General features: G+C 38.0%; 1 protein-coding gene across 1 annotated transcript; it reads left to right on the top strand.

Annotated features, from left to right (window-relative positions):
* The first annotated feature begins 50,938 nt into the window (after window positions 1-50,938).
* Window positions 50,939-116,038, top strand: LRRC2 (leucine rich repeat containing 2). The gene is made up of 8 exons (XM_054288453.1): window positions 50,939-51,063; window positions 62,683-62,893; window positions 75,801-75,957; window positions 89,280-89,416; window positions 110,090-110,235; window positions 112,338-112,493; window positions 114,328-114,464; window positions 115,989-116,038. The coding sequence occupies exons 1-8, from the start codon at window positions 50,939-50,941 to the stop codon at window positions 116,036-116,038; spliced, it is 1,119 nt and encodes a 372-aa protein (XP_054144428.1).
* The last annotated feature ends 28,141 nt before the right edge of the window (window positions 116,039-144,179 follow it).

Genomic DNA, 144,179 nt, shown 5'->3' with positions numbered 1-144,179 from the left:
ATGTCCTCAGGCTCTGTTTTGAGAGCACTGCTCTGCAATGTTTACCTCAATGACACAGATAGTGGGATCGAGTGCAATCTCAGCAAGTTTGCAAATGACACAAATCTGAGCAGTGCAGTTGACACAACAGAAGAATGGGATGCCATCCAAAGGGACATGGACAAGATTGAGAGTTGGGCCCATGAAGTTCAACAACAAGTCCAACTGCAAGGTGCTGCATGTGAGCTGGGGCAATCCCAGACCTGAGAACAAATGGGGAGAAGAACTTACTGAGAGCATACTTGTGGGGTTGGGTATTCTAGAAGATAAAAGCTGGATATGATCCTACATCAAGTGCTTGCATATCAGAAAGCCAAAAACATCCCGGGCTGCATCAAATGTGTGTATTACAGGTTGAGGGAGGGGATTCTTCCCCTCTGCTCTGCCCTGCTGAGACCTCACCTGGAGCACTGCATCCAAGTCTGGGGTCCCCAGCACTGGAGGGATGTGAGCCTGTTGGAGTAGCTCCAGAGGAAGCCACGAGGTGTTCTGAGGGATCTGCACCTCTCCTATGAAGAGAGGTGGAGAGATCTGGGGCAGTTCTGCCTGGAGAAGAGAGGGCTCTGAAAAGCCCTCATTATGATCTTCCAGTACCTTAAGGGAAGTTGAAAAAAGGAGAGGGAGGACCTTTTTATATGGTGAGATAGTGACAGGACAAAGGATAATGGTTTTAAAGTGAAAAGGGGCAGGTTTAGATTAGCTATTAGGAAGATATTCTTTACTGTGAGGGTGTGGAGGCCCTGGTGCAGATTGCCCAGAGAAGTTGTGGCTTACCTATCCCTGGTGGTGTTCAAGGATAGGCTGGATGATGCCCTTAGCAAACTGGTCTAGTGGAAGGTATCCCTCATTATGACAGGGACGTTGGAACTCACTGATCTTTGGGGGTCCCTTCCAGCCCCAGCACATTCTATGATTCTATGATCACATGTTCTTTCCTGTCTTCTGGGGGTACACTGGTCTTCAGCAAGAGGACAGAAGAGCATTGCTGAAGATTTAAAATGGCTCTTCCCTCAGGGAATGCTTGCAGGGAGTGCTCTGCAGGGCTACACCTGTCTTAGGGGATCAGGCATTCCCTGTGCTGCTGCAACAATTGGCTCCAATTGTTCTAAGCTCAACCATTTTCTTGTAGACACAGGCTAACCCTTTGGCTTCATGGCATCTTTTTTCATGGTGTGCTTTATGTTGCTAACTTAAACAGATTTAGATGAAGCTATATTCTTGTTCCAGACTTTCATTGAAGTACCGTGCCTTTTAGAATTGAGAGTGCGTGATGTACATTGTGTGCAATTCAGCTAAATCAGCGCCAGAACTTTCATCCTAACATTTGTGGGTAAGATGTTTCACAGAAAGCATGTTATGATAAAATCACAACATGTCAATTCGAGAAGGGATTTTGGTTTTCCTGTCTTCTCTTTCTTTCTCTTTCTCTTCTCTTTGAAGAGACAGATTACTCTCACCATTATGCCGTCTGCCCCTGCCTGCTATGATTGACAAGGGCTTCTAAACTAAACTTGTAAAACTTTAGGTGCTTGCTTAAAACATATCATATTTTAAATACTGTCATAACAACAAATACTGTTCTGAATTAGGACTATAAAATGTTTCACACAAATAAAGGAGATGTCATTTTTGCATGTATTCAGAAAAGATGTATGTACTATCCACACTTGAAAATGTTTACTTTTGGAAAATACTTACAATTTGAACAACTCTTGTTTCCATTTGAGTTCTCTAACTGTATAATGGGGCTAGTATTTTTACTTTTAAAAGAAGAGCTGTAGTTACAGTTATTCTAGGGTTTATTTGCTAGTGCATTAAGAAAAAAATATTATTTTCAGTTAGGTCTAACCTGTAGTATCACTTTAAGTTACAATATTCAGATACATAAATGCTGTCACTTACTATTTAAATTCTTGTTTCCTTATTCCACAGATGGAAGACAGAAAAAACATAAAGAGAGATACATAAATAGAGGAACATCACATTGTATTTTTTTTCACTAAAATGCAGTGTCAATGTAGTTCTCCTGGAGAGTTTTATGGGTACCAAATTCCCTGCCCTACATTAGTTAAATGCATTAAAATGCAGCTGCCAGTGAAGAAATATTGATCAATTTTCCTACCCTGTGCTATTTGCTTAAGATCAGAAGCCATTCCTGCAACTGCAGGAGCCAACAACCTAGAAGAACTGTAGATGTCTAAACATTCCTTGCTTTTGGTATCTTGTTTCTTCCTTCTCCCCACAGCCTCACCATCAAGACAGGCAGAGGAATGGGGACAGGGGAAACTGCTCAGATGCTGCTGTTGCCTGACTGCACCAGAGGTGAGATCGCTGCAGGAAAGTGCTGCTGTTTGTTGTTGACAGAATCTGCCAGAGAGTGATTGCTTCTGCCCAGGGATTTGTGAGGAGCTGCAGTAAGGGTAGACGCACTCCTTTTATCAGCTTCAAGTAAGATAAGAGTGGAGCCAACCAAAGTGCTGCTGCTCCTGAGCATTTCAATCAAGCCCTGCATACACAGGAGATGGGTAACCATTAATTAGGGGTGTTCAGCACAGTTAGTTCTGACAACAGATCAGGTAGCCTGTGTGGCTAAGTGTGATAGGAAAATGTGGTGCTACTTTATTGATGCCCAAAATTCCTCTTGTGCTCATACCAGGAACTGTAGGTCGGTGGGTGGCCTGCTTCTTCTGGCCCTCTCCCAAAATGCAAGTGAGCCACTTGCGTTTTGTCACTGAGAGCTGAAGTGTGGATAACACATGCTGGGTTTTGGTATTAGTGTTTCATTCCGACTGTGTTGCTCTGTAGCTACTCTGTGTTTCTGTAAACTTCAGGATAAATAGATGCCTAAAGACTGGAAGCAGCATTGGAGCAGCCAGAAGCAAGGATGAAGAAAATGTGAATGTTCCTGGTAGCACTTTGAAAACCTTTTCAGGGTCTGCTCAGCTCTGGTCAGTGCAGCCAAAATATCTGCTGACTAGAAATCTTTGGATTCCAAAATTCCAGCTTTGGGTTAGCACTAGATCTCTAACCACACTGGGCAATGTTAAATCAGCTATGCAGAATATTATGGAAAATAGCTAAAAACATTGAGCCTCCATGAATATTTATTGAAATATTGGAATTCTAGGCTTCTGTGAAGGAAAACTCTCAGTCAGGGTGACTTACACTTCTCTGAGGAAAGGGCAGACCATGGGAAATCTCGACTGGGATGTCTCAGAGAGTGTTTAACTCATTATATTTTGAGCATAGTGGAGAGAAAGACTAATACTAGCCAGCCTGAGAGTTGTTTCTTTTTTTTATGCTCTTTAGCTTGCCACTAAGGCTTTTGACATCTACCCAAGTGCTTTTTTCTTTCTAAAGGCTAGGTAAGACTTTGACACAGTTTAATTGAATGATTTTACATCATCACAGAACTTTCTCAGCAGAGGCTGGTCAGACTGGCTCTTATTACTGTCAGGAATTTCCTATAGGATCATGTAGACATTACTGTTGCCTCTGCATTTCTGTGTATGCATGCACCGTGTGAATGAGCAGTATAAATTACCCAAACAGCTTTTTTTCATTCCATGTTAAGAAAGGTTTACATTGGCTTAGTTGGAATTGGCCACTAATTGACTTGAGAAAGTAATATGCAGGAAAGTTAGATAACCCATATTGTGACTGGCACCACTTAACTAGTGCCACAGGTCCATGATGAACTTAGGCAGGATAAATGGCTGCTACTGCTGCTAAAAGGGCGAGTCCCACTTTGTCTTACACCATGGGCTGTTTGTGCTGCCTCCTTCCCTCGTGCCGTCACTGATGTTTGCTACGCCATGAATGAGCTGAAGCAGAGAGTTTATCTGAATGAAAACTCAGCTTTGGGGAAAAAAAAACACCAACCAACAGTGTTCTGCTGGATTTGTTCCCTGATGTGATTTGCCAGACAGACACTAGGGCTGGCAGAAGCAGAAGGCAGGGAGGCTGTGTGACAAGCAGCCCCTTTCTGTAGCTGAGCTGATTTATAACACATTGAATTGACTACGGAATGTGTAAATAGGTTACAGTTCCTATATTTAAATTGTACTTCCCTTCCCTAGGAAATGAACCATAAGTAATGTAGCCGCTGATACGATGCTGCCTTCAGTGCTCTCACCCTATTACCATTATACACAGAGAAGTACAGCAACCATCCCACATCTCTCTGACAACATATGGATGAAGTTTACTACAAATGGGATGGGATCAATATTACCAAATGAAAGGAAACATCTACAGCTCTCCCTTGGAAAGGGAGCCTTATGCAGATGTCATACAAAGATGTAACACTGTCACAGACCAACACAAATTCGTAGAATAAAACAAGTGTCAGAGCATCATGTAGCTTTTCCCTCCTTTGAGTCTAATTGTTAGTCATTAACAAAATGCAATATGATTTTATCAAGATTTTGTAATGAAAATAAATGTAGTTCATATCTTTTGTGTAGAGGAAAAATATAAAAAAGAGAATTTGTCAGTACACATGGGAAGTGATTAAGAAGATCCCAGTCATCCTTCTCTGAGGGAAAGGTTCTTTGGCAAATAAATCAACACTAACACTAAGATACTGGAAGACTGAGACTTTTTTCTTCTTCTATTTCAAGTAAAAGCTTTTAGTATTTTATTGAAGAAAAACCAAGTACTGAGAGAAAAGAAATTTTGCATAATTATTTATTTTGAAGTTTGATAAGATGATGCTTTTAAGCACCAGGCTCTGCAGAGAGACAGAAGGTTTTATAGAAAAAAATTAAATTTTGAATTAGTAGAATTGTGCCCCAATTTCTGGCTGAGTACACTTCTCTTCCATATACTGTCTGGTGTCTATCTCTGTCTTGTTAACCATTCAAGAAGTTGTTTCAACATTTCAGCTTAAGAATGGGCTCTTTCTGTCTGCATAAAACTTACAAGTCTTGTGGTGTCTTGTTATGGGGCCACGTGGGGATGCAGTCTTAGTGCAATCATGCACTTAAGCTATATTTTGCTTGCAAAATTGCTTGAAAAATCTGTCTTTACCATAGAAAAAATACAATTGCTTGAGTTTAATGGCATATTTGATCTGGCTCTGCAGTCTTGTTTGGTGCTGTCAGGTGAAATTAGAGTGAAATTTTTACCCAGTGAAGTGATTCACCCTAGTAGTAAAAACAGGAACAATTTGAAGGTTGAATATCTGTCAGTTGTTTCCCTCACTGTTTTCACTTGTAAGTATTTTGGTGTGGTTTAGCCTGCTGTCCTGCAGTAGGATATGGCACCAGAAAGCTTTCTGGGTTTATGTAGCAAGATATAAACTATGAATTTCATAGCAGCCTTGAAGGAATCCCTGAGGAAGTGATGATCCCACAGCCCAGTTCAAGGATGGAGATGCATATCCCAGGCAGCTGTGAATGGAAATCCCTGCATAGATCTTGCATTTGATCTTTAAGCTGGCCAAATATGCTGGCATTTCTTTAAGATGAAACTACACATGAAAGCTGAAACAATGTTAGATAACAAATTCCCAAGTCAAGCATACACAGACATTTGCATTGGCAATAGTGGCATTTAGACTCTTATGGAGATGGATCAATTTGTTTACCTGGAATAAACCTATCTGTCTTCTTTATTTTTTTTTCTGGAGCTAGTTTTCTGGCTTATGAATTGAAACATCTAAGCAAGAAGTCCTGTGGGAAAGGGGGTGTGAGGGAATTTGTGGCTGAGAGATAGAAGGAGGTAGGCAGGACATCTTTTCAGGTGTTGTGAGCTGTCAGATTATCCTCAAAATTCCTCGGCACCTTGCTTCATCCTTCTTGGACTTAGCCTTTTAGGCGGCAGGGCTAGCAGGCAAAAAGGAGAGATTCAGCAGTTATTTTAATCAATGGTTTAATCAACCAACACCTAAATGTTAGTGTCAATTTCAGTAGAAACAAACCACAATATCATAATCTGCAGTGGTGTGAGCAGGCCAGCCCTTCCTTTTGTCTCTGGACCATTGCTACACTTGAGGGATCCTGTCCTTTGTGCCAGGCTGGGGCTCCAGCTCGGCCCTGGCCCAACAATCTAAAATGTGCTCCATGTGACGGGGCAGATGGCTGGTGCTCAAAGCGAGAGGTGTGTGTTGAAGCCGAACTTCTGCCACTACAATGGGCTTCATTTCTGCTCCATAGTAGCTGGGCAACTGCAGGAGCTGAACTGGAACTGTGCAGGTCAACATCTCTAAAAACCATTTTTATGGAGCAGAGGCACTACAGATGTAATATGCTTGGGAAAAGCTGCAAAAATAAATTTTAATATCTTCATCCAGGCATTCAGAACAGGTTGCTGTCTCAAAGTGCAATTTTGAAAGTTTCTAGGCTCTGGGTGTTGGCTACAGCCTGTGAACTGCTTCTGAGAACAAAAAAATCCTATGATAAACAACAAGCAATATTTCACTCACCCCATGAGTGAAATCTGGAATACAAGGGTTATTTTAAGGAATTAGATTACACATGAAGCTCCAGAAGGAAACAAGCTCTCTCTCTTTCAGCAATGCTGGACTCCAGCATGCTGGAGGGCTCTGTGCTGGCAGTGGGATCAATGTGGGAGAAAGCAAATGCAAAGGTGGGATCTGCTCAGATGGAGTTATGCTCTTAAGCGCAGACCACATCTCAACATAAAGTTGGCTTGAGGATTAGCCTTCTGGCACCACTTTTCCCTTTTGGTTTATGTGCAGATTTAAAGAAAAGTGAATGTTGTAGTTCCATAATCTGTTACTAAATGCAAATAGTAATTCTTACTCTTTTTCTTCAAGCTATATGGTGAGAGGAAAAAATTATGAGTAACATAACTAATTATGACAAACCCTGCCTGATGGCATTTGTTAGTTGAGAATGGATACATGGATTGAGAAAACCCAGTTTTCTAGGTATTCTTCAGGTTAGGAACGTAACATTGGTGTGGTAGGCAGTCACTCAACCACAGAAACCAGTCTTTCTGGCATGAACATGGTTAATTTGAATTCATGAAGACTGTAGGGTAGAAAAAGTCTGAGTCACCTAACACTGGTATATTGTGAGCAGTTATGTTAATGATATGATTGCCATAACATTGAACACTCTGAAGAGGTATTTCTTTAACCCAGGAATGGTACATTAAAAGAAGTTTTTTTCTGGAACACAATTGTTCTTAATAATGAGGGCTATGAAGGGCACACGACAGGATGCCAGCTTCAATTTCACACTGTGATATACACATGTATAGTAGTGCAAATTTTTTTCTGTCAGAAAAACTGATTTTTATGAGCCCTCTGACTTACTTCTCGTCTCATAAGCCCTGTCTCCTCAGCTGTGCTGCCAGATCAATATGATCATCCTTCACTGCAGAGTAAAGATTAAAGATTCCAATAACTTCATTTAAATTTGGTCCTTTAACAGAACAAGCATAGAGGACAAAAAATTTTAATTGACATGACCATATTTGAAGAAAATCTTCATCCATGTGCTCAGCTTGTTTGAATATGAACACCTGAATGACTGAAGAAGGAAACAGAACTTTTGAAAATACGGTGATTTTTCAGCAGTGTTTACCTTAACCACCTTTAGGGTTTAAAAAAAATATATGTTGAGCAAGTTTAATAGATGACCACAGTGTCCTGAGTCTCCAAGAGACATAGAAACCTGAAATGAGAACTCAGTGTGTGTGCATTTTGATTATGTAGTTTCGTGTGTCTAAAAATGAAAAGAAATAGCTGGGGAATTCTAGTGAGCAATAAACTTTATCTCAGGCAATGGCAGCAAGAAAATATCTGCAAATTTGGGATGACTTTACAGTTTGAGTGTGTTTTTGACATTTATGGTGGAACTTGGCTTGGCTTAATTAATTTCCACTGGTGCATAATGGTTGCTCTGGGAACAGTTATAAATTTCCTTTTTAAGTGAAAATCTACAATTTTCTCTGTTAAATCTTCCTGTGTTTACAGGGACACAGGAAGGTTTCCACGGGGCTGTGGCAGTTCATCATTAGAAAACTGCCCTTCATTTCTACACATAAAAATTGACAAGACAAAAATGCTTTCTTTTCTTAGTAAATTGTGCTGATGTTTATCTAGTGATATAAAATCTCTTCTTTGGTCTTTTCTCTGTTTATGAGTGTATTCGTAATAGATTAAATCTATTCAGTGGAACAGATTCTGCTCACAAGAATAAAGCCACAGACATTTGTGGGAGAGAAACACAATTCCTTATGTAGGTAAAGGAATCCCATCATCATGATATACCCTCTGATATATGCAAGTGTTGTACAAGCTGGAGCTAATCTCATTGAAGCACCCCTGCCCACAAACCCCACAGTGATAAATCTGTACTTGCATGCATTTTTCTTATGTGCTGTTGTCAAAATTATGGCTGTCTTCTATAAACTACTGCAAAACATCTGGCAAAAGAATTAGCAAGTTAGATGCAGAGCTACATTAGCGAATATTTAGTCTAGCACTCTTTTCTGGGTCACGTTAGCAACCACACAATAATTGGATCCAATGCCATATGCATGCCTGACCTCGAGTGATTACATCACGATAATTTTTATGTGTCTTGTCTTTGCTGTCATTTTATTCTAAGAGAGCTCTCTCCAGTTAGGCTTGTGTTTTCCCTAAAATTGCTACAGCTGAGCACATAAGATGTCTTCTGAGCACACATTGCTATGTTAACTATTTAGGCTCTGGCAGGAGTTCTTCAGGGCTGTCTTGGGATTGGAGGCTAATGTGTGTCTTCCTGCACACAGTAAGGATCAAAGTGAGTTGTTTTGGTGTTTTTAACCCCTTCCTACACTGACTGTGCTGGCAGGTTGGTCAGTATTTATCACAGTGGCTGAAGACTCACCAGGCTGTCCCAAGGCCAGCCTCTCACCAGGCAATACAGTTTGCATTTCATACTTTTGCTGGGCAATACCACTTCTCAGCTTGGCTGCTATCAGCCAGGGCCTTGTAATTATGTTGGTGAGTGTCTGTGCTTGCTGCTGCTCAGGCTGGGCAGAGCAGCACAGCCAAGCAGGGATCAGCAGAAGGTCTCAGAAGGGTACAGAGTTACTCTGCACAAAGTCAGTCCAGCTCCTCATTAGCGACTGGGACTTTTGCAGCATAAGGAGCTTTGGGAAAGCATCTATAACCTTCTGCAGATCAAAAAAGACCAGGACAATTATCTCACGTCTCTTTCAATGAGCCATGCCACTTCTGTTCCCTTATGTCGACTTGGTCACATTCCTGATAGCAAGAGATTTATATATATTTATAAATATATATTTACACCAACAAGACAGAATGCCAAGCATACTCAAAAAGTTTTGAGAGAGTATTTGGGAGATTTGGTTTTATGGGGTTCCCCTTTACAGACTTTGAATATCTCCTCCAGCTGTGAAAAGACTCCCTGTCCATAAATTGCCATCTCAGGACGTCTCAGTCTTGCAACTCCTAAACTGGGTGGCAATACTAGACAAAAAGTGTTGTCTAATGAAGAAATTGCACTTAAAAAGAAAAAAAAAAAAGACAAATCACAGGCACTACTGGAGTACTTTAGTGAAGCTCAGAAAGAATAGGGCAAATAATACATATCCAAGGTGACTTCCTGTTGTTTTGTCTACTACATATACTAGAGATAGTTAATTTATCTGTTTTAGGTGAGTGATGCTTGCTGCTCAGACCACACAAGGCAATGCCAGTGGGTGTGGCATTAATGCTGTGGGCTTGCTTTTGCCACAGGATTCCAGCCTGCTTCAATGCATTTCTGAGAAGCTAGGTTTGCTGGTATGATGCTGTCATGGAACAGGAAGGATTGGGTGTGAGTTTTAAGTTGCCTGTGTGTGATCAGCCTGAGCAAAAAAAAGACTTCGGGCCAGAGATCAGTGAAACTGTGAACAAGAATTTCCTAGTTTCTACTCAATTTTACGTCTCTTAGATAGTGACTTGTTGGTGAATTTTTTAACCAAAAAGAGGGAGGTAGATTGACAAAAGATTTTGTCATCATTTATTTTCCAGTCTGATAGTTTAGTCCCATCTGGTTTACAACACAGCTTGCCAAACACTTGAGTAGCCTGAGAGGAAGGTGAAGTAGAGGAAGTGGGAATATTGATAGTTTTTATTGCTCCAGAAAGGGCAAATGAATGTCTAGTAGGGAGTAAAAGACAGAAAAACCACAACTAATTTGAAAACGGTCCATTGCCAAAAATTCAAATAAAGGGTTTGTTTTGGTTTTTTAAAAACAGGGTCCTACTGTCAATATAGCTTATTCTGTGCAAAAATTTCATTATGTCAGAAGTTACGTCCATTCCCAAGTGTCCATTTAGCAAAAAGAAGATTCATCTTTGGAGGGAAAGGTAAAAAATAAAATGCTCTGTGTTTATGACAGAGAATTTCTGTGCTTGCATAGAGGTACCTTCAGGCAGCCATTCCACGAGTCTGACAATAAGCTTGCAGTCTATAACTACGGTTTTTTGGAAATGTGACAAATTGGAGAGGGCCTATTTTCTAAATGAGATCCTGTGGAAATGTATTGTTTTGACAGAGTATTGTTCAGGAAGAAGGACTCACCTTCAAAAAAAGGGAAATAACTTGACAGTTGAAGCTCTCAGCTGGGATTTGTGAGACCTAGGTTTCAATTCCTACTTTTTCTGATTTAGCCTAAATAATGAACGCAGACTTTCCTAAAATCTAGTTTTAGTGACCTATCTAAAAGACTATCAGCTATTTCAAAATTTGTCTGTGCTCATCTGTTTCTGTCTTTCTCTTTTTTTTTCAGATTATTTTTTCAGTTTTTAAATAATAATAGTAAAAAAAAGAAAGTAAATCCTTGGCTTTGTCCTGATGCAAGACAGGAATACATTTTACATCTCAACATTTGCAGGACAGGGAATCAATTTTCTGCCCAGCTCTGTCTGGAATATAATTACGGTAATTTTAATATCCTCAGCTTTAATTATTTTTATTGATCCTGTTATTGACCTGTGTCTTCTTGTTACTGTGTAAATACTGGCAAAGAAACAGGTAGAAAATAACAGTTACCAGGTGGCATCAATTAGTTTTTTAAAATTTTTCTGAATAGGGAAGGAAAGAATGTTTTTTCGGTGGAAGTCCAAACCTTTCCCATTCTCTTCAGTGTAATCTTAAGCCCCCAGTGTAATCATACCCTTTCTTAATTGCAAGTATGTTCTAACTCTACTCTCAGATTCACACTGGTGCCTAAAAAAATCTGTCATGGCCTAAAGAATGCTAACTGGGGTCATCATAAAACAAAAATAAAAGTTCTATGTCCATTTTAAAGTCATTATATAGGGAAAAAAAGTCATAATGGACACTGCCTTGACTGCAATGATTTCCATAGTGAGTTTGGTTTTGTTTTTCAAATATTACAACAGAATGAACTGCTTTGCTTAATGGTTGCAGAAATCAGGGGTGGAAAGGAGATAGGATACCCTCACTCTAATTGTGAGTTTGCGTATGGTATAAATTCTTGACTGGCTGCATCTGGGCCATTTCTGAGCTTCTTCATTTCAGATGTCAGAGCACGTCTGGCATCCAGGGCATACACACCACAGTCCTTGGATCCTGTCTGCGTAAGTACGTTTTGTGCATAATTAAATGGGTGAAGGGTAGATTGCCTTTGTCAAGCAACTTGGCAGACTGCTCCTCCTGCATGGTCAACGAGAAAAAAATTTCTATACCCGGGTATGCAGTCAGACATTTGTTTGGCAGAAATGTACACCTTTTCTCTTTGGGCAGTCAAAGCCAGCTCTTCCCACAAAAGCTAACAGCAACTAAACTGTTGGTTTTCAGCAGGATTATTTTCACTGGTTTTATTCTAGTAGAATTACCTCATGCAGGCAAAAGGCATTATCTCTTAACTAACTAACAAGTCAAACTGCTTGTTTTCCTGATGGGAGTGAATGGCTTTGATACAAGCAATTGCAAATTGCAATTGCAAATGAATGAAACAAATCCAGGGACAATTTGTCAGAGGGGGTCTTTTTCTGTTGCTCTGACCTTTTTTTGCTCCTGCTGGTATTTCTGATTCCCATGTGTAGATGTGGGAAGCTGGAGGGAGGCAAAACTGTAGTGCAACATGGCAGTCGAAAGATGTGCAGCTCTATCATGTACTTGGTGTGCATGAGGATGGCCAGGACTGTGTCCTCTGCATCTGGCCTGGGAGTTGTCTATGGTGGTGTTTTTGAGGAAAGCCAGGAATGGGTGTTGGGACAGTCCCAGGCCACGGCTCCAGTGGGGGTCTGTAGCCAGCACAGGTCAGCTCTTTTACTCACTGAACCAGGCAGGACAGGACAGATTGTAAAAACCCAAAAAAGGCCCTGAACTTTTGTGGCTGAGAAATGTGTTTTTTCTGAGACCATGTGACAAAATAGAAGGTAAAATTATAATGAAAACCAGCTGAAGCCTTCAGAGGGAATAAGGGACTATTTCTGGTTGGAAGTTTAGGAATAAAAAAAAGGTTAAAAGTAAAGCCTACAGGCAATGAAATGAAACTTAATCTGTTTGGAGGACCTCTGGACTAGACTGTAATCTCTGTTAATGTCACATTACTTTCCAAGGATGAAATTTTAAAATTAACTCTTGTTAATTATTTTGTTTCTTTTGCAACCACCGTGCTTTGCTCCCATCATGAAAGATTTGTCAGTTGTACAGTTTGGTGTTCTTGCACATATATTGTCTTAGCTTTGTCATTATGGGCAATAAAAAAGAAAGTTTTGAAATCCAGATTCAGGTCACTTTTGTATTTAGATATTTGGAAAAGAGTAGGAGAACAAAAAGGGTTTTCTTGAGATTAGCATTTTTGGTTTTATAGCTTTTTCCTTTTGAAATTGTTGTTTGGACAAACCAAAACATGACAAATATAATGAGGAGAGGGGTAAGTAGAAAATTTGAATATCTTAGAAATTTGAAAAGGTAAAGTTTGAGTACAGTCATGCAACTTTACTTTCACAGAATATACATTACTTGGATGTGGACAGGGATATTTTGAGCTTGGTCTGTCCTGCCAAATTTTGTCCATAGAACTTGTCTTTTTTAGTAATAATCTTCATACTCATGTTTTAAAACAGGCTGTCTGTCATGTTTAAAGGCAGGTTGTCTGATTCTTCACCCATGTAGCTCAATACAGACAATGACTTATAAAGCATTTTGCTCTAAGCAATGGTTTCCCTGAAAGTGAGAACACAAAAACTTCAGAGTTGATTAATAGTCTCTTCTTTTCCTAAATGAGTTCAAATTAAATAGATATAAAATGGATGTTGTCTTGGATATCATAGTATATTCTGTGGGGCACAGTCTGGGTCACATGAAAATATTACCTTAGGGAATTGAAAATGTCTATTTTTTTTTTTTCATCAGAGGGCAGTGGGCTTCATATTCACTACATAATCAGAACAAGTATCTGTTCAATTGCTGTGAAAGTGCTGCCATGTGAATACTTATTTTGGCTTCCAGGACTCTGACATCTTGGTGAGGGAAATTACTGCCCAAAATGTAACGACAGTGAGCACGAAACTTGCGGGACATGCTGATCAATCTGTGTGAGGAGTCAAAAGTATAGGGAATAGAAATTCCCTACATCACACACAGATAAAAAAAATGGTTTTGAGGGCATGTATATCCAGTCCATACCTCATGGAATTCTGTCAGTCCTGACTACTTCTCCAGCTGGAGTGATTAATAAGTACTCAGCAAAAAGCACAATGACTGTGATATCAACCTTCACAGGCAAAGGTTCTGCTTGAATGTCTCTGGTAGCCAATATCCCCTCAGCAGCTCACCTGTTGGGGCTGCCAAGGCAGCTCCTGCCAGAGCCCAGGCTGCTGCCCTGGCTAATGACATCTTTAGGATTTCCTTCGTGCGCAAAAGACTTCAATGGATTTCTGTTAAATGCTTATGTAAATAAAATTCTGAGCTACCCGTGAAAAAATATCACTGGGTTTGGGATATACCAGGGCTGGAAGAAGCAGCAGCTGTAGTTACACTATTTAAAGCCACAAAAAAGCAAAATGTCTGTTTTCAAATTTTCTTTCTGGCCAGTGTTAGGCCATGATTATGTTCTTTTTATTTCTATAGGAATAGGATGAGACATTGAACAATGGTGAGACCAAAGGGCAAACAACTGTCTGCTTTAAACAGTAGAGTGTGATGGGGGACTTCTCATACTCCTCACCTTAATTTGCTCTTTTAAGTGACACAGCTTGAGTGTTAGGAGTGCTTTGCTATCTTGACTCTGCTAGTCTCATGAGCTGTTGACTTCAAGACATATAATCTGTGGGACTTTTGTGCTCCACTTTCATGATATTTTATTGATAAGAGTTATACCAGAATTTTGGACAGTAGGTGGCTGGAGACATGTATTCCAGCCCAAGGCAATTTAAACTCATGTCTCCTAGATCAGGTAACGCCCAACTAGACTCACAGCAGAGTGGATTATACTTCTCATCAATCCTTTGAAGTTATGTGCCCATACATCAAAAAGCCCTATGAGCTATACAGAACTAGGAAGGATTAGTCAGTAGTCCTTGTGTGCTGACAAATATATATATTTTTATCACAATTGTCTCTATGGAAATCATAAAGAAATCTGTAAATGGATGCAGGAAGCCCAGACCTCTGCTTTGAAAATGAGTGCACCAGAGTAAATCAAAAAGTATGACTGTAGTTTCTTGCTCCTCCAGTGAGCTTCTGTGCTGGCACAGCTTCAGCAGCTGCAGCAAAGGATGCCCCTACTGATAACCTCTAACATGGTGCTTACAGCCCTCAGCTTGTGAGTGAGAGAGATGCAAGTGATTTGCTCTGCTAAAAAACAGACTTTCCATTTCTAGATGAACAGCTGTTTGTAAAAAGATGGGTATCAGAATCATAACATTATTTAAATGCAATCAGCTGAAGAGGTATGATGCCTCGATTCCCTAAAGAATGTTGTGCATTTTCGTCAGCTGTGCACACCAATGTACTAGAAGGAGGGGCATAACCCAATTTTAACACTGATCCAGGCAATGTTTGCCTATGAGTAATGACAAGGAAGTCAAGAACAGGTAGTCTACATTTTGAATTATAGCTCTTCTTTACACCTGTTCAATTTTTCAAAATCCCTATCTAATACCCTGGATGGATTTATCGATAATTTCATTGTAGATAAATCTTTGTAGAGAGGAGTCTGTCTTCAGCTGGAGAGGCTAGCACTTTTTAACTAAAGCCTCCCGTGGTTCAGCTCATCTGACTAACTTTGAAGAAGTGACTTGGTTTCAAGCAGAGGGAAATATGTGAAATGACTCTTAGGTTACCCATGCACCTGATGAAACCTAGCTGGTACAAAAATGTTTTTATCCTAATGATCAAAATGGATGGACATATAGAATGAATTATTTTTTTTGCTCCCTAAAGATACTGGCTGAGACATACTGACATAACAGTACCAGTAGCAGCAGGTATTTAAGAGCAGATTTTTCATTTTTAAAGAGGAGACTTTGGCCTTCAATCTGTTCCTATTCAAACTTTTAAACATCATTAGTGGCCAGAATGAAATAAAATTCTGCAACAAGACTTTAATTTGGCTTTACACAACATTTTTAGGGAGTCTAAGATCAGATCAGGTATTACTGTAAATCTGTAATATTCTCTCTGAATTGAATTGTGACATGCGCTCTGGGCCTAGTAAAACAACATAAAATGTACTGCTCTTTAATTCTGTACGGGTTTTGCTGTTGAGGCAGACAATAGGTGCATCCACTTTACCCTTCCCCCCGGCCTAAGCTGTGTGAATGACCTTAGGGAAAAAACAATGCAGCTTGTACCAGGCTCAGTGAGAGGGGTGTAGCATCTTCACACTGGGGTTGCCACAGCACGGGATAATACCTGGTAAATCCTAATTCCTTTATATAGATAACTACCCAGTAGAGGGCCGCAGCCCTTGAGAAAACCTTGCTACAGAAAAGAAAGGTATGAGATATCTCAGCGAGATAATTTAACTGACCAAAACTTTAAAGCATTTTCTTGTTGCAATAATTTCAGTGAAGGGTGTGATCACTTTATATTAACTGTTATGTGCTTTTGCACTTATAATGCAGTTAAGATATTCAAACTATGGTACTGTTCAGGAATAATCATAAACAGTTTTTTTTACTGCAGTAACTTAATCTTCTTTAAGTTATTGGTACAGATTTAGTCTACCAGATTAGGTAACACATCAATTTAAACTATGTAGGTAATATGGCTCCTCTCTCAAAACAGGAGGATAAATGCTAATGACTTTCATAAGAAGGATTCCTGTTTTAGAAAGCCTGAACCAATCCATAAAGAGATAATTAGAGTAATATAACTTGCAAAATCTCAGCATATAAAATTTTTTCTCATTCTGAAGCAAAGGGTGAATGGGAGGGAAAGCTTTCTCTCCACTTACAAAATAAATACACTGCTATGTGCTAAAAAAACCCAAACAACTGTTTTTCAATTCTAAAACGGTCAAGCAAACAATTTATATTAAGTGTTTACACCAGCATCAGCAGCTCAAGATGATCACTCAGTCTTCTCAAAGAGACAATCAGCTCATGAGATGGATGTATTATCTATAGGTTGATTTTGGGAAAAGTGCCACTTATCAACAAAATCCTCAAGACCCAAAAAAATGAAAAAACCCTAACAAATAAAACAACAGACGCCCCCCCCCCCCCCCCCCCCGCCAGCTAAATAAAATGTAACTGCCCAATGGAAAGAAAGACAACATATTATTACAGTGGCATATTATTCAGTTACAATGAAAAACTCAAAATTATGAAGCCAGTTGCCAAGATTTTGCAGAGAATGGGTTAATTTTAAACATATGGGAAAAAACCCCCAGACTTTGTCACAAAATATCCTGTGAGCTTGCAGCCTGGCACCAGCTCCTGCTGTGCACAGCAGGAATTTCCCCTGCAAACTAGAGCATATACTCACAAGACAATAAGAGGATCAGAATTCCTCCTGATCCTCCTTGAGGACTACATATTACCTCTGGCTTTGTCAAGAGGATATAGATCCATCCTGAAATGGGATTGAAAAAAGTATTTATAAGCAACAAGATAGACACAGATTCAGTATTAAAGATGCTGAGTTTTGCTAGCAAAAAAATTCACCCAAGTAATTTAAGTGAGGACAATCAAAACATTCAAAATCCTTCCTTCCTTCCTTCCGCCACTTCCTTCCCCACTTCCGCCACTTCCTTCCTTCCGCCACTTCCTTCCTCGTTGTACTGATACAGACATTTTCTGTAGAAATGATGAAAAATATACCATAAGTATAATTACACCAGCAACATACTTTTTCCCCCTGAGAATCAGCAGAATCCATACTAGTATTTTCAGCTACCTCAGAGGAAGATAAAGCAATGGAGAATCCATATCATGGCTAGACCTGCAGTGAAAAAGTTGATAGATACTGCTGAATGTAATTTTGTAAGGCAGCAGAACTCATAGGTCAGAATGAGAAATGTATGAAAGAGTTTCTTCAGTGAGACCTGTGCTACCAAAATCCCTCTAAAATCGGCTTTGTATTATGGTTGAGGGTCTTTGAAGTCAGATATTCATGCTCACAGTGCTGGCTGTGCTGTATTTCTTACTAGTTCTAGGTGTTTTCTTATATTATATGTCTCTGTGGTACTTTTTGAAGAAGCACAAAGAGAATTGTTCAGGTTTGGCCAGAACTTTGGCTTTAGAACTCTTTTGTACTGTTTTGTTTGTACCCTCACAAAGAGGTAGATTTGGTGTGAAGTGTTTGTGCTCCTCGAGGTTTTTCTTTTTAGTTGATCAGAGTGTAATGAAGACACTTCTGAAGTACCTTATAGTCAGAATATCCTGCTATGTGTCCTGAGGAAATCTCCAAAGAAAGGCTTACCTTGTCAGAGGAGGCTTCTTTGCTTTGGTTTATATCACGGGTGCTGTTAATTATTGGGTCCTTTAAGACAAGGCTCTCACATACCTCAATATTCAGCAGTGTAAGCTGTTTAGATAACAGTGTTACTGTTTTCCTCTTCCATCTGCTACTATTGGACATCTAGAAGCCAAATCTAAACTTACAGTAATAACTGAATGCCTTGGTGTCAATCTGTCCTCTTCTTTTTCAGGGATGTCCACTACAAAAAAAAAAGTCTTAATTTGGAACATCAAGAGTAGCAAAGCCCCTTTTGTTTTCGGATTTTTGGCCTGCTGCATCCTTTAACATAACTGTAGGATGGCCCAAAGGCATGAACTTGGTTTGCTTTTTCTCCTCAACTGAAAGGAGACCAAGGAGAATCGGGACCTACTTATCCATGTGATGCATAGATCCTTGGACCTTTCAGTTCACCTACTGAAAAGATTAGGTCAGACATTATTTAATTAGCGGTGATTATTTCTGTTTAATATACCTCTATTTGACTGTTTGGGTTTTCTCCTGTTCAAAACACTTAAAAAAAAATTAGAAATTCCCATTGGTGGTGGCATGTGAGGCAAGATAATTGAACAGCTCAACAAAGAGTCACAAACCATGACCCTATATTCAGTTTGTCCCAGTGGGTAAAGGTGCTTAGACCTAACATTTTGATTCAGGCCTCATCTTTACTTTAAAGCTTCACTTGACTGCTTTAAACAGACCACTGATTACCTAGATGGATTTTCAGGGCTCCACAGCAGCAGTCTATTAACCTATTTAGATGGTATCTAAGGTAGTAATGAGATTAGAAACGAGAAAGGAAACCGGGAGAGAGGGAAGTCGAGAAACTCAAAAGCAGGTTAAAATTTTGGTACTTTTTATGAAAGTAACAAAAATAAGGGTCAAATTGTCCTGCAAGTGAGTATGTCTAGTTGATATGAGGTAATCCTTTAAAGACAGTCACGTACTAGCTATAATTCTGAGACAGGTTAATGCCAGATAACACAGAATTGTTAGAAGATGTTATGCATTTCTCCCCAGTGGCATCTCCTCACAGACTAGCTGCAGCTCTTGGGAGCACTCTGCTTGCAATAAAACTAGTTTTTCTGGATTACAAATCTGTACTTGCCAAACTTTCACTAAGGTCATTAAATGCAAACTTGCTTCAGCAATTAAATTTTCATCAAACTCCCAATTTGACGGCCATGGCCCTAGAGTAGAGCAACTATTCTGGACTTCAGACAATCAAGTGCTACTTTCTCCAAGAGGAGGTTTTGTCTCAGAGCTATGCTGTCTTTGGATCCAGGTTTTACACCTTTAAAACAGTAGTGAATTTTAATTAATTCCTAATTTATCTGTATTGCCCATTAAAAGTTGCCATCTTCACAACAGTAGGATCTGTTTCTCCCTCTCTTTGTATTGGGCCCATCTTTGTGAGATCTTGATGTTGTTTGTTAGCAAATGAGATGTTATTGTAAATCAGGTTTGCGACACTTGTAGTTGCTAATTTTCAGGGAATCCCTTCAGGCCAGCACTTTGGGACCGCTGGGGATCAGAGGCTTTCCACAAGAGGTTGTAGCTATATTTTGCCACTGCTTTGGTTAAAACAAAGGCTGAACATTCTACAGCCCTGCAGCAGGAGGCAATTTGTTTTTCATGGAAAACTGCAGCCTATTAGCAGTTGTGAGCACAAGCTATTGCCCATTATAGCCACTCTTAGAGAAGATTGCATGTGCACACACATGGAAAATTCTTCTGATTCACTTGGGCTATACAAATCAGGGAATGGCCATACTGAGATCGAAATCAACCTTATTTAAAAATCTGCCACTCAGCAAAAAGCCCTGCAAGTGTTATGCTGTAAAAATACTTTTCCAGAGAAGATGTTCTTAAAGCACAAAGATATCCTAAAACCACAAAGTAAGTATCAACTGCGAACAAATATGAGATCTGAAAGTGGAAAAAAAAAATACTAGGATTAACAGGGGAAACATAACTTTCCAAAAAGCCGTGCTTTTTTTTTTTTTTTTTTTTTTTTTTTTTTGCTTCTAATAAGAGGTAAATGATTTAAGGGAGACCCTGGAACAGTATTATGGGCTTTGTTTGTTTATTTTGCCATGATTGAAGTACAGGCTTTGAGATAGCTAAAAGAGCTGGCTACACAATTAGATTTGTAAATCTTCACCGAACTGGCACATGAAGGGCAGGAACCATTTCTGACCATAGAAGGAGATATATGTATACATGTAAATGTCTAGAGTAAGCATGACATTCAAATTAAATTTCTTGATGAGGAAGAAGAAACAAAATTTTCAAGGTGTTATCTGATGAAGAGTCCTAAGAAAAGTAATCTAGTTGCCTAGGAAAAGAAAGGTTTAAAAAGTAGTTGTTTGAACTATGTAAATGGATACAGCCATTTAATTTGCCATTTTAACTTTTGTATCAGTCATTGGAACACATACATTATAAGCCTAGATTCTTTCCTAAAGAAAATATCTTTCAGTTCTTGTGAGGACAAAACGCTGCTTAGGAAATTCCATTCCTTTCAAAGAAGTCAATTTTGGAGAATTAGAGAGATGCTGACAGGCTTGTCAGATGTCCATGAAAAAAATGTAGATATTTAAGGGAACAACAATGTTCTCTACACACTGTAGAAAACTACATCCTGTGTAGAAATCTCTATTTGTCAATCTCCCCACCCGCCTACCCTTTTTTCCCCTTCACAAAAGAGTGTGAAGATCCCCGATAGTGAGTTGAGGTATACTGACAATCAGCTTGATTTTTCTGTTACACCTTCCACGGTAGTAAAGGTAGATCCCTGTAGGTACAGGAAAACATGGCTTTAGAAGAAACTTCTCATTTAATTTCTGAGGACTGTTAAAAAGTACCGAAAAAGCCAATTTTGCTAGTTAGGTACTACTAAAATTTTCTATTAAATGAAGAAAAAACAACGCTGAAATCATACTTTCAAGCCCAAAGAAAAGTGGAAACTTTCTGTTCTGCTTCCATTCTGGAAAGCAGAGTACAAGTAGTGTGAAAATAACCACAGATATTTTCTGTTGGTAAGACGCTGGGAAAGTATTTTGAGAATCTCCTCTTCATCCTTACTTTACTTGAGAAGCTGAAATCAAAAGGAGGAATTCTTTCTGCAGTGAACATGCACATTTCCCCCTTCTATTCAAAAACCTTTTTGAGCCATTGGAATGCATTTCTGGCGGGCACTCAGGAGCACAGGAAATTTCAAAGGAGCTGTGAATAGCTGTTAACAGTTACATTCAGAAGAGAGATGGTAGAGGAACCTAGAAAAGCTAGAGCAGGAGTTTGTTCCTTACCTAGCAGGAAAAAGTAATGGTTTTGGGTTTCTACGTAGCTTTCTAAAATAATATTTTTAAAACCTAGATTTCCCCTGTTTTATGATTTTAGCAACACAGACCTTCAACTTAGCATTTACCCCGTCAATAAATTAGGCAGTTGTCCTGTAGTGTGAAGTTTCTCCAAGATTCTTTTTTGGTATGTTTGATGTCCTAGTTGTAATATTGATGTCAGCAGCCTTCTGCAACCTAGCAGCTTAGGATCCTGCTTAGAGAGAAAATACACACTACATATCTGCCGTCTCAGCCCCTAAACCTAATTTACTTACCACAGACATCTTGAAGTACCTGCTATGTTTTGCAGAGTCCTACAAACACACTTGTATGGGAAGGAACCAATTCCTTTTTACCATGGATAACAGCATCACAGTCTCTGCTAAGCACAGAGAAAAAAAAGTGTTTATTTTAAAAAGAGCCTATAGGTAAACAAGTAGAATAAAAATTTCTTTGGAAAATTTCCATTATGTTTTTCGTAATGTTTATATGTTTTCACTGTGGCTATGTCCATCAGCTACAGTACCAGCCACAGAAATGTTAAGACATCAACCCCCCCAAAACACAAACCAAACGAACTCCCCAAGGCACAAGTTCTCCATTTTTGCAGAAAAGTTTAACAACTTTGCCACTTACTTGTAAAGTTCTGTTAAAAACAGTGCTCTTTTCCTAAATCCTGCCTTCACACATATATGTGCTTTTGTGTTTGACCACCTGAAAGTTATAAATACTGAATTTCTTTCAACTGTTTTGAAAAAAAAAAAGAGGAAAAATATTTTAAAATAAAGAAATATTGGAAATGTCTGTTGTACAAGGATTAGATTTCTTTTGGATATTTTTTATCCTGTCCTGGACCACAAGGCAGAACGGTAAGATGACCTCTTGATGCCTTGCCTTCCCCTTTTTGTAGCTCTGTAATTGCTTGATACTCTTTCAGCAGAAATGGAGAAACAGGGTTGTCCTTCAGGATTGTATTTTCCTCATGTTATTGCTTAACGCAGACTGAAGTCACGGTGATAGGAGGAAATGATTCTATAACACCATGTTTAGTAAAAATTCACCTCTATTCTGTGGTCAGGGAGCTGAATTAATGTATTGCCAGCAACACTTTGGAAAGGACACAGAGAAAACCTGAGAGTCTTTTTCAAGTAACATTGCACCTTAAAAAAACGATTTAAGTGAAGAAATGTTGGGTATCACCAAAGTTTGAAAATATGATCATAAAAGCCTGTTTCCCTCACCTGTTAGTGGCTTTTTCCTATCAAGACCAAGTCTCTTCTAGTATAAAAATTATCTTTTTCAGGCACAGCATGTATATTTCATTTCCCAAATGACTTTTGCTGTTTAAAAAATATTTTCTTCAAGTGGTTGGAAAATAGGCTCTTTGAAAACAGCAAGCTTTAGCTGGCTTCCAGCGTGCAAAACTTTTAATAGCTTGAAGCAGAAGCTGGTGGACACACAGCAAGATTACACATTTATCATAACTGGTAGCTCTTATTTGTTTTAAGTTTTCCAAAGGGAGAAAGCGTACCATCTGCAAAAATACTTTCCTACAAGAATGATTCCAGCTGAGATATTTTGTTGTAATTATCTTAAAATAAGACAAATAATCTAAATTAAGGGCTAGAAACATGCAGAGTATTATGGAGGTCAAATAAAAGTTTAGAAATTAGATAGAGATGGAGAGTTCAGTTTTTTAATAACTAGTTGAGGAGTGAGGAAATCTGCTCACAGTTAGCAAAAGACAAAGGAGAGGTAAAAGTCACTAAGGCAATTAGTGTGAATTATTCAGCCAAGTTGCCATCAGTTCTATGGCAGAAAGTTGCTCCATGCATAATCCTTAATTATAGAGTGGCACAGGTATTTACTGTCTGTGAGGCCAAGGTAGCTGGTTTATACCTCTGAAAACATCTTTGTTCCATTAGTACGCTAGGGAGAATCCAAAATTTGTGTCCTGGTCCGTTTCTGTGGATGCCTTCTGCTGTGCTCTCAAAACTGAAAAAATATACTACCAAAATTTTAAAAACTGAAAAATATACTACCAAAAAAAAAAAAAAAAAAAAAGAAAAAAAAGAAAAAATATTTTCAAATCTTCCCTAGTACACTGAGTGGAAAAGCCCTTATCAAACACCAGTCTCAGCTTCATTGTGTCAGAGAACAGAAGCAGAACACAAATAAATCCATGACACAAAAAGGGGTTCAGCAGACGCAAGAAGGATGAGTCTAAGTTGCAGTGTAGGTGAGAAAGGTGGAGGAATTCCTTGAAAGTTGTATATATGATAAAAAATTTAGCAAAAGTTCATGTAAACAAAATTCTAATCCACTAGAAAAGCAGAGAAATCTTTCCCCTTCAGTTGCTAAAAAAATAAGTCAAGAGCTCTAAAAGAGCTGTAAAGAGGATCTTGACCTTTCTAGCCTTGTAGGGAGGCTCTTTACTCATCATCCTTCTGTATATTTTCAAAAACAAGGAAGGAATAACAGCGCATTCTGTTGCCAAGTGTCTCTAGCCGTTGCTTACCAACGTCTGTTTTCAAGAACAACTCGCTGTGAGAACTTGAAGCAGCTTTCCAAGCTGTGTCCTGTAAGGTTTAAATGCTGCTACCTCTGCTTTCCTGCCTAGCAAGCTAGTCAATAAGCAATTGAAAAGCAATTATCACCTGTCTACCTCCCACTCCCAGTATGGATATTTCCACCACAGCTCACCCGAGTGAACATATGTCACAGCAGATAGAGGCTGCCAGCGTTTCTGGCACATACTGCCCCAGTACTGCGCACATTTTGCAGCAGGTGTCAGAGGCAGATGCATTTTCACTGATATTCCTAGGATGAAGATTTATTTACAACTACACGGACATAATTGCCCCAGGAATATTTTGGAAAGACAGCAGGTAGCGCAGAAAGATTTTTGTGAATGAAAAAACCTATATCTGTAATGCATTCAAAGAAATATCTAATTAAAAGCTGAAAACTGCAGCAATGAGTTGAATGCTTTCTCATATTAGAAAGAATCCTAATTATAGTAAGTCTAGGAAGTCTAATAGTGTTGAGTCATGCAGTAGCAGACAACTTTAATCCATTTCCTTCCTTTCCAAACTGGAGCCATGGCCATTACTTGGGCACAGAACGGAAAGCTGTAAGGAATGAAGCCTTTAGAACTGTCAAAGCTTCATGAAATCACAGGATCTCTAGGCAGGCTTAAGGATCTGCCAAGACAATACAAAAGAGAATGCCTTGTATGCTAAGCTTGCCTTGTATGCAGATGGTGCCTGCCTCAAGGAAATTTGCACCTGTAAAGTTTAAATGTGAACAAATCATCAGGTGAATGTCAGGCAGCTGGCCAAGGCTCTTTAAGCCTAACACAAGTAATCGAAGCTTTGTGGGCATTGTAAATTACACATAAATTGCCATGTCAAAGGGCCCAGCCCTTTGAGAGAAATAGTTTGACAATATGGATTTATGTACTCATTTTGGAATATAAGGTCAAAACACAAGGTCAAGGCAATAGAGAATAAAGGACTAGAAGCCATATCTCCATTATATTAAAGAAAATTTCAAATGGGGTCTAATAAGCAGTAAATTCCACTACTGTTGAAATTAATGGTGGCCCCTTGGGTAACCACTGCTTGTGCTCGGAGTACACCATCATCTGCAGCTGCTTGGGATGGATCTCACAGGACTTGTGCAGTTTACTGAGTGCACAACAGAATGGCTGTACTGCAGTCCTTGGAACAAAAGCACCTTCTTTTCGTCATGTGCAAAGCTGTGAGAAAAATGTGTGATGATTTGCTAGGCAACTTGGGGAAATGGAACTTTAAAAGCCACATACAAATAGGTGATAACTAAAATTTAACTCTGGGATACCAGCATTCCTTACACTTACACATTTAAGCACACACACAGATGCACATACACACACACATATATATATATATAAAAAAATACATATATGCATATAAAGCAAAAAGAGAAATCTGCTGAAACGGAAGAGCAACATGTTTTCCAAGTCGTACTACCTTAAACTCATGGAGTCCCTTGCAACACTTGCATGGTTTTTTCAATACTTTCTTTTTTACTAGCTTCAGCTTCTTGGCGTTAAATTGAGCTGGCACTGTTGCAGGCCATTTTAAATTGATACTTGCAGAACAGCAAGAAGTGTGAAGCTGCCAATGAAGAGTCAATGAGGAGCCAGTGATAGCTGTTATCAGGTTCTCCACACAAATGTCCTGAGTTTTCCAGCTGTGCAAGCCTTTCCAAGTTTGATTAAAACGGGATTAATTTTCTTTTATACACATACACACATACACATACACACACACACACACACACACACAAAATAAATATGTGAACTGTTTCATGTGGGGTTACAAGTTATAACCCTTCAGGCAGATTTACATGTGAATGCACTCCTTTTCCCAGGGTGAGCTGTGACTTCAAGCAGCAGTGAAAATTTTTTATCAGACATGCTCATACAATTTTACAAGCAGTTTGCATCATTTCACTGTTGAGCCAGAACTGGGAGAGGCTATGCTTCAACAGTGAAGCCAGTGAGTTAGTTATGACATTATTCATGTCATGCTGAAAATACAGAAGGTTCCTGGTGTCTGAGTGAAGCTGAATCTTTTTAATTTTGTTGGTATTATTGATATTGCATGACCTCCACTCCCTAATCCAGAAAGCCCTGCATCACATAAATATTGGGTGTTTCTTGGTCAAAGGGATTTAGAAAAAAAGGAGTGGGAGCCATGACTTCTGCTCCTGTCAGTTTGCCCTGTTCACCAGTCGCACTGAAATCATCCTTGAGAACAGAATTAACGAAATGTGTAAAGACAAAATGTTGAATCAAAAAAACTGGGTCAGAAACACCACAACCTCTCTCATCTGCAGTGTGATGAGAGTACACAGTTTTTAAGACCTCCATGGGAATGTGAATATGCTGGTACAAGGACTGGCCACCAGGCTAAAGCATGTTTTTATTATGGACAGTATCTGTGGAGATGTATTCCCATTTTGCATCAAACTGGTTAGACAACATAGGAGGGGTATGTGCCGTGGTTGCTTCAACTACATATGTTAAGTTCCCAGCTGTGTAAACTGGAATTTATTAAACTGTGTTTTTCTCTACATGTTTTCAGGAAGAAGGGTGCCATGAATGTATCAAACATGAGCAGCAACTTACAGATCCTGCAAATCTATTTCTTCTTTTACCCAGGTTTGTATTTCTAATTGCTAAGGTATAAATCAAAGAAAAAAAGCCTGTGTCGGTAAATGTACTGTGAGTTTTCCCCTTGTGTACCTGTAAATCCTAGGGGATGATGTGGACATGGAGTGTTAAATGACCCTGAGTTAGATACTGAAGAAACATGACTCCAGAGGAGAAACTGAATGTCCTATCTTCCAAGAATGTCTCAAGCATTTATGACTTAAAACAAATACTATATGGCATTCCTTCCCAATTCCCACCCCTGAGGGCCCACCTCCCTCTCTCATTCTCCTCCTCCCCCCCTTTTCTCTCCCTGCCAGTTATTTTAAAATGGTTTCATATCCTGGTGAACAGAACATAAAAATTTGTCTTCACTGATGGGGCAAATAACATGCTGTGATTCTTGGGGTTGTCCTCTACAGGGCCAGGAGTCCAACTGTGATAACCCTTGTGGGTTCCTTCCAGCTCAGGATAGCCTGTGATTCTACCCTATGCTATGAAATCTCCCTCTGCCTCTCTGCTTTATTTCTTTTTCTACTCTCATCTGAGCAGCCCACTTGTGCTGGTATGTGCTAGATTCAGAAATCCTGTTACAAACTAATTGTGTTCTCAGAAAGCTGCTAATGTATTTTGCTGGAACTCTTTCTTCTGAGTTAATTATAAGCCACAAAGAGGAACTGTTTAGTGGCAGAGTTGGTACAAGGTAAAGGACAGAAGTATTCACCCAGGAGCAGAGAAGGAGCTAGGGGCTTCAAGGAATTTTCATACACCCCGGTGGGCTTTTCTGCCAAGGAGTCCCCAGGCTGAGGTTTGCCTCTCCTCATCCCTTGCTTTTGACCTGAACATGTAAGGCAAGAAGGAGCAAAATCCTTCTGCCTTTTGATGAAATTGATCTCAGTTCACTCTGCCTCATGGAATCATGCCTCGAACACGACACTTAGGTTTGGACTACGCACCATCCTAGAGAACTAAGGCCCGTATACACCCATATAAGCTATTCAGATCTTTGTCTGAAGGCAGAAACTGCTATTGTTCACTTCCAGAGCACATTATTGAAGACATTGGGAAATTTTGGATTTGACTCCCAAAATCTTATACCAGCAGACTGCTATCAGTACGGACCAGACACAAACAGGGAAATAGTAGTTCCTAAGAGATGCCCTGCTTACACTGGTGAGAAATCATTTAGAACGATGCAAAAGTCTGATGTGTTCATTGATTTTTAGCTGATGATCATGGCAGAGGACAAGCACAGCACAATAGGTGCTTTTTACTCTACTGGAGCTTATTCAAGATACTGTCATCCACACTTTAGCCAACCCTATCAATATTTATAGTCAACATTCACTATTATAAATATAGGATTTTAAACACCTGTGTACAATACCTTCATAGAAGACAGAAAGACCTTTGAGGTCCCTGGAGCTTTTCTGAAGACCCTTAAGTCCCCTAGAATCTGCTCAGTAGCAGTACAGTCATTAGTTCTCTGGTCACCTATCCAAAAATGTTGTGCTTGGTTGTCTGAGGGTGAAACTTCATTTCCCAAGTGCTGAGCTAATTTGGCTTTGCCACGGTCCTGCTTACCTAGGGATGTGGAAATGTGGGACTCCTCCCTTCTGCTGCAGGTCTCCCCACCTGCTGAGGTCTGCCAGGCACGGATTTCAGCTGGCAGAAATTAATGCTGCCAAAAGAGATGGGATGTTTTTCCTCTTATGCTTAGCTCCCGAAACCTGCTGTGTCTGGAACAACGCTGGTACCAGTGTTAAAAGAAGAGAAGGGCAGATGGATATGTCCAGGGCAGAGAGAAAGTTAAAATGACTGCAGGAGATCTAGTAGCTTTTTTTTTTTTTTTTTTTTTTCTGGCAGATTTTATCCCAGCTTCTTCTGCCTCCTACCGGAGGCCTCATGTAGTTCTCCAAGAGATTAAAACCAGACTTGAATCGGTCACAAAGTGTCTTTGCATCTTTAAAAAAAATCTAATTTTGGTGCTCCTCTGTTACTTGGTTATTATGTAGATCTCAAATCTCTGAAATACAGTCTTCCAGTTAGCCTTATTAGATTGAAGGAAAACCATTTAAGGCACAAGCCACCTGGGAATCAATGGCAGTCAGAAAATAATTTTTTTTAGCACCTATTGTTTGTGGATACTCAAAGTGCTGATTAAATACTTTTTTTTTCTTCTCCAGTACTGAGAAACACAGATTTTAATTGCTCTGCTTTTCACAGTGTGTGCTTTACTTAGTTCATTTGGTCCTGGCATCCTGCATGTTTTGTAAATATTGCAGAGGCAAGAAATCTGACTGAGGTATCCTTTATTTAGTTCCTGTGCTTTTGCAGGTCAAGGCTGTGCTAGCCTTTGCACAACAGCACAAACTGGCTGTGAGTAATTATATCTCCTTGTGTTCTAGCCTATATATTCAGGGTAGAACACAAGGAGAGGGCTACACATCTCCAAACAAATGAGATGCAGGGGCCTCTTTTCCAGTAGCACTGGAGGAATCTGATGAGCTGGTGAAAAACTCCGTCTGACTGGTGACTGCAGCAGTAGGAAACTTAGTTCCTGAAGTTGAAAAGGCCTTCCTAGGAGATCTTTTCACCACAGTGACTGTCTAGAAAATGCTGTTTCAGTCACACCTCTTCTTTTCAGGATATTTTGTTATATCCATTGTAGTACCTAAGCACTTTATATGACTTTTTGAATCTGTGTTAGAAACCTGTGTTCCAGTATAAATGTACATTTATCTGTTTCTGGAAATAGTTGAAAACATAGCCAAATATTTCCATTAAAATTATTCTCTGTATCTCTGATTCTAAGCATTCTGAGAAATCATTATCAGTACTACTGATGAGTTCACTCTACTAGGATCTGTTCCACCTCAGACATTAATCTATAAACCTGTAATAGAAATATTAAAGCTCTGCTAAAGGTTGGGTTTATTAAAACTTCCCTTCCAAATCAAAATGATGAATTTGGGTCTTAATGGGATAGTTCATTTAAACAAATTAAGCACCATTTAAACTGTTTTAAAAAATCATTACATTCTACTAGATTAATTACTTTAAAGCTATTGTTTAATCTGTATGAATTGCCCAGAGAGAACAAGGGTCCTTCATCCTTTCTTACAATTCATCTTCTGCTGTGATAAACTGCTTTGTCTCCGCTTGTAATTACCTTCTGTAATTGCCACTGCCCCCTCTTGTAATATTTGCTTGACAGACTGAAAGCTAATATATATTTAATGATTGTAGCACCTTTAATATTTGCTGTTGTCAACAATACAAAGCCCAACTGTGTAAGGCTACACCGGTAATGAATAATGCTGTTGTTATTGTGCTGCTACTAGTGAGTTGGTGTGATGCCTTTCATCTGCAAAGGCTGGCAAGGTCTTTGAGTGTGTCTTCTTCCACTTGAAGACTGTGGGACACAGGACCTGATGGTGGGTCACTGTCATCACAGGAATGATTAACAAATGTGTCTGGGCTGGTAAAATCAGCGTCAGTAATCATCCCTGAACCAAAGCACCTGCCAGACCCAGGTTCTTCTGTAGGTGACTGGTGGGACTTCTGGAGCAGGGTGCCACATGCACCCTATGTACTATTCACAGAGCTTCCCAGACCCTCAGGCTCTCCATGGCACAAGGATATATGTCTTGTGGCTTTTGGCTATGTGGAGATTTATAAACTGTAGGGTCAGCAAACTTGATATCTTGTCCCTGCAGTATAGAGGGTCTTTTGCAAAGAGCCTGTACTCTGTTCCAGCTAAATATTTGATTCTGATAACTAGCCCCATGAGCCATGTGTAGAGATGTCTGACTGTTACTGGGTGAATTACCTTATCAATATTAATGTGTGCTAAGAATGTTCATAAAATTAAAACTTCTCCTTATCCATCTTCAATACTCCATTTTCAGTCTTGTTCTTTGTATTTCTCTTCTATTAAGTAAAAAACTTGTATTCTATATAAATGAAAACCATTAACAACCCATCAAACTGGCACAATGAAGTTATTTCTCTTTCTTTAAGGGCTCTTCCCACAGTCTTTACAACTGAAAAATTATAATGGTGTGTTTTGAGGGTGAACTTTCATCCAGTGTAATTTCTCTCAGCTCTTTTCATAATATAGATAATGAAATAAATTACAGAGAGAAGCACTACAAAATTAGCTTAACTCTGATGGCACAAGGTCTGCAGTGAACACAAACTTTTTGTTACTGCCCTAGATTGAGCTTTATTGCTCTAGTTTGAACTAGCTTTTTGTGTCACTTTGAAACAGGAAATTTACTCACATGGGCTCCAAGCATAAGAAATTCACTTGAACTCTTTTAATACTTATTAGGTCATTCCAGTGCAATCTAAATTTAGTTGATAATCACTAGCATGGCACTATGTTGAGAACTCACTTAGCGATTTTTTTTGCTGTGTTTATCTGAAAGTTGCTCCTCTTGAAGGAGATCATGTTCATATTTATACTTTCTCTGCTTGAAGTAGGTGTAGGTATGGACCAAAACTCCGTTGCCTCATGGCTCTGTCTTCCACTGCGAAGTTATGATAAGAATTTTGAAAAAGCTCAAAAATATTGTGGAGAAAGGGGCAGAAAAGGTGTCTGGCAGCACATGAGCAAGAAACAAGTTTTAAAACCTCTCAAGGCAAATTTTTTCTTTGAGTCGCCTGGGTTGCACCTTATTTTGGTCAACTCTTTCTTCTGGCTCCTGTGCCCTCCAAGAAGTGCCTCCTGAGTCAGCAAAACATTAAAACTACCTGGCATTTCTGCTGTTTGCCAAAATACTGTTGGTAAACATGCCTTTACAGTCTGCTTTTACTTCAACACAGCTGGTAGGGAGCGGGCAGTGGGCAATGCAAGGGCATTTAATTATCATGGCTGACAATCCTTGGTCATGAGTCAGAATCCCAAAGCCTCTCTGAGCCTTTACCCCAGTGTCATCTGATGCGTCAGAATGGTGATATGAGGTCAGATTACTCCTTCTTCTCTGTAAAGACAGGAGTAAGCACCTGGCACTGCAGGCCAAATCTGTTGTCTGATGTCACAGATTTTCCTCACTCACTGGTCTGATTCATGGCACCTTCATGAGTTCTCACTGATCTTTTGTTTCTTGCTTTTTTTGTTTAGTTCTTTGGGGCTTCTTTTCCTACATTTAATCCAATTTAACCTCATTCCCTTTATGTCAGGGGCTCTGAAAAGGTCAGTTCTATTGTATTTTCTATTATTTTCTTTTTGTGTTGGCTTGCAACAATTATTTCCAAGCATGAGATGGTTAAGGAATACCTACAAAGCATGTGGGCTGCAAAGAATAAAAAAAAAGGAGAAAAAGGAAAAAAGAGAAAAAAAGAAGAAGTAAATATAGTATAGTTTATTGGTGAACCATTTAGTTTATTAGCAGTAGGTCATGAATTATAAACAGAAACCACTGGATTAGTAGACAGAGACAGCTTCTCCTCTCTGTCTTTTCTATCTGTAGCTAGTATGGCTACACCCAGGAAAATTTCTTTCTGTAGCCTAGTAGTAGGCATGGGGAGCCCTTTGAACTGCATATTGTATATGAATGGCTCAACAGTGGGACTGCTGGGATGAGGCAGTCATGCTAGAGGGTTACTCTGTGTTCTAGTAACATATTCTTGCACATACCTCCACTCCGTAAAATAGACTCCCATTTATCTCTGAGGCTCCATGTGGCATGCAGGAATAAAGCAAAAAGCAGGTATTTATGTTCATCTCTCCATAGCAGCAGTGTAGTTCAAGGCAGAAGAACCTCAGGGTTCAATGCTGCAAGTGCAAGGAAGTGGATGTCCCTTTAATTTGGACAATAGATGGCACCATTTGTTTCTTCTTAAAAACACCACCTTCTGCTGTGGTTTTGTACAGCAGCAAGTCTGCAGGAGGAGTGTGACAACAGGGTCTGCACTGCTTCCTAGCCAGCTCAGAATAGGAACCTTTCTTTGTTTTCTTTATTGCACCACAGGGGAAAGCAAGGGGGCAAGAGCCATAAATCTGTGTGTGTCCACGGTGTGCTTTGGCTCTTACGAGGTAGAGAGTTGCTTGAGAGAGACACAAATAGGCTACTGTATTGAATTTGTGTGGCCAGGTTTTGGTAGTAGGGGGTGCTACAAGGGTGGCTTCTGTGACAAGCTGCTAAAAGCTTCCTCTGTGTCTGGCAGAGCTAATCCCTGGCAGCTCCAAAGATGGATGTGCCATTGGCCAAGGCTGGGCCAGTTAGAAATGGTGGTAACACCTCTGGGACAACAGATTATTAGACAAAAAGGTTACTGCACTGATGTAATTGTGGCCAGAGAAGAGCAGAATGAGAACATGTGAGAGGAATGACTCTGCAGATAGCCAAGGTCACTGGAGAAAGAGGGGAAGGAGGTGCTTCAGGCACTGGAGCTGATTCCCCTGCAGCTCATAGTGTAAACTACAGTGAAGCTGCTGCGCCCCTGCAGCCCACGGAGATCCACAGGGATTCAGAGATCCACTTGGAGGATGAGCCCCATGCTGGAGCAGGCGGGTGCCTGGGAAGAGGCTGTGATGCCATGGGGAGTCTGTGCTGGAGTAGGCTCCTGGCAGGGACCTGCAGACTCATCAAAAGAGCAGCCCAGACTGGAGCAGGCTTCCTGGTAGGGCTTGTAAATCCATGGGAAACACACACAAGAAAATCCTCTCCTTGAAGGACTTCACCCATGGAAGAATGACCCATGACGGAGCAGTTTATGGAGGACTGTTGCCCATGGGATGGACATGAATTGGAAAAGTTTGTGGAGAACTCCTGTGGTAGGGTCCCCACACCATAAAAGGGGAAGGACTACTCTCCCTGAGCAGTGGGAGAAGCAACTGTGATGAACTGGCTGTAATCCCTATTTCCCGTTTCCTTGTGCTGCCAGGGCGGAGGAGGTAGAGCTGGCAAGGAGGAGAGGTAGGAAAAAGGTGTTTTTAAGATTTATTTTACTTCTCATTTTCCTGCTCTGAATTTGTTACTAATAAATTCAGTTAATATCCCCAGTTAATGCCTGTTTTGCCCACGATGGTATTTGTGAGTGGTCTCTCCTTGTCCTTATCTCAACCCAGGAACCTTTCTTTTATTTTCACTCCCCTGTCCATTTGCAAAGGGGGAGTGATAGAGAAATTTTCGTGTGTGCCTGGAATCCAGACAGGATTAACCCACTAGAGCTGCCAAGACAGGGTGCTTAATTTGGTAGCCCAGTGGTCTGTTTCCTCCTGACCTCATGGCCAGCAAAGGTCAAACTGAATTTTCCTATATTTCCTCTCATTCTTCCAGGTTTAATTGTCCCTAGAAAACTAGGAGTTTTGATAGTGCCCTGTTGCACCTTGATGAAGATATGCACACCCAAATATGTGCATGTGCTATTTCACTGACTTGGCCGGGGTGGAGGGATAGCTATGGTTGGCTCCCTTTAATGACACATCTAATGAGGCTGTCTCCTAAGCCTGGCTCCTTCCAAAAAACCTCCTGTTCTCAACAATTACTGGTCAATCAAACGTAACACGCATCTAATTTCTGTTCATTCACACCAGTGGGCTCTCTTGGTGGGCTCTTGTATCTTTAATTTGTTGCACAATTAAATGTAATGAGAGAGATCAATAGATGACATGCCCATTATTTAGTTCAGAAAATGTTTCTTAAATGAGGTGATTCAGTTCAAATCAGGTACAAGTGTAAGTAGCTCTAAAAGGAATCTGTGGTTGAGTAAACTCTGCTTCCACTTACAAATGTGTACATCACTCATGCAGAGGGCTGATCTTATGTCAATTCTAATGTAAGTTCTTATATGTTCTTATCTTAGGAATCTTTATAACCTTGTTAACAACCTCCTGGGAGGACCTCAATCAGTCACAGCCTTGTTGTCTACTCAAAGTCTGTAGTGTCTTGTACAAGTCTCTATTTTAAGCGCTACATTTCTTCCTCACAGTGCCTGTGCAATCCTTCATGAATTCTTAGACATGCTTCCTGTAATGATTTGAATGTCCTTGCACATTTACTGGAAGTTGACTTACCTCTGGACAAACAGTCTTAATGAGTTGAAATTATTTTTAAGGCATTTATGAAATTCTGGGGACAGATTGTCTTGTTGTTCTTCGAGAGTTGCTGATTCCCAGATCGCTTGGGAGCTCCAATTTTGAGAACTTCTGTATTAAGTCAACAGAGTCTCCAATGAAGTCTCTAAAGAGCAGCAGAGGAAGGGTTTGTTCTCAGAAGAGCTGTACAATCTCAACAAAAAAATACAACATGAACCACAAGCCAAGCCTGCTGAAGCATCTGTGTGACAACAGAGTTAAATCGGCACAAAAGGTCTCACAGAACAGGTAGGACAGCAAAACAGAGAAAAGAACTCAGAGCCCAGAATTATGAACATTGCCTGAGACTCAACTCGTCATACTAATGTTCCAGGCACATTTCAGAACAGTCCTCTCTAGGCTGTAGCTTTGTCAGGAGCTATAAATTGGGTCTTTCTTTGGTCCATACTGAGATTGCATCAGAAAGGACTGACCCCTTAATACTGAAAGGTTACAGGTATAAGAATCTGACCTGCTGAAGTGATTTCTAAATGTGACTTACAGATTCTGCAGTATTATTACATTTACTCAGCAGCTCTGACAGCTCAAGACTGAAAGACATATTATCATATGGATAATATGAAAACAAAGCAACAGGCACAATGTTTTATTTTTGCTGAACAGTTTTGTTTGGTACATGATAAATTACTGTAGCAAGTTCTAGTCTTTCTTCTGCCTGACTTTGTCTAAGTCTTTGCATGGATTTTACTTTGTTGTGTATTTATGGGCAATATGTCCCTAAAAAGCTGTTACTTGTCAAGTGTTTCCTTTTAGTAGATGCTTTGATTACAGCTATGCTAGAACCACTCTGTTGTCAGTCTTTTAGGTCTGAAGTGCTGGTATGAAGGTGCCTTGTCTGCATGAGATGCTAAGTCTTGGCTGCAGCCTGCGTTACCCAGACACTGACCTTAATGTTTAGAGTTTTCTACTGACCTTAATTTGATTGCATATTGTTATCCTTAGAATGAACAGGGAAGACAGACCAGAAAAATGAGTGTAGATATGCCTATGCAGCAATTATTTGTACAGCAGATTATGTTGCTAGTATCTTTGTTGCCTTTACATTGCGGGTTTTCTACAAAGAAGAGATTGAGTTAAGTGGGGAGGGTTTGGTACAGCTAATGCACAAGTGGAAAAAGATAATATCTCTTGGTGTGTTTGTTTATGGTCAATTCTCATTTATATCAGTTGGATTATCTGAGTGGTGGATTTGTCAGTTTCGTGGATAGAGGATTTGCTATCCTAGGATGGTACACGGATTCATGAGCAGGGCTGTTTTGCTTTCAGAGTGAATTTATCACTGGAAGCAATACAGCAGCTTTTCTGGAGCAGCTGGCTTCAAACTACAATAGCTTGGGCAGATTTGCAAGCTGCTTCCAAGACTTGGTTGTCAGGGAGTCCAGTGCTGGCTACTACTGTATTTCACAATAGCTCCAATTTATGAAACGGATGAACTCCAGCAGCCGAAATGGACCAGGCCCCTTTATGAAATGACTGTTTTTGTACCACTTCCCAGGCAATGGTCCTCATCCAGGAGGATGATTCATTAGACTGCAGTGTCATATGAGTACATAGATGCTGGTCAGTCTAGTGGATCACCTAGATGAGGAGCAGTTCCTGTGGGAACACTATGGCAGGCATGCAAGGCTGTGTTTGAGCCAAGGTCAGCTTGTCTCTGACAGATGAATACTGCTGATGATGAAGTGGGAGGCAGGATGCAGTAGGCAAACACCTTTGAACAAACTAGCTTCTGTCACTCTAGCATGCCTTAAAATAGATTCAAGCCTGCCAATGGGTTTTGTTGTTAGCAAGCAAGCCTTCTGTCTGTTCACTGGCAGAGCAGTGGGCTGTCTCTACTACTCCCTTGCTTGTGCTATTTTCATACTATGCCAGCACTTATGTACTAACTTGCAGTTTTCCTTTTCCTTCATATTTTTTGTCAAGTACACTGAGATCCACAACTAAACTATAGTATTATAGATTCTATCCCTCTCCCCCCTCTCTCTCTCTTCGCAGTCAGTCACTTTTTAATACTCCTCTAAATCTTTCATACCATTCCTCAGTTGTTTTTCCATCCTTAGTGCATTTTCTTTAATAGGATAGCCTTTTTTTGTTTTTTTTTATTTTTTTAATATAGGTGATGACTACTTCATGACTACTCTTTTCTCATTCCCTTTACAGCAAATATCTCAAGCCTCTCCCTGTCATGGGTAAGCTATGATTGTAGTTGGAAGGTTAGCTGATCTATGAATCCTTGGCTAAGGCCAGGGAATTAACTGCAAACTCAGCTTTCTGTTACTGAAACACATTTCAGTATTTAAACACTTAAAGAACAATCTTACCTTCTTTTGCCAAAATCAACACCTGTACAGCAAGGGATGGATCCTGAAAGAGTGAGATGGAGGTCAGTATTTTCTTAATATAATTGCTAATTAATTATTATTTAATGTTTTCACATTCTAAACAAAATATAGCCCCATGTTTTCTGAGGCAGTGTGCACAAAAGGAGAATTACACACCATGCTACTGAATATAGAAGGGATGCACTTTTCCTGCTCCAAAGTATTGTCTCCCTCACTGATTTCTTCATCAGCTCTTGTAGCTGAAGTCTGATAATGCTCACTACGGCAGGAAATCCATACAGACATATGGCAAAAACTATGCAAATTGGTGGGTAGTTTTATCAGAAAATAAAAATGCATTAGAAAAATTGGAAGTGGTGATCATACTATTTTTTACTGATATTTGTGAAGACTAAGATGACTGAAGAGTGAGGATATGTGATGCAGGATCCTTCAGGCATGTCACCATACCTTGAAACACACTGCATCAAAAAAGATCAAAGTGAATCCTGATACTATCTCGTTCAGACTTGAAGACAAAATTGAACATTTAAGCTCACAGATCATGACTTTCCCATCCCGATAGATGTGATTTCAGCAAGGCCACTGAAAGCACAGCAATGTAAAACTAGTATCTGAAGCTTAAGCCAAACCCAGATGATGTAGTTAACGATTATTGTTACTGGCAGGGATGAAAAATGAGCAGAAATTGTTGAAAAAGTTCGGTTAAAAAAAAACCCCTTAAAAATATGAAACTATTTAAATTGAAAAGCTGAATTTCAAAGAAAAAAATTTAAAGCAGTTTTTGAAAATATTTCTGATGAAAACCTTTAAATAGCCTTCCTTCCTTCCTTCCTTCCTTCCTTCCTTCCTTCCTTCCTTCCTTCCTTCCTTCCTCCCTCCTTCCTTCCCTCCCTCTCTCCCTCCCTCCCTCTCATCATTTTCTAATTAGAAATGAATGGGCTTATTTCATTAAAGGTACAATCAGAAAATGTCAAACATTCATGCTGAAATGTCAGGGAGGGCCATGAAGGTCCTGATGGGCTTCTGTGTCCATGTCCATCTTCCGTCTTGCATCCCCAGGACCTATTCCTTTTGCCCATGGCTCACATCAGCTCCTTGAGCTCATCAGCCCCTGCCCTGGCAATGCTGATTCTGCAGCAAGATGATCTCTGGCTGCCCACAGCCCTGCCCTTCTAACAATAAGCAGGAATACAAGTGACAAATGTTGTCCTAAAAAACGTGAGCCACCATCAGCAAGAAAAAGTAGATTTTGCTGTAAATCAATCAGTCATGCAAACTGCATGGTAATAGTCTGTGTATCCATGTGTATATTTATTTGAGAATCGAATGGACATGGAAAGGAAAAGGTAGCTAGAGGAATAAGGAAAAGGCATACTAGAGGAATTCAGACTGTATGTGCATTTTTCTTTTATTCTCCTTGCCCTTTTCGGACAAATATACATGAATATGAGTAATATTAGCTCTGTCACACTTCCCTTGAAGCAAATGAGATGCTGTCCTAGCACTGTTGTTTCCATCCTGTGTTGACTCATGCAGTCCAGACACTTTATCCTGCCCGTGTCTCTGCTGTAAGACCACAGATCATGTTATCACGTTACAAATATAGCATATTAGTACATCTGGAAGGCTAGTCACGCTGCAGGGTTCAGACAGATCTGGCTGGCCATGAGCTGTGCTATGCTATAAACAACCTCAGTGTCCCACATTGAATAACTGCACAGCACTCAGGAGCTCTGGACACTTGTGTTCTTTAGTAGTAGGTAAGTGACAGTTTTGCTGATTATTGTGTTTCTTCAGATGTGTGGGGTCAAGGTGGAAAATGGCAGGAAAAGTGAGAAGTAGCTATCAGGTTGCTCTGGTTTGGCTGCGGATCTTTGAAAACTAATGTATATGGGAAAAGCAGTTGAAACAGAGAGCAGTATGTTTGGTGGGTATCTTTAAAGAGAGTGAGATACACCCCCTGCATAGTTCCTGTAAATAGATTTATGCTTATGACAAATCCAAACTTTATAATTTAGGAAACCTTTCAAGTTCTACTCTGTGACTCAGTTATAATAAACCATTGCTATTTTATCTCAAGGACATATGCTGGTGGGAGAATGATTTTCAAGAAAAAAAATTGTTTGAGAGGTCAGTCATTTATCTTTGCTGTCTGACAGAATTTACAGTGGAATTTAAAAAGAGTTATAGAACTTCAGTTTCTGAAGGCTACTTACAGTTAATCTAACTGGCATAGGAAATACAGCCTGCTACATCTTTTGAGAACACAGCCTATCATTTAAAGTCAAATATTGTCATTATTGGTGTTGTTGCTACCACAAGCATTTATGTGCTATCATTGACATATTACTTTCTGTAGGTTAAGAGGTACTGACCAGCTCTCTTCCTCTGAACAGCAGTTAATTGAGCACAGTTTCAAGGATCATGGATGGATGATAATGCTCATTAAGCAAAGAGGTAGATCATACCAAAGAGTTTCACCCACTTTGCTCTCCTCAGATAGAAGGTAAAAGTGGAGAGTTATTCTGAAGGTGTCCAGCTGTCAAGGTCACCTGTGTCTCCTCTCCACAGATGAGGGAAAGACTAAAGAGACAGCTGGGGTGAGGGAACTGATAAAATACAGATGCCGCCTCATGACTGAGTGGTGAGGTTTAGGCCATTAGAGCTAAAATAAGTTGACTGCAGGAGTAGTTGAAAGCAGTATGATCTCTAGCTTATCTATATTATCTACCATCTTAAATCACAAAATTTAACATCTTTGCAATTGGCTGTGACCATTTCACTCATTATACAGGTAATGATCTTGTCTCTAACAGTGGAAATAGGACTGCTGTAGGTCAGACATAGGTTTTTGTTTTCCTTCTGTAGTAGAGACAGGTGACAGGATTGAATTCTTAGATCAATACATTCAAAATGCCCCCCCCAGGGAGAAAAGAAAATTATATATTTTGAGAGTTTTTAATTAGTGTCAGTTAGGACAGAGAGTCTAAAATAACATTTATGATGTTGTCATTCACAGAGATAGTGTCAGAGGCTGTACCCTCTAAGGGTACATGAAAGGTAATTAAGAGTAACCTCAATTCTCGGAAATTGTTCAGGAACCTTAAGACAAATAAGAAGTCAATGAAACATTGTGTTAAAAACCACAATGGACGTAAAACAAGTTTTAGAAACCTAAGAGTGTAATGTTATGGTTAAATTAAGATAATCTAATAGTATATGAAAGCCTCAGTGTTTTGTTCAGTGACAAAGAATGCAAATTTATTTGCCATGGGTCTATGTATGAGAAGTGAAGGGGGATCTCTCTAATCAGTTCTTAAAACATGTTTTCAGTTTCCCAGGATTCTGTTGTATACAGTCCAAGAAAATTGTTTACACCTGCTGGCTACAGCTACATGCATAGGTTCAACACCTTCACCAATACATAATACACGTTTGAGCTGTTTTTCCTTTGATAAGAAACAACTTCAAAATACATGCCCATTTCAAATACATCATCCCTCTCTCAGTCTTAAGAGAATTAGACCTCTCCTCAGCAATATCCAGGAAAAAAAAGAAAAAGAATGGATTTTTGTCAGAGACATCAGTCCAGTGTTTCATTAGCTTCATTGTCAATGGAAGAATAATTAGTCAGCTCACTGAAGTGCTAGGGGAATACATCTGTAATAAATCCCCTTGCATATGTAACATCTATCATGCTTGATGGCAAACATATTAGTGTTACAAGAGTTGAGAAAGTATAAGGAATATTGTAATTCAGCTGCTAATTAATCCATAATTAAAGACCTAATTAATGAATAACCCTGTGAAAAATTGTCTAAAAATCAAGATGTGAAGGCTGCAGTGATAAAGAGGACTCTTGTTTGTGAGACTGTTTAATTTACATCTAAAATAGGAACTGATTAATGAAAACTGTCAGTAAAGCATTATGCTGCAGTACTGGACAAAAAGAAATATGCACATAAAAATGTGTGGAAACCAAGTTCAGCTCTTGCATATCTGTTTTTAATTTTATAGTGTTCATAGCTATTTTTACCTGAGTTATAATGAGTAGGTTAATAAAAAGATATGTTTTCTCTTAGCTGGGGAGTGTAAACAATGCAAACATTATTTATTTGTGTATGAAAGAGGCTAATGTCAGATCCTATTCATAAATGTCTCTTCCACGAAGTAGCTAAAGAAGAAAACTAAAAAAAGACCTTAATTCATCAAAGCGTTCATGATTAAGCTCCATGATACAGAAAGACACTAATTTCGGAAATTAACTACACTGAAAGTTGGACTAATTAATAGCTTGAAAGTGTCACTGTCTATGTTTGTTTATGTAGGAGCCAGCTGGCTGAGACTGTACTCTTGAGAGAGCAGGAAGGAACATTTCAAACTCCCCAAACATCTGGGCTCATGTCCAGGTGTCAGGACTGCCTTCTCCAGCCTTGCAGCAGATTGTCCCTTTCCTCTTGTATTTATTCTGTGCTGTAGCTACATTTATTGGATCTCTGGGGACCCAGGCCTTCAGGGGAACACCCACTGTGATCCATCACATTGCCCTGCCCACATATTCCCCAGGACCCAGCAATCACATGCATGCATGCATATGTGCTCTGAAACACAATCTATCTTGGATCCCAGACCTCAAACTCTCACTGTCAAATCTGCACTTTTGGCTAGACTGGTGACAGCTAAACAAACCAGATTAGCAGGAAGGATAATTCCCTGCTGGTGTAGAACAATAAGAGATTGTTACTAGAAGCAAAACAAGGTAGGGAAGAGCAAGTTCCCACTTTGCAGTTCTCTCCCACTCCTCAAGCATCACAGAGAAACACTACCCCACTTACAAGCTGTGCTCAGTTAGCAAAATATAGTTGTATAGGGTGAACATTGCCACAATTTCTGTTGCTCTTTCAATCACAGCATGTTCCTCTAATTTAATCTTTTCCTGATAACATAAAAAATGTGTTCAGTTGCTATCCAAATGTCAAGTTTCCTCTGAATTATTTAAAAACTTGAGAGATAAATGACTTGATGATTCCAAAGCACAGTGTGAGTGAGCTTATTTCCTAAGAAATTATTTGCAGCATTGGTAGGAAATATTTCACTCATATTTTCCCCCATATAATCCTGCCAGTAATACTCATTAGAGTGCAGCAGATCTCCCACAGTGATTATCTGAAATAAAAAAGGCCCAAGTGAGCCAGGTTGTTAAGCAAATTGAAGAAACCAAAGCATTAATAATTTAATAACTCACGTAAAACAGCAGAGGAAAGTATACACAGAGCTGTGCTTTAGGACAGCCAGGTGCCATGTGAAATCAGGAGAGCCGTTAACAGAGACTAATACTGGCTGTATGTGTAGTCTCAAAACTATGTTGGACTCTTTCAGACTCAAGACTCAGGTCTTGTTCTACAGAATACTGTGCACACACAAGTTGGCCAGCATTAACACTACTCCCAGCAATGTTCAGAGAACTTGAAACTCTACTGTAATAAAGCCAACGCAATTTTGACTTATCACAGGCTGTATTCTACCCACTGCAGAGAAGACAGATAATACTGGTAAACAGGGAGGAGCTGTAGAAGAGTTTGGTACAGTTAATCTGCCAAAGTATGGCAGACCACAGAGTCATCAGATCTAAGAATACTTCTCTTGTGCTCCACTACCTTTCTTTTTAAAGAAGACCTTGCCTTGTCTTTATTTTTTTTTGTTTGTTTTGGTTTTTTTTTTTTTATTGTATGCTTCTCAAGGTATTTATGAATTGATTGATCTATCTCAGATGCTGAGATAAGTGCAGAAAGGCTGAAAACTGTTCTTTCAATGAAGTTGCTGATTTGAAAAGCACTTTTTATCTGTGGAAGGCCTTCCATCCAGAATTCAGTGTTGATTTTAGCTCATATATCCTTAAACACTTTTTTGAAGATTGGGTAGTCTGTGGTACCTTGTGGCGCAAGTGCAGGTGATGGAGATGAAACTCCTTCAGCATTAAACACCAGGAGCTCCCAAAAGGCATCCTAATTTTGAAACTTAGTTGCCTTCAGTGGTCCTCCATACTTAGGTTGGTGACACTTCTAGAGGTATTGAAAATCATAAATTTCCCCCATTATTTCCCCCTTAAGCCAAGAAGGAAAAAAAAGTAAAAAGGAAAAAACCCAGTCATCAAATGCCTGCTCAGGGTTCAGAGGTCAAGTGGAAACAAACACAAGTGGTCACGAGATCACTGTAGCTATCAAGGATGGCTGTGGTAGCATCTGTGGCAGACGTGCAAACAAGAGTTGGAGATATCAATAGCTGAAGGGAGCAAGGGCATTTAGGGCACAGCACTAAACCTCTCCAGTTTTACTGGAGAGTTGACATATGAAGTATGTGTATATTTGTAACAACAACATGAATAACAATAAATAAAAAATAATACAGACTATGGACATTACAAGGTAGTTATCTTCTTTTCCAACCTATATATTTTCAACTCCTGGCTGAAGAGACTCTGTTTCATGGCTTCTGAGTACTCCTACTATTTAAAAAAGAATCGCTGAAATAGATGCTAGAGACCAGTCTGCCTACTTTTAGGTGAATTTATATAATAAAATAAAATAAATGATAATATAAATGATAAAATAAAAAAAATCCATGCAGATACTTAGGCAGATGCTTTTACTAGCAATAATATTTGGCATTAGTGTTATATCATTTAAATAAAACCATATGGTGAGTATCATCCCTAATATTGTAGTATTTTGCCAGTTAATCCTCCAAATGCTTAAGAGCATCCAAATGCTCCAAATGCTCAATATCATTATACACATGAGGACTGTGTTTGATTTTAATAGCCCTATTTATAAATACATTTAAATGAATAAAGTTTCTGCAAGATTAAGGAAAGGTGTTATCTTTTTTCTAAGAACAGAAATTGCACATAAGTGTCTGGAAAGGCAGTTTTTCTGCTCCATGTGTGTAGGGATAGCTCACAGCAATAGGGCACCCAAACCCAAATGCTGGCAGAAAAAGAATGCTCTTACAGAGAAGTGCTCCTTCTCACCTCAGCTGGCCCAGAGAAGTGGCAGATTATTAATTTCACTTGATAAGAAGATGGGTCTTGGTGTTGAGATGGGGCCTGCAATAGGAAGAATCAGAGAGAATTTCTTTGTAGGGGAGGGGCCTGGTAATGTGTTCTAGTGAAGGCACAGAACGCCGGAATGATGACATTCAGAATATTTTGCAGGCTATTGTATTTTGAACTGATAGTACATCCCTGGGGACAGAAAGAATTGTGGTTTATAATGTAGAAGGAAAATTCTAGTTACAGAGATTCCTGTGATTTCCTTATTTATAAAAACAGGGACAAGGTTGACATAACCTGCTGGTTGAGGAAGAGATGCAAAGGCCATTGTGTTCAAAGGGACTTTTTAATTCCCCCTCCTCCTAATAAAAGCCTAAAGAGCAGGAAGGAGTGAAGCCAAAAAAAAAAATTTTCCTTTGCCACTAATACAAGTTTCTCTGGTTGCAAACTCTCATATCACTTTGCCAAGTACTGAAATGCTTATTAGAAAAAAAAGTGTTCTTTTTAAAATTTTGAGATTATTTTATTTATTTATTTATTATATTATCTAAAAGTATTTCCTTAAATTAATGTGTAGCTGCTTCTGAAGGGAAAATCTTAGAATAGCTAAAAAGAAAAAAAAAAAAAGTATCCTGAATGGCCCGCTCTGTTTCTGAGCTAATCATTACAAAGAAGACAAGATCAGTTTGACTTCCCGGTATGTTGCTTTTTAAGGATATTGATTAAGGTCTGGCTGATAACCTCTTGGGAGGTGTAAATGGCTAGGGATAAGATTATTTGCTTCCATAAATATGCACGGAGAACTAGTTTCTCCATATATAATTCTCTTGTAAATGACATTGCCTTCTTTTTGTGTTCCTGAATCCGTTTTCCTCTGGAAAGTGCTGTACGTTAATTATCATATGTTACCGAATAGCCTTTGTTTTGTGGCCTATCTCACTAATAACTCAAAAGACTGATAAATATTATAACCATGCATCATCTAAGAAAGGTGTGCTGATGATCTGCAGCATGATTTAGACGTAGATGTTACTTAAGTCAAGATGACTTTAAGTGGCAAACTCAGTGTAGTTATGAAGTAAGATCTTGCGAATGCAGGTCGTGAGTGCTTTTGTGGACAGGACTTGTCCTTAATGAAAGCAAGGGTGCCTGTTTCTTGGGTAAGAAATAGTTTTTAGCTTTTCACTTACTACCATATGAGTGGGTGAGGTAATCCTCACAAGTATGACAAAAGCTTGTCCTTAATGATCATGTGTAAGTATGGGATGAGAAAGAAGCAGTGCTGAATGAAAAAATGATGGGTAAATTGGAAGCGGAGGGGTGCTGCTGGGTGTACAGAACCATATGACTGCTTTGAGCAGAGCAGTCAGAAAAGGTGACCTCTAGAGGTCCTGTCTAACTTCACTGTGGTTTCTGAGAATGAACAAAATGATAACAGTGATTCCCTGTGAATAGCCTAAGTATGGGAGGAAAAACAGCTGTGTTCCTAGTTGAAGCTAAGAAGTTAGAAAGAAGGGTATGACTGAGATTTTTCTCTATCCAAATGTAGTTTACCAACTGTGAATAATAGATGATAGTTTTAAGTTTTCCTCTACAAGCCTAATCTGATGTTGGAAGAAAGAAACTACTGTGTATGAATTTGAATATGTATTTTTAGAAATCAAAATCATTATTAGTAGTTGCTTCTTCTGTGATAAATTCTTGCCATGCATGAGTAGGTATCCTGAAGAACCTATAGTTAGTATCAGTTAAGCATAGCTTTAGCCAGTTTTCCTTCCTGGGCAATATCTCATCATTAGGAAAATGACGGTGTCTGAATTTTGGCAAATACATATTCTGCCATCATGCTTGATACTTTATGCCCATTTTTTAGACAAGGATATAGGATAAAGCAACAGCCCTGTGAAGATTGCTAGGTGACGTTTTCAGAGCTGTAGATGTCAAAAAGCATTTCACATTTGTCCTGATACATATTTCTAAAGCCTTAGTCACCCTGTAATCTGATCAGGATTTGTGGCTTTGCTCCTTCTGAAGAGATTAATTCTGAGGTGTTATGATGGACAGCTCCCATCTCCCACCCAAGTTTGTCCTCTGCTTGGTTTTACCATAGAAAACCCCACGATACCTTGCCACTTAGTGCAACATGTGGGTAAAAGCTATATGTGGATAAAAGCAATATGTGGATAAAATGAACTTTTCCAACCCAGTGTTTAATAAATCAGTGTCTCAATAAAGAACGGTTGACTTAACCTGTGAGACAGGCAGGTGAGAAACGAGTCAAGGAAAAGGAGTGCTTTCACAGTCTATTCAGACTCTCTGTTGATTATGGCCATCTAGTTCCAACAGAGGTCAAGTGTCCAGTTGCAACTTCACTGTCTCACAACAATTCAGCTTCTGCAACAGCCTTTCTACCAAAACACACCTCTATGAATTGGTCCATTAAAATGAATTAGACCCTGCAGAGTGACTGCTGGTCTGCAGTTACTGTGAGGGGTGAAGTCCTTGTCACTGGCTTTTTTTCTCCTGTAAGCAGAGGTGAACCTTTTATTTTTTGAGGTAAACAGTTCCTGTAAATTAGTAGTGAATGTGTTTTAGAAGGACGAACCTTTCCACAGAGAATAAGGTCGCTGTTTTAATTACACTGTTTTAATGGGGTTTTGACTCAGCTGCTATCAGCTGTTAGTTCCAGATAGGTTAGGAACTATTTTTGCCTCATTTTAAGTGCTGGCAAAGATAAACAAGCAATAGCTGCAGCTTTATGAGTAACAAAGAAAACATTTTGTATAAACATCCTAACATACAGAAGACTATGTAAATAGAATGATACTGGTCTCTGACCAGTTTTGAGCCAATACTTTTTGGTATTTGAAAGGGCCCGTCTTACTGAGATGGCTAATAATGTGAGAAGGTAGGTACATTTGCTCTGGATGTACCTATGCATAGTTCTTTTTAGTCCATGCCGTGCATTTTCCAGAGGACATGAGGGTGTTTTCCTGGCTCAGAATAAATTATTCCTTTGTATGCTATGTACTACAGAGGGATGTGAAGGGGGTGAAAGAGAAAAGGTAGCTGAAAGGGGGTGAAAGAGAAAAGGGACAGTTGCAAAGTTGCAAGGGAAAAATACAGAGGGGAGAATAATTTCCCCTTTGTCCTCAATATTATAACAGATAAGGACAGATAATAAATAGCTCCAGCTGAAGGACACAATGCTTTGAAAAAATGATCACAGTAGCATCTGAGGAAAAATTATAGCCATGAGCTTGAAAACGCATAGGAAGAGGAGGATTGCTCTTTAACTGATAAGTAGATGGTCAAGAAGGGTTTTCTTCAACTGTTTATTTTTTCCCCCCTAAGCTTATAAACAGTGTAATAAATGTGTTCTCTAATAAAACCTCACAGAAAGTTTAAATAACTGACTTTCCTCTCTTGGTAATCTAGCTACAGTTTATGAGAGCCAGTATATTGTAATGACTGTATCCCCACTAGTGACTCTCAGCAAGAAAGTATAGTTCCACCTCTTTTATCAAGATTTGTTTGTGTACTTGCATTAGAGATTTAGTGGGTAATTAGTTCCCTATGTTAGTACTCAACCACTGTAAGGAACACCATCTTGTAAGTCATGCTGTGTTTCGCACAGAGAATGGATGGGTTGGACAGGACCTTAAAGATCATCCAGTTCCAGGACAGGGATGCCTTTCACTGGACTGGGTTGCTCAGACCCCCATCCAGCCTGCTCTTGAGCAGGGATAGGAAATCCACAGCTTCTCTGGACAGCATGTTCCAGTGCCTCACCACACTCACAGTAAAGAGTATCTTTAGAATATCTAATCTAAACCATCTCTTTCAGTTTGAATCCATCCCCCCTCGTCTTATCATTACATGCTGTCTCCATCTTTCTTGCAGCCTTCCTTCAGGTACTGGACCATTACAGTTACTCCAAAGTCTTCCCTCCTCCAGGCTAAATAATCCAAATTCTCCCAGTCTTTTCTCAAAAGAGAGGTTTTCCATCCCTTTAATCTTCCTGGTCGTCCTTCTCTAGACAAGCTCCAACAGGTCCATGTATTTCCTGTGCTGAGGAATGTAGAGGAGGATGCAGCACTCCAGGCTGGCTTCTCATGCGAGTGGAATAGAAGTGAAGAATCCTCTCCCTCAACTGCTGACCATTATTTTTGATGCACTCCAGGACATGTTTGGCTCTCTGGACTGGGAGTGTCCATGGCTGGGTCATGTCCAGCCTCTCACCCACCAGCACCCCCAAGTCCTTCTGGGCTGGGCTGCTCTGCATCTGCTCATCCCTCAGCCTGTGTTTTAAGGGGTTGTCCTGACCCAGGTACAGAATCTTGCTCTTGGTCTCCTTGCATTTGCACTTAGTGCAGCAAGTTGCACTTGTGCCAAGTGGGAAAGGGGAAAAATAAGTGGGATATTCCCATAGGCCCAATTCTCAAGCTTGTCCAGGTCCCTCTGGATGACATCCCATCTTTCAGGTGTAATAACAACATCACTCAACTTGGTGTTCTATTACAGCGACCTGAGTGGGTCGCTGGGGTGGTGAGAGAGACGGATGAGAATCTTGTTTCTTGATCAGAAGGCTGGATTTATTGATATATGATATATAATATATAATACATTATGACTATACTAATAAGAATAAAGAGAGAGGTCACAGATGCTGCTTAAGCTAAGGATAGGAAGCCAGAAAAGAATCTATAACAAAGTTGTGTCCAGGGAATCTGTCCCCAGCTTGCTCCTGTGATTGGCCTTTAATTATAAACATGGGAACATGAACCAATCACAGTTGCATCCTATTGCATTTCACAGCAGCTGATAACAATTGTTTACATTCTTCTTCTGGGGCCCCTCTGCTTCCCAGAAGATACACAACCCCAAAGAAAGGATTTCTGTGAAAAAATGTCTGTGACAGTGTCCTCTACAAATTTGCTGAGAGTGCACTGAATCCTTTTGTGTATGTCATAAAGGAAGATATTGACTAGTACTGGTGCCAATACAGACTCCTGTGGGTCACCACTTGTCACTGATGTCCATCAGGACTCTGAGCTATTGACCACTACCCTCTAGATGTGGCTGTCAGGCCAATTCCTTGCCCATCAAACAGTCCACCTGCTGAATCCTTGTCAAATTAGAGAGAAAGACATTGTGGCGAACTGTGTCAGAGTCTTTACAGAAGTCCAGATAAATTATATCTGTCACCTTTCCCTTGTCCACTGCTGTAATCCCTCCATCACAGAAGGCCACTGGGTTGGTCAGGCAAGAGTTGCCCTTAGTGAAGCCCTGCTGGCTATCCCAAATCATCTTCCTCGTCTCTCTGTGCCTCAGCATAGCTAGTAGGATGATCTGTTCCAGGACCTTCCCAGGCACAGAGGTAGTGCTGGCAGTTTGGTAATGCCCAAGGTTCTCCTTTCTAACTTTTTAAAAGATGGATGCAGTGTTTCCCTTTTCCACTCACCAGGGACTTCCCATGACTTCCATGACTCTGTGGATATCAGGGAGATTGGCTTGTCAACTACATCAGTCAGTTCCCTCAGAACTCTGATATGCATTCATCAGACTCCAAAAATTTATGCATATTCAGGTTCCTCAGATGATCATGAAACTGGTCTTGTGGGAGGGAATTTTCCAGTCCACATTCTGCAGTCCAGCCAGTCAAGAAGGGTTGGAAAAGAGGTTGCCGTTAAAGAATGAGTAACTAAGCTTTCTCTTTGTCCATTGTTACCAGTTTTACAGCATTTTATATCCGAAGAGGTATATATTCTTTGAGCTTCTTTTTCTGGCTGACATCAGTTCCTAACTGCGTGCAACCTGATACACTGATACTAAGCCTCTGACTATTGAAATGTGTTTCCATATGTGTTGTGGTTTAGGAATTCCTAATTTCCCAATTCAGTGTTCCTATTCAAAACACACCAGACAATGTGCTGCTCTCTCACTGTGCCTGCCTTCCCCTGTAGCAGGATCAAGAGAAGAATGAAGGCACAAAAAAGTAAAGATCATAGGTTGAGATAAGAATGATTTAGTGGAAAAGACAATGAAATAAAAAAAAAAAATAAACAGTAACAACAATACTAATGACAATGTACAGGACAGGTGAATGATTCACATGTGATTGCTCATTATGACCTGGTGTTTTCTGACAGTGCACTCCAATAAAGTGAAAAAGGCAGGTGTGACTAGCTTACCATGTGCTGAGGTGAAGAACCTTAGGGTCCTGGCCACGACTCTCCTGGCTGCTGCATAGTCAACCCTGTTGACTGGCCAGAATAAAGACATGTCAGTAAGTGGGGACCATGATTTGTTCACCAAACCTTCCCTGTGTCTCCTGCCTTAGGTGAATTTTTTTGTGTGTTGTGGGGCTGGTCTTTTGATGCCTTTCACAGATAAGCAGATACTTATGGGAACGCAGGAATTTCACAAATTCCATTGAAACAGGATGGCTTGAGGTCATAAAGATCAATACACAACAACTCCAGATGAAGTGCTTTTGCATGATTTAAAATGAATAAATTCTTTATGAGCATTCATTTTAATATTAGTCACAGAAATTATTAAAAATGCAAAGCCTTTAAAGCTATTTTCATCAGTGTTACTTAATCAAATCAGTAATTTTTTTGCAACTCTGTCTTTATCTTGAAAAGGAAAAAATGTAAGGAAAATTCAATGTGTAGCTGTTGCCATGGATTTTATGTAGAAATGAATTGTATGCTACGTTGTATGCTACATTGATGTATGCTACATTGATTACTGCCAGCACAAAACCCTTGATAAATCGGACAAGATGGGAATCGTACTATGTTAATAGTTCTTATGACTTCAGCTCTTTTCCCCAGACAATTTTAATGAAACCTGATAGTTTGGAGCTTTATTTTTCTCATTATTCCTTTTTCTGAAGAATTGGTTTGCTTTTGCAGGAGAAGCTTAATGTCAACAATATGGGGCATCAGGTGATAATTTTTGACTTTTCTGTCATAAGAGGACTGTGGGAAACTCGAGTTAAGAAGAGCAAAGAACGTCAGAGGAAGGAGAAAGAAAGATTAGAACAAAGTGCATTGGAGAAGTAAGACAACTTTTGTGTTATTAATTTTAACCAAATATGTTCTTAGTATCCACTAACATTGCCATATACTAAATATAATAAATAGAAATATATGTAACAAATATGATAAATATACTAAAAAATAATTGTTGATTATTAAAATTTAGGGGTTTGGATTTCATTTCAGTGACATCTTACTTCCTTTCCTCATGTGATAGTTAGAGAAATGCAGCACAAACAATACTTATGTTTCATTAGTTTCTGCTCTTTCCTATGTAGATCATGCTATATTAATGATATATTTTATTGTTTACCATAGACATAAATTGAAGAGAAAAATAACATATTTTTGTACCTTTCTCTTTTAATATACTGCATAAAAGTAGAAATTATAGATTTAGTGAACATATGCTCACAGGTTTCAGTACTAAGAGATACTTTACATATTTTATTGTGTTGAGAGAAGAAAGAAAAGGAGTAAAAGAAGTGGACATATTCAATTGCATCTGAATAGGTAGTATCAAAGAGAATAAGAATTATTATGTTATTTTTTCTTGGGGTATTAAAGAAGACTTTGATTACAGTGCTTATACCCAATGATAATTTTATTGCTTTTATTATACTGAATTTATATTTTCTTTAAACAATATTTTGTTTCCCATAAGACACTGTTAAATATTAAACTGCATTGGAAAGTTTGAAAACATAGGATTTATCAATTTCCTCCCTCTGAGAAGAGAAAAAAATAGAAATCACGTTCTGTTTTAAAGATAAAACGCACAGGGTAAAACAGTGCCCTTGTTTAAGAGCACAATTGCATTGAACCTTTGAGTGGTGTTTCAGCGCTCTCAGGACACCCTCACTAGTGGATTCTCACTGCCAGGGCAGCTGCACTGGCGACAGAGCAGGAGGAGACCAGGATAACACAGAGTCTGACCGTCCTTTCCGTGGGACCTTTCACTTCAAAACAGCCATAGCAACAGTCTTGGTTTTCCCACCTCTACCAAAGCTTACAATAAAAACTGTAATCCTAACAAAAACAGAAGAAAAAAAAGGAAAAAAGAAGTTCACCCTTCAGATTGAACTCTCTAGCAAGGATAAGCATTCATTTTGGTGTGAGCTGTGTCCTGGTTTCAAGTAGGATAGAGTTAGTTTTCTTCTTAGTAACTGGTACAGTGCTGTGTGTTGGATTTAGTATGAGAATAATTTTGATAACGCACTGCTGTTTGGATTGTTGCTAAGTAGTGCTTATGCTAAGCCAAGGACTTTCCAGCGTTTCATTCTCTGCTGGTGAGGGGCTGAACAAAGAGCTGGCAGGGAGCACAGCCAGGACAGCTGACCTGAACTTGATATTCCATACCATAGAACTTTCTTCTCACTATATAAATTGGTGGAATTGACCAGAAGAGAGTGATTTTGCTCTTCAGAAATCAACAAGGAGTGTGTCAGCAGGTCATGAGCAGTTGTATTTGACATAATTTATTTATCTTGGGTTTTCTTTCTCTCTTTTCATTATTATTATTGCAATGAATATTAATATTATTATCATATTTTACTTTGTTTCTATTATTAAACTATTCTTAACTCAATGCTGAAGTGTTACTTTTTTATCCTGATTCTTCTGCCCAGGCAGATACTGGGGGTGCTGGGGAGAAAATGTCTGTGTGGTACTTGGTTACCATTTGGGGTTAAGCCATGACAGCTGAGAGATGGATGTTTGCTGTTTCCCTTATGGTAGAAAGCACAAGTGAAAGGACTTGGGATTCAACTTGATCAAACCTTATTTCTGTCCTAATGTGGACAACATGTCAAAATTCCCCTGCCACTTTTTTTTTTTTTTTGGTTTTGCTTTTCTGTGGTGCAGAAGATAACTTTTGAGTTCACTAGTACAAAAGCAAATGATGCATGGTAAGTTCTCTCTGTAAGAGGGAATAAGAGTAGCCTTATGTCCTCTGAGATAGCTAATTTGAGCTCCCATGGCTTTTGTCGGTTAAGAATATGTTAAGAATAAGCTCTTATAGTGACTTGTCTTTTCCATGAAACCAATGCATTCGCCCTGTTTTTTTCTGCCTGTAGTTAATTATTTTAGACACACTTTTACGTGAAAGAGTGGAGCTTCACCACTTTTTCTGCCTTTTTCCTACTAATGAAGTCCAAATTAATTCTCTTATCTTCCCATACCACTCAAAGATAGGAAATTTGAGCTATAATGCACAGAAATAAGAGTTCCCAGGTGCACCCGCTGCATGTGCAAAGGATATTTTTCTTCCTTTAAATAATTGCAATTTATGTATTGTACTTTGTTTAGTTGTGTGTCTTCATGTACTCAGATTGCTTTCCAGTTAGTTCTACTTGTAGATCTCCTGGAAAAAAAAGGAGGAAATACATTAGACTTTGTCTCCTGAGTATGAGTGATCAGTATTTCACCCACTGAAACAAATGGCAAAGTTCATGTTCATTCTCATGGTGCAGGCCTTGTAGAATGGTCAAAGCTGATAGAATAATGGTCAAAGTAATAAGAATATTAGTAATAATATGCCAAATTCAGTTAAAAGAAAATCCTCTTTGTTTTATGAGGTGTGCAGTGACCACTGGCATTTAGGTCCTAAATGTCAGCTCACAAGTTATTTCTTATGTGCTTTTCAGTGCTCTCAAATGTTGGACCAAAAATATGAGAACACTTTGCTGATTTTTAGCTTGAAAGTATAGATAAAATTGTATTTCTAATTAAATAATAGAAGTAATGTTTCCATGTATAAATAGATTTCATTATTTTATGGAGTTCTACATTGACTAAATTCAGGTATCATACTCAGAGATTAAAATTTTACTATTGTCGGGTAGGTCCACTGAAATCAATGCAAGTTCATACTGTGCCACAGTAAGAAAGTACTTTTGATCCAAAATGATTATTCCCAAAAGATATTTAGAGAGGGGACTTTCCTGAAATGAAGACTACATTCTAGCATTTGAGGCTCTAGATATTCACTTTTGTCAGAAGTCAGAGTGAATTCTTAATTAGTGTTGAAATTAATAGAGTTTCTCTGCAAATACACTCATGCAGCAGAGTTTGGAATCTGGCCTTTATGGTTTTTTTTTTTTTGTTTTGTTTTGTTTTGGTTTGGTTTTTTTTGGTATTTGTTTCTGTTTTTGTGGGGTTTTTTTAAACATTTTTCCTCAAAGAGGTTATAATTTGCTAATGCCTTTGAGATTGTGCAGTTCCTTTATATACTGTGCTACTATGTAAAATGACCTGATAATATGCAGTGAAATGTAGTACGTATTATTTGAGGACAAATTCCCAGTCAGCCTCTAGGGACCTCTGTTTGCCTTGGGGCAAGGTAATTTAGTTCATGTAGCCTCATTAAACTGTAAGTTGTAAGATAATTTTTGACAGAAGATTTTCTTCAGAGGAAAATCCCACAAACGAATGAAATGCTTCAGCTGAACATTAATGGTGAGGTCTTGTAAAGATTTGTTTACAAGGTAGATGTTTAAGCAACTGGCCAGTGAAAGCTAATTCTGGACAACCAACTACTGAGAATACTGGCCTTCTGAGGTACTGGGATCAGGTAAATTTTCTTTATGGACTTAATTAGGTCCTTTTTTTCCTCTTTGGTTTTGTGGGACTGTGAAAGTGTGGCAGTTTAAAGAACACATGTAAACCAACAACTGAATATAAAACAAAAAGAAATGGAACAGTTTTGGGTAGGCTTATTTTCATTTTATCTTCTTGGTCCTGTCAGACAAGTCCATTAAAAATCTCTCATAGGATATGAACCACAAACTGATAAAAAAATTGTGCACTGTCCTGAGATTTTCTATGTTTATGGAAGTGCATATTATGGAAAGAAGCATGTATTTATAGCACTATTTTATATTTAATCTTCTAGATTTTTGTAGTGGTGATCTTATGTTAAAGCCATCTTTTATTGTTCCCCAAAGTCCTGAATGCTTGATGACCTTGATGTGGTATGATGATTTTCCTCATTGAGATTTCTTTTTTACTTGTTTTCTTTTATCATTTTTTTCCTTTTTTTTAGGGAAAAAAGAAGAATGTTTATAGTTAGTTTTTTTTTTTTTTTTGAGGGATGGCAACATGTTTGCTATTTGTGTGAGAAGTAGGTAAGATAAATCTGAAGGCTAACAAATTAAACATCTCAGTGAGGAAATGCCAGAGCTGTTTGCCCAGATTAGCTATCTAAATCTTTGCTGTGAACTGGCACAGTCTTTTCTGTCCACCAACAAACATGCAGCAAAAATAAAAGTTTGTTCAGCTATTTCTTCCGCTGTCTCTTCTTCAAAAATTTCTTCTCTAAGTCTGGCTATGTGTATGTAAGTCAATGTGCATGTATTATTTTTTGAGTTATATATCTCTTGAAGATTAAAAATAAAAAGCAACAAGAAAACTACACTTTGCTGGCAGACTGACTTTTCTTTCCCCCCGAGAGTTTACAAGTTTAATTAAAAATATATGTCTCTATCACTCTGCCAAACTTCAGTGTTATAACTCTATTTATACCTTAACTAAGATTTCATTTGTTATGTTTATCTTTATTCTCCTACTCAATACCCAATGCAGAACTTTTTCCAAGCTAGTCTAAAACTGGAGCTGGCAGTCTCTTGGCCGCAAACACAAATTGCAGTTAACAGTTTTGGTTTTGATTTTCAGCACTAATAAAAACACTGTGTTATTTGCCTTTGTTTGTAGGCACTTGTGCATACAGACCATGTGTCTAAAGTAATGCACAGCAGTGCATTGTAAGACAAAAGCTGATGTTCAGCCACAATCCTTTAAATTGCATGGAAGAGCCTGGCAGTGATACTGAAATTGAATCAATCCAATTGAATTTGAAGCAAATGTTACTCATCCATCAGGAATATTATTCTGGGCTGAGCTCCAGTTCTACTTTGATGGTCTTCTAAAAATTCCATAGGATTATTTAATGATCCTGTGCAGCTAGTGACTCTGATTTAAACATTGCTCAGGAGTTCTAAACTGATATCACCATGTAGTGTCCCAGTCAATTCTTGTGCCCTGGCTTAGAGGAAAGAGTGCCATCTAACGAAACTTCCTTTCCCTACCTAGGAATCACAGCTTTCCTCCAAGTCAGACATTGAGCAGAGTACACCTGCTGAAGGAAGAGCAATTGAAAGAAACTCAGTTACTCCTCATTTGCTTTGGTGGCTCTGAAATCCCTACCCATGCACACTTCTTTTCCAAATTGGTTGCTCCTTTGAAGGGTCCAATCACTGGGATTATTGTAGAGTAATTCTTTGCATCAGGTTGATTAGATCCATTTTTTTGCTGGAGAAAATAAAATTTCAAGAAGGGAACTACCATGTCCTTGAAAAGAAATATGTACAATAATAATGAAAAATATATGCTGTGAATCTTCTGAAGGTCCACTCCAATAGTGAAGTAGCATTTGGGAAATGATTACCTGAAGAGGAACACAGCACTAACCAAAATGAAAATACTTGAATCTTCTGTTTCCCTGCTGATCTTGTTTCATAACTGCAACATATTGTCCTGAAAGCTTACTGTAAAAAGGCAATATATTGGAAAATAACTTGCCAGAGTAAAATTTCTCTATACCACATACATCTGCGTTAGTGACAGGTGTGCTTTTGTGTTACAGATATATAGGTATGAAACTTAACGTTCCTTTTGTTTTTGACAAACATAAGCAGCATGCAACCAGCCTTTTTTAAAATTAGGGGAACTATTTGTATGATTGAAGAGGAAATACTATAATAGTTAGCTAAGTTGGAGCCTTACATCTCATCTGGGCCCTTTGTCCAAGAAAAATATTTCTCGTATTCATAATCCCACCTAAATTAGGCTTGACTTTAGTGCCTTCATTTTTCTTACTATTGAAAATAATTGTGGCTTTTTTTTTTAATCTGACTTTAACTGCTTGATCGAGGCCTAGAGGAAGATGAAAATATTTTATTGTTAAATAGTATTAAAAGAATATAAACTTCAGGAGAGCTGAGGTTTTTTAACTTATTTGTCATATGTGGAAATGTCTTTCTGGAATATTAGGAGTCTTTAAAGTGCCAAGACCAAATATTACTTCTTAAATGTATATTAGTAATTAAAAGATTATTTTATTTGTGTGAATATCTCTTTTCTTTTTGCCTCAATGGTTTAGATGCCTTTTCTTTTAGATATCTTTCCTAAAGATTCACGTAACAGCCTCCTGATATGACAAAAATGGTGAAAATTCTGTATAATTTGAGGATTGTCACTAAATGAAGATTTTAAAAGGTATTTATTTTCATAATGATCCTTTAAAAAGTACCATCATCTCAATTTTTGGACAATGACAGAGCAGAATGACAGCCATGTAACCAAATAGATCCCTTTGGTTTGGTCTCAACAGAACCTGCAAATTTACAGCTTTGTCATCTTTTCTTCATGATACACACTGGCTTGATATAATTTGCAACTCTGGGCCAGTAAGGCTCATAGTGATTAATTTGGGTGGTATGTAACTTGAGGGTAAAGCCAGGTGTTGTAAATTATTAGACTCTTTGCCCATGGGAAATATAATGTTTTCATTCTGAGATGTACTGTACAAAATCATGCACTTTCGTAGCTCCATTATTAATTCACCTTCCATCTGTTCTAAATGTGCTTGTATATGATACCTGCATTCTTTAAAAGCCTAACAGAGCATGTTACCATAACTTAATGTACAAGTAAAGAGAAAATTTGACACAGGATTTCCATATCAGTGTGCAATATACATGCTGAGTTCCCTAGTAGATTTGATTTTTAACCCCTATCTTTCTTCTGAGGTAAATCACGGACTGATTTGCTTAACAACCATTTTTGCTGTATATATTTTGGCTAGCAATGACCTCCTGACTTTTGTGTTTTATACATGTTATCAGCAGACTGTCAGAGGGCAGTTTGTTTTTCCTGCTTTAATGTAACTCCCTTCTTAGCACTTTTTAAATTCCTTGCTTTGAGAGAGTAAAATTTTAGACCCTCTGAGCGCTCTACTCTAGTGTTCCTGGGGTCTACCTGACAGAGCCAGCACTTATGAGTAGTAATGCAGCTTACCTTTTACTTTATTAATGCAGCTTACTTTATTTTTTTATTTACTTACTTTTTTATTAAGACCTCTTATTTCTGTTTAAGTTTCTAACATTCTTAGAATTTATACTGCCAGGAATGAGCCAGTCATTTTTTGGGCTTGAAAGAAGAGCAGTGAACACAAAATTCCCCATTTTGTATTGCACTTTGTGCATTTTTTTTCAGTGCACTAAAGTATGCACTGAGTGAAATATTTATTGCTTTGATAGAAAATGAAGGAATTCCATGGAAATGAGAGGGTAGTAATGCAGAATTAAGCTTCAGAGAAGGACAGAAAACTTTATCTGGAGGACTGGAGAATGTCAAAAAGAGCAGAACAGCAGTTGTAAGTAAAATCTGGAATATTTTAGATAAAAGGAATTCTACTCGTTTGATCCTATGATCCTTATGGCTCCTGCCCCTTATTTGTTCAGATAATTTTTCTCTCTTCCTTGAAATTCAGTTAACACCTTCCCCATACCACTTCACCTCCTAGCCCTACAGAGCTTTTATATCTATATAGCTATACTCACTGGTACACAAGTTTTGGAAACAAAATATGAGTAGGTGTTTTGTGTCTTGTTTATTTTTCCATATAGTATATGGAACTATTGTTTGGTAGCTTTTCCTAGCAACCTCTTGCTATTGCAATATCCACACTCAGTTGTGTTGATATTTTCTGTAGTACAAATGACAGATTGTTAAAATCAACACTAAAAATTGAATTGCCTTATATGTCAAAGCATCTGAAAGGTTTTTGAACTATCATGTCTTCTGGTATGGAAAACTCTGTCATCTCAGCACTTCTAGACTACAGCTGGTGGGGATACCCTTAGCAGGGCTTGGTGGTATCAGATATTTGGATATTTCTCCCTCAGAAAATTCAGAAATATTAGCCACAACTTGGTTACATATCACAGTGTGGGCTAAAGAGCTGTATCTGCTTTAACCTATTTTCTTGGTTTTGTTGTATTAAGTAAACTCAGACAATATTTGTTGAGATATTGTGAACAGCTGGTGAACTGTGCTAACACCTTGACTGCGCTAACATCTTGACTGTGCTAACACCTTTAGTTCACTCTAGGGGCTCCCTGGACTGAATGGTTTTCTGTCGGTCCAGTCTATTTTTTCTTAACTCACTTATATATCACAGCTTGCTGTGGTATGAAACATTCCACAATGCAGTAGACACTGAGAGAAACTAGGAGATTTATTTCAAATATATTTTAGTATTCTCACACCTCCCCTACTGATACTTTTTAACACCTGGAATTCTTCCAGATGTTGACTTGTGAAGTAGATCTTGATCTCTCTAATGAAAACTGAAGCCAAGAATGAATAACATTTCTGCAGCTATCAATAACTTCTATAACTATTCCTTTATTGCTCCTTTCATATTTTGAGAAGTTATTCCCATCATCTTTGTGAAACTTCCTTAATCTGATATGCTGCAAATCCTTTTCCTACTCATTTGTATACCTGCAGTAACTTCATTTGCTTTTTTGATGTTTATCAGAGCTCATGTGTCTTTCCAATTTTTTTCATTTGAAGGTAAATAAAATTTTATCTTTTAAAAAATATTTCTGTAATTTTTGAAATAAGGGACAAAGGGATCCTTACTGTCTTTTCATTAGAATGAGCTTAGTCTGAGTTTGTCCTGTCTTCCTATAGTCTGTCAACACTTTATCCAGCGAGCTACCTTTTAACCAACCTCACTGTTAATTCACCTCCTGAAATATTTGTAGAAGGTGCTTTTCTGTGCTTTCCCTTGATAAAGATATCACTTACAGTGCATTGCAGTCATTGTTACAGAAGGGGCTTTCTGCAGTTCTCTTATGTTCCATGTGTAGCGTGCTGCTCCTTGAAACTCTCCTCTGGTGGTCCCTCAGGCTTGCTTCTCTAATAAATGGTTATATGTATTTTCCAAAAGTGTAGAAAGTGCCTGCAGTGTGTTCCTGTGCTCTGTGTCTTTACCACTGCTGTGCTCTCTGCTTCCAAGTCTCTCCAAAATCCCCTGAGATTTCTGTAAGTGCCACAATATGTACAACTGTCTCAATACCTTTCTATCTAGGCATGCAGTTTTGCTCTCTAAAGACTTTTTTGGAGAGCATTAGGTCATCTATGACTTTTAATCTGTGCTACTATATTTCCATAAGAGTGCTCTACACTGCGGTTTCATATCTTGTTATGAGTGTCCGAAAATAATTTATTTCAACAAGATTTTGAGACAAGCTTCTTTCACCTAAGTTTGCAATGGGTTTCTTGCATGTGGCTTAAAACCAGACATTCTGGTTTTAATCCTGACAAATCTGGGAGTCTTTTATGATGGAACCATGACATTAGTGGACAGGGGCAAAGCAATTGACATCATCTACCTGGACTTATGCAAAATGTTCAATGCTGTCTCGCATGCCATGTTTGACTCTAAATAGGGGGTCATGGATCTGAGGGATGGACCCTCTGGTGGATAAAGTCCTGGCTGGGGGGCTGCATGCAAAGTGTTGTGGGCAGTGGACCAATGACCAAGTAATGAGTGGTGTCCCTCAGGAGTCAGCGCTGGGGCCAAGGCTGCTCAGTATCTCTGCTTTGGCAACATGGACAGTGGGATCAAGGGTACCCTTAGCAAATTCACTGACAACACCAAGCTGTGTGCTGCAGTCATGCTGGAGGGAAGAGATGCCACCCAGAGGGACCTTGACAGGCTTGAGAGGTGGATTTGTGCAAAACTCATGAAATTCAACAAAGTGAAATGCAAGGTGCTTCACCTGCATTGAGGTGATCCCAGACATATTACAGGCTAAGCATGGAATTGATTGAGAGCAGTCCTGAGAAGACTTGCAGGTGATATTTGAGAAAAAACTAAATATGAGCCAGCAATGTGTGTTTACAGTCCAGAAAGCAGCTGCCTCCTGAGCATCAAAAGCAGGTCAGGGGAGGTGATTCCATTCCCTTGCTCTGCTCTTGTGAGACTCCACATCCAGCTCTGGAGCCCCCAAAATAAAGACAATATGGACTTGTTTGAGAAAGTCCAGAGGAGGCCATGAAATTGATAAGAGGACTGGAGCTTGTGATAAGAGGACTTGTGAAGACAGGCTGAGAAACTTTGGGTGGTTCAGCCTGGAGAAGAGAAAGTTACTTGGAGATCTCATAGCAACCTTCTATTATCTGAAGAGGGGCTACAAGGAAGCCAGAGAGTCTCTCTGTCAGAGACTGTAGTGACAAGACAAGGGAGAATGCCTTCAAACTGAGAGTAAGTTTAGACTAGATATTAGGAAGAAATTCTTTACTGAGAGGGAGATGAGGCACTGAAATAAGTTGCTCAGAGAAACTATGGATGCCCCATCCCTGGAAGTGTTCAAGGTTCATTTGTGGCTGAGGGGAGAACTTGAGCAACCTGGTCTAGTGGAAGGTGTCCCTGCCCATGGCAGTGGGGTTGGAAATAGATGATCTTCAGCATCCCTTCCAGCCCAAATAATTCTATTATTTCATGATTCTGTTTCATGTGACTTTTTTTTTTTTTTTTACATCCTAGCATTGTAGAGAAGAACCCCATGATTAAGTGGTAATATGTGTAAAAATTTTGTTACTTTCTATTTGAACTTAATAAATTTGCATGTGTTTCTCTTTCTGGGACATAACGCATTTGCTTTCTCTAGGGCTACTTTATCCTGAACTTTGTGTCCTCCTTAAGCTCTCAGTTTTCTTCAATCCTTTAGATTAAAGTTTCTGTCAGAGGATGGAGATGGCATAAATGAGTCTTATGTACCACAGGATATGGAATTCAAAGTGTGAAGTCAGATTTATGACACAAGGGACAAGGGACCCTGCAGAGTCTTGTTTTGGTGTAAGAAAGGCTTGTTTTAGTTAATCAACCAGTTCTTTAATTGACTAAACTGAAATAAATCTCTCCTAACTAAAAGCATGAACTCTTGACAATGCTTAATTATACCAAATTGAATTTGCACCTGAAGCTATGAGAAAAAGGTTGCTGTGGAGGTGATGTAGAAGCTACACTGAAACTGAATCTGAAATCAGTTGGCATGTGATAACTTTGAGCTTTACCTTCTAAGAAGATATTGGTGTAAAAATTAAAATATATCATTATACTTGACCCAGAAAGGGCAGGGGAAAAAGGCACTTCATATATTTTTTTCCCCAAAGAAAATGTTTTCCTATATCACCAGAAACTTGATTTTGTTTATGCATGTAATTTGTTCTGTGAGAATATATTTCCTATCCTACCAAAATAAAGGGTATAATTTTTGCTCTTTTCTGTAAGAGTTTGCTCTGTCTCCACTTTTCTGTTATTCTCTGGGTCTCACTGTTTTATAGTCAGTGAATGAAATCCTGATCACTTGAAATCTGTATGTAAGTCTAGAAAATCTTAGCGTAACTCCAGGAAATGCATATTTTCTTAGTATACATATATAAAAAATAGTCAATACCTTAGAAGAATAATTATATTTAATTAAGTACTTCTGCAAACACAGATTAAACTTTAGAACTTACCTGCCATGTTTTTTTCACATGAGCATTTTTTGGTACTATTTCAGGATAAAACAGGAATGGAATTTTATACTAGAGTGCCGTAAGAAAGGTATTCCTCAATCAAAATACCTCAAGAATGGCTTTGTGGACACCAACAAGAAGAACCTGGACACCCATGGAAAGAATCCTCAGCTCAAGAAGAGCATTGCCTTGTCAGATGGAGTAAATAAAGAACAAAACAAGTTTATTTTTCAGCTTTCTGGAGAACAGTGGACGGTAAATCTAACAGAATATATGTTTCTGTTGCTGAAGAGTTTGGATTTCTTAGACTGTATATTTTAATCTCACCCTTTTTAAGGCAAATAAGAAATTGATGCTTTTACTCAGTGTTAGAAGTGACCAAAAGTATTTTCTACCTCAGCCTGAACTAGTGGTTTCGTTTTCAGGTATGAGTATTTTAAATTCTCTGCTGATACATGTAATTCATCCCCCTCAAAAATTTTGGTATGGGCAATAATATTGCAAGGTCTCTTTCTCTAAAATTCCCCAGTGCACGAAGAGACATGAAAATAATATTTGTTGGCTTATTGCTGTCTTCTACTAATCAGAGATCTGTGTTATTGCTCTAATGGTGTGATAACACTTTCTCAAGCTCTGCTCAGTTTAAAACTAATATTAGCATCAATCCACAAGGGTCCTACTGAAAAAATGCCACATTTGAATTGCAGATATGTTTGATGTGAAATAGCAGCTTGAAGGTAAGACATGAATTAGTGCTGGCTTGAAATTGAGCAAGTGGTGGGTTACAGCTAGCCTGAAGATTTCTGGAGTTTTAAAAGCTTTGATTGAACTCTATTTGTTATTAATGATAAAGTGAAATTAAAATTTTGAATTTTTCATGTGGTACTGTCATTCGAAAAAATAGAAGTCAAAATGTTGATAAAGAAGCTAGAATTATTTTTTGATTTTCCTGAATTGTAACTTTATGCTAGATTTGACCTTGAATCTCATGGTGGTTTCTTTTTCAGTTTTCATTTTTCTTTCTTGCTTTAATTGCCTTCTGAATAAACATACAATATTTGAAATTTCTGGGCTATAGAAAAACCTGATTCCCATTCAGTTCTTCTAAGGAGACTCTTTCTTCAACTGATACCAATCACTGACCTGGTAGGACTGCTTGTTGGGGTGCTACCACATCTCTTCATTCAAGAACTTGGGATTTTGAAAATGATGTTTAAGATGTGTAGTTAAATACTGCATTCTTTTGGGTATTGTAAACCTTAGTTAACAGGTACTTTAGTTTAGAGGTACTTTAAGAAAAAAAAAAAAAAACCAAGAGAAAGGGATTATAGCTACTTAGACACTGATATAGTAGAACCTGCAAATATCCTCAGTGTATCAGGGCGTAGAGAGTTGCATAATTCTCTGTTGCTTATTCCCTTTAGTCAAACCATTAAAATTTTGCTTTGGCATCATAAACTAGGCTGTACATTAGGAGGCAAAATCAAACATGCACGTGTTGTTATGTTTTCCAGAATATTTAATTTTAATTTGATGTTCTGAAAAACTCCATTTAAGAGAAATTGATGTACTGTTATGTATATTATGCCACTTTGAGCAGTACATTCCTAACCACCGTGGGTTTTGATATCTTCTTATCAGATGCTCAGTGTGTCCATATGAAACAGCCCTCAAGTCTCATTGTCTAGCTCTAGCCTAGCTAAAGTGGGTTTCCTGTTTCAACAACAAACTTACATAGTTCAGATGTCTGCAGACAAAAATACAATAACAGCTGATTTATTTAGATCAGTGCTCCTTTAAAGTTGAAATGTCACTTTCTAACAGATGACAATTATTTTAAAGGTGTGAAAACTCACTTGACAAAGTTCTGAAAGAAGTGTATATCCACTTACTGCAGAAATTTACGTCTCTTATACAAATCGCACCACTAATTTTACTTTTTAAAATCTGAACTGTTTTTTCTGAACCAAAGAGAGAATCAGATACTATCATGTTTTCTCCTATTACTTTCTCACAAAAAGAAACTATTCACATGTAAGCAAAATGAATTTTCAGACTATAAAACCAATGCTGCACAGTCTGGCAATCTGCACATGAATAAAATATGTGGACATATGACAATTTTCTCAGAGAAGTCTGTCTGTTATGTAGCTGAGAGCTGTGGTGTCAATTGTTGTTTAGGTTCTTTTTATGTGTTTTGCGCACAAATGCATCTATGAGTTGAAAGTTTCGGTGATTAAGCACTCAGGGAATTGGAGAAGTCAGAGCTGGGATTACCTGTGCAGATTTATGGGCACATAACAAGCTGGATTTGCTGTTGACTGGCCACTTACCATTGGCAGCAGCAAACAGCACAGTCCTGTAAAGTATCCATTTTGGGACCAGCTGCTGAATCTTCTATCTTCCTTTTACCTGATAAGTATTTCTATTATGTTTCCCCTTTTCTCCCATCAATAAAGCAGTAATATATCCTCTAGACAGTTGATAGCTAAATCTGAGTAGGTTGTTGGTGTGACTTAGAGGTTTAATTTTGAGAACAAGGCTTGCTTCTGAGCTATACCATTTCTTTTTATGGATGCTGGGAAGCTAAGTCACACAGAGGAGTAATCCCCAGCATAGGGATGTGGCTTTAACACATCCTTTTCGTAGGTCAGAGTGCCCAGGCTGTCTAGATGGTAAAAATGTAGCCTGGTTGGAAAGAAGCTGCTGCTTTGTGCTCCATATTCATATAGCATCTGGCTTACTGATACTGCATTGTTGAGTAGGAGGTTAAAAAGGGAATTTTGTGATGGAATCATAAAATTGTTTTGCCTGGAGAAGACTCTTAAGTTAATTCAGAAAAACTATTGGCCTAGCAGTTGAGAGATGTAGTCATTGGCTTTGGTTATGCTTCAGCAAAAGCCCCATGAGGCTATCTGGCACCTGGAGAACATGGTCTCTCCTTATCTCTGAGGATACCCTGCACAGCAGAGTACTTGTGGATACATAACTATATTCACCCAGTCACAAGAGTTTGGGATAGCTTGAGTAAATATTTTGAAAATAATCTAGGTCATGCCTTTTTGAAAATAATGTCAGACGCTCTTCTGAGAACGTTAGTGAAGGTGAAAATCAGAGCAGATCACATCTTTTGAATTCCTAATAGGAATTCCTTCCTTTTAGACTTTGTGCCACCTTTTTCCCCACTTCTAAAATATTGTTTATATGATAATGTATTTTCACTAGGTGGAGACCCACTGTTCCTTATAAAGTAATTATTTTAACACATCTGAGAAAAGATAAAGATCTTTGACATCAACAAATAGTAAGGGAAAAAAGGGTAATAATTTTGTAATCATTAGCCTTTAACACTTTCTGGTATATTTCTACTTTTAGTGTTCATGACTCCTTAAAGGCATATATTTCTATGAAGAAGATGAAAAGAGTGAGCGATTTACGGATTTAAAGCCAAAGTGTGGCTTTAAATTATGACACAATGTTAAAGTAGACAGGGGAGCATTGCAGTTTGTGCTTTTAACAAAGGTAGAGTGACAGTGAGATCAGTGAAAAGAGACCGGAAATAAGAAGAATCGAGTACAAATCAGGTTTTCTTAAAAGCAAGAATAACAGTCTTAAACATGATACAGCTAGCACTGGTCATGCCTTGAAAGAGATAACTATAGAAATGAAAATGACCTTGATTCCAGGAAAACAAAAGGAGAAAATGTTAGATTGCAAGAGCGAATGACACACTACAGTGTTCTGTGTAGCTCATGTGAAAGTAAAAAGCTCACCCCAAAAAATACTAGGTTAGACAAGTAGGCACAAAGTAGTAGCTAAAGAGCCCTGAACTTAATTTTACAGCATATGAATTCTGAAAAACATGTTTTCTCTTTATGCAGACCCTTATTCAAGTCCCTCTGAATCTGAAAGACATTTTGTAACTCGGGTTGTGGTTTCCATGCCTGTCCATGTAGTTAGCCAGTGGTTGATAACTACATTTATGACGTAATATTACTTGTCAAAGCTCCATCTGGCTGGGGCTGTTTGACAACAACCTTAAGGTTCAGGGATCCTTGTCTCCCTTTTACATATTGGACAAATATTTTAGGCTGGACACTAGGGAAAAGTTCTTCACAGAAGGAATGATTGGGCATTGGAATGGGTTGCCCAGAGAGTTTGTGGAATCACGGTCCCTGAAGATGTTTAGGAAAAGAGTAGATGTGGCACTTGGTGCTGCGGTTTGACAAGGTGGTGTTAGGTCATAGGCTGGACTCAATGATCTTAAAGGTCAGTTGAGTTTCAGCTAGTTAATTCTGTGATTCTCTGGTTCTGTGACTCAAGTGTCCACCTCCCATGGGTGTGCATTTCTGCCAGCTGGGGACAGTAATGAATCAGTATTTGCAGTTAGGTAAGAAAAAAGCATACCATAAAAAATTGTCTGGTCTCATAATCACAGAATCACAACCTGACATTGTAAATGAAATTGGACGGGTTTTCACTTCTTTTTCTCTTTTAATAAAAAAGGGGCAGCATCTGGTTGTATTGCCCCAGCAGTGAGTCTGCTAGTTCTTCTTCTGTTTGCAAAACATTTGGGACTTTGAAAGCATGACAGTGATATGTTGTGCCACAAGTAATTTCATGTTTCCAAGGTATGTTCCAGAAAAATAAAATTACTTATGTGAGAGTTTTACTGGCAAAACCACTGTGAAATATATATATATATATGTGTGTGTATCTATGTTTAGATTATAGACCTTTGAATTTTGTGTTTGAATTGGATGCCTAGGAAAAAAAAGCACAATTGATGCAACACTTGAGAACCTCTGTACACATAAACATGTATCTACTCAACTAAATTAGTCTTCAGAGAAACAGCACCATTAGAACTAGAAACTGAGGCAAAATAATGCCATGAATATTCATATGAATTTTTAAACTAAATCACTTTAACTCTGGTTTTCCCCTCTGAGTGTTTGCTTTCTGCTATTAATTAATGAATGTTTATTCTCTAGCGAATCAGTGAATTTTAAATATTTTTCACAAAACATTCAGGATAAACAAATTTTTAAATGCTGTGATATCAATATTGGCAGAGGAAAGCTGATGATGCTCCTTAAATATAGAGTAGGACTGCTCTCGGCTGTGCTACTTTTCCTAAGTAGAGGATTTGGATGCATACCTACTTTAAAAAACTTTAATGTCAGATGTGCAAGTAAGTGAGTGGTGGTAAAATTCTTTACTCATGAATCATGATTTTCTTGCATTTAATTTCCTCACAAAACAAGGCAGTAAATTACTATATTTGTATTTATTCTCACAATTTTATTGTCTAACATAATATGTATTTTCACAGAGAACAGAAAATTTCCATTTGTTATTCCCAACTGTTTCTCACGCTGATGTATTTATTTCCTACAAAGGGTCAAAAACATTGCTGCATTGAATGGACAGGGAAAATCTCTCTTTCACTTACGTAAATTCCAGAGATTTCCCCCTGGGGAAAAAAAAAAAAACCAAACCAAACCAAACCAAACCAAACCAAAAAAGACATTCCTGACTCAGTCATGACCACATTTATTATTAAAGGCGGTCTCATGACATACTATATGTCATAGAATCAGTAAGGATTGAAAAGACATTTAAGTTCATTGATTCCATCCATTAACTGCCAGGTCCACCAACTAATCAGCGACCCAAAACTCCTGGGGAATGTTTACCTTGGTGGCTCTGCTGGGATGTGATCCCTCTTTGCTTCTGGGCTCCAGCCGGTCAGGAGCTGGGGTGCAAGAGGCATGGGAGAGGCTAAGGGCAGGGTCTCTGCTTGGCCCATAGAAGAGGAGCAGGGGGGTTCTCCTGCTCTGCCTGTTGGCGTGGGCTTTGCCTGCTCTCCTCTTCCTCTCAAGAAGCAACGGGCACAAGTGAGGAGGGTTGGCAAATCATCCTGTTTGATTGACATGGCCACAAAAAGCCCCCCACATTGCTCCCTTGGGACTGTGATGTCCCACCACAGACTTATAAATGCTCATGATTGAAAGGGATGACAAAAGCCAGAGGGTCCAAAAAAGCTCACAGACTTTTATCAGTAAATTACTGTTACAATTTGATATTAAACTGCTCTGCTCAAATAAAGGTGCAAATGAGACCAAATACTGGTATAACACAAATTTTACTTTGTGTACCAAGCTTATTAAGAGAATGGGGAAAAAAAGACTGAGGTGGGGAGGAGGCAGAGAGAGATAAAGTCATAGAGGAGATAGTACAAGCAGAGGATAGCTACCAGTAAGTGCTTCCTTAAAGAATACGCTGCAAATGTTATTAAGCCTTTCCTTACCCCACTTTGCACTTAAATTTTGGTTGTGGTCATAGTCTTTGATCACATTCTTCATCCATGGTGGTAATGTGAACATACCATACAGAGGGAGAAAATAAGGATGAAGCAGAAGAGACAACTCAATAAATCATGTATGAAACAATTACCATTCCAATAATTTAGAAAATAAATCCAGTTAACAGCGTCATTCCAAATTGCAGTAACCATGAGCCCCACCCTAAGGAGTTCTAATGATCAGAATGTAGACATCAACCAGGATGTCTACATGGGGCTCCAGCCATTAAACCAGTAATTTGGCTTCATAGGTTGAAACAATTCTGCAATTTAGCCAGTTATCTCTTTCATCTTAGCTCATGCTTCCTTAATGGAAGTAGAGGCATAATAAATGGTTATATAGCATTCTGTGTTGGCTAAATTCAGAATTCCATACACAGCTTGTTCTTTAAGAAAGTGAAAGCATTTTTTGATACTTGTTGGGCTTGCAATTTGAGTTCTCCAGAGGCATACTTTGTCCAGTTGCTTGATGTATGCATTCGCCATGTTGTGTTTTCTATTGCCCTTTGATGTGGTCTGATAACTGTATAAGGTGTATTTTAAATCTCAAAGCTAATCCAAATGGTACAAGACTGTTCCTCATCTTGCAAATCCAGGTGTCATTATAGTCCATAAATTATATTTAGGGATACTCTGGGACCAAAATAGTCTTTAACAGGCAGCGGGTATGAGAGATTGCACAAATACTGCCTGTTGGATATGGGTCCAGTTCATCTTGATTTCCAGGAACTGGGCCCAAAGTCAAGCCACAGGGTGAAAAAGTCCCAAATTAGGCCTGTGGGGTATGTGCTTGGGAGTGGTAACATCCCTCAGTGCTTTGTCAAGGGGTACCATATTGGAATAGAAGTGCAGAGATGACAGACTATGGGCAGAGCTTCTTGGGTGACCTTCCTCCTTTTTTATTTGTGGCACAGTTACTTGCTACACTGAGGTTAATGTCTCAGCAGGGACGCAGCACCTCCCTTCCCAAGATTTTTTTCTCTGAAACAGGGCACTGAATTTTATCCTCTGGGATCTTTTAACCCTACATCTTCAAGGTGCTCAATAATATAGTTTTGGATATTTCCCACTTTATCTGTGTCTGGACCCTTAATCAATACATCATCAATATATTATTATCCCCTCATCTGCTGGAATTGTAGATATTTTTTTGCGCTAGGATAAAATGTGCTAGCATGGAGGAGTCCTAGTCTCCCTGCGGTATTTGGTGAAAGTGTATTATGGCCTTCCTGTACTATGGCAATAACTCAGCAATGTTAAAGGTTAACTGCTGCTGTTAAAGGTGCAATATTAGCATTTAATTTTCCATAATTAATGGTCAATCCCTATTTTCTATTTGGCTTTTTTACTGGCCAAACAGAATTGTTACAAGGAGAGTGAGTGGAAACAATTATCTCCTTTATCCCCAAGTCTAATATCACATGAGAAATTCCCCCTGGACTTGACTGCAGGTACTTTTTATAAAGAGGTTTTCCTGCCCTAAAGGCAGGTATCCCACTTGCTGTGCAAATTTGTCATCATGAACTGTCCATTCTTTCAGATGTTTCTGGAAATGGATTTCTTGAAAGCTTTTGTGGGTTTTGGGTGGCCTTAATATCCCCCTACAGTCAAATGCTGCATCTTGTTCACGTGTTTAGGTACAATAACAGGTTTGTCCTGGAAAAGTGCTGCTCTGCCTGGGCCAGCACAGCCTGCTGTGTGGCTGTCTTCTCAAGAAGAACATCCTATTCTTTCCCATGACATGTTATTACCAAAAATCCTTGGTTATTATCAACAATTGTCTTTTATTAGCAAAATACTCGGCTTGATCCACAGCTATCCATCTGTATATTGTTTGAGACGTACACATTGACCTCTTATCATCTGGGATTTTACAGGGATTCTGCTCAGGCTTAGGACCAGCTGCCATCTCCAGAGGTCCACCTGATGCTGGCAGGGGGATGCTATTACTCTGGCTGTCTCGTGATGCAAGGGCACTGGAACAACTTGCACAGAGCACCGAGTGCCCTCCTGAAGAGGGAGGCCTGTTGCATGGGTACAGCTGTAGGTGCAGATGTGCGTGGGATACGTTCAAATGACTTCCTATTGCATGCCAACAACTCCTCCTGCCAGAAAGTGTTTTCTCTGGAAGGGATTCTTTCTCTCATATCCCACATGTCATCGCCTTCAAAGTTGAAAAAACATTCTTCCTCCCAATCCATGTCTTTGTCCAAGCCAAACAGAAGATGCAGGTCATAAGAAGGCCTGTTATGGACCCACCTTGGCACATCCAATTTGGTGTTTGTGGGTGTGTGTAGTTGACTGTCCCAGTGCTCTTCCTTTGCCTCATGTGGAAAGGGCATGGAAAAACTCTCTTCCTTAGTACTCCAATTTTTGTCTGTCTTGTCCTTTGCTTGGGACAGCTTATGGCCTCTGCTATTTTCCCAGTATTTCTCCCTCTTAGCCAAGGCCTTGGCTGCTGCTGCTGACATGAATGCCCCTGTTGCCAGTCTTCTTCTTTGCTGCCTCCTGAGGACATGGGCTTCCATCTGGCTTGATGTGGAGGAGCTGGGGCATGACCAGCTGGGCCTGTGAATTGCAGATTCCTGTCTCTCTCTGTCTGCTGCTCGGGATGGTGGTGTAATCCTCATACCCCTCATTTCAGCCTTCCAGGGGGGCTCATAAAACAGGGTCCAAATTGGGTCCATTTCTCTGTTTCTTAGACGTGGGCTGCTGAGGTGGGATGTTCTGTTGTTAAAACCCCAGTGCTCTGACCACGCCTGATGTGTGAGGGGCGGGGGAGGCTTCTCTTTTCTAGCACTCCAATTTTGATTTTCATTGTGTTCCACTTGAAACAGGTGTTGGAGGTTGTAGAGTTTCAAGCATTCCCTCTTCTCTACCAAGATCTTCTTGGTCTCTGGTACTTCCAGGACTGCCCCTGCTGCTGCCCCTGCCCATCGCCTGCTGGGGATGTGGGCTTCCAGAGGGCTTGGCGAGGAGCTGGGGGGTGGGCTGCAGGGGCTGTGCACAGCAGCTCCCTGGCTCTCTGCCTCTGCTGCTGTCACCTGCTTAATGAAGTCAGAAGCTGCTGCCTTGGACATCTCTTGAGCTTCAGTGGTGAGAGGCACACAGTGGTTGTCTGCCTGCAGTGCTGCCTATGGCTGCATGGGGCCCACCTGTGGGCAGGAGGAGAAAGATGAAGAGGAGGAAGAGGAAGAAGAGGAGGAGGAGGAGTAGGAGGAAGAGGAGTTGGTGGTCCCATCCCCTGAGTCCTTCACCCTGTGCCTCTTTGGCAATGTCTGCCACTGAGGGGAGAGTGGTACCTTCTGAAGGAAGTGTTCTCCTGGGATTGGCCACTCCAGTCTTAGTGCTCTTTAGGTAACCTCAGGGTCAGGGCGTGGCCCCATGGAACAGTGGTCTCTAGGCACCATGAGACCCCTGCATCACAAAGGGCCCTGGAATGAGCTGCTGTGGCAATGGACCACACACTCCAGCACCCTTATAACAGCTCAGAGCTGTCTGGGACTGAGGGAACACAGCTGGAAGCAGAAATGCCTGGCAGTCCCTGCTTTCTCCACACAGAGGCTCCAGCTGACCTAAACCATCCCCTCCCACACAGCCCCAGTGCTTGTGGCCCTGCTGAGCTCAGCCCTGTCTGCCTTCAGCCGCTTGGGGTGCCACCACCCTGGGCAGCCAGTGTCTGAGGAGTGATGTCCAGATGTCAGAAGGATAAACTAGGTGTTGATAGAATTGCCCTGGTAAGGTATATGGCTTGCCCCCCAGCAATCCTTTCTATGCAAAACTGTAAATTAATCAAAGAATGCTTGTGTGGATTGGCCTTTCACACACTGGGTGAAAGAGAACACACAGTTATGCTGGGGACAACAGGGGGGACATGGGGACAGTGTCAGTGTTGTGCTGGGGACCTGCAGCAGGGAGTGCCTGGAACTAGCTTCACATTGTTTGAAAAGAGTGGGAGATTTGGATCCAAAATTTTATATTGGCCCATTACAGATAAAAGTATAGAGCTGGAAAAGAAACCAAATGTAAACTTAGAGCTTTGATCACAGTTTTAGTTCAGACTCAGGTCTAGCAGGTGTATTCTCTTCTAATTAGAGATATTATAATCAGCAATAGTTGTATGTTTGTTATTTATTTCCTTTTAAAACTTTTTTGGTTCCAAAAATCAAACAAGTTTGAGGTATTGTTTTGCTGTTAAAGGCAAAAGACTGGCTATCCTCCAAGTGTCAGTCTTCACGCAGCAATTTATCAGCAGGCTGCCAGCTTCAGCATGGCAGCAGAAGATTACAAAAGAACACAAGAGAATCAGAGAGTAAAACAAACATAAAACTTGTGGAAGTTTCAGTTCCTATTCCTATCTAGTTTGTAATGAAGCAAAATATCACATCAATTTATGTTTCAGCAACACAAACATAAATACAGTTTAAAATGAAAAATATTGAAAAAGCACACAGTAGCAAAGTATTTGCATTCTTGTATTCGCAAATTGTAAATATGGTCATATGATAGAGAGAAATATTCGCAAGAAATGAAAGCAAGTTGGCAGTTGGTAGAAGAATGGAATCTACTTCCATTCTTTTGAAGTAGTGTCTAAATGCATTTCTGTTGCTGCACAGAAATATCTTGGTGCTCTAAACAAGTCTTAACGCAGACATGAAGAGTTAAAAAAAAGTGATGCATTAGTAATAAATATTTTTCATTTTTTGGCTTAATTTTTCTGAAGTGGTGAATGAGTTTGATCTTGCTCTGGTAGAGAGCCTTGTATGCTGCACTGTTTTCAATGTATCAAGGAGAATTTATTTCTTCTTCCTTCCGTGTGGGAGAAGAGTGTGACTGTTGGCTTCAGAGGGCAAAGGGCTGTATTTGCCACCAAAGAGCTGGAGATAATGTATTGTGACAATAAAGTGAAAAAAAACCCTTTATGTCAATAGAAAAGCAGAGACTGACCTGCAGTGTGGAGAAATAGAGTGGAAAATATTGTCTGTGAATATAGACATCTTTTCCTCTCCAATATGTTTATTAATCTCTCTCTCTGAATCATGTTTTTTCCCTACAGAGATATATATAACACTCCAGCTAAATACTATCTCCTCTGTACTGAATTTTCCATTCTTCAAAGATAAGAAAGAGAATACTAATTGCATTTGCTGCTGTCCTCTGTTATTTTATTTTGCCGCAGAAAAATGTGCAGCACTGAAGATGAGAAATAGTAACTAATGCCACAAAGTTGGAGAGGTTTCTCCCTACCAGCCCTGAGGCATTTGAGGCATTTTATTTTTTAATTGTCATAAACTGACAAATAAAGAAGATGGTTCACAATGCAATACACACATACACCTAATCGGAAAGTGAAGTAAGAAATGAAATTATCTTATCAAATATGGAAGGGAAGGTAGCAAGCCAGAACAACAAAACATAGGCGTTATGTCTGCATGCATAAATTTGAAAATAACTGAAATGGGAGGCAATAACAACCAAAAAATGGCTTCTGATCAACAGTCCAGAATATCTATAATTATATTTAGATGTTTTGATTTAACTAAGAGTTAAGTAGCACTATTGCTAATACAGAAGTTCAGTACTATTAAAATTTCAAATGTGTCATTCTTACAAATGTCTTGGGAAACTATGAAATCTAGAGAGAAAAAAAAAAGAGGGCAATATCATTTTTATGAAAAACAGTAATTCCTACTGTGCCATATTCTTCATGCATAGGAAACAATCTGAAATTTATAAAAGAATCAAAGGTCGAAACACTCACATCTCTTCTTACAGAGCAAAATTAGTGGCAGAACCTCTTCCAGATTATTTATTCCACATGTTACTTGTGCACAGTGTTATAAAAGCTAGGACAGACTGGTAAATTATGCAATGCTTAAGAAAGTGGGGGTTAAATGATCTGATCTTCAACTTTTGGAATTTAGTTTTGTCTATTTGAAGTCCAAAGAATTTGGTGACAATTCAAACAAAGACATGTACATCTGAAGCGACTACCAATTAATTAAAGCAATTTTGTAAGAATGTAAAGCTTTATAAATTTAGGTTTCATTCATGTATTGAAGACTTTTGTTAAATAGAATAATCTGAAAATAAGTCAGAAATTACAGGAAATTTCAAAATTATTTTGAATTTTGAAAGCAAAGGATTTTGCATGACTAAATAAAAATTACTTGCAAATGTGGACTGATTTAAAATTCGATTTTGTTTTTAAATTTTAAAATCAATTTCATTGTTTCTAAGGAAATCCTCTAAATTTTTTTAAACATTGCAACAGCATCTTAGGAAGTTAAGCCAGGTGATATTTGTGTATAGTATCTGAAATTGTTTCTGTTCCCTCTTGGAAAACAAGTTTTGAAGCATTGGCAGGCTTTCAGAACAAAATCACACCTCTTTTTTTTTTTTTTAGCAAACCCTATTTAGATATTCTCTATGCACTCTTCTGTTCTGTGCTGCATTTTACTACATCTTGATGTGTGAATTAAAGCACTGAAATGTGTTTTAAAGAAATCCTCCATCTGGAAAAAGGAAATAATGTGTGAGACACCAAACAGATTGAGTTCTTCAGATAGGTTTCTGTTTTAGAGCAAATAATTGCATTAGGAGTTTAAAAAATGGATATGTGATGAAGACAGCTGCAGCGCTCCTCAAAAGAAGACAGCTTCTGTAAGGCTTTGGCAAACTACAATTCTACATCAAGATACTTAAGGCAAAGTGCATTTTTCTTCTTATTTGGAAACAGAGTAACAAAATTCTAAGTTCATGCTTTCTGTTTACCAGTTCTTATTTCATTTACAGGAACTCCCAGATTCCCTGAAAGAACAGATCTATCTGAAAGAATGGCATGTGTACAATACATTGATACAGACCATTCCAGCCTACCTTGCACTATTTCAAGATCTGAGAGTACTGGAATTGTCAAAAAATCAAATCAACCATCTTCCAGCAGAAATTGGTGAGTTGGTTCAAGATATTCAGATATTTTATACTGATACCATTTAACTCTATTGCAGGAAATGAACATCCATGGATATTCTTGTTAATTTACTGGTAATTGTCTTCCTCATTTACACTGAACAGTCCCCACTACATTTTTATATCTCTCTGGCTTTAATTATACTTGCAAATTTGCACTGAGAGCTATGAATATGGTACAGGAAAATGTTAGGACATTTTTGTTATCTAAGGCAGTTATTGCTTGTATTCAATAGATGGAGAGTTTCTGGGAACAGGTGGTGTTTTATATGTCTTACAGATTAAGAAAAATAGAAATATTAGAGAATTTTAAGCCTCAAACAAGATGAAATGAAAATAAGATTGTGGGAAAAAGGAACAAAAAAATAGAATCCTGCAAAAAATATGCATTTTAATTTTTTTAAGAGTTCAATAATGATCTTAATTTATTAAAGACATATAGAGTAATTGGTTCATAGAAAAATTTGAATTGGAAGGGACCTTAAAAGTCTTCTAGTTCCAACCCCATTGCTGGGGTAGGAAGGGCAGGGACACCTTTCATTAGACCAGGTTGGTCAGAGCCCCTTCCAACCCAGCCTTGAATGTTTCCAGGGACATTGTTTCCACCACTTTTCTAGGCAACCTGTGCCAGTGCCTCTTCACCCACAGTGAAGAATTTCTTTGTGATATCTAAACTAAATCTACTCAGCCTGGTGTTATAAGTTTTAGAGAAACAAATTCTCAATGCTTAAATACTTTGGCCCTTGCCATTTTAAGCTACGTAACAATAATTTTAATGCTTGCCTCACCTATGTTTTTAGGTCTTACAATAGAAAAGCCTGTTTGACAGATTGTATTGGTATTGAGAGGGATTTACTTATCTTACAATGAAAAAATATAGCTGGCATATATAGGTGGCATGTTTGAGAGCTGAAGAAACTGGGTCCATTGTGGGCTCGCCAGTGTCAGGCTCATGCACCTGGATGTACTGATACCTCAGCCTTTAATTTGAGATACAGCAGTCCTACGCTTCTCCCATGAGTGCCATTTCTTATGTACATTAAGAGAGAACAGTTTAATGTCTGAAAACCTCACCTCTCTTGATAACAAAAGTTTAACTAAGAAAAAACAGAAAGAGGAGGAGCATCCTGAAACACAGAAATCTGAGCTAGAACTTTCTACTCTTTTAGTATTCTATTAGTCAAGTAACACCCATGCTTTTGATTTGTTTACTAGGACTATATTTTAGAAAGAAAATTTTACATAGACAAAATTTTACAAGCTATTTTATAGCTTCAGCCTGGCATCTAAACATACTAACAGCTAGTAAACAAGACACAAGCAGGACATAATGGACATAAAATGAACACTAACTATTTTATCAGCACTTCAATTGCAGAACTCATATAGGTCAGTGAGTTTAATGGACAAACGCCTTATAAGACATAGTTTGGAAGAAAGTGGAAATAGCATGGAAGAAAGGTCAAAGGCTGCTAGTTTCCTGCCAGATGCTACCCTAAGTCATTGAACAGAGAGTTTTAAGGGGTTGTTGCTTAACCATTGAGGCAGGTAGAAGCAGGAAAATTTTTCTTTATTCTTATAATATTATGCACTGTTAATGAAAATGATTCTGAAGAAAACCCAAACACTAATGCTATTAAATCTCTTTCTACAATAAAGGCATGAACACAGATCTCAGAATTACAGAATTGCTAAGATTGGAAATGGCCTCTAAGATCATTGTGGCCAACCATAAACCTATCCCCAGGGTGTTCATCTCTAAATCATGTACCTAAGTGACACATGCACACATTTTTTTTAACATTTTCAAGGATGGTAATTTTACCTGTTATTTGGGTGGCCTGTTCCAATGCCTGGCCAACTTTTCAGTGAAGAATTTTTCATCTAATATCCAATCTAGACATCCCCTTGTGCAACTTGAGGTAATTGCCTCTCATCCTTTCACTTCTCCCACTTTTTCCATGGGAGAATAGACTGACCCTCACTTTGCTACACCCTACTTTTCAGGCAGTTGTAGAGAGTGATAAGGTCACCTTGCTTTTCTCCAGGATCAGCAACACCAGCTCCCTCAGCTGCACCTCATAAAATTTGTGCTCCCTAGCATTGTTGCCCTTCTCTGGACACTCTGCATCACCTCAGTGTCTCGGGTTTGTGGATTAGAAATGGTATTCCCTAATTTAATGTTCCCACTGAAGCACTCCAAATCATATGTCACTCACTCATTCCTCTCTCCCTCTCCCCTCCCCTTTCAGCTGTGTGGACAGGAAAATTTGTGGTAGAAAATGTAAAGATCATGAATTGAGATAAGAACAATTTACTAGCAACAGCTGGAATGTCAGTTACAGAGCAAAGCAGTGATACCCAACTGCACTTACTTGACCAGAAGAGGCCCCTTCTCCTACCCCTGAAAATCTCTGTGAGGTGATATAGAATAACCTCTGGGTATTAGGAATGCCCCCCTCCCAGCAGCTGCAAAATTTAACCCTCTCCTGGTCAAAACCAGGACAGGAGCCCAGAACTGAACACAGGATTTGAGGTGTACTCACCAATGTTGAGTACAATAGGACAAAAATTTCCTTGGTCCTGCTGGCCACACTGTTTTTGATACAGGCCTTCTTGGCCACCTGGGCACACTGCTGGACCATATTTGACTGGCTTTCAACCAGCATCCCCAGATCCTTTTCTGCCAGGCAGCTTTCCTGCTCCTTTTTCCCAAGTCTATAGTGCTGTCTGGGGATATTGTGACCCAAGAACAGAACATGGCTCATATAATTGCTCTTGGGCCATTGTCCAGCTGGTCCAGATGACTCTGAATATCTTTCCTACTCTCTATAGATCAATCTTCCCACCCAATTTAGTGTTGTTTTCAAAGTGGCTTAGGGGACACTTGATCTCCACATCCAGATCAACAATAGTGACTTTGGGTTGGACTCAATGATCTTTGGGCTGGATTTGATGATCTGGGTTGGACATAATGATCTTGAAGGTCTCTTCCAGCCCAGTGATTCTGTGATTCTGTAATAAAGACTCAAAAAGGGCTGGCCCCAGCACTGAGTCCAGGGGAACCCCATTGATAACCAGGGGGCAAGTAGGTTGTTCTAGTAGAAGGTAATGCAGAGCCTTTATCAGACATTTTTGGGAAACAAGGAAAAAGGTCTCATTGTTTCTAGTAGGAATCACTGTTCTTTCAACTGGATTAAAATGATGGGATTTCTGCTCATCAGTATCTTTTATGTAATTCCCATTTATTCACTTTCCCTCCAATATGTTTATCTCGCTAGTTTATACCCATGATTTATTTTTTTCAATGCTTTTGTTGCTGTTTTTTGATGCAAATATTTGCCTGGAAGGGCCAGAGAATGTTAGAAAATGCTTTATTTTAGGGCTTCCCTCAGACATGGTATTAAAGCACTCATCATGCTCCTCTCACCCGAGAACTTTTGTTCAGAAATTTTATTTTTCAAGATACATTAAATCTAATAACTCCTCAGTGGAAACATATATTTGAACATTAGACACTGCATAACTACATTTAGAGGTTTGCTAAGCTATGGATATTACTTATACATACATATATATTATATATCTAATCTATATCTATATCTATATCTATATCTATATCTAATATCTATATATCTGTATATCTATATATCTGTATATATATATATACATGTAACTTATATATAATTCTATATTGCACTAGTAATTCTAGCTTATCCAGAAAATAATGCATAATCACTCATGTAGTCTAAAATTAAACAATACAAAAATCCACTCCAAGACTGTTCAGCATTTTTTTGCCAAAACTTCGTGATGTTTTTCAGTCTTACTGAATGTTGTGTGTTGATAGGCCACGTGTTAGTAAGGCACTGGAACTGCTCTTTTTGTTATGGCATAAATTACAGAGGAGCTTTGTCTTCATTTTTGTAATGCTCTCTTTGTTTATGTGTAAAGGGATATGCTTGCAAATTGCAAATAGCTGTGCTTTTATTTCATGTACTATATATACATACAGAGATGAATATTAATGTGTATTGGAAATGTTAATTATTTTCATAATGCAATATTATGGAAGGTCTTGGATGATTAGAAATTGTTGAATACTGCTTCTAAGTAAAATCTTTAGTATTTTAAGGATACTAATATATAAGTCAACTTATCTACTAAATTTTCACAAGGAAAATTATTGTTGTGGGTTTGATTTGGGAGCTCCAAGCAAAGAGTGAGGACTGAGTGTTAAATCAGAAGGTAAGGTGTCTGGAAAGGTTAAGTGCTAAGATATTCATCATTTTGTCTTCTGCTTACAAAATAGCAATAACTAGTCAAATATCACAGCTCAAATGTGCTTGAAAGCAATGACAGATAGTTGATGTTGGCAGTGACATACATCTTGTTGAGTCTTTAATCTTCAGACAGAATTGAAGTCAACTTTAGATCAACAAATCATCCAGCAGAGGATAACCCGGTGAGGCATATTATGACAACTTTTGATTCTCACAAGAGGTAAAGGTGTAAGAAAACATCAGGTGATAAGAATATTTTCAATGAAAAGAATCATTGCTGCAGTAGAAGTTTCTGGACTTCTGGAATATTGATGTTCATATTCCTGTTTTACTAGATTTAAAAGATAATGCTACACTCTGAAACTGAGAGAAGAAAGAGTTGAATCCATTATCAGGTATTTCCTATCACATTTTTATAGTAATTTATGTACATGAACAAGAACATATTTGTAACAGAAGACAGCTGAGAATACTTTTGATTTTATAGTTTTTGTGTAATAGCTAATATTTTAGTCAGAAGAAAAGAAAAAAGAAAAGAAAAGAAAAGAAAAGAAAAGAAAAGAAAAGAAAAGAAAAGAAAAGAAAAGAAAAGAAAAGAAAAGAAAAGAAAGGCGTTGTCTATCTTAAAATGGTTTGCCTAGGAATAACAGAGAAAAAATCATGAATGAGGTGTAGCCAGGGGATTTTCTTTATCTTCTGAGTGAGATTACAGCTTTAGCTTTGGCTCTGTGGCTGCAGTGCAATTCCTGCATGTAAAATAGTGCTAGTACATTAGTAATTGCTATAACTGAAACTATCCAACAATATATTCTCACATTCACATAGGAAATAGTGAACTGGAGTTTCATATGTTGCCAAAGCCTTTACGCTGGCACGGAACTGTAAGGTTATACTGGGATTTTTGTCCCGCAAATTATACTTCTCAAAGAGCTGTTAATAAAATATTTGTACTGTGTCCTCTCCCATTTTTGATTTTCCAAATATTTAGAACTAAAAATAACTGCTTTTGAGGCATACTTTATTAAGAAATCACAGCAAATTTTTGTCTCTTTTCTAGGCACAGTGTAAAATTTACTTTGTTCATATTGTTAATTCAATTTTCTAGAACTCAGAAGGGAAAACTATTAGTAATAGAATTTTAAGTGACTTCTTGATACCTAAAATAGCTTTTTCTATTAATAAGATTCCCAATGTGTTTTGTGAGTTTCCAAGAAGAAAATACATATTCTCATCTTAAATGCCTATTCTGAGGAACTGCAGACTCATCTATTATGTTTGTCATTTATTAAGAATTCAGTGTGATTTTTCCAACAGCTCAATCTTGTATGAAACAGAGGAAAATTTTGTTTATACCCTCCCTTTGGAGAGGCAGTATTAAACACTGGTGTCGCAAGTTGACTCTTTTTATGAGGACATTTTGGACTCAGTTTTCAATGGCGGTCTCTCTTCTCACACTTCCTGAGCGGATGGCACTGAGGGCAGGAGCTGGGGGAGTTATGTCACTTGCACTGTAAGCAAAGATCAGGTTCATGACCATCTGAGGAGCCTGAATGTCAATGAAAACTAATGAGATGCATCCCAGAAGTTTGAGGGAACTGCCTGATGTAGCCACTAAGCCACTCTCTGAAAGTCATGGCAGTCAGGTAAAGTCCCAGGTGACTGAAAGATCGAAAATGTTGTGCCCATTTTAGAAGGAAGCAGAAAGGACGAAAGGGATCATGTGAATCTCATGAGGTTTAACAACACCAAGAATCAGGTGCTGTGCTTGGGTTGAGGCATACGCTGGGGCCAGCACAGGCTGGGGGATGAACAGATGCAAAGCAGCCCTGCTGAAAAGGGCTTGGTGGGTGAGAGGCTGGACATGACCCAGCCATGGGCACTCCCGGCCCAGAGAGCCAAACGTGTCCTGGGCTGCATCCAGAGCAGCGTGGGCAGCAGGGCAGGGAGGGGATTCTGCCCCTCTGCTCTGCTCTGCTCTGGGGAGAGCCCACCTGGAACCTGCATCCAGCTCTGGGCTCCCAGCACAGGAAGGACGTGGACCTGTGGAGTGATATCAGAGGAGAGACACAAGGGTGATTAGAGGGATCGAGGGCCTCTCCTGAGATGACAGGCTGAGAGAAATTAGCGTGTCCAGCCTGTAGGAAAGAAGGCTCTGGGGTGACCTTTCTGTGGCTTTTCAGTACCTGACGGAGCCTATAAAAAATAGCTGGATAGCTGTTAACAAGCTCATGTAGTAACAGGACAAAGGGTAACGACCATAAACTTAAGGAGAGTAGGTTTAGTTTAGACATTAGATATTCTTTCCTCTGAGAGTGATCAGGCAATTATTGCCCAGATAAGCTGTGTATGCTCCTTCCCTGGAAGTGTTCAAGACCAGACTGGATGGGGCTTTGAGAACTCTGGTCTAGTGAAAGGTGACCTTGCCCATGGCAGAGGGGCTGGAACTAGATGATCTATAAGGTCCCTTCCAAGCCAAGACATTCCATATTTCAATTATTCTATGCTTGCAGATTAATGTAAAAAGTTTTCCAGCATTTTCCAAGTAGGTCTACATTTAATAGGATATTTAGACAATAAAGGCATTCTGTAACCTCATCTCTGTTGTGTCTCTGACACCTTTTTAGAACCACTAATGTAGGCTTGTGTAAAAGGTGAATTTGTACTAGCATTATTAGAATGCTGCTTTGCTCATAAGAAATTACAGAATTTAATTACCAATTCAGGCTTTGAAAAATGAATTAAAAAATCAGGCTGTTAATATATGCAACAACTATGACACTGGATCTCTCATCTAAAAAAGAAATATTAATTGGGAAACTTTTAGGGCGGCCATGGATTTAATTTTGGCTTTTACTGCCTCCCCATGGAAAACACAGAAATGTTATCTGTTTAATTCCAGAATTTACATATTTTTTTGAATGAAAATTCAGCAACATGAAGCATAGTTAAAAGGAGTATTGTACAGCAATGATTTTACTATTAATACTTTTAATTCAGAAGTTGTGCTTGAATATTATATGAATGTATAAATAACATGTATGGGAGTCAAATCCTGTTTTGCATTTGTACAGTCATGGAAGGGATGTCACCTCCTCTCTGCCTTCCTAAAGGGCTGTATTACATGCTCATTAAGCCTGATTTTACTGGGCACCCTACCAAAGATGGTGGATAACTTCTGCATTAAGAGGACATAAATAAACCCCTAGATGCAGGTTTCAGGGTTGTGAAAGTCCATACTGCCTCAACACCCTTCTTTTTCCCCCTCCTCCAAATGGCAATGTCTGTGGTATTTGAAGATTATTTTGGGATTCATCCCTCCACAATTTTGTGTACTTTAGGTCAAGATGCAGGATTTGAGAATCTTTAGTTTTCCTATATGTTTTTTATAGTCGCACATTTGTGCTCTCTCTGACAAAGTTTGCCTAGCAGGTTTCACTCTGTAATCTGGATTACCATTCTGACAGCTCATATAACCTAACTCTATCCTTATCTACGCTGTTTGTTACAAAAATTGTAAACAGTTATTTACAGGAAGGAATCAGAGATGTGGTGCTGAATGGAAACCAGGTTGAAATAAAAATTTTATAAAGGAGAAGCAAGTTGTTCCCAACTCATTTGGTTTCTATTTTTCGAAAATATGACTGAGCTTCAAGCAGTAGATCTTGTCTACCTGGTATTCCATGACCAGTTTGATGCAGAGAACTATGGAAAATGAATGTTTGACTCTAACAGAAGGCACTTTGATGCCACAATTGTAAAATGAGCAATTAAACCAGAGGCAAAAATGTGTTTACTTGGAAAGAGAAAGTGTTGGTCATGACGGAGGTTATTTGTGGATTTTCTCAAGGATCAGTCTTGACACAGCAATTTTCAGGAATAGGGTTACTGAAATTTTCTGACACAGTTTGTCTGTGTGTTGTCACTACAAAACAGGTGGAAATATGGTAAGGCTGATGAGCAGATAGGATTCTAAAAAAATACAGAGATTAAATTCACAGTTGCAGAGCTCAAGATCATGTATTCAGTTTTCATGCGGCATGTCAGAGATCATTAAATGCAAAAAATGAAATAAATGAAATTCCAAATCTAACAGTCACAGGAGGACTACTCAGTAATTTTAGATGAGAACAGATGCAAAATAAGTCTATTAGGACCATTTAAGGAGGGGAATTTTTATTTTGTCAGCAGAGACTAGAAAAAATGGCTCATTCAGACTAGTAAAATTAATTCTGAGATGTCTGTTAACTATGAAAACATCAGAAGTAAACACCAGGTAAGGAAAAAAAAATTATTGAAAGATGAACTTGACAAAGGAATGGATGTTTATAAAACTTCTATAAATAAATTTAGGCAAGCAATCTGAAGATTATTCCAAATGAAGAAAATTGAGAAACTCAGTAACTTCTAATAATACCATAACAGCAGCAGATGTAAAAAATAAACTACTTTTCAAATGAAATGTGAGAAATGAAAAAGTTATGATTATGTGAAGTGGTCATGCAAGGATTTTATCCAGGATATCCTGGTTAGTCGCATATATTTCTTATTGCCCTAGAGGGCGTGTTATTGTTTGACTACTGCTCACTTGTCAGGTGGCATAACTTAATCAACTGAAGAGCCCAGAGGTGAAAAATAGCCCCTATAGAATTCCAAGAGATTGCTCCCTGCAGGCAGATCTTGGCAAGCTTCATCCCATTCATCTATGTTGTCCTGCATTTGTTATGGAAATAAAATTCAATTGCATGACTCATGCCTTTTCCCAGTAATTTTCATAATCTTAGTCACAGCAATTACTGTAAATTGACTGTAGAATCTCTAGTGCCCTTCTGTCATGTTAGAGAGAGACTATATATGACAAGAAAAAATGTGATGCATTTTTTACTTGTTTTTTTTCTCATAGCTGCAAACCATACTGGGAACATTGACATGCCTGTTAGGTGCTGTGAAAACCAGGCAGAGAGGCTGTGCTTGGGTCCCTCCCACTACCCAGAAAGGCTGCTATATTTTTGTGATTTCATGGTTCTGCTCCAGGTTTCTAATGCATCAGAGGTGACCACCTGAGCAGAGTTAGATGAGTCAGTGACTATCATGTTGGTAACACCAGATGCCTCGCCTCGTAGTCCATTAGTAGTTAGTTCTTCAATTACTAATGGAACTGAGAGGCAGAACTTTCAGTGACTGAAAAATTAGCAACATCTGTTGTGGTTTAGCACTTGTAGGCAGCTAAGCCTCATACAGCTTGCTTAGCCCCCTGCAGTCCTGTCTCCCACAGGAGGAGGGGGAGAGAAAGGGGAAAGCAGAAGTGAGAAAACTCATGCATCAGGACAAAGAGAGTTTAAAAAGAAGTAAACAAATCAGTGATGCAAAAACATTTACTCACCACAAATTGATCCACATTCAGTCTCTAAGCAATAGAGATCTTAAAACTCACTTCCATTCCACCTCTGTCTCCTGCTTTTACTGCTGAATGTGACTTATAGCATATTCCTTTGGTCAGTTTGGATCCAATGTGTCAGCCTTGTCACCTCTCAGCCTCTTGCCCACTCCTAGCTGACTCACTGGGGCATCAGAGTGAGAAAAAAAAAATTTGCAGCATTAGCACTGTTCAGTTATTACCATTGTTTGGTTATAAATCCAAAACATAACACTATATGAGTTGCTATGAGAAGCACTAACTCCATTCCAGATAGAACCAGTACAATATTCCAGTGCTGAAAGAACAGGCAAAACATTCCAGGGCTATTGAATAAATGGTTCTTCTTTCATTCTTTCATTCTCCTTTAACAAGGGATTAGTTGGTTGGGGAAGTAAATTCTGATTTTCTGATTCTCTAGTTTTAAGGCATTTCTATCTTAGTCATAATTTTTTTGCAATGAAGTGGTAAATTCATGGTTATGACACTTAGCATGTGATATAATATCTTCATCTACATTATGATACTAAACCCAGTGAGGTTTCCTGATCATTAGACTAAACTTCTATAATTTTTAGGTGCTTAAAATGTAGTTCACATGTTGACACAATTAAATTTGTTTCATTGCCCCAATGACCCTTGTCAGATAGTAATGTACTGGCAAAACAATGCATGTTGTAGTCTTACAGAAATCTTTTCTATTTTAACTAAACCAGCAGCTGACAGTAAAGGAAAAAAAGGTCACCATCCTAAAAGGAAAATTGAATTTTGAAATACACCTCCATTTCTGGCAGAGCTAGAACTGGAAGGAAGCTGGGTGGAAAACCCTGTGTTTTTCGTTGTTATAACTTGTTGAAATTAATGTAACATAGTTATCACAATATATGCCTTGTCTGCCACATGTGAGATGATTTGGGTGGTCCAGTCATCATTTAAAGACAATGTTGTGTCCAAGGGAAACTGTGGGGTTTATGTAAAATGCTGAGTGATCTGGCAACTGCTAGTGTTGGCATAAAACTGTATGTCTCTGACTCTGGCAACAGCAACTTCTCAGGAAAAAAATATAGGACTTTCTACTCTCTGTGTCTCTTCTCTGTCCTTTTCTGTGGAAGCACTAAATACCCTCTGGTGAGGATTTCCATAGATTGTAAAAGGTGAACAACTCTAAGCCAACATTTGCTTTGGAAGAAGTTTAACTAAATGTTAATGTCTTAAGGATAAGAACACTACTGTGACACTGTGAGGACACTTTGTATTCTGCAGTGTCAACCAAATCTAATGAAACACCAGATTCTTAAAAAAACCTGGTTATAAATAGAAGACTGATTGTTATGATTTAGGTGGTACCCCCAATTCAGTGGCCCCCCAAGACTCTTCAAACCATGCACCCCTCCATTTTGCTCCCTGGCTTTCCCCCTCTCCTCTTTCTGTAGCACTCTCAAGAGGAGAATGGGAGGAACAAAAAGTACAGATTGAACACTGACAGAAGAAAACATTTACCAGAAACAGCAATAAGCTAATGAAATGTACAGTAACAACCACAATGCTAATGACAGAAGTTACAAGAAAATTCACCATTCACATAGAAAAAACCTCTGACGATAGAAAATAAATCAGGTGGCTTCCTCCGCCATGGTTACTTGCCCAAACCAGAACCCTATCTTGCTGGAAGAAAGTCTCTTTCTCCCACTCCTGACAATGATGTGAGGTGGTATAGAATAATGTCTGGGTCCTGGCCATGCAGTTTATCAGCCACTGGAAAAATTAGTCCTGTCCTGGCCAGACCTGGAACTCTGATTTATGTAAGGTTTTGGTTGCTGTGTCTTCTCTTGCATTAAAAATATCTAGTCTGCTTTGAGAACTTGTTGACAATGAGACTGTTCTCTCCGAGTTTCCAACTGCTGAATGCATTTGTGTTTCTTACCTCTGCATTTCCTCCTAAATGCTGTATTCTGTCACTGGGTAGAAGAGAATACCACAGGAAAATAAATTAATAGAGGGAAATATTGTAGATGTTAACAAGCTGAGTACATACAGTTAATATCCTTACAGGAAGGGATGCCATCCAGGACCACCTTGACAAACTTGAGAGGTGGGTTCATGTGAACTTCATGGAAGTCAACAGGGGAAAGTACAAGATCCTGCCCATGTGCTGGGACAATTTCTAATATTGGTGCAGACTGGGGGTGAATGGATTGAGAACAGCTCCACAGAGAAGGACTTGAGAATGCTGGTGAATGAGAATTGGATGTGAGCTGGCAATGTGCATTTGCAGCCCAGAAAGCCAACGGTATCTTGAGCAAAAAAAGTGTGACCAGTATGTTGAAGTGAGGGTGTCACTGTGAGACTCCACCTGGTAAACTTAATCCAGTCTTGGGGCTTCCAGTCCAAGAAAGGCATGAGCCTGCTGGAATGGCTTCAGTGAAGGGCTGTGAAGATTGCCAGAGGTCCAGAACACTTCTATGAAGGAAAGCTGAGACAATTGGGAGGGTTTAGACTGAAGGAGAGAAGGTTCTGTTGTCACCTTATTGCCACCTTTCAACATTTAAAATGCTCTTATGAGAAAGGTAGGAGGAGACTTTTCACCAGTGCCTGTACTGACAGGACAAGGGACAATGGCTTCAAATGGAAAGAGAGTAGGTGTAGATTGGACCTAAGAAATTTTTTATGATTAAGGTGATGTGACATTAGAACAGTATGCCTGGAGAAATTGTGCATGACTCATCATGGGAAGTATTCAGACAGCTTGGGCAAGGCCTTGTACTAGATGATTTTTGAAGGTTCTTTCCAAATGAAACCATTTGTGATTCTGCAATTCTGTGATCATTCATGTAATACAAAAACCAGGCTTTCCATAAAATGTTCTCATTTTGTTATGTATTTAATGATTCCTTTGCTACCACATTAGCTGTTTGATACTTTCAAATTTCTTCCAGTTTGATTTTATCACAGAATAACTTGCATTTTTTTTCAGGATATTGCATTTTAATTATGTTTCTAACCCTCTTTTTGTTCACAATTATGTAATGTTGTAATTTGAAGAAACAAAAATCTTTGTTAGTAAATGTAGCATAGAATATTATAATGGCCTTTAAATTAAACCAGTAGATATGATAAATCACAAAAAAGAAAATAATGAAACACATGCACCCATCCATTATATAATCAAAAGTGTGTTATGCAGGATACTAAAGACAGAATTCTTATTGTGAGTTTAGTAGGAGTCATTGTTCTCAATGAGGATGTTGTATAAAAGTTGCAAAGATGTGTTTCAGTTGGCAGGTAAAAAAATTTTCTACAGTGGCGAAGCCAAAAGCCAACTTCTCTAGTTTCAAATGAGGTCAAGAAGCATCTCATTGTTAGAAGAAACAAGATCTTTCAATGTCTTTGCTGTCTCCTTTCAAACTCTCTCCAAAAGCATTGCTGATTAAGGGCACTATTGCCCCTCAAAATGTTAATGATCCCTGCAGAAAATATTTATTAATCTTATTCATCATCACAATAAGGAGCTTTTTCTGTGCTTAACTGAGTATACCTTTTATTTTTGCTTTCTCTCTCTTTCTTTTATTTTTAAGTACACTGATTTGAATTATCTTACCCTCACAGGCTGCTTAAAAAACCTCAAAGTGCTCAATGTGAGTTTCAATAATTTGAAGTCAGTTCCTCCTGAACTGGGTGATTGTGAAAATCTAGAAAAACTGGATTTGTCTGGAAATATGGAAATAACAGAGCTCCCATTTGAAGTAAGATAACAATCTATGTTTGTTTCCATGTTTTTTATTTGGCGTAAAAGGTATTTTATTACAGTGTTCAAATCTTTTCCTAACAGATTAAGTCATATTCCTTGAAGTTTTTAACAATAATGTTTTACTAGTAATACCATTGAAAATGCCTTAAAAGCACTTAAATAGGGCCAAGGTACTTTGTTTTGGTTTTCCAGTAACTGAATTTTACTTGTATATATTCTGATATATTAAAGAGGACAGGATCCTAAAGGGGATTTGGCTGTGGTAATAAGCAGAAGGCTGCAAATAGCTGTTTTCTGTAAAAATAAAATACACCTTGGTAGTCAAATTCACATACACACTTTGTTCCCACTGTCTGTTTAAGTTTAAAAACTGTATGGAAAGTTCTACAAACAGCACGGCATTTTGCTATGAGCACAAATATCTCTCTGAAAAAGATATTACATGTGAGGAATGGCATGAATGTATAATACACTGAGAAAAGAACTCCCAGGCATGCACCAGCATTATTTTCTTTCTGTTGGCTGCATAACTGCTCTCTGCCACAGCTGCTCTGAGACTTATTGTCAGGGGGAAATAAAATCATTGGCTGGTACCTAACCACAATTTTTGCTGTCATCTGTATTTCTCAGGTTCTTAATATCCTGATTTCTGGGGGGTGAGTAGAGGAACCTTCAGGGAAATGTGTCAGCCTCTTCTTTACTGATTCCTACTTTTTCCCTAAACATCTGTTACTGGTAATTCATTGGCAATGTTGGAGTGGATTAAACTTATGTGAGATCTGATTTAGCCCTGCTTATGGTCTCTTCTGAGGAAAGTAATAGTAATTAATTTTCTCCACTGACTTTTCATAGTAAAGAAGTTTATTTAAAAAGAACTGCTAAAAAAAATAAGTGAACAAAACGGAAACTAAGAGTGAACCTTCACACAATAAATGGACCTGAAAAAGAAATGCTTGCAACAGAATAACCAGTGCAGGTGTCCTTTCTCCTGCCTCTTCTCCTTTGGATAGCAAAATCAGTGACTGAAACAGAAAGAATTTAACTAGTAAAAAGGAATCATAATGGAATCAGGAAATCATATGTCCTGAATAGGCAAATGAATTGAACAAAATTATCTTAGAATATAAGATATTGTGAGAATATGTGAGTATATTCAAACCTGTAGATGGTAAATTGACTCCCAGTCACTGCTGTTTTAAAACCACTGAGTATTTTCCCAGCTGCTTACATATGTCTTGTAGTGGAAGGATTTACCCATGTTTATGCATTATGGGTAGCCTTTGCATGGAAACCTACCTGTGCATATAAGTCTTTTCAGGGCTGAGCCTGAGAGACCGATGTTTCTTTTGGAGAGCTCTAAAATACTGTTTCCTTCCTAAAGTCTCCTATTCAATGAAATCGAAAGCCACAAAAGTGAGTGTAGGTTACGGCCTAATTGTTCGCTTAAAACTTAGGGGAAAAAAATTGGAGTTGTGCAAATAACTATATATAATAGTAAAAACTGCAAGCAACATCATGTTAGTATGGTGCAAAAGGTGAAGAAGAAAAATATTGGCATTATTTATTGTGTTTCTCTGGAGGCCAAAACTCAATTTATATTTGTAGTGATCTGGGAGGTAGGCTACATAAGCTCTTCTGATTTGGATTATAAACTCAGTTTCTCAGAATCAAAATTTCAAGGGCAGCTTTGGAAGCTGAACATGCAATTAAAGGAACACTTTTGTTGAATGATGTGAAATGCTGCAAAGTGTTTGGCCTTTAGCATACTCACTATGGCTCATATTATGCAGAACAAATGCATTGGAATCCTCCTGACATAATAGGTGTCTAATGTTGACACTCAGACAAATAGTGATTAGCAGGTAACTGTTTAATAAATTAAAATATTGAATTAGTCTAAACAGTCTAAAAACGGAAAACAGAAAAAAAGTGCTGGGCTAGCTTTGAAAAGCCAAATGCCTACCTGTCTGATCATTTCATCTCCCTCTTCAGCATGACGTTGGGAGGAAATATTTTGAGAAATCTCATGGTTCAAGATAAAAGACAGGGAGATTGTTTCTCATTTACTTTTGTAGGCAAAACAGACTGTACTTTGGCAAGATTAATTTAATATTTGTCAACATATATTTCAGTGATAAGAAACAAAGACAATAAAAAAAATCTTCCCCTCTCTCCCAAGAGCAACTTAATTTCAGATTCCTATTCTGTCCCTGAGTAGTGCAGGGTGGCAAGGAAAGTTATAGTCAGAACACAGTGGTTTATAGCTGCTTCTCCTTCATCCGCACACTTTTGTTCTCTCCTTGTCATGGGGGTCCCCATGGGCTGAGCTTTTTTCAGGAATATCCATCTGCCGCAGGATGAGTCTTCCATGAGCTGTAGTGTGGAGATCTGCTCCACCATGCAGAGCCTCTGCTTCCTCCTGCTTTGACTTGGTATTTCCTCTGTTCTTTCTCACTCTTTTTATTTTGTCCCTTTCTCTGGTGGATCCTTCCCTCTTTCTTAAATCAGTTTTTAGAGTGGCACCACACACTTTGCTGAGGAATTTTGCTGTGTCTTGTTCTCGGTCCCTTTGAGCCATCTGGAATTGTTGGTATCCATTTAGGGCAGCCTCTGGTGTCTTTCTGCAGACCATCTTCCCCTGAACTGCCCACACTGCCAACACACTGCCGTGGAAAAGCAATACAAGTATTAATGACCACAAGTTAGATTATATCATTTATTGTCCAATAGAATTGTTGCTAACATCCGTTAATCCAGTGAAATGCTCATAAGGGTTGGCTGTGTCTCTCATGTGGAGTCAGTACCAGGAATTGGAGATTATAATAAAGCAAATATGTGCAAGCTCTGTTTTAGTAGGAGAATGGCTTCTCCTTACAAACTAGGAAGAAAGAGAAAACTTGGCAACCAATAGAAAAAATAACATAGAAGGTCGATAAATATGTTTCCTGTTTATCTTCTCTTAGGAAGTTAAATTTTTATTTGACTTTCAAGTCCTTAAAAGTTTCTTCTGGGAAGATTAAAGGAGTGTGCGAGAATGGCATCAGTGTTCTTCAGTGAAAAACTTAGTGAGAAGTAATAAAGGCCAACTGCAGCCCCGTAGAAATTATTTAAGTTTTTTTTTTACATAGAGTAATGGCCAGAGAGACATCCCATCCAAAACCATGACATTATCCTTGTCCAAATGCACCTTGTGAAGTGGCTGTATCAGCCTGTAAGAAACATGCATGTCCAAGTGCCTGGACTATTTCTATTTGGAACTGTTCTCTGGAGGTGTTCCTTGAGGGACATGCCCTGACAACAGCATCAGGAGGAAAGCACATTGCTCACTTTTCTGTTCATTTCTAGCAAAAAGCTCTTTCTCTGCTTGTAAAGGCCACTTTCAACACTCTGTAAGTCATCTCACTAAATCTTAAAATGAGGTAATCTGATGCTACATGAAAAAAAATTGAGGATGTGTACTCTCATCTTTTACTTTCTCAAGGATTAGGACTTCATAAAATTTCATATTATGTCGAAGGAAGAGCAATCTGTTTCAATGTCTAGCTTTCAATTTTTAAAAATTTGTTCTGTTGTTGGATGTCTAACATTTTTAGATTTAGATATTTATTAGATATTATTTAATTAAATATTTAGATATTATGTCTAACATTTGAGATATTAGTTAAAATCAATATTTGATTAGTACCACAAGAAGTAAAATTTGGCAGAGAAAGCTTAGGGATCTGCAGTGGAGTTCAAGTCTATATTAGCTGCCCTTGCAAATAAGCAATGTCTTCCTCTGGACATGAGTGAAAATATAAATTGAGATAAAATATAAGTGTACATAAGAAAGGTCAACCTACATGACATTATGTTTATGTAGTCAGCTTGAAACAGATACTTACAGACCTCAGTAGCCAAGTTTAACAGAGGAAGGTATACTAGGAGGCCTAGGGCACAATCTTCCCTGATATGACACATACCTTGTAAGATTCTTAGGTGGAGAGGACTTTGTTCTTCTAGCTAAGATGCTCAGGAGAGGCATGCCCGGTACCTTATCCAATCCCTCTCTCAGCACAGTGTCATTATACTATAAACTATATATTAGTAGTTACAGGGAGAAGGACATGGATAGATTTATTTCTAAATTTCTTGTCTATTTTGCATGTGAATTTAAGCATTACTATGATGCTGGTATTTGTATTTTAACTGTTGGATAGTGTTCCTCTCACTATTATCATCATACAGGTTATGCAATAAAATTCTTCTTCAGGAAAAAGTCCTGTATTCTAAATAATATATTTTATTATTAAAGTTTGTAGAAAAACTGCTCTGACCTTATTTTCAGGTGTGCTTTCTTCAGAAAGTATTGCTTTCTACAATTATTTACCGAACCACACAATTAGAGTTTCCTGTGCTTGATATTTCAAAAAGACAGCTTTGTTGTGGGTTCCTTTTTTATTGCCAATAGTGTTGCTTCAGCCAACAGCAACTATGTGACCCAGAGGAACTTCAATGAGAAGAGAGGGAATATGAAGAAGTTCTAATTTCCTCCATCCTACCATCTGGTACAGCACATGCTGTCAGTCACAGGACAGGCAAGCCATTCCACAGTACCAGGAGCGAGACAGAAATGCTTGTGCTAGATGTTCTGATACAGAAAACAAATTTAAATTTTTTTTCGACATCATTGTGCCTTGAGCAGTGTTCAATACTATATTTGAAGAGTCCCAGTAAGTGACCAGAATTTTTTCTGTATCATCTGAGTAGCGCAAAATGGAGAAATTAGGGACTGTTAAAGCATATTAAGAATTTGTTAAGCAGAGTGAGTATCTATGAATACTTACATCTTCATGTCAATCCTGTATATACTGATCTTTGAAATTCTGAGAAATTAAAATGTTATGCTTCATGGTTGCTTTAACACACTTTGTTTTCAAAAGAGCAAATTAAATCTTGTTTTGTATTTCTGATGCAGTTTCAGTTCAGTCCTAATATAAGCAAGAAAAGACGTGAAGACCTTTCAAAATCATAGAACCGTAGAATAGTTTGGGTTTGAAAGGATCTGTAAAGGTCAGGAACATCTTTAACTAGAACATGTTTCTAGGGCCCCATCCAATCTGGGGCCCTAGAATATTTCCAGGAATAGGATACCTACCACCTCTCTGGGGTGCTTGTACTGGTGTTTCACCACCCTCATTGTTAAAAATGCCTTCTTTATATAATCTATCTGTAACCTCTTTTAGTTTAAAATCATTACTCCTTGTCCTATCACAATAGTTCCTACTAAAAACTGTCTCAATCTTTACTGGAAGCCCACTTTAAGAACTGAAAGGTCACAATGAGATCTCCCCTGAAACCTTCTCTTTTCCAGGTTAAACAATGCCAGCTGTCTTAGCCTGTCCTGACAGAGATGGTTTTCCATTACTCTGATAATTTCTCTTGTTCTCTTCTGGACCTACTCCAACAATTCCATGTCCTTCCTGTGCTGGGACCCCAGAGCTGGCCACAGGGTTCCAGGTGGGCTCTCCCCAGAGCAGAGCAGAGCAGAGGGGCAGAATCCCCTCCCTGCCCTGCTGCCCACGCTGCTCTGGATGCAGCCCAGGACACGTTTGGCTCTCTGGGCTGGGAGTGCCCATGGCTGGGTCATGTCCAGCCTCTCACCCACCAGCACCCCCAAGTCCTTCTGGGCAGGGCTGCTCTGCATCTGCTCATCCCCCAGCCTGTGCTGGTGCTGGGATTGTCCTAACCTAAGCGCAGCTTCTTGTACTTCATGTTATTAAATCTCAAGCTGCTCATGTGGACCTGGTTCCTGAGCTAGTCCAGGTCCCTCTGGATGACATTGCATATCTCTGGGTGACATCATCACATCACATCATCACATCACATCACATCACATCACACATCACATCACATCGATCATCTAAACACGTCAACTGCACCACTCAGCTGGATGTCATCTGCAAATTTGTTGAGGGTCCATTTGATCCCACTGCTTATATAATTGAGGAAGATACTTAATAGCACTGTTCCAATACATACCCCTGAGGCACACCCCTTCTCACCAACTCCCATCCAGATATTGGGGCATTGACCAGTATTCTGGGGATAACACCATCCAGCCAGTTCCTTATTCACTGACCCCTCCAGCCATCAAATCACACTCTCTCCATCTCAACAAGAAGTATGTTGTGGGGAATCATGTCAAAGGCTTTACAGAAATCCATACATATGAACCCTTTCCTTACCTGTTCATGGAGTTATTCCACTGTAGAAGGCCACTAGGCTGAGCAGGCAGAACATTTCCATGGAGAAGATCTGCTGGCTGTCCTGAAACATCTCCCAGTCTTCTTCGTGCCTTAGCATAGTGTGTTGGGTTTTCATGGTCAGGTTTTGGTAGTATGGTGCTACAGGGCTGGCTGCTATCAGAAGATGCTAGAACCTTCCTCCAAGTCTGGGAGAGCCAATGCCAAGGCTGGGTCAGTCAGAAATGGTGGCAATGCTTTTGTTATATTTAATAATGAAATAAAAGTTATAGTGCAGCTGTAGTTGTCACCAGAGAAGAGTAGGGTAAGGACATGCAAGAGGAACAACTCTGCACACACCAAGATCAGTGCAGAAGAAAGGGGAGGAGGTGCTCCAGGTGCCAGAACTTAGGTTCTGCTGGAGCCCATTGTGCAGGCCATGGGGAGGCAGCTGTGCCTTTGCAGCCCGTGGAGCTCCAAACCCAAGCGGATGCAGAGATCCACTTATAGCTTCACCTTGGCCTTCCTCAACCCACCCCTATACAAATGGAGTATGTTCCTATTCTCAGGCTACCTGTCCCTGCTTTTGCTATGCATTTGCTTCTTTCCCTTTAGTTTTACCAGCAGTTCCCTGATTAGCCATTCTAGACCCTTTTCATCCTTGCCTAATCATTTACGCCTGGGCGTAGAAAGATATTGTGCACTATGGAAGGCATCCTTAAATATCTACCAGCTCTGTTTTTCACCCTTGTCCCTGACATAAGTTTCCCAAGGAGCTGCTATTGACTAAGCCCTTGAAGAGCTGGAAATTTGCTTTCCTAAAGCTCAGGGTCCTGACTTTGCTCTTCAACTGACTCATATCCATCAGGACGGTGAATTCCATTCGTGTATGATAACTGCAGCTGGGGTTGCTTCTAATCTTTAGGTAACCAATTATTAGTTTACTTGCATTGATGACCTATGGGTCCAGGAATACATTCCCTCTGGAAAGGCTTTCTATGGTCACAGGAGTTATAACTGGTGCTATTTCTCTTCTTTGCTTATCTGAAAAATATAATTATAAATAGTTCTCTCTTAAATTGTTTAATAATGCTAACAGGTGTGACTTTAAAAAACCCCTTGACATGATCAGGGATTTATTAGGCACTAACATTAGTCACCTATGATTTTCAAACACAACGGTATCCAGAACAGACATAAATAACTTTTTACACATTAATACAATTCCAATTGATATTTTAAAACTGTGATTCAATAATTGGAAAATTTTCAGTCTCTTTTGTCCTCTTTTAGTTGTCTGTCCAGTCCTCTTCATCAAGCCATACATTTAGTAGGAAAAACAGGGGCACAAGCTCTATGCATGTGTGGAAACTTCAAAATAAGTGCCCACTGGGCATTTTCATATTACTTCTTGTTTTTGTGATCAGTGACTGACACATCTCAAAGTCATTACCTGGTAGGTGGGAGACCAGCCATCTCTATAGAAATGTAAAATGTTAGGTTGCTTTACCAGTACATTATTCTTCAAATCCATATGCTTCCAAACCTGTCTTGTTTCATTGCTATTTTTTTTTTAATGCATGTGACAATTATAAATAAAAAATGTAATCAAATGTACCAGACATTAGCTTCCCGGTGGTTTCAGCATCCAGTAAGGCACTGGAAGAATTCACCCACAGGTCCTTCCTGTCTTATTAAATGGGACTATAAAGAATCTGTTGAATCTTTATGTCTGTAAGATTTTTTATAGGTTGCAAAGGAGCCACATATCATATTTATTAAAAATGTTTGTAAGTTTTGCTAAAAATGGAATTTTATTTGTGAAGGTTTTTCAGGACCACAAAGCAGACAGAAGTACTATAATTGTGGGATTAACCTGGAACCAGGAAGCCAACTTCTGGTAAATTTTTCATTTTAAATCACTAAGAAGAGTCCAATGGACTGTAATTGGGCCATCATTTCTGTACATACATTTTTCAGTATCAGAAGGGGTTTTCCAATTGCTTGGCTCAGTTGCATCTCCATTTTACCTTGTCCTGCTCTGCTCAGGGCTTATATTCTCTTTGAATTTGCTTAAAGCTCATGATGAGTTGTTTTCCAGTGCAGGTGGTCAAAGTGTCAATCCATGCAAAACAACAGCTGTGTTATGGAACTGGTATAAGATGCAATATCAAACATTAACAGGAGGGGTGTGAAACCCAAAAAAAGCAGGTGCAAAGGTGTTAGGTGTCAGAAGAGATTCTCAGAGGCCTTACTGCTGCAGGAGTTCTCATAAATGTTTTAATAGTTGAGGGGCTAAAGAAGGACACAGATCTATGTTAGGAAATAGGATTATGAAGTTAAGCATGGGAAAATGTGCCAGTTGATCCCACTCTTGACACTGTGCTTCCAAAGCCTTCTAATTTATACGGCAGCATTTTAAAACCACTTCACTATCAGAATAAGTCAGCAGCTAATAATAACAGTCCACTTCACTGGAGAGATGACCTGTGCTTACCTCCATGCTGTGGTGCCAGTGACCTTTCCTTTACCTTTCACATTAGTTCAGTAAAAGTAGTATCACCTTTCACAGTCTAAAACGTTTTTGTAATAGGGAATGACAGACAAGTAGTTTTACAGCATAAGGGAAGACTTAACAATGACCAAAGGGGCATAATGTGAGCATTAAAACGTGGCTATATTATTACAAAAAGCATGAATATAACTGTAAAAGAATTCAGTGGTAGGAAAGAATATTTGGTACTGTTCCAGCCCTGCTTTCTCTCAAAACAGCTCCAAATCTCTTTGAAAGCAAAATAGGCTTTCAAAATTCTAATAATATATCCTCCATTCGTCTGTGAGATAATCTGAGGCAGATTTTATACAGCTACTGAATAGAAGCAGAGAGCAGAACAAATACATAGTACTACCAGACTTGCATGTTTTGTCTTGCAGAAAAATGTTTCTGGTGCCAACATACCTGAATTGATGTGAATCAAAACAGTTATAGCTGGAGGGAGAGAAAAGCATGCTTTTTTCCATAAAGTACAGATGATAAGTGGTATTATTTATTCCTTAAGAAAAATAAAGTTGGAGAGTATAATTGAAATTAATGTATTTAATTTAGTACTGAATATATTTCTATCAGTTGTTAACTAATTACAGGTAGTTATATGATTGATTGACTCTTCATAGCGGTAAAAAGCTCCTAGTAAGGCTGACTGTCATTTTTATTCATCATCATTGATCAGTGATCAAGATATGAAGACAGAGATAGCCTGATCACTTGAAAGTAGACATCATCCCAGGATTTTTTTATCTCATATAAAACTCGAGTAAGATGTCTGCCTTACTAGTCCTGGATAAAAGAGCATAGAATTATACTCAATATAAAGTGGAAGAGATGTTGAATTTGTGTGGGAATTCAAAGAAGGATATGTCCCAGTGATTCCTGCTTTTGGCATCCTGAGATGCAACTCACAAGCCTGGACTTCTGTCATTCTTAACTGTATTACAAAGCAGGATGAACTCAGATTAAGAAATGAATGACTGGAAAGCTTGGAACAAATACAAAAAAAGGAGACATTTCTTCACTAGCTGTTTAGACTATTCATCTAATTAATTATTTTTACTTGTCACAGAGCCATTTACTACTGATGGAGTTTAGAAGGAGATGTGTAATTTTATGAATAATGAAATCAAATGTTATAGAGGTCATGGAAAAGTTAAAACACAGTTTCGTAAGAATAAGATTTCCAGACTTCTCTTATCTTTTACTTTGCAAAATCAACCTATGTTTTTCCTATCCATTTTCAATTGATATGTGTTCTACTGGATTCCCTATCACCTGTTATTACTGCAGCCACATCAAAGTGTTTCTTTCTGGATTAATCCAAGGTGATACTGATAGTCTTGGTTTGCCAAATTCTGTGACTCAAAATTTGAGATTCCAAGTGCCAGTTTACTCGTGCAGTGTGGATGTGGGGTAAAAGTGACCAGTGCCTGCCTGTGTGTAGAGTTTGTGTGAAGAATGTGTCTTGCCGTGACTGTGTCTGGTTACACGATGCCTGATTATATGGCTACATCACTGGGTCTGTATGCACCACAGATGGCTGCTGAGGGTTAGCTGCTGCTGACTCCTAGCTTCAGCTATGTCATATGCGGGCTGCCATGTAGTCTTGAGGCTATGATTTAATTTCATCTTGAAATACAGATGTGGTCAGTCGAAAATTATGTCTGAAGGGTGTGACCGTAATAGCAGGGGGGCTTCAAGTCTCTGGATCACATGTAGGCATCACCATTTAATGACTTGCTGTTCTTTTCTGCCTTTATGGTTTTTCTTTGAATAGACTCCTTTCATTGAAGAGAGTTGGTTTAAGGAGAGGCCAGGCTACTTCAAACTGTCTTTAATATTGCTGAAATATTTCTTATTCTCAGATATAAAATGCTCTTTGAAATAGTGGTTAGAGGCAACAAAAAAAGATATTGAGATTGGAGGACCTAATGTGCTGCTTCAGAACTGTAGAATGTTGAGCAACATTTTTCAAAAAACGGGAAGAAATGAGAAAGTTCTAAAATTATAGGTAATCTTAAATCTCAATTAATTTCATTGCCATCATTAAAGTCTTGATATACTTGTTATATTACATACCTGGAGTGGTCCTCAGCATCTCAAGACTAGAAATGAGGAAACCTGTGTTCTGCTTTCTATGATGTAATTTTTCACCTTGGTAAGTGACTTTCTGCCACTGTGTTTTTGTTCCATTATTTCCATTTGCTTGTAGTGACTATTAATTGTACTGAATCACCACAACAGAGAATTCTTACTGTGTGTTTTTTAGAGCTTTGCATCACAGAGATTTATTTCCAGTTTTTTGTGCTCTGGTAATAATGATATTAGTAGAGTAATAAACCCTAAATTGCAGATCTGTTTTACAAAAAATTAAACTCTTAGATGTTATGACATTTGAATTCTCAATAAACAGTATTATTTTACCAGAATACTGGTGAGGTGTTTGTGCTATATTCTGAGGTTGAAACAATTTGAACTGTGCTTCTTTGAACTGTGACATAGAAATAGAGATTTTCATTATTTGTGTAAATGTCATTTTCCTCAGAACTCTGCAAAGTAATTTAAAAACATGTTGTTGTAAATTCTAGAATCTAATTGTGTAAAGGTTTCATTTTATTGAGAGGTGCAATGATCTTTGGTTATGTTGCTCTTGTGAGGAACATTGTCAAAGAAAAATATGTCATGAATTACCAATTTCTCGCTCAATTGTTCTAACCTTTACAGCTTTTCCTAATCTTGATTTAGGTCTTTCAGAACTACTGCAAACCAAAAAATTAAAGAAAATAACAAAGTATTTTCATTCTGTTATTATCTGTTGTTCATCTCCAAATCCCATAATTTACTTAGAGGAAAAATTAGGAATTATGGTGTTTTGTGTGTAGTGTTGTTTTAATCAGTGCGAAGTAATTTGGGATTAATTATTGTATGTCACATTACATATATATCAAATTATTTATTTGCTCTTTTCACCACTAATGCATAGTGAGTTCAAGAGTTCCATAAAATTACTTTTTTCATTTTTCCATCTTTTCCCAGGTTTCAGTCAGTTTAAGAAATGTTCTTGCATTAGCTTGCACTCAGTATTAGGTTTTATTTGCAGTTGTGAAAATCTTGACAGCTTCAGATACATGCTGTTAATAAAAAATTTTACTCCTATGTATTTGCTCAGCAGTCATACTTTCTTTTGTTATATTCATGTTTTTATATGCTCAAAGCATTATATAGGTATTTGTAAAATGTCATGGCCACAGAAAATATTATCTGATATGGCAGATGATATACACAAATATGTCAAAGTTTTTTGTTTTGTTATTAAAAAATTATGGGGGCTGTATATGCCTCTAGCAGCAATACGTAGCTAAACAAAGATAAGTAGCTTGGATGCAATCTAGAGGGAATTGAGTAGTAAAACATCTGTTTGTAAGCTACTTATATTGATATAGGGCATAGAAATAAAAGTATAAAATGTATCTGAGCTTATACTGTTTCAGTACCATGAAACCTGATTCTACACAATTTGTCTTCTGAACAGCTGTGCTGGGACAGGCCAGATGACTGATTTTGTTAGCCATTTTTTTCTTGTTTTTTAAGAGACACAGGACAATATTTAGCAATCCAAGGGGCTTATGAAACAAGCTTTCAGCTGCATTCATGCCTATATCTACCTGAGGTACGCTGAGCCAATGGAAGAGGTCTTGATATAATTTAGACTTAGCAGCTTCCAGAAATACAAGAGCATCTTGGCTACACTGAAGACCTGGCCAGATATATTCTATGCAGGCAGGTGCAATTTTTTCTTATACACCATTAGTGTATAATAGAAAAAACCCAATCAACCAATCAAACAACCAACAAAAAACCCAAGAAAGACATAATTTCCAGGCTTTCCAGTGAAAAGCAGGTGATTGCTATGTAACCATCCTTACCAAAGATTACATGGCTGAGTAGTATTGCTAGAGTACTGCTCTCCAGAACCTGTGTCACATCTCCGTAAATTTCACATTAGGGTAATTCTACCTATAAAATGCATCTTGAAAGTCCAGCTTCACTGCAAGCTTTCTAAGGTATTCATTTTTATATTTATCAGACACCTAATAAGAACAACATAATTCAATGGATGCCCTAAGGTTACTCAGTCACAGACTGGATGGAGTAGTGCAAAATAGCAATGAAGCACCAAGAGCTATAAGAATTTACAGCCTCATGCTCTTAATTGCACCAACAAGTTCTTAGAAAGTAGCCAAATATCTATTTGTACAAAATCTTGCTCACTGTACACGCAACATATGTGCCATTCCTTAGCTTTCTTATACAAGTCAGGAAAAGACCACTTGCCTGTCTGATTATTTTACTAGTATTAGCTTTATTTTCAATTTGGTTTTGCATGTTTATGTCAAAGCACAACATAAAACTTCCTAGAAAAACTGTTATAAAATAGGGAGAATAGAATCCTTTGGGAAGAGATATAGTCAAAATTTTTCCTGTTAGCTTTGTCACTACCTGAAGGAAAGTAAATTAAAAACCCATGTGAGTCCAGTAGTGCTATAAGAAAGGAAGGAAGAGAAGGAAGGGAAACTTTTCTGTAATCCTGTCAAGCCACAAAGCAGTGGCCTATTTTGTTGAATTGTTGACAGTGTCCTCAGTTGTAGGTTTGTATACTATCAGTGTCATACACATGTAGTTTGTGAAGTTGCAAGAAAAATAACTTTTATAGTGGATATTTTGCAACAATATGCTGCACTAGACGTGGTCTAATTCGAGACGGGATATGTCACAGTGTGCAAAGTAGTCTTATCTACATTGTGAATTTCACAAATATGGGGATATTCTTTATGAAACTCCTGCTTCAAGAAGACAAATCCAGATCCAAGTTGCAGGGTTCTCCTGCTGGTAGGCAATTGTTCACAACTGCTGTACTTCTCAGTGCCAAAAATAGCAAGAATCTTGTGCCCTTTGGTGAAGTTACTCTGTGCCATGACAAAAAAGATTTTCCACCATTTCTGTTTGCAAGGCAAAAAACCACAGAGGTGCTTATTCCTGGTTTCATAATGATGGCTCACAAATTGCAAATCTTCTGACCTCTCCTGCTGAGGTAAAAGTATCTTTTTGGCTATAACATTATGTCTTCCACTTAATTTATTAGTAAGCTGATTTCTGGCTGACATTTCATGAAAGTCTTTTTTCCAAGCTTATCAGGCTATCTCTGCTTGATCTGGTGTAGAACACAGATTGTTGTCGTTGCCCAGCCCCAGTATATATATGGTGAAATAATTTCATCATCAATCATCCAAATGGGGTGATTGTAAAAAATTGGAACTACAGAACCACATCCTTTTATTTCTATTATTTTCTCCCACAATTTCTTTATTTTGCATCTGTCAATATTGCATCATTACTTGGTTCTCTTGTGCTGATATTACCTCTTCAAACATCCTTGAGAATATTTTCTTTTGAAGTGAATGGTTACTATTTTATCAATGTAAAATGAAATAGCCGATGTATTATGATTCTTTGTTTGAGCTGTCATCTTTGTTTATAATATATATTTTAAGTTGCTGCAGAATAAAATTTCCATATCTTTTGGATGTTTTTCCTACATCCCATTTTGGAAAATAGTGATTTATTCTGGGTTTTAGAATGAGTTTGAATTCGCTCAAATGGGCATACTCAGTTTTTTGAACCAGAAGAGTAACTTCACAAGATGCATTGTGTTGTCATGGCAAACCAGAATCATAGTACATGCTTAAATCATAATTAAGATGGTACTGTCTGAAGAGTATTTCTTCTGAATAGTATTGCTATGCACCTTGAAGCAGAAATGAAAAAATGTGTTTGGCTTTGTCTCTATTCTGTTGTAAGAGTAAACAATATTGATAATTTCTTGGTGAAGGAACAGAATATATCTTTAAAGAGCCTTTTGATAGGTTCAAAGGCACTCTGTCTCCAAACATGCTGGATAGGTTAGTTAATGTCCATATGCTACTGACATTGCTGTTCTTCCTCTTCTAATGGTTTTTAATTGAAACATGTGAAGAGTACACCCTCAAGGCAAGTGACTGGACCAGTTTAAGTCAATGAAAAATCTTTAATTGACCTTTGGTAGAGCCTAGCTTTCCCTTATGAAGTGCATCCTTAATTTACAAGTTTTGGAAATTTGGATATGACATGACTTTATGATGGCAAAGCTTATGATAGCAAATAATATATGCAGAGTGTGTAGCTGCAGCATCAAAGCTATGAAAATTTAACATGAGTAATCAATGTGATTTTAATTTTTGGGACAAAAGACATATTTGGCTTTAGCCCAGGAAATCCTTAATTGTGTACTTAATTTCATGCATGTGACTCTTCTGTTGGCTTAGAATAACTCCTATATTTAGACTTAAATACATAATTCACATTCTTAGGGATTTTAACTGGATGATGATAGTCCTGTCCTCATTACTATGTAATTCTTCAATCACCTGTGAATGATCAATACCTGATACTTCTGTGAACATTTTATGTGTTGCACGTATTTTGTAAATATTGAATAAAACTGGTTTCCTCAGTTTTTTTGTAGAGCTAATGAAAGATTTATACATACAAAAAAACTGCTTTAATAACAAGCAAAGTCCCTTTCTATGAACTTCTAATACCAAGATTATCATAGCTATATTTACATTATTAGACACTAAATTTTAGCTTTTTGGATGATGAACAATGAAAGGGGACAATGTTAAGCTTCCAAGAAAATTGTTTGGTATAAGGATAACAGTGTTTGTTGGTGGATTAACTCTACAAAATATTTACGATTTTAGCACTGCAAAATCAGAACGATGACATCACAGTGAAGGCTGTCTTTCACTTACATTTCTTGGGTATAGCTTACCAAGATCCAATCAGTGAGAAATGCCTCTGCCCTATTTAAGGTGCAAACAAACATCATATGCTGAAGTTAACAGCACAGATTTTATTTAACAATCAGTGTGAGGCAGAAAGAAAGAAGTGGAAAAGGCAGAGGGGAAAGAGAGATATAAAGTAGAAGATATTTGCCACCCACGAATCCAGCAGCATCCCACTGGTCCTTAACCACCCTGGGATTCTTGGTAGTGGGGTTCTTAATGTCTTTCAAAACTCTTATACACTACTTATACAATTTAGCAAGCAAAGCAATTAATGCTTATTGGCTACACTGTTCTCTTATTCTAATAGTCGTGTGATTATCTCACTTGTAATGATTGTAAAGTCTATGTCCTTAGTTTTTCTCTTCTTTTGAGCTGGGTTTCTTGGGTCAGCGGGTTGTGAGTCGGTGCTCATGATCTTCCCCTGCAGGAATTACCTTTTATCCAGATGAACATAATTTCAGCACAGTTGCTGAGCTGGCTTTCCTGGAGCCCATAAATTCTGCTTTCTTTGTTGTCATTATCAGTGATAGATTCTTCACCCAAAGCTTTGTTAACCTACCCCAAGAGATAACACTCAGACAATAGCACCATCTTAATCTTATCTCAAGCTCCTGTAGTGGTGGCTTAATTTACCATCCAAATTCCAGGTATCCACAGAGGTCTTTTTAGAGGGGCTTCAGTGATTATGGATGCTATCCATACCATAGCTTGGGGTGAGCTTTTTCTGCCTGGTGATAAGCATATGAGCAGTTGCCTCTTTGCAGAGTTTACCGCAGTGTGAATTTTTTCTGGATGCATTGTCCAGGATGTAGTACCCAATCTCACCTCCACCAGGCCTGGAGTCAGCGCCATCCTGTCACTGATGTCACCTCCACCAGGTCTGGAGTCAGTGCCATCCTGTCACCGATCTCTCCTCCACCAGGCCTGGAGTCAGTGCCATCCTGTCACCGATCTCTCCTCCACCAGGTCTGGAGTCAGTGCCATCCTGTCATTGATCTCTCCTCTGCCAGGTGTGGAGCTAGTGCCATCCTGTCACTGATGTCACCTCCACCAGGCCTGGAGTTAGTGCCATCCTGTCACTCCCTTCTGTGCTTATCTCATCTCCTGGCAAAGTCCTTCCCCTTAACAGTGCTTGAGACAGACAACTGTGATCTTTAAGGCGTTGCACAAGATACAACCAAATGAAGTGCTGTTTGATTTCATGTATTTTTTGGCTTCAGAGGGTTTTGTCACAAGACACATGAAATTAGTACTCTATTTCTAAGCCATTGGACTGACTGTTGAATGCCTTTGCCTTATGAAGTTTAAGAGTCCAGTTTAGCAGTCTGATGGTGAACTGGGCTATAAATATACAACTATATCTTTGTGAAAGATATATTCTGCCTCTAAAGATTCTTGTACTAAGTTTCTGTAATTGCTGCTTTTATCCATGAATGTCAGTGAGATTAGAGAAGAGTTTACGCTTACAGCTCAATGAAAGAAAAGATAGGCACTTGGTTTGAAGTCACCATATCTAAGTGGATGACTATGCAGTTTTCTCCTAGGGTGTTTCTTTTTCATATATGTCCTACTGTGTTCAGCAGGTTAATAATGAATGTCAATCTATGTGAAACAATATATGTGATAGCCTATATTACTGAAGTGGTACAAATTTTCTCTGATGTCTCTTCTGAAATTTCTGGGCAAAAGTGTAATTTGTAATCCATGGATAGACATTCCTTTGCATATCTTATCATGTATTGACTTTGATGGGTTGCAGTTTCTGCTATTTACATTTCACTGGAAATTATGGTGTTTCAACACAATGTTGCACCTTTTAATGTGTTGATGCTAAGTAGTAGGCAATTCATGGTAAATAAGCATGCAACCTTATGTGCAAATCCCTTATACAGCAAAAAAGCAGAAGAAAAATAAAATCACACCCATTAATCAAATAATAGTTCAGTTCAGGACATGTCCTCTTCTTTCAACTGGAGGTTTAACTGCCAGAGAGAAAAAGAGGAGGTGGACCTCTACAATGTTATCTGAAATAATTCTATGAACAAAATTATGAATATAAATGCTGCAGTTTGTCAAAGAAAAGTAACAAGAATGATTAAACATAAGTACCACAATAAGTCTGTCAAGGTAGCTAGACTATTAAATATGGCTGTTTTTTAAAAATGGAACTTGCATAAAGTCTATATAGTGATTGATTCAAAGTTGCATCATAAAGGAAAATAGTAAAAATTAATGTTAAACAAAAATTAATGATAACTTAAAAATTATATAGGACCCATGCTTGTTTGAAAATGAAATGTTGCAAAAGGTGCAAAAATCCATCAGTCCTTTAAGAAGAAATAAAATACAGAGTGTTTTCTTCAGAAAATATAGTACACAGCTACCATAATTTCCAATGCATCATCTATCAAATGCATTTGTTGGTAACATATAATGAAGATATTAAATTAAAAACTCCATTAGGTTTCAACATACTCTAGAAAATGGACAGCTTTGTTAAATATAACCCTAAAAGTACAAGTACTGAGGGCTTGCAGCATACACAATACAACTTGGCTCCAAGTGTTCTGTGGCATGCTGAGCCAAAATTTGTATTGATTGAGTAGATGGCCTTGTGTTTTGTTTGTACATTTTTATGGGAATACAAACTGCTGAAAGTGTATATTTTAATCTAACCAAGTATTAAAGTATTAAACCAATCTATATACCAATCTATACTATTTGAAAAATGAAAGAAACAACTATATATCTTAAAAAAAGTAATACTGCTATATTAAGATAGCTTTTAATATTTAATTCAATAAAGCAATTTCAGGGAAGACTAGTTGAAGAAATATAAATTTACCATCTAATCTTAATGTTACCAAGTTATTTCAGTGTGATGGGTGCCTACATGTAAAAGTAAAGTGTTTAGGAACTTGAGTGAACAGTAAAGAAAGTATATTTTCACATGTATCTGCTACTCTGTATTTAGAGGTTGCGGCTTTTCTTCTTTGGGGGTGGTTTGAGAATATTTATGGGTGGTATTTAAGCTTGTGGGATATTATTTTAGTTCTGTACTTGCAAAATTTTTGGGAGGAGAGTTTGTTGAAATACATGTATCAGCAGTTTTAGTAAGTTATTCTGAGTTGAGAAAAACTTAAAATATTTGCTCAGGATTTGCAATTGTGGTAATGATTTAAAACCACAAAGTTATTTCAGTATAAAGATGGTGTCAGTCGTTTTCCATACTGTCCTATTGCTACATTCTAGAAGAGTTGCTGTGCTTTCTGTTTTTCTGGAAAATAGATTCAGTATCTGGAAAATTTACAGGGTACGATGGAATGTTCATTGCTCTTAGTCAGTCCCCAAAATGACAAAATGGTTGGAAAGTAAAAAGTGTAACAATAAAATGCGTCTGCCTGCTCTGAATCTGTGGTGAGACAGATCCATGGTAATGACTCACCAGGACAGTGGTGAGTGGGGGGGAGATTTTGAAATTATGCCTTTTACTTCAGGAATTCTGAACCTCTATTTTGTTTTTGAAAGATAAACTTCATTGTGTAGTCGTGTGTAATAGGATAGCTTCAGTAAACCTTATGAGCTTATGAGGTTGTAACTGGAAAAAAAGAAACAGCAAGCAAATAGCACCCAAAAAATCCCAAACCAAACAAGAAACCTACATCCCACAAAAAAACCCCAACAACCACAAAAAACCCCAACACTACCAAAAAAACCCCAAGAAAACCCAAACCAACAAAAAAAAACACCCAAAAAACAGGACAAAAAATCACCCACCAAAAAACCCCACAAAAAGCCTCCATCAAAAAGCCCCTAAAGAAACTAGGTATGTCACAGCACTATGTTGTGAATTGAAGATTTTAAATACCAAAGGTTAAATTAAGATAAAAGTCTACCAGGATTGCAATAACAAGGAGCTGGGATAGATTATATAAAAAAACCTCCAGGTCTTAATTCTTAATAAAGAATTAAAAATAATTGTCAAGGATTCATAATTTACTTTAGTACTTTATCATTTGTTCATATTTTATCTTTTACACGTGTTCTGCTCACCTTGGAAGTTATAAATGTGTTTGGTTAGAGGTTTTTTTTCCTATATTCTAAGGTACCTTCAGGTAAAGGCCAAGGAAATTTTTTGCCGCTTTTTTTTTCTGTATCATGATCTGTAGAGTTTGGTTGTGGGGGTGACTGATGATTAGAATCTCAGAAATACAATTTCTATTCTATAATACTTTTTTTGTTAACATTTACACTCCTTTGACATTCACTTTAGCTAGCTGCATGGTTTTATGAAAACGGGTAGAGTGCATAATTGATTCACTACACAGAGAACTCTATTCAACATATTAATTTCTTTAACAGGTATATTTTATATTTGTACTTAATCTTCATTGCATTTAGTGTTTGTTACATAAAAATAGAATTCTTTTGAAAATTATTTCAATAAAATATCTAGCGTACTTTATTATATATTTAGTTTGCAGTATGGAAGATGAGTTTTTAAAGATATTTGAAAAATATCTGGACCTAATTATCTGTTGGCTTAAATTGATAGTTTCATTTTCTAATCATGTGCTAGTAATACACTCTCAGTGCACAGTAGAGTTATAGTGAAGGCAATCTTTGTAATTTTGATAGGAGTTATCAAATCTTTGATTTTGAGAATGGTAACTTATTAGTTATAAAAATTGTCTTTTATTACCTCAGAACCAACTAATTTTCTGGTTCCAGACCTGTCATTTAAACCTGTAGGGTTTTAAAGAATAAAAATTTCATCCAATCCTCTGATGCTGTTGGAAAGTTGATGAACAATTTGGGAAGGTAGGGATTTCTGAATTGCTTTTTTTATAAAATGATGACTAAGAGACAAGGCTGGAAAATGTCTGAGTAAAAAAAATGAATTCTTATCTTTCTAAGTGCTTTTAGAGGAATAAAAATGCTTGATGAATGAAATGTCTTCTTGTATTTGCAAAAAGTAACTAAAATAAAGCACCACTTCTTTCTAGCTAAGTAACCTGAAACAGCTCACGTATGTGGATGTGTCGGCAAACAAGTTCCATTCTATTCCAATTTGTGTGCTCCGGATGTCTAATTTGCAGTGGTTGGATATTAGCAGCAACAGCCTGAAAGATCTGCCGGAAGACATAGACAGGTAGTTTATATTTTAATTCAATGACAGGTATAGGAACTCTAAAGTGAATTTAGAAAGTAAAAAGCTTCCAAGAGACGCTGTTGGTAGAAAGTCACATTTGGAATGCACATCAAGTACGTTTGCATAAAAATATTTCTGTTATTGATGGACTGGGACTGAGAACAAAAGCTAATTTTACTACCTTGTTGGTGACAGTCAATTAACAAAACATATTTTTTGCTGCTTTGATAATAATTTGTCATTTTATCTAGACATTGGTTTTTTTGGGAAGTTCACCAGATATACTCTGCTCCAGTTCCAGCACAGGGAATTCACCATATGGAATTGGCAGCAGTAACTCTCAGGAGGGTAGATGGGGAGGAGAAAGTGAACTAAAGCATTTAAGTTACTCAAAGAGCCTGATAAACTTTTGTTAGTAAAGAAGAAAAATATTGGTAAAATTCAAAAACCACATTGACAATCCTCCCCTTCTACTCTGAAGGAAATACAAATGTATACACATATACTCAATCTCCCAGTTTAGATAACCACTTTGAACGAGTTTTTAAAGAATCATTCTGATCCCTTTACTGGGACTTGCTAGCTGAGAAGCCACTTTTCTTATCCCTGAGCTTAACTACTCACTCTAGAGTGCTGCAGCAACTTGGTTTATGAAACTTTACCTAGCCTTAAGTGAAAAAAACCAGACATATTACCAAGTTTATTAAAAAAATATTCAAGATTATTTATTTATCTGGGAAAAGAAATTCCTGAGGCAGAATAGACTTCACAGAAAACCCATTCACTCCTAACTTTTGCAAGGCCTTTTTTGCTGGGCAAAAAGACTTTTCTGGGACATGGTGTAATCACAGATTATTCTGACAGCAGCACTGGTCTTAACTTATGTTAGTAATTCTCAACAAACAACATAAGCTTGCTGTTTTTTCCCAAGGGACCTGACCAGAGATTTAACTAACTTCAAAGAGTTCCTAAGAGGATATTTTTCTTTTAAGGAAGGATACCCTCTCAACTTATAGACCTTTTTTCTCCCTGTAACCTATATTCCCTTAGCTTCAAATTATTCTCTTTCTACATTTTATCTTCTCCATTTTGTACTGAGATGTCAGATTTGATGCTAGAATATCATAATCAGACAATAAAAAATGAGATTTTCTTTGTTTGACTTTGGGCTCATGTGTATTCAGAAGACTAAAAAACGTCAGGACAAACCCTGCATCAGTAAACTAATACTCTCATGATTTTAATGCTTGTGGTGTCAAAGAACCTCTGTGAATTATCATTGTCAGTAATACCATTACAACAATCTATGATTAATAAAGATGAGTTGACAGTAAACTGAAGCCTTACTTAATATTTTTACCTGAATTCAAACAAACCACACGGGCCTGATAAGCACAGCTTACTAACAGTGTTTTAAGAATGGATCCTTCCAGTCAAATAAGACAAAGTTTTTTCATCAATTTGCTATGCTCTTTGTCTTCTACCTAATATAAAGAATAAAGGCACAGACACAAATTTCTATTGCATTGGGAAAAGCCAGGGGAAATAGAAGAAAAGTTCCTCCACAAAACACTGTCATTAAATTGATTTCATTGGGACAACTTGCAAGAATCTTTTGACGAGGAGCTGGTCTTTCTCCTGCTCCCCACAGTATTAATTACTACTGAAAAACAATACATGGAGATGTACTGCCTACCACAGACATACCTAATTCATAGAAACCAGCATATGGGCAAAAGTGTGACCTGCTGGCCTGTATTTTTCATTAGTTGCAGGATGCACATGGTGAAGCTTTATATCATGTTCTGTCCACATTTTCTATATGAAAGCACAGTAAATTTTGTAACCTTTTATCCTGAGCATGCTTCTGATTACTTGTCAGAGGTATGCTATTAACACTATAGTGCTGACCCAGTTCTGAAGATTTCCATTAAAGTTGATGAAATTTTGTGAAAGTAATGTTTGAGTGACTTTTAAAGACAACAATGCCGCATGCAATTGCTCCTATTATACACAAGATCAAGTCAGTATTACTATCTTGGCTGGATGTTCCTGTTTGAAAGAAATATTTTACATCATCTCTGTCTTTGACATCTTTACAGGTTGGATGAATTGCAGACACTTCTCCTACAGAAAAACAAGTTGACTTATCTTCCACGAGCTCTTGTCAATATGCCAAAACTCAGTTTGCTAGTTGTCAGTGGGGATGACCTGGTTGAGATACCCACAGCCATCTGTGAGTCAACCACAGGTTTAAAGTAAGTAAAAGCAAGAAAGAAAAGGAAATATTCTTAAGACTATAAGGTAAGATACACCCAGAAGAAATGCTTTCAGCAGAATGTTTCTACAAATTCTGACCCAATTTATATCAGAGTGGTAAAGGAGGCACTGAAAAGATTGAAAATTACAGAGGACCTGCAGTTTCATGACTTTCATCTACCAGTTACCCCTATTGTGCATCTCTGTGTCTAAAGTGCTATTCCTGGGTAGACTGGGTCATAACAGTTCTAACTCTGGAGTTGCAAAACCGTGCTTCAGAGTGGGACCAGTAGCCTGGAATCTAGCTGCTGACAAGCTCCGTGATGACAAAAGCATCTTGCTGGGAGAGGGAGATATGGCTAGGAAAATGTTGGGTAAGGTCACATGGGTTTAGTAGTTCCTTGCTGTAAAATACCATCTTATAGGTGCATGCAGGATAGGACTAAAAGACCTAAATTGTAGTCTGCAGTTACAGGAGACATTGCATTTCTGCCGACAATGTTCATGTTTTTGATTATGGAACTGTTTCAGATTGAATACTGGATCTGGCTCAGAGAGGAGTTAGCTGTGGGTGGAATTACCTTTCCTCTCTTAGAGCTAGTCCTTGCACTGGTAGCTAGAAAGGTGCTGATAACAAACACATCAGTGTTTGAACACTGAACAGCAGTGGCACATCACAAGGCTGTCTCTCCAACTGTCCTCTAAGGAAGCACTGCAGGCTGAGGGTGAGCTGGAGACTGCGAGGGGACACAGCCAGGACAGCCGGGGACACCAGCCAGAACAGTTGACTCCAATTGGCCAGTGGGATGTTTCATACCATATGGCGTCATGCTCAGCATATAAAGCTAAAAGAAAGGAGAGCGGTGGTGGATCATGTGTTATTGAATTTTTTGTCTTCCAAAGAAACCAGCTAGATATACTGAGTCTCTGCTTCCCAGGAAGTGGCTAGACATTACCTATTGGAAAATAGAGAGGAATGTTTTTGCTTTGCTTTCCTTTTCTTCTATGCAGAGGTTTTATTTTTCTCATTAAGCTTATCTACAATTTTTTTATTTGCTATTGTCCCTTTATTTGCTATTCTGCCTAGTTGAAGAGAGGGGTAGAGAGAGGTGTTTGGTGAGTACCTGGGTCAAACAAGTCAGCTGATCAGAAATTTGCAGCGATTCATTAGAATTTTAGAAAGCCATACGATTTGTTGGAACGTGTGTTCTTTTGAAAGCAATGACTTTGAATTTTTTTTCCTTCTTGGAGTAAAAATCAGAGATTTTCAGAATGATATGCACTTATTTGCACATGATATAAGTTGTTTATGTAACCACTTAGTTTTTCACATGCAAAATGTACCTTTACATTATTTTCAGTTACAAAGTAATGCATGTCCAGTCATGTGTTGTAAAAGACGAGCAATGCAATAACCAAAAAATGGAGGCACATATTGCAGCTAAAAGATTCTGGGAAAATTCCAGGTTGCTAGGAAATATTGTTAGGATTAAGTTCATATTGCTCATTAACAGATGGGGAAATTACAGTGTAGTCAGTCAGAACCTCTGTAATAAAGAACTATACCTGTTATTACAAAGAATGATTTATGTAGATAGATGGCAAAAAGATGAACCTGATCGTTTTTATATGGAAAGTGGATTATACAGAAAGTTCAATTTGAAATCTGTATTTCTATAGTAGATGTATCCTAACTATGCCATAGTGCAAAGTTGAGGTAATGTTTTTTACATTTCTGCTTCTGGCTCTGGTAGCAATTTCCAAACTGTCATTCATGATGGCCAGTGATGTTCAGCTGCCGATACATACATTTGCATGTTAATCTCTGTCTAGATTTGTAAGTCTCAAGGACAGTCCGGTTGAAACGATTGTATGTGAAGACACTGAAGAAATTATAGAAAATGAACGTGAACGTGAGCAAGTTGAGAAAGAGTTTATGAAGGCCTACATTGAAGACCTAAGGGAAAGGGGTATGTGTAAATATGCAGTAAGCTTTCTGCAAATGCAGACATATATTGTGACAGTTCATTTTTAAGAGGACAAGCAATGCAACCTTAAACTCTATTTGTCTTTTATGGTATTAATAATGTGAATATAAATGCAGACATATATTGTGACAATTCATTTTTAAGAGGTCAAGCAATACACCCTTAAACTCTAGTTGTCTTTTATGGTATTAAATAAGACTAATAGTGAAGTGCCAAATCTGCTTTGCTAAAAGTTTGGACCCTAATTAACACCTTTGATATTGAACAAATGCATACAAAATTAATTGCGTCAGTATATGCCTTAACCTCAACTGATTGATGGTGTCCACAAAGAATATTGTCATTCTCTAGATTTACTTCTCTTGGGATTAGTATTAGTGATTTTGAATTTCTTAAGAACTGCTACTTCTCCTCAAAAAGGATAGTATATATATGAAAGCCTCATTGTATTAGTAGAATATTATTTGACAATATTATCTGCTTCAAGATACTATCTATTTAACCACTGTACAATTATAGTAAAATACCTGCTTTTATCTTTATTACATCTGAAATGTAAAGTTGCATCTGCAACTTTACATATTTCTTCATGTTGCTGTTCTGTTTTTTATTTACCATCATTGAGAAATCCTTGTTTTCTTGAGCATTCTTTAATAAGATTTGTAAGGGAAAAAGGGGAAAGTTTCCTGTGATACAGAATACGCCATAGGCTCATTTTAATTCCTTAATAGTTTGTGTGTAGAAAGGACTTTTTGTGGAATGGATCTTACAGTAGATTTTCATTCCTTGCATTTAATTTAAGTAGTCTATATAGTGGTCCTGCAAAACCTGTTAAAAGAGAAATATAAAGAAAGAGTGTGACTTCATAATACTTTTCATGTTGTCATGCCGGACTTCTGTTCCTTAACTTCTAGAAGTTGATCATATGAATATTCATTCTGTCTATTTCTAAATTGAAGCCTGCTATAAAAGTGCTGGACTCTGATAATGGTAACAACAGTGGTTAAAATGGAGGGAAGAACACAATGGAGGAAAAACTTTGGTCATAATTTGACTTTAGAGGCAGCCATAAAATATGTAGTGATGGAGTTGTATCTACAGTCTTAGGAAACGTGGAGGTATGACAGGCTGCCTGAAACCTGCCTTGACCCTATTGAGCACAGGCCAAGTTTATGCTCTTCTGGGGCAAAGCAGCTCAGGGATACCTTTTTCTTCCTTCCTAGACAGAACTTACTTCCCTGCTTTTTTATGAGGAGTTTGGATCATTAATAACTTCTGTATTTCCCACTTCGGAACTTTTGTGCTATAGATAATTCCAATTGCTGCTTTTGAAAAACAGACTGTAGAAGGAATATCTTCTATAAAATATGAACCAGCACAGAGATAATTCTTAGAGTACCTTTGAAAGAAGACCAAACCCAGCTGTTTCTGGCTAAGGACTTCATTTATTTGTGCTGGATTACATAGCTGAAGTCTGAGATTTATTTCTTTTTTCTCTTTTTGCAGAGTCTACTCCTTCCTACACTACAAAAGTAATGCTCAGTCTCCAGCTCTGAAGATAAAAAATCCCTAGATCTCTACTGAATATCTGAATAACTTTTATCCACCTGAATAGTAAACACATGAAAATATACATGGCCAGAATGACATCAAAATCATATTGAATTATTTACTTGTTTCTGTAGACTTTTCAAGTAACTACAGATAAAATAAGGAGCTGTAGAACCTTCATAAGATGCTGTTTCACATTTTAAGTCAACATGTTTGTTTTCAACTTCCCCACAACAGCCACTAATTTGCATGTAGACCTGCTGAAAGTAAATATTCACTGTAATTAAGTATACACAGGCATAGCTGAAGAATGAAGACATTGTATGTTGTAGCTGAAACAGTGAAACACAAAACGTGATCTTAGGAAGAGATTTGTTTTTATAAAAGGGGATACACTGATTTAGAAAATGAATGTGATCTATTGTTTTCTTAAGACCAAATACACATTTAAGTATTTAAATATTCAAATGAGAACACACCCTTGGTTTGCATTTATATTCTGTTCTGCAAGAAAATTGTTCTTGGAATTTTCAGTTTAGATAAGTTTCAACAGCTTTACATATAGAAACTGTAGCACTTCTCTTTTTATTCAAGTATACTTAAGTTCTAACCTGTTTTTGCAAATTCAAGTACCAATGTGAAATTTCTGTGGTAAGCAGTCTTATAGCATAGTAGTGTATAAGTAAGACTTTAAGGCACTAAGCAGTGTCAGCTAATACTATCAGCAAAATGATGTTGCAGGTCTTATATTAATGGTTTCAGATCACAGGATTTTGTGGACATTTGTTGGAATTTTCCAAGTAGTGTAAGAATGAGTTTTCTGGTAAAACATTATTTTGCTTGCTATTTAATTATCTGTTTATATACAATTATTTAAGTGTATATAGAGTAGAGTTGCAGAAACCTAGTTTTAAATGTATTTTGTTTAATAAAGCAAAATTTTTAATCTAAAAAACTTGTGACTTTGAGAATTGAGACTCAAATTAGACTCAAATTATAGATTTTAAATGGTCCTAAATTTATGAGTGCCGTTAGGTAGGACAATATTTGCATCTTCATTTTTTGTTATGGGTGATCTGTTTTCAGTTTTGTGCAGTAGAATGTCACTTAAGTAGCTATATTTAAAACACAAAGCAATGAAGGATATGTTCCTCAGGCTTCCATTTAGAAAAAGAACTTCAGATGTTTTCATTTCAACATTGTAGCATTCAATCTTTTAAAAGAAAAAAAAATTAAATAGTGGGTGTGTTATTTCCACTTACAGTCTTCTGCAGTTATATTACTATCAAAATGTAACCCACTCAAAATGGTGTCTAGGTAGTAATGCAGATTTTAAGCAAGTTCTGATCCAGAGGTAAGTTTAAAAAAGTTAGAAAAATTGGCATTGATCTGAAGCAGAATAATAGAATACTTTTTTTTTAATTATTATTATGAAGATATTGAAATAGAAAAAAATAGTGCCAAAACGATCTCAGAGAAATTAGGCTATGTGAAAATATCTTACCAAACTTTCTTTTATTGAAATTATAAATTTACTTTATTAACTATTGATATTGATGTAATAAACTTCTGTAAGACATCTATTCTGATGTTGGTTGAAATGCTATTTCTAGAATTCGCTTATAGTCTAATATGATCCACTGAAAATTATAGGAATGGAAATCACAAATCTGTGTTTATAGAATGGAGATGCAACTACAAAACACTAGGGATGCAAACACAGTTAAAACGAAAGTGCCTGTGTAAATTCTACCACCAGCAGTATTGGATAAATAACAGAAAGTACATTAATAGAGAAGTCATATTAGTCCTTAGCATTGCTGCTAATCTTACTCAAAAATTTTTTGCTGCTCACAGACAAGAGTGCTAAAAATAATTTGGAGACAGAAACAAAAAATTAGCTTAAATAAAATCCACGCATTTTAAAGTTCATTGAATAGCATTGTTCACAAGTCCATTTGCTTGTCAATATTTACAAATGCAAGATCACTGTCTAGAAGCAGGATTTTTTAATGAAGCAGGCAAACATAAGGCCAAAGACTAAAACTTGAATACACATATCTGAGTTAGAAACAAAAGGTCTGTTTTTCCATAAAAGTAACCATGGGATTACTTAAAAAACACAAATTCTCAATCGCCAGCAATCTTTAAGTTCAGGTTAGCACGTTCCTAAAAAAAAATCTGTAGCAATTAAGTAATGGAAAATGCAAATACAGGGTTTCCAAATAGTATTCTCCAACTTGACTTCAGACACCTTTCAATCCAATTATGATGGAATCACATATTGATTTCAATTGGAAGGGACATTCAAGGATCATCTATCCCAATCACTTTCTCATAGGCAGGGACATCTTTCATCAGATCAGGTTTTTCAAAGCCCTGTCCAAGCTGACTGTGAATATTTCCCATGACGGAGCACCGAAAACATCCAGTGACTCACCAATCTTGTCATAAATAATTTCTTCCTTAGATCCCATCTAAAAGTAAATCTACCCCATTTCAGTTTCTTACTGAAACTTATCCTTTGTCCTGTCACTTAAAACCCTTTAAAAAATGTCTTTCTCCAATGTTTTCATAAGTCTATTTATATTGAATAGCTGCAATAAGATTTCTTTTCTCCAGGCTGAAAAACCTACACTCTCTTAGCCTTTCCTCAAAGGAGAGGCACTTCAGCTCTTTCCTCAAAGAAGAGATGTTTCAGTGATTTTTGTAGCCCTCCTCTGGATCTACTCTAACAGGGCTATATCTTGTGCTGAGAATGATGCAGTACTTCAGGTGGAGTCACAGGAGAGCAGAATAGAGATTCACCTCCCTCGACCAGCTTGCCTTGCTCCTTTTGTTGCAGGATAGGGCTGGTTTTCTGGGCTACAAGAACATAACTAGCTCATGGTCTATTCTACATTCATTAGAAACCGGCATATGGGCAAGTATCCCCGAGTCCCCCACAACGCTGAAAGCTTTTATTCCTAGCTCTTGTAGAACATTACTTCCTCAAATATTATCCATAGATAAGAATTTTTTTGTCACCATTGTTAACAGAATTTTTAAAATACCTTTGTTTGAAGGGGAAGATGGCGTATGATTACCATTACACCTAAGACATGCAGTGGGTAATGCCAGCTGCCAGCTGTTACTGAAATATCTAATTTCAATATAATTACATTTGAGCCATACTTCTAAGTCCTTTGCATATTTATCGCATGATATTAAAGATAACTTTATCAGAGTCCTCCACTGTAGTAAAAAAATATGCATATCAAAGATACCTAATTTTGAATTAGATCTAATTGAATCATTTTTCTACCTGTTTTACTAGCAATTATAATTTAAACTATTATCTTTCCTAAGGAAACAATATTACCAAAGAGAATTCTGTTATTGGCATGTTTAATACTTTTTCAATTTTTGAAAGTGAATAATTTTATGAATGACAGCAATTTTGTGTACAATGGCAATTTATGTTATTTACAAGCTTCTGATGTCAGATACTTAGATACCTTAAGGAAAATAATGTGCTTTTTCTTTCACACTGCATTTTCTACAGCTGCCAAACTACACCTCCTAAAAGTCAACAGTTTATTCTACTTTACAAGGAGCTGCTATTTCAAAGCAGTGAGACTGGAAGTAATTGAAATGTGTCTTCTAGAATACTCATGGGTTCAATGTGCAAAAGTAAACCAGAAAATCACATTTAACTTTGCTCCTTTTCCTTATTCTGTATTGTGGCCTTGTTTCTAAGGATAGCCAGGAAGACAAACTTATAAGGATAGCAAATAACCTCATATTTAATAAACAAATGTCTAGGAATAACATAGTCTTGCATCAGATATTGGCTTAGTTAATACTGTACAGTACATTCTTTTTTTTTTTCCCCCTCTTGAGCATTTATGAAACATCAGAGCTGATTCACTGTGTTTACTTTCTGCAAAGGAATCACCAAGCAAAATGAAAAATGGAATGGCCTTTTCTTGATGTGGTAGGCTCTAGGTCCTGGTATGTGGAAGATTTAATAGAACCATAGAATGGCTTGGATTGGAAAAGACCTTGTAGGTCACCTAGTTTTACTTCTCCCTGCCATGGGTAGGGACAATTTCCACTTGACCTGGTTACTTAAAGCTCTACCCAACCTGGCACTGAACACTTTCAGGGATGGGCATCCACAATTTCTCTGTTCCAGTGACTGATCACACTCTGAGTAAAGAATTTCTTCTAATGTTTAATTTAATTCTAATATAAATTTTTAAATGGGTCCCCATTTGACCTAAAACCATCAGATTGCATAAAAAATAGCTTTCCTTCTTTTTTTAAGTTCCGTTAAGGTTGTGTAAATTTGCTATAAGATCTCGCCAAAGTCAGCCTGTCGTCATAGAAGACGACCCTCAGCTTCTGTTTATGGCTCTCCCAACAGGTCCACATCTTTGTTGTGCTGAAAATCCCAGAGCTGGATGCAACATTCCATGTAGCGTCTCACAAGGACAGGGCAGAGGGAGAAAATCACCTCCTCCAACTTGGACATTCTGGTTTTGATGCAGCTCAAGGCACAGATGTTTTCTCTAGGCTGAGTTCCCACTATTTACTCATGTCCAGCATTTCATTCACAACAACTCCCAAGTCCTCATCAGGATTGCTCTCAACAACTTCTCCATTGTGCTCACATCTGGGATTACCCTGACCCAGCTGTGCAGCATTCACATTCTCTGAAAAAATTCCATTGCCCAGGATTTTTCTCCTGGGAAGCTCAGAGGCCTCAGAGAAAAAGGAAAGCAATTCTTATCTCATTTGCTTCTCCTGTATGGAATGTGTTTGGAGATTGTTTACCCAAAGGTGATTGCCTCATTGGATTCTGGTGTGAGTTGTTTTGACTCATTGGCCAATTATGTCCAAGATGTGTTGAGACTTTGAAAAGAGTCACAAGTTTTCATTATTATCTTTTTAGCATTCAGTAAGTATCTTTTCTGTATTTTTTAGTATAGTATAATATAGTATTTTTTATTATAATATAGTATTATAAAGTAATAAATTAGCCTTCTAGAAGAGAACATGGAGTCAGATGCATCATTCCTGCCTTCATCGGCCATCCCTGCAAGTACAATATAGGTGCATCACCTTGCACTTGGCCCTGTTGAATTTCATGAGGTTCTCATGGGCACACTTCTCAGGATTGTCCTGGTCCTTCTGGATGGTGTCTCATTCTTCAGGTGTGTCAATTCCACTCAGCCTTGTTTCATCTGCAAACTTGCTGAGGGAGAACTTGACCTCACTGTCTGTGCAATTGACACAGATATTGAAGAGCACAGAGCCCAGAGGAATATTGCTAGTCATCAGCTCCACCCAGACACTGACTTCAATTCCCTGGATGTGTCTGTTCAGCAAATTCTTACCTACCAAGCAGTCCACCCTTCAAATCCATGTCCAATTCAAGGACAATTGGTCTTCATTTTGGAGATAAGGATATTGTGTGGAACAGTGTCAGAGGTCATACAGAAATCTAGATAGACGACATTGATCAGTCTTTGCCTGTTAACCATTGCAGTTGCTCATCACAAAAGGCCACCAATTTTGGTCAGGCAAAATTTGCCTTTAGTGCTGTGGTTATAGAAAAAAAGGGATGTAGTTTCTGGACTGTTTAATTCCATACCACCCACATTAATGTGGGGCCTTGGTTCAGATGGGGCCAAAAGCAGAAGGGTTATCGTCTTTAGCTGGAGGGAGCGGGTGTGGAGTGTGCAGGGTCAGCCCAGCTCATCCAACCCCTCTGTGCTACCTGCAGTCCCTGTGCTGGCTGCCTCAGATCACTTTCTTGTCTTTTATGCGCCTTAAAATATTTTCTTGGAGGATGTGCCACATGATCTTCCCAGTCACAGAAGTGAGACTCCCCAGTCAGAGAAGTGTGACCCCCAGTCTGTAGTCCGCTGTGTCTTCTTTTCTCTCCTTTTTAAAAATAGGAGTGATTTTTCCTTTTTTCCAAGTATTGGAGATTTCACCTGATCATTATGACTCTTCAAATAGGATGGAGAAACGCTTGGCAACAACATACCTCTCAGGACCCCAGATACATGTCATCAGGTCCTGTAAACTTGTGATTATTCAGCTTCATCAAGTGATCTCAAGCCTGCTTTTCATTGACAGTGGGAGAGAACTCACTCCCCCATCCCACCCAGATGGGGAATTTGGGGACTTAAGAGCCGTAGGATGTCTGGTGGTGGGAGAAGTTTGAAGCAAAGAGCTTTTTGAGTATTACATCCTTCTCCAGATTTCCATTCTCATCTACCAGAGACGGGAGTACACTCTCCTTGGAATTTATTTCCTGACCTACATACAAATAGCCCTTTCTGAGTTGGAGATCTCTTCACTTTTTGGGAGAATCCTTCCCTAATTGCTTGCTGATGATTTATAGGCATTTCCTTGCTGTTTCCTGGAAGTGCTGTTGTTTCCTTGTTCTTCTCTTACATGTGGAAATACCATACTTTGCTGAGTATGGTTTAAACTCTGCCAAGAAGTCCAGCCAGTTTCCCTCCTAGAATGTACTCATCTCACCCAGTCAGGTGAGCCACATTGACTGTCAGCTATTTCTCAAGGATGCATCCTAGATCATAGAAGCCAGAACCCCAAGCATGGCACCAGCCATGCAGTCAACCATTCTCTTGACCCATTCATTTTCTTTCCAGGTCCCCAGTCTCCAGCTAGGGGTATAGAGGAGAACACTAGTCATGATTCTGATCCCTTCAACATCTTTCTGAAGGATGTGAAGCCCCTTTTCATACTTTGTGAACTCCTTGTTGCAGTCTAATTTGGCCCTGTGTGGAAAAGTAGGAGTGCATGGTAGTCCTCTGGTTTTACCAGGTGTGGCAGTCTCTTTGTGACCTTGGGAATGTGAACCCCTAGTAGACAGAAAACCTGTCTATAGAGGTCCAGATGGCAAATGGGTACTTCAGCAACTCTCAGTGAGAAGTCAGCAATTACCAACAATGTACATGCTTTTTTGGTGTCACTTTCTGCACAGATTAGCACCTGCTTCATAACGGATGGGAGGAGGTTGGGAAATAAGGGTTTTTCTCCTGATTTTGAGACCTCATTTGAACTGGTCCTCATAAATAGAACTGTAACTCAGCATAACTCCAGTTCTGTACTTCTAGAGTAACTACTATACACTGAGCAATTCAGGAAGAGCCTCCTCTCTTTTCAACAGCTGAATCTGCTACTTGGGCTGATTCCAGCTGTGACTACATTCTCTACTGCAGTTTGCTCTCTTCTTCACTTCACTGGTCCATTAACAGTTCTGGTATTGCTGAGTGCAAATAGGCCATTTGCATGGTGTTTTCATTATCTGCTGACTGTCATTAATATGAAAGGATCATTACTGTCTCTTGCTGCTCCCTGGAACTTTCTGTTTTCTTGGCAGCTGCAACATAGTTACTCAAGGTTCAGCAAAATCTTAGTAAAGATGCTTTTTATATCTAAAATGCAATTGTATCTTAAACATATTGCCTTGGCTATGTTCAGAGTTTCTATTTTTCATTAATACTTCTAACCTTTTCCTAAAATCAACAGTGACATTTATAAAATAATGAAATTAGCTGTCAAATCCTGGTGAATAAATCTATAAAGAAGAATATAATATTAGAGAACTGAAAATCAGTTTTAGTCTATACAAGAGCAATATTTGAGTTCAAATTTACATATACAGCATTGCATTTTCTTTTTCATTTGTTACATAGGTTCAGACAATTTGTAGCACAGTCACCCTTTGAGCCTGTGTATTAGGTAATGACATAAAATAATTCATTTGCAAAAAACAATTTGTTATACTGTAGGGCTCTAAATAGATAGAATATTATTCAGTGTTTCATTCTTATTCAATGTTTGTTGATTTCAAAACTGTAATAATATTTCACCTGTGGTATCTATACAACTTTTGTCAATATAAATATTTGCAAATAAGTTGATCCCAAGCTTGTGGTGTTGCCCTGGCCTCAGAGAAGTATGCCAGGTCATCTCTTTGCTCTGAGGGCATTCAGAGAAGGTGAGTTCAGTGGTCACATATTGGCCACTTCAGGAACTACTACTGGTAACACTTGATAAAAACAGGCAACTCAAGGAGATTAAGCTGTTATTTAAAAAAAGAAAAGAAAAAAAAGTAAGCATGGTTTTGTTTTTACATTTCAAAGAGGTCTGTATTTCCAGCTTTACTTTCTCTATAGCTAAGGAGGCTGTCTGTTAAAGAACATGTTGGCATATCATGGTACCTCATGATTCAGGAATGAAAGTATAAAGAAAGAAATAGTATTTTAATTGCATTAAAGTGATCTTTGATGACACCTTGATATGGATAAAAAATATATATCTGCTTTTATGCTATAAGTACACCTTGCATATGTTAGATAGTCTTCCCATAGAAAAGTTTCTGCTCAGATGTCGTCCCATGGTTCCCTTCCCCCTTTGGACTAGCTGAAGAATATATTTTATTAAGCCAAAATACTTAGCGCTTTCAGTTTCAGAATAATTGAGAAAAGACTTCAGGATTCTGTTTCAGATTTCTGTTTCCCCTCCCCTCAGAAACTATGTTTAAAATCAAATCAGAAATAAGAGTAGCTCTGAGAAGCTCAGGTCAATAAGTAAAATAGTTTTAAATATACAATGCCAAGTGAAGGTAGGAAAAGTTTCAGATGAAATCTCTGAAGTCACCAGTAAGGTATCTTTGTCAGAGTTTGACAGTAATTTCTTTTTCTAGTGTTGTGTTAGCATAATTTATTCTTCATATTTCTTTCGGTCCCCCCAGGGAACTCATGTGGATTAAATTTTTTTGGGGTATTTTATTTCTAGTAAATATTCTGTTTGACTATTTCTACTATCACAAAGGGGTTTAGTAAAGCATTTCCTCTGAAATAAATGTTCACCAAACTACAGCCTTGCCTCATTAGCAACCAGCTTGTGGAGAAGTTGTAGGTTATCCATTATAGACTACAGTTGTTGGCTCCTGACATTTTCTGATCCATTTAAAATCAATGTAGCAGATACACATGGGAAGTGCTGCTGTGAACTATCAGAGTAACAGTTGTAAGTGGCACCTCTGTAATATTGGAATAGGAATGAACTCTGGAAAAAACCCCTGTCAGCCATTTTTGCAATACTTAAGTATTGCATTAATACTTAAGTATTGCATTAAGTATTGCATGCTACATGCAATCTTCTGGGAATTGCAGTCCATTCCTTGTGCTCTTTGCAGTTACTAATTTCAACAGCTTTCATATCTGGCTTCCTCAAAAGCTCCCAGTGAATTCTTTATAATATATTTCCATATTTTATTTGAAAACCATATAGACACAAATATCAGAAACAAAGAAAACCCAAGACTGACTGAGAATTCATTGATCATTCCGTTACTTATTTCAGAGAGAGATAAACATTTCTGGACAGGCTTTCCATTACAATTTTTAATTTAATCAAAACATATAGATTATTTAAAGGGAAAATGGCGACTATTATTGTGTTTTCAACATTAAAAAATAAATTTAAGTCTTTAATTATTTGTTCAGTATCAAAGGTCAACTGATTGGAAGGAAACACTGATGTGAATGCACTCTGAAATGTGTTTCAATGTCTTACTGCAATCTAAAGTGCAAGACTCAGCTTTTTTTAAGGCCTTCCAGCTTCATGGCATTTTTCTCCTATTTAATTTTCTAAATTTCTGAGAGGCAATATAAGGTATTTTCAGGATAAATGGTGTGAATGGAGAAACAGGCTTGAGGCTTTAGGAAAGACAAAGTCCAAAAATGGTACAAAACAGATTTGTCTAGGTGTTTCTAAATTAAATGAGTAGTCTTCTATTGTCTGAGAGGCATGATTGTAGACTTGAGAATTTTGGAAAGGTTTTAATTTATATTGCTGCATGGATCTTAAGCTTCAAAGTTTTCACTTGTTTTTTGGTCAGTTGTTGTTGTATGTGACTGTAAATTTAGAGAGAGAATAGTTGCATGCTACATGAGACAGGAGTTTTGAAAAGTATCAGAAATGTGCATTTTCAGCCAGGAATACCTTTTAATTTAAAATGTATTGTGACTTCTCTTCCCCCTCTGTTAATGTTACAGTATATAAACAGGTCTATTCTTCCACGTCTGAAGGGTTTTCAGACGGTACCAGAATATCTCAAGAACCTTTTTATTTCAAAGGTACTGGAATTTTTGTGTGGGTTACGCACTTCTTCCTCCCTAATGGAAACTAAAACAAACAATAACAGAACAAAGTCAGCAGATTAAGGAAGACTAGGGTAGTACTGTATAATTTGAAATTGTGTTCACTATTGCAGTCAAGGTTACTTATAAAACATCTTTATCAAGTATGATTTTTCCTTGTTTTACCTTTTCATCATGTCTCGTTCTACATTTCACCTTTAAGATTTTATTACTTATGTATTATGCAGCTTTAAAATACATTTCTATTTAAGAACCTAGTTTTTGTCTTCATTCTGACCAAAAGGAGCATTCTGGAAGCCTACATCCAGATACAGCAACTGTGGCAAAAAGCAATGTACAGACAATGAACTAGAATTTAGCTTTATCTGTAGGTAAAATTTCAGCATCTGTTGGCAAAAAGCAAGGACTAACTGGCTTGCAGAAATTCTTTAATGCAGGGACAATAGAGACTGTAGGACTTTTTTGGTTTTGAGAGGGATGGTAAACTAAGTGCAGCATTTCATAGTCATAGAGATTGTCTTTCTAATGTAAAAAAGACCATATGCTGTCTGCTCTAGTCCACGTAGTTCTAAGTTCAGCATGAAAGACTTTTATTAATTTATGACTTACCAGGGGTCTATAAAAAAAGTATGCTTCCAAACTTGTACGAGCTTGGATTTCTGAAGTTTTAGAAAGATTTCTAGCCCAGAAGATTTAGCTGCTCCTCATTTGTGTCACTTCAAGACAAAAAAAAAATCAATATATAAAGAAGTACTACACTGTGGGAAGCAGGAAGGTAATTTTCTCTGAATCTCTGTGGTCCTCTGTTTGTGGGAAAGAAATTTTCATTTTCATTTTAGAGAGGCTGTACTTGTACATAGAAAGCACAGCAATTACACCTGTTGGTAGAAACTGCCATGGCTTAGTATTGTTCTTCTTTCTTTTGTAATGTGAGTAGGAAATTTCCTATTGTAGCCATGTCACACATATAGATGTGGAGTGAGGAGTCCAAGGGTAAGTGCAAGGCCATTTCCAACTCAGCCCGATGCAAACTGCTCCCAGTTTGTAGGGCACATGGGGGACCATAGAGGCCGTCTGTAAGGGCAGCTAGTGAGACAAGTGGTGTTTCTGGAAGATTTTTGTGGTGACAAGCAAGCTACCTACTCATGTTTCTTCTGTCTGACAGCAGAGTGCTGAGGGAATGGCAGCTAAGTGCAAGGGAGACTTGCTTTCTGGTCTGGTTGAGATTCTTAATGTGACATATTTTCGGCACAACAAGTGGCATGAACAAAGAGGAGGCTCGAGCAGCTGGAGCTGACAGATGCTGTCAAATGTGGGAGACAGGTATCAGCCTCCAGCCCCTTCTCCCTGCTCTTACTGTATACCTTGATCTTATTCTAAACCCTGGGAGAATCTGTCTAGCTGTTCCCACACAAACTCCCACATTCACAAAGCACAGCTCTCACCCATCCAGTAATCTTAACTTATCTTATTTAGCCCTGCTTGTTGTGGTTCTGCAAAATGCTCCGATAGTAGGGCAAGCTGTGCAGAGCACCTTGGTTCACTGGCATTTCACGTCCTTTCCTTGCCTGGCTGGAGAAAAGGTGCACGCCCAGGATTGGCATGCAGCTGCTGAAAGAGGCTTGTCCAGCACTAATGCTGCGTGTATCACTCTTTGCCTTATGCTGGGGATTGGTGTTATGGCCTAGAGGCCAACAAAAATATGTGTTACGTCTTTCTATTAGTCCCATTTCACAACCACTTTAGAGAGATTTGGATCAAATTATGAGGAATTGTGTTTCATAGGTATACTTTAGACTACAAAGATTTTGCTCCCAAGTTGTAGTGCTTCTGAAGATTACTGTAATATCTAGCACTTTAATATAAAGCCTTGCCATGCATTAGATGTAGAAAGGTTTATTAGAAGGGAAGCTATGCAGCATTGGAGTGATTGATTCCATATAAGTCTTACCTTAGAAATCAGTGGCATTTTGCCGAGCGAAAAGTGTTCCCATTATCTGCTTTGACTTTTGATGTCATGCTAGAAATTTTCAGGAAATTACATACACTCATATACATTAATTTCTTTTGCAGTACCAAGCCTTAGGGTAGAAACTTGCCAGCATTTTAGTGTCTGTCTAGATCAGTTTGGTTAAAGAAAATAGCATGAATTTTATGTTCACATTATTCTTCTTTTTAATCAGGTGTTTGAGTAGAATTGGAGGGAGAAGACTCCAGCAGTGAGTGCACTGTAGCAATGAAATTGATTGAAAGGGATTATTTGGCATAATAAATAAGTTTAAGGTATCTCCATGAAACTTCCAGCGCTGTGAAAAATACTGTCAAGTGCACTGTAGGTCTTTCCTCTACTTCCAGAATCCTTATATAAAATGACAAAAATATGATGTAAATGCAAATTTACAGTATCATAATCACTATAATGCATGCAGTTTTTTGAATAGTTCTACGCTGTACAAAAAGCTGCTCACTTTGTAGTGAATAGTTTCACTTTGCCTCCAGCTTGCACATCTCCTTTGACTGTTTCCTCCATTCCTATGGGGCAATGTCTTCAGATCCATAAACTGTAAATATCCTGTGGATTACGTGTACTACTTGGGCTTGTAGTGACTGTAGCTCATAGTGTAAGTACTTCTGTGACTGATTTCTAGCCAAATTATCTTACAGACCTCTCTGTCCCACAAATGGGTGTCCTCTGTGTTTTCTCACTCCTGTGGTGTCTCAGTCCCAATGAAGCCACCTTTCATTAGAATACTTGAAACACCATTCTTAGTAACTTTTCTTCTGTGAGGTATCTGAAACTTGTTGATTCAGCTTGAGAGGTGAGATTTGTTTTCAGAAATATGAGCTATCCCCTACTCTTTCTCCCTTCCACACCAATTACATGGAGAGATCTGCAAAAATTATCATGTGATGCGAAAAAGATAGAGGAGTACTACGAGATTATTACCACAGCTTTAATGTCATATAGGAAGTAGCCTGACTTATGTAATAGATGCATAAATTTCACAAGGTCACTTTATTGTTTTTCTTGACAATTAAAAATTTACATTAATATTTTCTTTGTTTCAACCATGCTCTTTAGACCATATTTATTTTCTTTCTTTATTTCTCCCCTAAGTTTACAGATATCTTCAGTGCATTTTTAGCTGTTTTAGAAAATTACTATTTTCTTGCCATTTTTTATATTGAAAATGTAGTTCTTTCTCATAAAAGAAGTTATAATTTGATATTACTAATATATCTGGTGAAAAATTCTGAAGATATCAAAAGAAAGAAGCCATAGAATTTAGATTGATATATCTGGGTAAACAGTAGCAGAGCAAGTGCTCTATCTGAAGTCAACAGATGCTGTTTTCTTCTTTAACTGGCTATTAGAAGTATTTTTATTTTCATTATTTCTGTAAACCAGCATTGGTGTCAATGCCACATGCCAAGTGACCTTTTGTGCTTAAAAAAAGAGTCCTCTAAGATGTCATACCAAACCAACAAGTAATTAAGAGAATGTGCTGATGAAGTTTGTAATTGATTCACCACATTCTTCACTGTATTTCTTGACTTGACTGCCTGGTCTTAACTGAATGTTGAATAAATTGGCTATTCATAATTATTTTAAAATTGTCCAGCCTTATAGGGTTATATTACAGAATCACTTTATACTAACCTCTAAGAATAATTTTTTAAATTACATTTGTTGTTCTTGTGGGAAGACTCATATATCTTATTGCAAAAATTGCTCGATCAACCTGCCTTCTGATATAACTTTTTTCAAAATCTATTAATGCATGTTTTCCTTGCCAAGCAAAAAACGAAATGTCATGACATCCTTTCCTTTTCCCAAGTTCACATTACTAATGCTTTCAAATGTTGTTGTCAAGCCTCATACTCTGACAATTAGGAACTTCCTTCTCCCTTTTTATTTTTGTGTAGTGAATGGATAGTGTGAAAAATCATGTAAAATCATAGAGTGAGTGTAGTGGATTGCCGCAACAGCAAACATTTATATTTGTTTAGTTCTGTACCAAGGTTGCCCTTAAATAGATTTTTTCCTTGTCCTTATACATCATTCTCTTATGCATACCATCAGCAAAATTTTTCATTCTTAAACAATTCTCATTTACTCTGTAAGGTCTGTAGTTCTCTCTCAATGGTATTTGCATTGATTCTAGGATGTCTACTCTGTCTTATTGCTTTGAGTAACACCCACTACCCCCTTTAAATTGTTTTTATTTTGTTATTTCTTTCTTTTTTAATTTTATATATTGGTGAATAAAGTGGCTAGCATCATGCAGTGTGTGCTTCAGCGCTGCTATGTGGAGCAACATTAGAGTTTTGTCACATACTCAAGCACGCACAGAAAATGTGCTGGTTTTCTATGGATGCCCACACTGGTGATTTTTCATCATGTTGCTTACTGAAAAATCTTGATTCTTCTCATCACAATTGAAATGCTCAAGGGGAAGTCACATGGTTTAAATTTTTAACCAATTTCTTAGTGCATAGAATGTTTAGGGGTCTCCATATTATGATTTAAGTTTTCCACAAGTACTTCATTTACTCATCTGCAATGAAATAAAATGAATGTGCTTCATTTTCAAGAAATTCTTTTTGCAACAGGAAAATTTTTGTGTAAAAGCCCGTACTTCTGCAAAGTCTCTTAAAATCTTCTTCATTTTTATTATGTTGCCATCATGAAATATTCCACCTTAAAATCAGCTGATATTTTTGGAAATTTTGAATTAGGTTCAAAGTTAAATCCTTGTGCTTTTTTATAGGATTGTGAAGGAATATCTATATGGATATTCTTAAATATTTCTCAGACCTTAAACATATGCCTTCTCCCACCCTCAGAATACTCATCAGCGGCAGGACTCAAGGAAAGTGCCTGAAACTGAGTCAGTGGAAGTTTAGGTTGGACATGTGGAGATGGTTTGTCACCTAGATGGTGTTTGTGCACTGGGACAATCTCCCCAGGGACGTGGTCACAGCACCAAGTCTGACAGGGTTCGAGGAGCGTTTGGACAGCACTCTCAGTCACATGGTGTGACTTTTGCGGGGTCCTGTGCAGGGCCAGGATTTTTACTCGATGATTCTGATGGGTCCCTTGCAACTCAGCACATTCTACGGTTCTACAAAAATGAAACATCTTATAATTCTGTTTAAGAATCTTAATGTTGTGTGTCATCAGAGACACACATAGTTGTTTCATTTGTCTCATTGAATTATCCTTGTATTTTTAAAATGATCAAACACACTTTTCCACAGGGAAATATGAAGGCGAAGGGGGAAAGAAGGCAAAAAAGTAAAGATTTTCCAGTGAATACATTAATCAGAGAAGGTAAGCAGTAGAGAGGAAATATTAAAGTGAACGGATAGTGCAAAAAATCATGTAAAATCATAAAGAGAATTTAGTGGGTTTTCCCAGCAAACAACCTCCTAGCTCTTCACTGACATTTGCAGAATCTGGACGAAAAAGAAAGAATGTGAAAAGACTCATAGATAGAGGCAATGACATTTTAGTAAGAAAAGTAAAAGCTTCATGGAAAGGAAAATGAGAAGTGTCTGCCGCTCCCCAGAAGATGTTGCTCTCAGAGAAACAGGGCAAAAGCATAATGGTTGTTGGGGAAGACAAATACCAGAACCACAAAGATCCCTCCTTCCTTGTCTCCCTGAACTTTCATTGCTGAGCAAGATGTCAAATGTTAGGAGAAAATGCATTAGCCAGATCTGGTCAGCTCCTTTGGCTATGTAACCTCCACACTCAGGCTGCTTACAGGGGAGAAGGGAGAGGAGAGAAAGCCTTCATGCTGTGCAAGCACGCACTGCTCAGCCATAAACAAAACACAGGTGTGCTACCAACAGTGTTCTAACCATGAACCCAGAGCATAGCACCCAAAAGGCCTCTGTGTAGAGATTAAAGTTCATTCTGGCCAAATCCAGTACAATGATAAATACAAATATCATTAGAAACAATAATTTTATGAACTCTTTACATTTCAGAGTGAATTTGATTAGTCATGTGACTATTAGATTTTTTTCCCCTTTTATACCTAAAAATAAAAAGCACATACAGTGAAGTTTTCACTTCTCAGAAATCAATCAGTTTGTTACAGAAATGCATTTTGGAGCAAGAAGAGTCAAGTGTTTTATTAAGATCAGTATCAATAATTTGCTGGGGGTTGTGACCAAAAAGGAAATGAAAATTTGTTGCTAAACTGTGGGTTCCTAATTCACCTTATAACACCTCCTCTTTGAATAACGTAAGCTTGTTTAAGCACAGTAAACCTCAGCCACACATCTAGCCTGTCTTTTAAAATTCAGCCAGGAGGAATCACCAGGAAGTAAAAAACTATCATGCTCTTTTAGTTAAAAAAACTTTCAAGGTGAAATTTAAAATCACCTTTTAGTGTTTATTCATAGTGCTTTCACTGTCTTTGCCATATGTTATTGTCAAGGTCTTGATTGTTACTAATTTTGGAGCTGTGGAGGTTTTCTCTTCCCTTTTGTCCAGCAGCCTGGTACTGCTGCTGATGCTGTGTACTTATTAAGGAGGTGCAAAATCTACAGCAATTAAAAAAGCAAGATAAGAAAAACATTTACAGCTTTTAGTTAGCATAGAAGCTAAGTCGTGTTTTTTATGTTGCCATTGTTAGTGTGAATATCAGGAATAGTGTGTCAAGCATGACTAGGAAGGGATCCTTTCCCTATACTTGGCGGTAGTGTATCTTGGATTCTGTATTCAGTTTTTGACCCCTCACTACAAGAAAGACTTTGAGGTGCCGGAGCAAATTTGAAGGTCATTAAAGCTGGGAAAGGATAGGGAGCACAAGTTCTATGAGTGTTGCCAAAAACCAGCAAAAAAGCAAACTCTCTAAGATTATAAATTTTGTACTTTGGAGCAGGGCATTCTTCATTGTAACATCAGATATACAGAGGATAGCTCCACCTGTTTTACATGCTGAGTATGGAAAAAGCTGCTGTTTGCATACTATGTTTCACATACCTATTTATAGGTTTTCCCAGAAGAAACATATATGAGATGATAATTTCTCCAAAGCCATTAACATATATTCTGTTCCATCAGGACACAGCTTCCTCTGTCTTGAGAGTGTTGTTCGTGATTTCTGTTGGTCATAAACTGGTGTTATTTTTCTAAACACATGGGGAACAGATGTTATTTTTCCAAATTAGGAGAGAAGTTATCATATCTGGTCTAGTCCATTATACTGTGAGTCCTTAGATCAATGAAGTGTAATTTCTTATTTCTCTCCATGGTTAACGTTTATTGTAACTTTGGATTGTGTAGTTCCATGGCCTTATGATTTTGCAAAATTATCATTGTATTAGCCCACTAGAGGCAAGCAATTCTCCACCTGGCAACATAAGGAGCAGTTGAAGGACCTGGGATTGTTGAGCCTGGAGAAAAGAAGGGACAAGGAGGACCTTACAGCTTTCCACAGCTACCTGAAAGGAGGTTGCAGGCAGATGGGGGTCCACTTCTTCTCCCAAGTAATAGAGTGACACAATGAGAAGAAGTAGCTTCAAAGTGCACCAGAGGAAGTTTAGGTTTGATAATAAGAAAAATTTTTTCACTGAAATAGTGTTCAAACTTTGGAACAGAATATCCAGGGTACTGGTGGAATCACTATCCCTGGAAGTGTCCAAAAGACGTGTGGTTCTGGTAGTTGGGGACGTAGTTGAGTGATGACCACAAAGGCATTAGTTAAACAGTTGTAATTAATGATCTCAGAGATCTTTTCCAACCTTAACCTTAAAAATTCTGTGATTTTATGAATATACAAAGCAGGTTTCCAGGGTCACTGCATGTAAGTTGTGCAGCTAAAGAGAAGAGGGATTTTTTGGACTCAGTTCTGGATTATATTTTGTTTTCAAACCATCTTGAATGAAAGGAAAACAAGTTCCCACATTTTATATGATCTTTCAGATAAGACTGGAAGTAGATTTAATTTATGGCTTCTGCTAAAATAAATAATAGCTATTGCTAAATTTACAGCAGAAACATTCAACTTAGTAAGATTAAGTAGGATACACATGAGGCAGAAAACACTACTATGAGGCCAGTGGGAAGTCACTGAATATCACAGGCATAAAAATATCTTTCTTGTATTTAAATTCTTCTGTTTATTTAAAAAAAAGTTATAACTTAAAAAGAGAAAACACATTCCTTTCAAAATCAGTGCTGATATAAAGCCTAATTAATATGTTGCATGGTACACATTCTCTGTTTTAACGTGGCACTTTGAGTCATTCCTTTGTTTTATATTCGTTATATTTTTTGAGTCTGCCTTATAGAAATATTTTGATATAGGAGATTTTTATTATAAACTATTATATAGTTTCATATTGACAAATGATAACACACATTTTGATTTAATTCTTTAAAGAAGTGTAGTTTCTGTGATGCTTTTGCATTGTGTTTTTCTAACTGCTTGTGAAATAACAGTTCAAAGTGAAAGCGGACAGAGGAAAACAAAGATTTTCAAGAAAATTTCTTGTAACCCAACAGGTAAGAAACAGACTACGCACAGTGAAAAACTCAATATGTGCATTCATTATTGATGTGATAATATTATTTCAGTTGCCTTTAAATATGTTTCAGCCACCTAAATAGAAACCTACCTGTGGGTTGATTTGGTCTTTTGCAAAACAAAAAAACAATCAAGCAAACAGATGAATTAAAGGACAGACCTCTTTTGACTAAGTATATGGAAGAAATTTCAACAGAAAACTAACAAATCCTAAAGGTAAGGACAAAGATATTTTTCTCAAACTGGGAATTTCTACATTTTCTGTGAAATAATATATGAGGTGCCACCAAAGGTTAATAGTCATCTTTCCCTGTTCTTCCAGCTCCCTGTCCCAGCAAATTAATACAGACTATATGTGTGGTTTTATAATCTGGTTTCCTTAGTCTAGCAGAGTTTTCTTTCTTTTTGCTATATGGTTTAAGAAATGTCCGTGACATGGGACAAGGCTTTCATTAATGACTTCATTAATTCCCTTCTCTTGACTGACACTCAAGGGATTGATGGCATTGATTGTAGCAGGAGCAAAAAAAAAGAGAGGTGGAAACAATGTTTGGCAAGAAGCTAAATAATTTACAAAGTACGATAATTGAGCTGAAAAACCATAGTGAAGTTCTTCCTTGAAGAAAAGAGAAATTTGAAAATCCCAAACAGGAATAGAGGTCCAAACTTTCAGGGTCTGAAGAGATACATAGAAAATTATATAATCTTTTAGTAGTTAGCTGAAAATTAGCTCATAGTCTGTTGTGAGGCCTCTAACAAAATCTTTAGTCTTTTAATAATGTTGGGAAAAGTGTGACAGGTTTATTTTTCCTATTACAAGCATTTTTCCCCCTACTTCTTCTAAATGAAATTTAAAAAAAGGTAAAAATACTATTTAGCTTTCAAACATTCTTTTTATGTGTTTGTGAAATTTAAAATTAAACTAAATAGGCCAGGCAGTTAACTCTTGTAAATGAGGAAGATTACACCAGAAGACAACATTTAATCCCCCCTTTGGGCAAAAAGGTTTTTGCCCAAGCATCTGCCACTAAGTCTGTGGGTGCTGGTGTGTAGCATAAGCAGTGACCTTGTGAGACTGCTGCTCCACTCACACCTTCAGTACTGGTACAGAATTCATCAGGTTTTCATAGTGTCAGGGGTAATCCTGGTTCAAAACAATATTCATTCTGCTGAGGAAATGGCAGTGGAGGGGAGGTGAGGCTGGGAAAGGCTGTAATTCTCTAAGAACTTTTATCTTGGTTCCATGTCTCTATCTTGATTGCACAGCACACTGACTTATTCTACCAGTGCTCTGTTTCTAGCTATTGAAATTGATGTAGCTCCATTTCAATCAGTGAAGCTGTTTAGGCTTTTAGCAGCTGAGGATTTGTACTTTATTCTGGTGCACAGAATGGGATTTTTCAGAGGTTTCATATTTCTGTAGACTCAGGCTTAATATGCTACATCTATTGCCCTTCCATTACTCCATGTTTTTGGTTTAAATACAGTGATATTGAGATATTTCCTCTCAAGTACCTTGATGCTGTGCCATCACTGACCCATAATTGTATGTTTATTTCTCAATTATGTAAATCCCTACACTCTGATTGAGAAAGGCTTGATTTGCATAATTATTAGATTGCTATTTCTGAATAAGTGAAGTGTCTATCAGATATTTTCATGTTAGCTTGCTGTAGACATTGGACTGTCATTCCCCTAAAGGACATAACTTTTTGTTTCCATGTCTACTAAGTCTTTCTTTGCCTCAGAAAATTAAATGCAACTTATCTTCAAGAAGAAATCACTATTTTGGAAGAGGTAGAAGAAGTGAAGTCTTGACAGTAACCTAATCAATGAAGACTGACTGGATGATGAATTAGTGTGTCCTTCTCTATAAGCCCTTCCTTTCCTTTCTCTCTTGTTCAGCCCTCTGATCTTAGAGGATCATATTGTGCATTTAGAGAACACAGCTGGTTTGTATATAAAAAGCCTCAAACAAAAAATCTCAAACCAAACAAAAAAAAAGTCATTAGAATAAAGGGAAATTGGTTTCAAGTAATGTTCAGGGCAACGGGTTTGTATATATAGAATTAGAATTAAATTATCAATAAGAAAATAAATTCTGTGAAACCAAGAAACTGCAGGTGGGATGCTAACTATCTATGAATTGTAAAAAAATCTTTTTTATGGAAGCTGAAATCTTCAGTTTTGATAGGATTAGAAATGTGTTTCACATTGTGAAAACTACTGAAAAAATCTGATTTAAAAAGACCATGTGAATGGTTTGTGCTTTTCCCTAATCCATCAAAGTGTGGTAAAACTGATAGTTTTTTGTTGCCCATCTAACACTGATTAAAAAAATTTATGATAATTTTTGTAATCTTTCTTTTAAATTAGACAGTGTCTTTTTTTTCTATTAAAAATGCAATTGGGTAAGTTTTAGATCACCAAAAACCTTGTTTAAAAGATAATCTCTATCTGCTCTTTCTAGAACCTGTATTATGTACAGCTGAAAGAAATTAATGAGAATGGACATCAAGAAAGGAAATATTGTAATGCTCAGGCCTAATGACATATGAGACAACACTCAGCTAACCATACTGAGGAATAAGATGTCTGTGGAGGATGATCATAAATTTTGTAGTGTCATTTCATAGCGTTCTAATTGACAAGGAACCGAGGTATTTTTGTTGAGAAGTGGACTGCCTATGTATGCAAAATAGACTGAAAATTTTGGTACTGGTACCGATGTTCCAAATAATCAAAAATATTGTATTAGTCTGTGGCAGAATTACAGAATTTTGCTAGTCAGTCAGCAACATTAAAAAAAAGTTTGGTGTCAGAGTCTCACTAACACCCCTTTTGAATAAACTGTCTTTTAATCATAGAGATCACGACATTCAATTTAATCTTATGTGACTCAACATTTGTAGTTCTTTCCTACTGTGTTGGGATCTTGAGTTTATGAAGATTAAAAATACAGCGTTGCTGCAATGGCATCTCGCACCCCCTCTAATGGGAGACGTTATTGCATGCACCCGGGAACAGGTCTATGCAATGAATGTCACCCTTTGCTAAACCTTTGGCCATCTTACAGTCATAAACATTTTTCCTGAGTCCTGTCAGGTACTCGTTTTTTCATTCTGTAAGGATTTTTAAGGAACCATATTTTTGCCATTTATTTAATTAATTTTTTAAAATTTGGCATCATTATATACCATTAACAGCAGGAGAAGATTTCCATTGCAGTGAAGTGAACAGGATGTTACTGCTGTTGTCATGCATGCCATATGTACAATTATTCCACTTAGTTTAAATTTTAATTGAGCAGAGAGAGAGAGTTGTTTGCAATTAGTAAGATTTTTTTCTCCCTACTTTTTCCACTTTCAAAAGACTAACCAAAGGCATGCGAGAAAACAGTTTACATTTGTTCTGAAGCTGACACAAGAGAAATGTTTCCTGCTTTAATTATCACTTTTCCAGTAGAATTCATCCATAATATGAATTAGTTCCTCCATAGGTGGCCCTCTTTTTAGAAAAGATTTCCATATTTTTAAATTAGTAAAAAAGGAATTGAAGAAGGAAATGTATGTTTTTGAGCACTAAATATAATCACAAGTTAAGCTAGATTGTTTTCTTTTGGGTTTGGTTGGTGTTTTCTTTGTTTGCTTGTTTGTTTTCTACCTGTTCTTCAAACTCTTCTGTGCAATTTTCTTTATCGTGTCTCACCAGCTCCTATGTTGTCCATTGATGTGATAATGACACTGGGGCTTTATCAAGCATGATGGTTTGCTTTATTTTGTACAGGATTCCCTTCGTACTTGTTTTGCATTCATGCACGTGTGCTTGTGAATTCTGATGTCAGAGAGAACCACCACCTAAAACATAGTGTTTCAATTTATAGAGATTAAAAGATTAACTCATTTTCAAAGTCAGGTAAATAAATATTGATTTTAATATGTTCTTTGCTTTAAACAGTGGCCTTCAGATGCTAAGTATGACAACATTATATCTTCCAGGGAAGATATACAGGTAATAAGTTTGTCTATTGCTTTAAAGTGACACATTGTATAGTCCCTGTTTACGCTCTACTTAATACTAATACATGTACAAAAAAATTATGGTGTAAATATAGTTACAAAGTCATGGAGCTGAAGTATCTCATGTTTCTTTCTGGCGCTGCGGCTGAAAGTAAGATGCATTTTTATAAGGTTTTGACTGAACCAGACAAATCTTGCTGGGCTATGAAATAATTCAAGTTAAGACAGTGTAACACAGAGACTTAACAAAGTTCATTTTTTGCACAAAGAAGACCAAAATGTCTTCTGTATAATTGCCTTCGAAGCTTCTTTTGACTGAATGCTTTTGACTGCAGTTATCAAGGAGAATTTTTTTTGCTGTTGATTCTAACATATACCCTTCTTATTTCTCTGCTATCTCCTGCTGCGTGTTCATTTAATAGGAATATCAGAGCATTAAACGAGAAGTATTTATTCGCAGAAAAAAAAATTAACTCATGACATGAAAAAAAAGAACTACTGAAGCAACATAGGATACATATGCCTTGGAATAAGAAGTGAAAGATAAAGAGCAAGTGATGTTGAGGGCCACAGACTATGAAATTGCCCAAGAGGATCAGGCTGCAGTTAATTTCAAAAACATATGGTAGTAACTTGCTTTATCAAAAATCTTCATTAAATGGTGGACTGCTGAGTCCTGAAGCTTGGTAAAAAACTCACTGCCGCAGGAAAACTGGCTTTGAAAAATCATGGTATCTAAACACTTGTTTAATTTTTCATCACTTCGGTCAAAGTTGTGTATGCTTCATCCCTGGAAGTGTTGAAAATGAAATTGGATGGGGCTTTGAGCAACCAGGTCTAGTGAAAGGTGTCCCTGCCCGCAGCAGAGAAGTTAGAACCAAATGATCTTTAAGGTTTTTTCCAACCCAAACTATTCCATGATCCTATGAGCAGAGAATTCTTGTACAGACCTATGAACCTGTATGTGACATGGTCACGATTAAGTACAAAGCTCTTAATTCTGTGTTATAGCAAACTTGTTGTGTAGCAGCAAATCAACCAACCAACCAATTCATCAATGAAACTAACAAACAAACCAGACAACCAACCAACCAAAAAAAAAAAAAAAGAGAAGAATATCTTTGCTATTTTTTCACCATGACTAGACCAATCATTTCAAACAGAGATAATTTTATTTCTCATCTCATTCTAGCTGTTGGACCTTGTTGTAGGTTACAGTAAGTGTTCAATGGTTCCTGGAATTTTATTTGATTGGCTTTTTCAGTCAAACTGCATTTTTCTATGATAGCAAAAAAAAAAAAAAAAACAAACAAAAAAATCCCAAAAAGCCCCAGCCTGATGTACATTGCACTATCTAATTTTATGTATGTTGAATCCAAACACTCTTGATTACTGTTGGCTTTTTGTAAGTTTCCTGGACCATAACCACTGGACTGGTTATTTTCAAGTAGACAAGGTCAGCTTAGCTATTCATATCTTCTCAAACAATGTCTTAATTCATAATCTCATTATGCCCTTCTCTTTTTGCAATACACAGAAAGTACAGTGTATTTTCAGTCAGGAATTGACTAAACAGTTGAGAAACTACTTACATTTTTAACATAGCTGGAGTCAATTTTTATTTAATTTTTGCTTTAATAATTTCCTGCATCAATAAGCAAACTAAAGAAAATTAAATGTTGTGGGTCTGAGGGATATTTGAAGTACCCTGTGATGGCAACACTCCTAATTATACAGCAGTCTAGTCTAGTCTTGTGAGTACTTGTGCTCTGTGATGCTGAACTGTGGAACAGGAAAAACTCAGTAGGCGCACAGTTACAAAGCTAGATGATATGCTTTGGGTACTAATGAAAACTAAGCAAAGCTCCCAAGCACTTTGTGTGTGGATGGGTTGCAGTGCAGACTGTAAAAAAAGCAAGAGCTAGTGAAGCTATCTTGGCTTCTGGATTCAGTCCTTTCATAGTCTCATTTAAATTTAACAGGCTCGTTTACCCTGCTTATCATATGAAGGTCTGTGCCAGAGCTGGTAGATGTTTCTGGTGCAAACTCACTTGTTTTGGTACAACTTATGTACCCCTACCACACATGCATCTCAGCCTCTGAGACTCTGGCTCCACAAGGTGTAATAGTGCCTTAGTGCTGAGCTGTGATATGCTCTTGGAAGCATTTTGAAAATGCAATTATGCCTTTTTTTTTTTTTTTTTTTTTTTTTTTTTTTTTTTTAATTTAGAAGATTCGACAGGGTTGTTAAAGGCTTTTTTCATGCTTAAGGAAAATTTCTAAACTGGATAATTTCCTATCAGACAGATCAGGACTGAGTATTTGAAACATTTGAAAAATAGTTTCCAAGGACATAAAAAAAAACCAAAACAACCCTATCTTTGTCTTCACTCATTTGTCTTCAAACCAGTTGCCACCTGAGCATTGGAATCTGCCCTTCTCTCTTTTCTTGTCTTTAAGAACAGGAGAACTGATGAAAAGGGTTTCCAGAAAGGTGACAATTCTTCACAAACATCTGAGCAAGACAGTATCGCAGCACAGAAAATTTAACATGCTGTCTCTGCTGCACTTTTTATCACTTTTGAATCAGCAGGCAAAAAGAGACCAATTCTATCTAACATGATCAAAACGCTAATAAAAATGAAGGGAAAAAAGTAGGTAAAAGTAGTTGATGGAGAAACATTAAATGAAATTTGTGATTGTGTTATGCCTCCCAAATTATACTGACACAGTAGGGGATTTTATTACTCCAAATGATTGCTGTTTTGAAGGGAAAGGCTATTGTTTGGGAGTCCTAAGGTGTATAGCAGATGGTACTGAACTGAAGCTGCAGATGATATTCACAGCAGAAACAAGAAAGGCTTAAGATGGAATTGACAGGTTGTACAAAAGTGAAAATGCATCCCAGTATCTCAGTATTATTATGTGAAGTATTATGAAAAAGCTAGATTAGAATGGCATGTTGATGTATATTTATTAACTAGTGTTTCATTTATTTTGACCCCATCTGGAGTATGTCTTCTAATAAGTAAAACAGTGTGATTGTTGTCTTTAATAATTATCAGACTGGCTATTCCTATGTTCCTTCTACCCTACTTATGAGATGTGAACAGACACTTTGTGGATATTAAAATTAATGTCTTTGTTTGGGTGATTTTACTTTTGTTTTGGTATGATTTCTATGAATTAAAGAAAAAATACACGTAAATAAACTTTTTTAGTTTTTAGTTTATCTATGTTTGTTTTGAATTCTAGCAACTAAAATAAAAATATAGAGAATAAATAACAGCCAGATTATGTCTAGCAATGCTACGGTTGTACAAATCAAGTTGTCTGACAGCCTTCAACATTCTGATCTCTTTTGAATATACCAGGATAATCTGAAACTTAGCTTCCATAGGCTTTCCCTCACGAGCTTCCTCTATAGTGCTCTGTTAATTCACTTTAAACATAATAATATTAAGATAGTGCTTGATTTGTAATAAACAGCTTTGATAGAATTTGCTTTACCTAGTTTCAGCAGTTCCAGGAACAAAACTGTTGTCTATGAGGACCTATACTTAAGGACATCCTAGAACTGAAAACCCGAATGTTATATTTTCAGGGCCCACAAATGGACTCTGGAGCTCTGAACCCAAGGAAGTTGGTCAGCTTCCTACCGGTGTGTTAGGAGCTGTATCAGTTAGCCATACTTTTCATAGGTTAAAGGACTATTATTTCATTTCTGTCCTTCCCTCCCTCCTCCCTGCCCCTTAGAATTCCCATATTATAATTGGCCAGGTTCTCCACTGATGAAAACAAAGTATGAGTTTGGGCATTCCTTAAATAAGATTCATGATTGTCAAAATGTCTTCAGAGAAAACTTCTGAATAAAACTCTTTATTCTCTTCTGATGACAGGTATAATTTATCTTTTATCTATGTGTTTTAGAGTTGTCAAGAATTCCCACCACTAGCACTAGGCTCTAGGGCACTATATGGGTTAAGAAGTTTTGCAGAAAGTACTCCTAGATGATGCTGAAATTGAAAGTGAATCTAGAAATCTTTTTTATAGGTCATGTAAATATTTATGAGATGACTATGAAGATCATCCTGTGTGCACCTGGAGAGTGCAGATGTTCACTGAAAGATTCAATTTGTATATTAGATTTTCCACCACCAGTGAAATTTTTCAGGAAATGAGAAGACTACAGACTTTAATTTCACTCTAGATAATGCCTTTTAAATTATTGCAAATAGAAACATGAAATTGTCTCCTACAATACAAGTACCACTCTGCCTTGTCGAAGAGAAAGATGTCTGGATATCTTAAGTTTCTTTGTTTTTCTTAATGTGTCCTCCCCTCCCTCCAGCCCAAAAAACCCCAAACCAAAAAGTAGGCTGTCTAAGCCATCTATGTTTGCTCCCTGGGGCAGGCTGAGTTTGTTGGGTACCTTGTGCTGAGCACTGCTCAGTAGGTAGAGCATCAGCTGCCAATCCTCCACATAGCACAAGTACCATATGGTGCCTTCGCAGCTGAGAGAGCAGGTCCCTCCAGGCCTGAAGGAATGAGAAGACATAAATTTTCTTAAGGATTCAGAGGAGCTTTGCAAGCTTGGAGGTCTAGGCAAAATGTTCTTGTCCTTGGGGCACAAGGCACAGTATGCTGCATAGAACCACAGCTGTAGTGTTTTTCTCTAAGTTGACAAATATTATATTGGAGAGAAGAGGCAAAGAAAAAGAAGCACCATCGTGGTGGGCTTCAGAAAGGATACCCAGGCATTCTTTGGGCAACCTCCAAGCCCTGAACTGGATGAACAGCTTCCAGAGCTACCCAACACTCCTCCAGATCCTGCAGTCCTGTGTCCATCACAGCTGAAGCTCCTTGCCACGGTGATATTTGCACAGCAGCATGCACTTGTGGCTGTGCAATGGTGCACCAGAGGCTGCCATCGACTGGGCTGGCAGGGCACCTGTGCCACCAGGAGCAAGGGAGGAGCCCACAGGTGTCCCTGGCCCTGCTGCCTCCTGAGGAGGGTCTCACTCCCACCCCAGCCTCCGTCAGCAGTGCTGCAGGACCCAGTGCCAGTGAGCTCCCCAACATCTCCTCCACAGCCAGTGGAGGAGGTCTAAGCTGCATTCAACCAGAGGACCCCCTTTGCTGTGACTGCCATCGCTGCAGAGCACAAGGAGACTTGGAAGCAGGGGAGGCTGTGCTTTGGCCCTGCACTTCCAGCCAGGGCAGTGAAAGCTCCGCTGTGGGCCAGAGGAGGACAAATAGCCCCCACACCTCTCCAGCTAATAAGAGGCTGACACGGCATCAATCACCTTGGAGGGTGTCTTGGGGGCTGACCAGACCAGGACTGAGCCATCAGCTGGGGAAGGCACCAGCTCTCACGGGTTCCCAGCC

This window comes from Melozone crissalis, unplaced genomic scaffold (assembly GCF_028551555.1).
Source record: "Melozone crissalis strain CALT ecotype California unplaced genomic scaffold, PUWL_Pcris_2 ptg000005l_1, whole genome shotgun sequence".
Taxonomy (NCBI): Eukaryota; Metazoa; Chordata; class Aves; order Passeriformes; family Passerellidae; genus Melozone; species Melozone crissalis.
This window is presented reverse-complemented; position numbering and strand designations above follow the sequence as displayed.

What these genes read in the sequence shown, in the direction of transcription:
- LRRC2 (XM_054288453.1), top strand. Translation starts at nt 50,939, where the DNA reads ATGGGGCATCAGGTGATAATTTTTGACTTTTCTGTCATAAGAGGACTG. An exon ending in TAACAGAGCTCCCATTTGAA is followed by an intron (nt 89,417 to 110,089) that starts GTAAGATAACAA and finishes ACTTCTTTCTAG; the next exon opens with CTAAGTAACCTGAAACAGCT. An exon ending in GAGTCAACCACAGGTTTAAA is followed by an intron (nt 112,494 to 114,327) that starts GTAAGTAAAAGC and finishes ATCTCTGTCTAG; the next exon opens with ATTTGTAAGTCTCAAGGACA.